The sequence below is a fragment of the Ailuropoda melanoleuca genome, chromosome 6, assembly GCF_002007445.2.
Source record: "Ailuropoda melanoleuca isolate Jingjing chromosome 6, ASM200744v2, whole genome shotgun sequence".
Taxonomy (NCBI): Eukaryota; Metazoa; Chordata; class Mammalia; order Carnivora; family Ursidae; genus Ailuropoda; species Ailuropoda melanoleuca.
In genome coordinates this window covers 99,464,048-99,577,091 of record NC_048223.1, presented here as the reverse complement: position 1 = coordinate 99,577,091, position 113,044 = coordinate 99,464,048, and the positions used below count along the sequence as shown (strand labels likewise).

Sequence of the window (113,044 nt, the reverse complement as noted above, 5' to 3'; positions counted from 1 at the left end):
GCGGGGGCGGCGGACACTCACCACAGCCCATGAGCCAATTTACCAGCAGGGAGAGTCTATCCTCAGAGCATCCAACTGGGGCAGGTCAGAAAGGGTACCTCAGATCTACAAGACAAGGGAGTTCAGATTCATGGCCAGAAAAAAAAGCCACGAGTCTGGGAGCTAGTTCAGGATCTGTCTGAAGGGGGAAATCTGGGTTTAGTGGTAAAGCTGAGCTCTGAGATCCAGAACCGGCTGGAACAAGGCAATAGCAGAAGCAAAAAGAAGCAGAAGCAGCCCTAAAGAAAGATCTGCTTTGCCGGCGAGTTCTTCGTACCACCTGCAGCAGGGGAGTCGAGACCTGCAGAGGGAGGAAAGCACTCGGCTGGTTGAGGACAGGCTGCGGGAGTGTGGCTGAAACCAGGGCTCTCGCGGTGAGTCATGCCTGGGGAGTGGTCATCACAATGGCATTCATGCCAGAGCCTCCCATGTGCCACACACCACGCTAAATGTTTTTTCCAATCCTCACAAAGCCCCGTGATTTCAAACCTATTATCATCACCACTTAACAGATGAGAAACTGAGGCCAAGAAAGGTTAAGTCAGTTTCCCAAAGTCTCACTGCTGGTAAGTGGCAAAGGCAGGTTTCCGAAGCCCAGCCTCAGAATCCCTTCTGTAATCTCAAGTCTACTCGCCCTTCCCCTCCATGAGCTCTTCCCACAGTGGGTGGCCGGGTGCCCGCTGCTGCCCATCCCATGCCCTCTCCCAGCAGTGCCTGTGACAGTGCGTTGCTGCCAAGTTGTTGATTGCTGCCAGGCGGTGACCTGGTGACACCTGGTGTGTGTATCTTGTCTCCCCAGCAGCGCTGTAAGCTCCATGGGGACCATGACAACTAGGAATGGTGTCAGCCGCAAGTGACAGGAGGCCCAACAAAAGCTCCTGTAATAAAGACACTATCTCATACAACAGGAAGCCTGGAGGCAGAGATCTTCCGATTATGTTAATTTAGTGGCTCAACAAAACCAAGGCTTCCGTCAGGTCCACCTCCCTAGCATCCTTCAGGCTTTCCCAGGCGTGGTCATCAAAGGGCTGCGGCAGAGACAGAACCAGAGCGGGCCAAGAACATCCAAGGCGGGGAGGAGCCTGGCATCCCTTGTCCTCAGAGCCAATCGCTCCCCTGAGATGCTGTAATGTATAGTAAGAAATAGATATTCAGTCTTTGTCCTTGTCCCTGGCACAGAGCTCCAAAGCCTCTGGAATTTCCTAAAGGAGGAGAGTCATTGAAGTGCAAGGAACATCTTTTGTTATTCATGATGAGGCCCTTTCAACCGCACCTTACTTTATATTAATGAGGTGATCTTTGGAAATCCCCGGGGAACAGCCCTGTGACTTTAGGATGGGGATTTCAGTCCCACCCCTCAACCTCCTGGTGGGGAGGGAGCCAGAGAATGGGTTCAATCACCAATGGCCAATGGTTTCATCAGTCTCACCTATATGATGAAGCATTCATTTAAAAAAAAAAAAAAAAGCCCTAACTGAAGTGCGTCAGAGAGCTTCGAGGCTCACCAGACAGGGCCCCTCCCCCAAACCTCACCCTAAGCGTCTCTTCCATCTGCCTGTTTCTGAGTCGTATCCTTTTACCATAAACCGGTAATCCAGGAAGTAAACTTGTCCTGCGTTCTGTGACCCATTCTAGCAAAGTACCTGAACCCAAGGAGAGGATTGTGGGAACCTCCAATTTATAGCCGGTAGTTGAGAAGTATGGTAACAACTGAGACTTGGGATTGCCGTCCAACGTGGATGGAGGCGGGGGCAGTCTCCTAGGCCTGAGCCCTAGGCCTGTGGCAGCTGATGCTCACTCCACGTAGACAACATCAGAACTGCACTGAATTGTAGGACAGCTGCCATGTGTCCCCCTCTGGTGACCGGGAGTACCGGAATTGAGAGTAGAGCGTTGAGCGGAGAAGCAGAGAAGTTTCTCCTTTATGTCCCTCTTCACGTAGGTGTCCTGACGTCTCACGGGCCAGCCCTGCATCACACACCTGGACCTAAGCCAGCCACGAGCAAGGGGGCTGGGATTATTGTGGTCGACTTCTACGCAACCCTGAGCGCACATCACAACACCGGGGCCACACCCACCTTGAGAGTATCTGATTCATTACAACACGGGGGTCACACACACACACACACAACCCTTGAGAGTGTCTGATTTCCTTGGTCTGGAGTGTCTCTCCCCATCAAGGTTTTCTTTCTTTTTTTTTTTTTTTTTTGAAGATTTTATTTATTTATTTGACAGAGAGAGAGACAGCCAGCAAGAGAGGGAACACAAGCAGGGGGAGTGGGAGAGGAAGAAGCAGGCTCCCAGCAGAGGAGCCTGATGTGGGGCTCAATCCCAGGACCCTGGGATCATGCCCTGAGCAGAAGGCAGACGCTTAACGACTGAGCCACCCAGGCGCCCCCCCATCAAGGTTTTCAAACGTCCATGGGTGAGGCTAACGTGCAATCTGGGGTCAGAATCACTGCTTTGTGTTCCCTCTCTCACTGTCTCTCTCTGCCAAATAAATAAATAAAACCTTTAAAATAAAAAAAAATTTTTTTAATAAAAAAAAAAGAATCACTGGTTTGGGCTCATGAACACTCGGCCTCTGTGGCCGGGGAAGGGGTCAAGAAGCGCATGGCTGCCCACACCTGAACAAAACCCGAGTCAGGCTGAGGGGACGGCTGTACGATCCAGTACAGGGCCCTGGACTCCCGTGCCGGCCACAAGTGCTCAGTCTAAACTCGGGCACTACCGACAGCACCACACATTCCCAGGCTGGTTTGAAAACGCCTCTGCACCCCCCGAACAGCACTGGGTTACCTCATAGCATTGCTTGTTTACTAGCATTGCTTTACAAGCATTGCTTGTATTCCCTTTGCTATGACACAGGTATATTTATCCACAAATATATGTGTCGATGTACATATACATATTAGATGGGAGTGGTGTCAAGCTCTGAGAATATTAACAATAATTATACTAACCAATGCTTCCTTTGGCTGTTCACCGTGCCTGCCAGCCCCTGCGTCCAGCAGCAGAGCCTCTGCTAAAGGCATGATTATCATGTGGGCAGGCAGAATTTGGCATCATGATGAAGAATGCACACTCCAGGGCCACTTCAAAGCTCTACCACGGAATGTTCTGTGGTTTAGGTAAGTCTGTAACTCCTCTAAGCCTCAGTTTCTCCATCTGTGAAATGGGGATCATAATAAAGCGCTGGCTTTGTTGTTCTAGCTGACTTTGGGTGGAGACCCCAGCTCTGGCACAAACTAGTCTTGTAACCTTAGGAAGATCTCTTCGCCTCTTTGGGCCCATATTTCCCCATTTGTAAAATGGGGATAACACAGGCAACTTTATCAGGATGTTGGGAGGAGTAAATGAAGATACCTAGAAAGTTCAGAGCACAGAGTCATCATTCAAAAGAGCACCCAGGAGAGCAAAGTGTCTAGAGATCACATTAGATAAAGACTGGTCGAGAAATTCCAGGATCTTGCTAGGACAGCGGCTTTCGGGTGTCTGAAGAGCTGGCACACGGAAGAAGCATTAGGCCTAATGTGAGGCTGGAGGGCAGAACCAGAGCCGCAGGGGGAAATCGCAGGGACGGAGATGCAGCTCTAAGCAAGAAAGACTCACCCTACCCACCAGGAACAAGAACCTCGTGGGTGGTGACTCTGAAGACCTAGACACCGTCAGGCAGAAGCCAGAGCCAAGATCCCACTATCTCTGGGTGGTAAACACATGAAATCAAATCAAGAAAACCTAGCCCTAGCTCCCCAAAATGCTAAGGGGCTTCTCTCTTATACAGTATTCCTCAAACTTTTACCTGCATTAGAACCACTGGGGGGGGTGGGCATGTCCTAACACCTGACTCCAGTCCCCACTCCTAGAGATTCAAATTCAGCAAATCTGAGCTGGGGTCTTATTTTCAACAGGACGATGCAGGCTCACATGGCCCAAGCACCAAACTTGAAGACACCAAGCCTAAACTCCCACCTGCTACTATTTCAGAGCCCCCCAAATTTGCGGCTGAGCCCATAGTTAGAAACACTTTACACAGAGAACCACTTTGAGCTGAGAAAGACGGGCCCAGGGAATCATGCCCAGAAGGTGCCCAGAGAGAGAACAATGCAGGTGCTAACGAATTCTAGTCCTAAATCAGTAGGTGTGGCGTGCGGTGCCTAGGAAGAAGTTATTCAGTGCGATTGCTGGGAAGGTCAGGGAGACACAGCACAGCAGGATGCTGGCAACAGGCACCCACACAGCCGGTCCCTTGGGCCAAGAGCTGCGGAAGACATGGAAGGGAAGAGGGACAGGACACAATTAGAGTGCACCCCTCACCTTCGAGTCTTTATAAGTGGCACTGCAAGAGTTGGCTCACTGTTGGGGTCACTGAAAGTGTGGCTACCAAGGCACAGCCCGAACCCTTCTACACAGCAAAGTCCCCCAGAGTCAGGCCCCAGCCCACCCTGCAGGTGGCTTTTTCCCTGAGCGGCCCCTCCTGGAGCTGAATGATTTGCCAGAAACTGGGAATTCTGTGGGCAAACTTAGTCCCAAAGCATCCCCGGCTCCAGCCACGTGGCCCTTGCCAGTCTGACCCCACCCAGCTCTTGCTCATTCTCACAGGCACTCTGCTCCCCAGCCCTGTGTGCCTCCATCAATCCCACTCGGCTGCAGGACCCCAGCAAACATCTCTTCTCCCGGGAAGCCTTTCCCAGCACCCTGGACACACGCATGCACACAGCAATCTGTCCTCCTGCCTCTGGGCACCCCCAGCACCTGCCGCATTCCGGAGCAGAGCTGAACACACTCTCACGCAGCCTCACAAGGGGTGGGGTCTTTGTCTGTTTGCTCCACTGGCATATCCCAAGCACCAAGGATAGTGCCTGGCACATAGGAGATGCTGTGTAAGCATCTGTTGAATGAATTAATAAACTTTCAAGACAGAAGTTGCCAGCCATTTCAAGCAGGTTAACCAGCAAATCACCTTGGGATCAATGTTCTCAGTTTGGGGAAGAGACTCCTGGGAACCCCTCTTCGTGAGGCAAAGGTAAGACAAGGAGACATTCATCCCCCCAGAACCACTTATGGCCCAACAAAGACCACTGCTCTCAATATCCTGCAGCACTCAGAGAGGACTCCTGAGGACCAGGGGGGAGATTCGCAAGGGGTCCACAAAATCTGCTGAAGGAAGTCCTGCCGAGCCCTACACCCTCAAAGAGGGATGTGATGAGAAGTTCTCCAGCGAAAGGGTTTGATGCTGGCTGAGCCGAGCCCTACTGTTGGGCCCTGATGTCTCAAGGAAGGGCAACAGCTTGGGACCAAAGCTGACTCCCTCCTAGGACCCAGCCCCTCGGCCGCTGAGTAAGCATGAACTAACGGAAAGAACGGGAACTTCAGGAGCCCAAGGACAGGCAGCCCTGCAGCCTGCGGGAGACCCAGGCCACCACATCCCTGAGGTAGCAGGTGAGGATGAACAGGGCCCCGGGACTGGGGCCAACAGCTGAGCCCCTGAGAGCTGGGGCCTGTGCTCAGACCAGTCGGCCCCTCCAGCCCCCTTCCTGCTCGGAGCTTGGCAGCACGACCCAGCCCATGGAACTGAGTAAGCGCCATAGATTCTGGGATAATTTAGAAGTGGAGAGGAAGCCTCACTAGGGAGATACCAGCCAACGGATTTTTTGCATGATTAATTGGAAAAATAAGAGCTGTGATTGCATTTTGGCAAGCTGGTAATTTAGCGCCCATTCAAACCATTGTTTTTTAATTATTTACGCAACATGTATTTAGCAAGGATGAGGAGAAACTGGTTTTCTCTTATAAAACTTGAATACCTTTCTTTAGGTTTAAAATAATGGATTTATTGCATGCATTTGTTATAGGCAATTTTCTAAAACAGACAGCTTCCTGGGACGCAGAGACACCATTTAAAATTTAGATGCTAAAATAAATCACTTGTTCCTGGTAAACAGCACTGCGCAGGCATTCATCAGTTTCACGGTCTCAACTGGCGGGTGCTGGTAAAGGCAGTGACCTGCAGACGGGGCTCGGGCCAGGGGGCTGGCTGGCTGCCGCACAAACTCAGGGAAGAAGAGAAACACCACCGGTACAGAAGTAGGTCGGCAGTAGTGAGAAGGGCTTTTGTCCTGTTTTGCCGTTTCCACGTGAGCGCACTTCTACAGACCGAGCCAAACCAATACATGTAGGCCAAGGGTCGGCAAACTTTTTCCGTAAAGGGCCAGATAGTAAATATTTTAGGTTTGGAAAGCCAAGAGGCAAAATTGAACAACAGTTCTAGCTAAAGGGCTACATGGTCTTTTTTTCACATTTACATTTAAAGCTGTGAAAACCATTCTTAGCTCTCGGACTGGAGGAGGCCAGGTGGTGGGCTGGATTTGGGCTGTGGGCCATCGCGTGCCAACTCCTGATTTAAATCAGGCAGTTATCAAAGGAATATGGAACCCGATGGCCCAGGCCCCAGATGTATGACCTACTAAAGTATCGTTTCCTTGCCTTTTTCAGGGCAATTCCATTGTTGATAACTGCTTTAAACAATCCTGAATAAAATCATGATACTACCCGATGTTTACAGAGCACCTTATAGTTTCTTCCCCATCTTAATAAATGCCACCATCGTCTCCAAACCAAACACCAGCCAGTCGTCCCTAATTCTATTCATGCCCTTCCTTTCTACTCCCAGCAAGTTCTGAGGGTCCTCCTCCAAAACAGATCTCAGAACTGACCACTGAACTCAAACAGATACTTGCATACCGAGTTCACAGCCCGTGCCTCACCATAGCCAAAGGTGGAAACAACCCAAATGTCCATCCACGGGTGAATGAATGAACACAGTGTGCTCTGTCCACACAATGGAAGGTCCCCTCAGCCTTAAAAAGGAATGAAGCTCTAATCCATACTGAACCTTCAGGATGTTATGCTAAGTGAAAAAAGCAGTCGCAAAATGCCAAATACTGTATGAGTCCTAGAGTACCTAGAGCAGTCACACCCAGAGGGGCAGCAACAGGATAGAGGCTGCAGGGCCTGGGATGGGAAGGATGAAAGAGGATTAATACTTAAAGGTACAGGTGATTAAAAAAAAAAAAGTTGGGACGATACAAAAGTTCTGGAAATGGATGGGGGTAATGGTTGCACAACATTGTGAACGTCCTTAATGCCTGAATTGTATACTTAAAAATGGTTAAAATGATAAATTTTATGTTATGCATACCTTATCACAATTCTAAAAATTAAAAATAAAAAACCATTTTTTAACCCCCCCAGCAATGCCATCTCCCCTGCCACCACACTAACGCAAGTGACTATGATTTCTGGCCTCTTAACTAGTCTCCCGGTGTCCCCTCTTGTCCCCTACACTGCACTGCCCCCAGAACCACAGAAATTATGTAACCGCTTTCTTGCCTGAAACTCTCCAGTGGTGTCTATCCACGCTCCTCCAAGTGTGGGTGGGCAGCAGACGAGCCACATCGGCATCACTGGAGAGCCTGCTGGAGACACAGAATCCCAGGCCCCAGCCCAGGCCCACATCCTATGCCTGTGAGGGATGACAGACACGGCTGGCTGACCCACACCCAGCCGCCTGCCCTAGCTCTCCTGCCTGCCTCCACTCCTGGGAGTCCTACACTGGACTCCCTTTCTGGCCTCCTTTGCGGCCAAGACTGTTCTGATTCATGAGAAGTAAGCAGAATCTGCTTTATATGTAGATATGAGGCCTAGAGCTGCTGCAGCCACTGACAAGCCACCAGGACAGGCCCAACGGTAGCAGGATGTCAGCCTGAACATCATCAAGCCTTGAACTTGCTGCAGGCTTCTTTCCAAGTAAGAAAAATAAAAATAAACTTCTATTTGTTTAAGCCATTAGGGGTCTAGTTTTCTGCAACACATGCATTCCTAACCAATACAACCGGGTCCCCATTGCCCTGAGAATAAAGTCCAAACTCCCCTGCTGATGTCCACAAGACTCCTAAGGCCTGGCGCCTGCTCGACTCTGTCCCCCTCTCATACTGTCCCTCCCCCTCACCATGTTCTGCCCCCAGCCAGCCCTTCCTCACTGTCCCTCACCCATAACTCACATGGCTGGCTCATTATGTCAGCAGGGTCCCACTCCTGGTGTCACCTGCTCAGATGGCCCCTCTCTACCACCCCATCTGAAGTAGAGTGAGACCCTCCCGCCTTATTGTATTTAGAGAACTGAACACTACCAGGAGTCACCATGCTTGTTCATTCATTGATTTGGTTATTATGTCTCCCTACCCACGCCACACTACCGTTTCGATCCCATGGAGGCAACCAACACAGAGAACTCGTCTGTTCTGTTCACTGTTGCATCTCTGGTCCCTGGAAGAGTGACCAGCACAAAATTGGAGCTCGATAAATCATTGTTGATTGAATAATGGATGAATTTACAAATACTTGTCACATCTCTTATTCAGTTCGTGCTAACCACTACCCTGTGATATAATCAGGATGAAAGTATTTAAAGCCGTTTTGCCAATGACCAAAAGGAAGTCCAGAGGGGTGAGGTGGTACATAGCTGCTAAATGGCATGGAGGCCCCTGCATGGACACCATGGGATCCGGTCCCAGATGACACCCTTTGTCTGCTGCACCACCGTGAACAAGGTACTTTGTCCACACAGTGCAGTTTCCTCTTTGAAAACAGGACTGATGTTTCCTTCCTCATGAGATGAGAGGAGATAGTTCATACAGAACACTTGGCTCGAAGCCTGGCACATAGCAAGCACTGAAAACGAATAGTTCTTCTCATTGTTAATTTATCGTCATTAATCATTGACATCTATAATGAGCGTGCCATCATTATTATATTAGCTTAAATGTTATTCTCAGTGATAATGAATGCCACGACCAGGACTGGTGCTGGGGTCTGCCACCAGCCCCGCTGCCCCCCAGCCACAGTCCCCACTCTCCTCTCCACACCCCAGCAGTGGGTGAGCCAAGGGCAGAGGGAACAGTGCTGTGGTGGAGGCTCAGAGGTGCCCCGAAGAAGGTTCTGTTGGCTTCACTATGTGCTTTCTGGGCCCAGCCCTGCCTGTCTGGCCATGGAGACTCACTCCGTTCACACGGTGTGCAAACTTCCAGCAAAAAGCAAAGTCAGGCCCTGAGCTGCTGGCGAACTCAGGGGATCCTGTTCACGGGCCCCTCAAAACCTCCCTGCCTATGGCCTAGGTGGCTCCAAGAATGTTTCACCTCAGACTGGGTCCACTCCTCCCTCGGGCTCCCAGCGCATGTTCCCGGATGCAGCTGAAGGCAGCACTCTTAGCACTGCATGCGAGCCCACACCTGCCTCTCTGTCTGCACGGGGGCAGGTGGCACAGAGGTGGCTCTCTGAGCTCCAGACCTATGGTGGGCACAGCTGAAGGCAGCTAGGGGCTCAGGTGCCCATTCTGAGTGGAGCCCGGCTTGGCTCTGCTGGCTACATGGCCTCAGCGGGTCCAGTCCCTGCTCCCTCTGGGAAATGCCTCTCTTCACCATGGGGTGGCGGAGAGCACAAGCTCTGGCCCACTGCGGAACCTGGGGCAAGTTGCTTAAGCCCTGGAAGCCACAGAGTACACATCGGGATCTCCTGGCCGGGAACAAAGAGAGAGGGAGGTCTCCACCCAGAAGCACAAGGACTACCACTTACTGAGTGCCAACTATATACCAGGCACGACTCTCCATGCTTTCTTCGAGATAGTACTATTGTTACCTGCATTATGCAGGTGAAGGAACAAACAAGACAAAAAGGGCTTGCTCAATGTCACACAATTAAATGAGTGTGGAAATCAGATTGAACCTGGGCAACAGGATGCTCGAGCCTCACACTTCCTCCCTCTGGCTCCACCAGAACCCACTGGGGTGAGCACACCATGATCTAGCTAACTGCCATTCCCTGGCAGCAACCAGAGGCGGAAAGGGCTGGGCCCAGGTTCTTTGATCAGCCCTGCCAGACATAGCATCTGCTGCCCCAAAGGTCAGATGGGCCCCACTTATGAGGTCCCGCCAATGGACATGGGAGCCACTAATGAGGACATCATGACAGACAGAGGCCAGCGTGCCAGCTTCTCAGGAGGTGGCTCTTACATCAGGGGCACAGTGAAGGGCCTTGGGGAGGGGCAGTGGGCCCCTGTTGGGACCAGGTGTTCTGGGTTCCTGCCTGTCCTACCTCTCATTCCTTGGAAAGTTCTGTCCTGGACCCTTCTTCCATCTGTCCTTTCTCCTTCCCTGACCACCTGGAGGCCAGTGACCTTGAATCTAGCTGCATAATGATTCCCTTCTTCCTCCAAAGCTGGAGAGAACTGAAGAAGCAGATATTTGCATTCCCATCGTCTCCTCTCTGATTGCCCATTTGACAAATGAAGTTACTAAGACCCAAGCATCATAGAATCATAGGCTCTCACAGAATGCCACTCTTAGAAGGACTTCAGGATCTTCCTGTCCAGGGGTTCCCAATAGGGAGTAGTACTGTCCCATAGGGGTCGTTAGAAAAGAGGAGGGTTGTTTTGGTGGTCACAATTCCTAGGGATACTATTGGCATGGCCCAGAGACATTAGACGCCCTACATTGCATTAGAACAGTTCTGCACGGTGAAGATTTGGGGCACCACCCAAAATGCCAGCAGTGCCCCCTGCCCACCACTATCAGTTTCTATAGAAGAGGAAACTGAAATTCAATGAGGAAAAGTGATTCAGTCAAGGTCGTTATGGCAGAAGCTGCCAGTTGCCTACCGGTTTCCCTTTTCCTTGTCTTCCATAGAAAAAGAACCCTACAAATAGCCAAGGGCCAAGTGCCACCCAGCTCAGAGATTCGGTCTCCCAGTTCCCCAGCAGCTCCACGTGAGCCGAACGCAAAGTCAGGGCCCCGAGGTGGAGGTGAAGCAGGTGTACTGGGCGGGACTGCCAAGAAGTCTCCCTGAATGGGAGGGGTGCCCTTTTCCTGACTTCCCCCTCCTCCTGCCTAAACCTCAGAGGGAGCCTGAGGGGCAACTCAGGCCATGAGACAACACACGAAGGATGGAGAAGCAGCAAGATGGAAAGGTCCAAGGCCCCGAAAAGTGTGAAGTCAGCACGCCAGCCCCAGGCTACCTGCCTTCAGATGTTGGTCACATGAGACAGAAATAAACTCTCTATTTTTTTTTAAGATTTTATTTATTCATTCGACAGAGAGACAGCCAGTAAGAGAGGGAACACAAGCAGGGGGAGTAGGAGAGGAAGAAGCAGGCTCTCAGGGGAAGAGCCTGACGTAGGGCTCCATCCTGGAACACCAGGATCACGCCCTGAGCCAAAGCCAGATGCTTAACGACTGAGCCACCCAGGCGCCCCAGAAATAAACTCTTTAAAGCTACTGTTATTTGGGAGATTTTCCTAAATTGATATAATCATGTAACTCATCCAGATTAATATTCCTCAAACGTGGTTTGAGCATTTAATGTGTCAAGCAGCATGTTGGAAATTTTCAGTCATTATCTTCAGAGATAATCTTAGGAGATCTGACTCTTAATCCCATGATACATACAAAAGATTAAGAACCCAAAGGCCTAAAAGAGGTAATAGCTTCCTTATCCACAGCAAAAAGCAAAGCCAGGACTGAAACCAAATCTCCAGACTCCTTGACTCACTAATTCTGCTGGTAGCAAGAGAAAAATTTGGGCCGAGAGAGTAACTACATGCGGATTGCACTGCTCATCCCACATGACTGACACAGATGTGTTCCTGGCCAATCAGTACGTGCTCTTTGTGATGAAACCAAGCCCAGGAAGGTAGCAAAGCCTCCTTCAGTGAATAAGGCCAGGGTTGCTGTTTCTCAAGTAAGGTCCCGGTCACTCATTCTTCATGGGAACTCCCGGTCACAGTGAACAAAGTAATCCAGGCCAGTTCTCCACTGAGGACAATGAATGAAAGGAAGGTGGGCCAAAAACTCGGACAAACATCGTCTTGAAAACACCAAAGATTACAAATACTGAGGAACTGCCAGGCTAAGATCTGGGAGAAGACAAGAAATCAGAGATATGCCCAACGTACAGGTTGCTTTTATCCAGACGACACTGGCCCACCTGAAAGAAACAGGTACAGGAGCAGGAGCTGGGCTTTAAGCATCCTCAGTGCCAGAAGGAAAGACGTGAAAATGAGAGCTGTCATGGGTGGTAACTCTGAAAACCCATGCCCTGCACAGACTGGGGACTACACACCCTAGATGGGGTGCAGAACAGGTGGGGAATGAACTTGACGGAAACTAGCTCTCACACAGACTTGCACCCTGATTTCTTACTTGGCAGCATTAAGCCTTGGAGTTGAATTGTGGTGGTCCCAGACTGGTACCACCCCTAAGCTCTTGGCCAAAGCACATGAAAATACTTTCTGGATTTTGAATCCAAGACTTCAAAATATTATTCCGACCACCATGAGAAGAACCAAAGAAACAGCAGACCATAGACACAGACCAAAAGTACATGAAGTATTGGTATTATCAGACACAAACTAAAAACAACTGTGCGCACTGTGTTCAAAGAAAGAAAAAGAAAAACAAACTTGAAAAATCTGACAGGGAACTAAAAACTATGAAAAGTGACGTAGCAGATTTGAAAAGAACCAAATAGAAATTCCAGCTCTGAAAATAAATGAAATTGCGATCTCAAGGGACGGGGTGGACAGATTAGACACAGTTCGAAAGAGAAATAGCAAATTGGAAGTTAGGTGGAAAGAAACTATCCAAAATGCAGCCCATAGGGATTAAAGATGGAAAATACAATAGTAAGAGTAGGAGACCCAGAATATAGAGCAAGAAGGAGTATCATACTTTTAATAGAAGTCCCAAAAGGAGAGAACAAAAAGCATGTGACCAGGCATTCCTCACATGAATCTATTCTGTGGGAGTTTGTTATGGTAATGAAATGTTTTTGCCCTTAAGTAAGTAGAACACTGGTCACAAGCCCTGGGGGAAAAGAAGCCTAAACTTGTCCTCTGTCAAAGCTCTCTGCTCATTTGCGACCAGCCAAATCCTGAGGAGGGAGTCCCCCTGGCATCTGACTGAAGCCTGAGACGACAGAGGTTTGCAAGACACAGGAAGGGGCCTGGAGTTGGGACTCTGTTCTCTTGAGAGGTGGGGAAAGCAGGGTGGGGACACCAGACGGGAGGGTATCAGAGACACCAGGGGCAGGAGCCTGAGGAAGTCGGGGAAAACCAAGCAAAGACCTAAGAGGGGCCCCCAGGAATGCCTCTGAGGGGTTAAACTGCACTTTGCGTCTCTCCCCTGTGCATCTGGCTGCCAGTGGCCTAGTCATACGGATCCTCAGGTGGGCGCCTGTCACCTGGGGTGGGCCTCTCAAGCCAAATCTAAAGCAGCTCCAGGCCACCTCTCCCTCACGCACAGCCCTCAACTGCCCACAAGGAATACGCACACCTCCTTTGCCTCACCGTCCACAGAAGCGGGGCGGGCTCCCAAAGCAGATCTTTGTTTCCTCACTCCTCACTCTGCCATCTCAAGCTGAAAGCCACAGATTCACCTTTGGACTCCCTAGATTTCTATCAGACGAGGCCTCCTGGGTGCCCCAACCCCCTCTTTGGGTTTGGGACCCCAACTGCCCAAGGGGTTGGGACTCATAACGCAGCTTTCTACAAAGAAATTCTCTCAAAAGTCCCCAGATCTCCAGTTCCCAATCCTCTCTTGCCCTCAGTCTGGGTGAGCCATCTCCCTGGTTCTCAACCACAGTGTGTGCCCTGTAAGTCCTTCTGCATGGGGAGTCTTTGTCTTCATGCCTCGGCCAAAACTGCAACAGGAAGAGTCCTGATTTCATGTCTCATTATGTGTGTCACAAGTAAATAGAAAATTCTGGAAGGAGACACAATACAATGCTAACAACAGTAATCACCAGAATTTGGGGTTGTGGGTGAGTTTTGTTTTATTTCACTTTAAGGCATAGTTCAGATTTTCTAAGACATATTGTTTTGCAGACAAAAAAAAATCTAGTAGAAGATGAAGGGGGAGGAAGAAGAGGAAGAAAATCTGGTTCGTGAAGCAAACATTGCTGGGTACTCACCCAACCACTATTTCCCCATTCTATCCTCATTAAATAACCCTTCAAAAATTGTTTTCATGTGTCAGGCAGCCTAAGCTTCTGAGAAGGCTGGACTCTCTTCTTCTCCAAAACTGACACTTGTCAGTTACTTTGTGGCCATTTCTTCCCCTTGCCAGTGACCGACTGCCTTAGGAAAGCACTCATGACACCAGAGAATGAATTGTACACATCCTGGCAATGGGATATTATTCAATGAGAGAGGGAGAAATAAGCTATCAAGCCATAAAAAAAGACATGGAAAAAGTTTAAATATGTATCGCTAAGTCAAAGAAACCAATCTGATTCCAGTTCTATGACATTCTGGAAAAGCAAACGCATGGAGGCGACAAAAAGACCAGTGGTTTCCAGGGGTGATGGAGGAAGGAGGTGAAGAGTTGTGAAGAGTTGGCACACAGAAGATTTCAGGGCAGCGGAACTATTCTGCATGATGCTACAACGGCGGATTCACGTCATTAAACATCTGTCCAAACCCCCAGAACTACAACAGCAGGAGTGAGCCCTCATGTAAACTACTGCGGGCTGAGTGACGATGATGTGAGGACATGGGTTCGTCACCTGCTCGGAAGGACTGGTGCGGCGGGGGGATGCCCATGGTGAGGGAGACTGCGGGGTGCGGGGAGGGGTGGGGGGCATCTGGGAACTCTCTGTACTTTCCCCTCAGTTTTGCTGTGAGTCTAAAACTGCTTAAAAAAAACAAGTCTAACGAAAATAAAAAGTTTTGAAAAGACACTTGAGGAAAGAAATAGTTCCCTTTCTGCCTGTTAACAGGGATTTTTGAGGTGTGATGCAGTACCCAGTGATTCACGACGGAAAGATGGAGAATACGGAGAACTGAACTCGTAGCTCGTGGGCAGCACAGCACAAGCGCCCCCTCCCCCAGCGCAGGCAGTAGGGGTGCAATGGCAGAGAATTGTAAGACATCCTTAAAACACATCAAAAGTCAGTCTCCACTTTATTATCACCAAGCAGCAATTTTAAGCTATATTAGCGATAAAATAACTCTTCCCTAAAAAAGTCTCTTGTTGGTCTAAGTTCTAAACCAAGCACTACTGTTACAGTCGGGCTTTAATACATGTGCACTCCCACTTGGCACATCTTCAGTACTCAGCCTTTCATAAGCACGCATTCCACCTGACAGCTAACTCAGAAAACTCCTGGTTATTTGGGCGGCCTTTGATACAGGCAGACTTAGCAACAACATGCAGTATTTTTTCTTTAATTAATAGACTTCATTTTTTAGAGCAGTTTTAAATTTACAAGAAAAATCGAGTGCACATGGTCTCCCGTATTATTAACGTCTTGCATTAATGTGGTACATTTGTTGAATGGATGAACCAATACTGATGAGCTATTATTAATTAAAATCCATAGTTTACATCAGGGTTCACTCTCTGCAGTGTAAGTGCTATGCATTTTAACAAATGTACAGTGTATTCACCATTTCAGTACCATATATAATAGTTTCACCGCCCTAAAAATCCCCTTGCTCCACCTACTCAGCCCTTCCTGAACCCCTGGCAACCACTGATCTTTACTGTCTCCCTAGTTTGTCCTTTTCCAGAATGTCACAGACTTGCAGTCACACAGTACACAGCCTTTTCAGACTGGCTTCCTTCCCTTAGCAATATGCATTTAACGTTCCTCCATGTCCTTTCATGGCTCAATAGATCATTTCTTTTTCTCACTGAATAACATTCCACTGTCTGGATATATCATAGTCCATCCATTCATCTGCTGAAGGACATCTTGCTTGCTTCCCACCTGTGTGTTTCTAGGATGAGTTCCTAAATGGTCAGAATCATTCAGATGCAGGTTGTGTCCCCAAACCCTATGATACTAGACATTCCTGCCTTTTAACAGTAAATCCAGAATAAAGAATGACATTCTTTATGACCCACAACTAAGTGTGAAAACAACACAAAACAAAACAGAACTTGAGTTTCTTCAATTCTGTTTTTCTCTAGGACCACTTGGAGGTTTGTGTTGTGTTTAAAACCCAAAACTGTGAAGCAGAATGAGAACTGACAGATAGAATGCTTTTGTTTGGTAAGCACAATACTTGTTTATCCATGAAATATCTTACTGAATTTGAACAGTATCTTTAAAATTGAAATGTCTTCTGTTTGCCTCTTTCGAAACTGTAGAACTATGAAAATAATTATTACTGGGGTGCCTGGGTAGCTCAGTCAGTTAAGTGTCCAACTCTTGGTCTTAGCTCAGGTCATGATCTCAGGGTCATGAGATTGAGCCCTATGTCGGGCTCTACACTCAGCACAATCCGCTTGACATTCTCTTCCTCCCCCTCTGCCCCTCCCCGCTGCTCGTGCTTGCTCTTTCTCTCTCTCTAAAATAAATAAAATCTTTTTTTAAGATTTTTTTTTTTATTTATGAGAGAAAGAGTGTGAGACACAAGCAGGGGGAAGGGCCAGAGGAAGAGGGAGGAGCAGATTCCCCGCTGAGCAGGGAAGCCTGATGTGGGGCTCCATCCCAGGATCCCGGGATCACAGCCCAAGCTGAAGGCAGCCGCCCAACCAACTGAGTCACTCAGGCACCCCCATAAATAAAATATTTTTTAAAAAATAATTACTACTGATTATTACATGATTATCAGTCAAAATAATTTCATTATGTTCATAATTCTCAGATGGCCTCCAAGATTCCTGCCGCCTGGTGTACATGGCCTAAATAATCCCCTCACATTGAGTGTGGGTGGGACCAGTGAATATAATGGACTATTACAATCACTTGACTTTGAGTTCATCAAAAGGGAGATTATCCTGGGTGGGCTTGACCTAATCAGGTGAGCCCTCTTGAAGATGGCAAGTCGTTTTAAAGAAAGGTTTCTCCTGCTGGCCTTGAAGACACAGCCTCCATGAATTCCATAGCTATGAGGAAACTAATTCTGCCACAAGTTACAAATGCTTGAAAGAGGATCCCAAGCCTCAGATGACCCCACTCCCAGCTGACACTTTGATCACAACTTTGTGAGACCCTGAGCCTCCATGAGCGGAGGACCCAGCTAACCCATCCTGGGCCCCCCCTTACCAACAGAAACTCAGATAAAAATATGTGTTGTTTTAAGCTGCTAAGCCTGTGGAAATTTGTTATAGCAGCAACAGAAAACTAATACGGGTGCCTGAGGCCTCCCAGCTGGCCCGAGATTCCCGCTCCACAGGAATCCTCATCACTGCCTGCACACGCCAGAACAGAGGAGTTAGGTGTCCTAGCCAGGATCACACCGTCAGCAGGTGGCCACGCCAGGCTGGAGGCCAGGCCTGTGTGACTCTGGGCCCTGGTGAGTTTGCTCCATGGCTGATCCTGCAGATGGCTGGTGGATGACATGCCCTCCCTGCTGTCACTGGCCGGTTGTTATGGCGACTTGCAGTGATTTCTGGTGATGATAGGAGCCTGCAGCTAAGCAGGGTACTGTGGGGGAGACAGCTCCCCTCATAGACACATCGATGCTCCACCTCGATCCCACCTGCTCACTGGGAGGGCAAGCGCAGACGCAGGCCGCCCGTCGCAGACTGTCTCAGCCCTCCGTTTTTTCCCTCCGCGGCCCATTGACAGTGACTCCTTTTGTACCTCTCGCCTTGGCCTGGCCTCCCCACCAAAATGTCAGCCCTGTGAGAGTCCGCATCTGACATGGGCGGCTCCCAGGGCCGGCCAGGGCTCTGGGCACGCAGTCAGCACTCCATGACATTTGCTGAGTGGATCACAGAGTGAAAAATGATAAATTCTCTTCCTCCTCTGGATTCCGAGGGCCGCAGGGGCTGAGATATGTTGTCTGAGGCCCAGGAAACTCCATCCTTTCTCCTCCTCTCCCACAGCCCCGTCTCCTGGGCTCCAGGGCTCCAGAGACTGCTCCCTTGTGGGGGATATGGGGGAATGAAGCCCCCACCCTTGCTGGCTCTGCTCCAAATCACCCCACTCCACCCCACTGGGGAGCTTCCCGGACAGGACTAGCCCCTGCCCCTGGGCCTGGAGCCTCGCAGTTTCCCAGACACGGCACCTACTCCCTCTGCCGGCAGAAGTGAGCAAGTGCATGGAGATCCTGCCACAGGGGAGATGCCTGGAAACGCAGGGAAGGCAGAAGGAAGCCCTGAGTCTAGAAAGACCCAGGGTAGGAAGGCGTTGGGGGAAGCCAGTAGCCTGGCCTGAGTCAGGCCCGTGAGGAGCCCCCTGCCCTGCGGTACCCACAGGGCTGGCAAAGCAGCATCCTGCCTCGAGTGCTCTTTCCCGAGCGTGGGCTGCAGAGGGGACTCCAGGCCAGGAAGGAGAACATTGCTTCCACTAGGAGAGCACAGCACTCACAGGGGAGGCAGCCCTCGAGCCGCCCAACCCTGAGAGCTACCTGGTTTCATCCTGCGGTCATAATGGCTAGTGCCGCACACACACACACACCGACTACACATGCCCCTCATCTATGCCTGCAGCAGTCACACCGGTGGATGCTATTACTCCTACCACAGAGATGAGGGCACCGAGGCACAAAGTAAGTGGCAGAGTCAGAATTCGAACCCAGGTCAGGATAGCTCTACAAGTCCTTGTTCTTCGCATGACCTGGGCATGCATGCCTCATATACTATTTCTTAGTCCTAATCCAAGAAGCCCTCACTACTCTCGGTGGTCATATGTGGCTTCAGAGCCAAGGCTGGCTGGAGTGCAGCTGCAGCTGGGGGCGGCGCCTGGGGTGGAGAACGGCGGGGTCGCAGGACCAGACAGCACTAGGGGCACCTCCTGGCTGGGTGAGCTTGGGCAAATCACTTAACCTCTCTGAACCACTATATTCTTATCTGCAAAGGAAACATCATTCCTGACTTAGAAAGTGGTTGTGGGGATGAGAAGTCCTGTGTGTGCAGTTCCCAGCACAGCAGCACGGAGCACGCAGGCACGGAACAGCTGTTACTCTTGGGTGCTCCTGCGGTCACTGCAGTGTCTGATGTCCCTCCCTTCCCTGGAACACGGGCCAGCCTCAGTGACTTGCTGCTGATGAATGGGATCAAGTGGAAGTGAGGGTGGGTGCTTCAGAGAGCAGGCAGTGAAAGGTACATCCCCTCCGTGCCTGCTTCTAGACCAGTCACTCCAGGGAAGCCAGCTGCCATGCTCTGGGGACACTCAGGCTGTCCATATGGCCTCCGGCCAGCAGCCACATGCGTGAACTTGGAAGGAGTCCTCCAGCCCCAGCCAACAGCTTGACTGTAACCTCATCCGAGATCCTGAGTCAGAACTATACATCCAAGCCACTCCTGAGTTCCAAACCCACAGATGCTGGAGAGATCGTCAATGGTTGCCATTCTAAGTTTGTTGTTTATTGGTTATAAAGATAGAAGCAATACACTTTAGAATCAGCATCCTCGGACAGCAATTGCTTTGGAGTCAAGCTGCCCCAGACTCCTTCATAGCTGCGGTCACAGGGAAATCTGCATTGAAGACGTTCCTGGCCACGAAAGAAAGGATAACTAACATTTACTGAGCGCTTGCCATCGGCCAGGCATGGGGCCAAGCACTTCCCATTTATCCTCCTCACAAAACCCCCAAGAGGGAGATACTATCACCCTCATGGTACAGACGGGGAAACTGAGGTGCCAAGCTTGAATAACCCACTCAAGATCACACAGGGCAGGATTTACATCAAACTCCAAGTGCTTAACCAGTATGCTGCGTGGTCCCCTAAGGGGCACAGTGGCTCAAAGGCCCATTCCCCGCTCCTGTCCCACCCAGCCCCCACCACTGCCACCACCCACTTGTTCTCTCCTGTGAGCGTGACTAACACAGGCTCCAGGACAAATCCCACCCAGCCTGCATCCCTTAGGCAAAGCAGTGCTTCTGTCCCCTCCCTCCTATCAGGGGGGCCCACCCTTCACTGCGTGCTTGGTCACAGAGCATGTTCATGGTGAAAGAGCCCCCGCCCCCAAGTCATCTAGTCCAGTGCCCCTTCCCATCCGTCCACACATAGAAACAGGCCCAGAGATGTGCAGTGGTTCATCTAAGGACACAGAGACAACCAAGGAAGCCCTAAGCGGGAACCCGGGTCTCCTGGCTTCTCTCAATCCAGCCTGCACACAGGGCCTGTCTTTGCCAGCAGCATCTGCCCCAGTGCCCACTGTAGGCCCCATTGACCCACCCAGATACCCAGGGTGAGAACCATAGGCCAAACTTCCCAGCATCCTCCACTGCCCCAGCCCCTGAGGGAGCCAGGAGGAGAGGGCTTATCTCCACCTGTGAGGTGATGTTGTCTCACCCCACCCCCACCCTCCCTGCCAAGCTGCCTTGATTAATGGGCTGGTGCTATCTTATCTCCCAGCTGCAGCAGTTAGGGATTAATGGGTAGTGGCAGGGCCCCAGGAGGACACATTCTGCCCCCCAGATCAACCTGAGAGGTCCGCAGGAGGGCGGGGAGCAGGAGGAGAGGGCACCACGGGGTCTGTTCTCCAGCTGCCATCTTGCTCTCCTACTTGAACTGAGTCACTGCAGAAGGTGTAAAGTACTCAAGACGGTGCCTAACACTTAACAGGAGTTCAGTAAATGGTAACCACTATTACTTTCGGCTCATGTCAGCTCTGGAAGTCCTTGGGCCTGTGCCTGCCATGGGTCTGAGCTGCTGAACTTTGCTAGCCAAAGTCTCAACCACTGGACAGCCCATGACTAACTAGGAAGTCACCTCCGGTGCCCCATCTATAAAATGGGACTGAATTTGGGCTTTGGAAACAGGGTTGTAGGTCTGATATTATTTTATTGAGTGACCTGAGAGTGGGTTTAGGAATTTATTTATCTAGCTATAAAGCTTTAGAAAACCCCTTCACACTCAGCCTCAATTTCTTTGTGAATGTGGTATTACAATCTCTGATTGGCCTTTACACAGCATTGTTGGGCTAAAACTTCTGGAAAGCTGTTTGGGACCGTTCCATGTCATACTGGAGTGTGGGCTTTGGGTTCCCAGAGAGGGTGAGACACCATACTCTGACCAAGGGGTTCAAGTTGATGCATGTTGCTGCTCACAGAACCAGTCCCCATATCTAGGCTCTGCTCTGGGAGAGGAAGGCCACTTGAGTGACAGACCCTCCCTGGCTACGGCTGAGGAGGGGGGACCAGGTGTTCCGCTGTGACCAGGTTACTAGGTGTGAGTGTTAGCAGCACCCTTTCACTCCCCAAGTGTCCCCCTTGGATGATCAGGTATGTGGCCCCTAGGCTGAAAGAACAAGGTTCTATTATCCCCGAGGGACAGAGAGACTCCATCTAACCTCTAGCCCGTGCCCAGCACATCTGAAGTTAGGCAGTTAACTCCAGGGCCATGCAGGGGCCTGGACCCAAAACCTCATGGCTCAGAGGACTCCCACCAACCTCTTCCCTAGCTTTCTCAAGAAGCACATGGTTGCTATGTAGGGGGGAGGAGGGGTGTGAAGATGAGAGAGGGCTGGGAGGGAGGGCTGAGTGAGGGAGGGGTTGACTTTCAGATGAATAGTTAGAATAAGGGGTTAAATGGATGAATGGAAGGGGAGGAAGAAAGAAGAACAGCTGGATAAAAGGGGAGAGGGGACAAATGGAGGAAAGGAAGGATGGAAGGATGCTGTAAGAGAGGCGTGAAGAGATGATGGATGGATAGATGGACAGAGGGACGGACCAACGGATGGATGAGGGGTGGGATGAAGAGAGATGGATGTCAGAGTCTCACTGGCCCCCAGCCCCCATTGCTTTAACGGGTACAGCAAACAAGGAGCCTAGCAGAGGACTTTATTTCCAGAAGGACATACAGATTAACTCTCTGGGGCCCCAGGAAGCCAGCCCTCCCTCCCCCACTCCAAAGACATTCCTAGGACCACTCCTTTTGCCTGACTCTCTGCCTTTTCCCACTGCCCCTTCCCAAAGGGCAAAGGGCAGCACAGCCAAGGAAAGCTATCTGCTATCAGCCCCATTTATCCCAGTGCTGTTTACCCTGGGTCTGCAATTAACAGAGTCTCTTTCCCAGATCAATTAATAGGGGCCCAAAGAGGGCACTGGGAGCCCCGACAGGCCAGGTTCCTCATGGATGAACAACGGGGAATTGATGGAGCCTACTCTCTCATCCAGTTCTGAGGTGTCCCATCAGCCACCCCTTCCTGACCCTCAAGGAGGCAGTTCTTAGCTCAGAAAGGCTGACAGGGGATGGTGCTAGAAAGCCCTGCCTTGAGCTATGTGGGTGCAGCTGGGGTCCCAAATCTGCCATCATCCAGGCAGCTTCCAGGATCAGGGTAAAAAGACTGGACAGCCTCATGGTGAAGATCTGGGCCTAGAAAGGGACCAGACCTAGGTCATAGACCCAACTCTTCCCACTTAGCAGCCGTGTGACCTTGGGCAAGTGACTTAATCACTCTGAGCCTCTGTCTTCCCCTCTGTGAAATAGGAATGATGGAAAGACAGAGCTATGTCAAGGTCAAGGGTGCTGCAAGGATCCAATGAGTTCACGGAGCATGTTGGTCATTGGCCACAGCTTTGAGCTCCTCTGGGGAACCTGGGGCACATGTCCCTGCCTTTTCATCCTCCTAGCTCCTTCTGCTCTCCCATGGGGTCCCCTTGGGGCCAGCAAACACCTGGAGGTTCTGTCTCCTCACTTGCCCAGAACTTGAGAGGTTCCTGGTTGTCCAGTATAGTAGCCACCAGCCCCATGGGGCTATTTAAATTTAAATTAACTAAAATTAACGATCCAGCCATTAGAAAGGACTGTAGCGCTGACGCACGCTGCAATGCACCTCGAAAATATTCCGTTTAGCGAGAGAAGCCGGGTGCAAAAGGTCACGTGCTGTATGATTGCATTTATATGCAATGTCCAGAATGGGCAAATCCATGGAGACAGAGAGGAGCTGGGTGGCTTCCAGGGGCCGCGGGCAGGGCGAATAGGTGCTTCACGTGTACGTCGTCTCCTTCTGGAGTGACGAAAATATTTTAGAACTAGAAGTGGTGGCTGCCGTACGCCGTGAATGTGCTATCCACCGCTGAACCGCTCACTGCAATGAAGTGGCTGATTCCATCTTATGTGAATTTCGTCTCACTGAAAATGTTCAATTAACTTAAAAATTCAGTTCCTCGGTAGCACAAGCCACATCTCCAGTGCCCAGAAGCCACACGTGACCAGTGGCTACTGGGCTGGAGAACACAGATAGAACACATTTCCACCACTGCAGGTTTTTAAACAAACTTGATCTTAGGGGTGCCTAGGTGGTTCAGTCCGTTAAGTGTCTTGCCTTGGGCTCAGGTCATGCTCTCAGGGTCTTGGGATCGAGCCCCGTGTCGGGCTCCCTGCTCAGCAGGAAGTCTGCTTGCTTGTCTTTCTCCCTCTGTTCCTTCCTGTTCATGCTCTCTCTTGTTCTCTCTCTCTCACTCAAATAAATAAATAAATAAAATCTTAAAAAAAAAAACTTGATCTTCAAGTAATCAAATAATAATAGTGATAAGACCTCTTCACATACATTACCTTCTCTGACCCTGTCACCAGGACGGCGTCATTATTTTCCTTTAAGAGATGGGGAAACCCAGAGAGGGGATGTGCAAGCCCAAGTTTGCACAGGAAGTGACGGGACAAGGACTTGCTCTAGGGTCTTCAGGCATCAGGTCTGGGGGCCTCTCCGCCTCCCTCAGAGCTGGGCCCAGGAAGTGATGACTGAAGTCCCTGGCCATCTGGACTTCCCGCTCACATATCAGACTAGGTTTCCTCTCCAATCTGCTTTCTCCTGAAGGGGCCCTGGCACCAGTCTCAAATGGGAAAGGGTGTGAAAGTGTGCAGTCTGGAAGATGAAGGGTATTTGGTTCCTGTTTGCAAAAACTGTGGGGAAGAGGACTGACTTATTGCCAAGTGATTTGGAATTTTCACAAAAATTCCAGGAAGCCAGAGGCTGGGTAATATGACTGGAGGGAAAGAATGCACCTTTCCCTGACCCGAAGCTGCCTGGCCACAGGACTTGGTCAAGAGGGCAGACCTCTGTCTCTAGTGGACCCTGAGCTGTCTTCAGAGTCCTTGGGGCGGGGAATGCCGGGGAGGGGCACATCTCAGGCTAAAAAGGCCTAGAAGTGTTCCTGACCTTGGCACAATCCAGACCCGCGGGGCAGCAGAAAGCACAGAATGTAGGGGGAGTCAGAGCTCTCTGGCTTCCAGCTCCATCGCTGTAGTGTCTGGGTGACCCAGGCTAAGTCACTCAGCTCTCCAAGCCTCAGTTTCCTCATCAGTAAAATGGGGACTGATTGCACATGCCTCCTTCAGTCGCTGTAAGGATGAAGCAAAATAACAGATGCCACTCCTACACCGGGTAAAGGTGAATTATCCCCGCCCGGACCTCAGCAGCATTCAACTACTGTCCCCATGAGGACCTCCTGGTAAGCGCAAACCTCTGGGAAGTCTTCAGATCCAGTCCCTGCTGATAGTAATACTAATAAAGCACCATGGCAGACTCAGTGAAGGGGGATTATGAAATCCCAGAGGAAGGGACAGACTGGCTGCCACATCTGTGCGCGAATGCGTGTGGTGGCGTCCCATCCATCTGGAAGATTCCCAGCTGTGTGACCTCAGGCAAGTTCCTCCATCACCTCTGATTTCTCATCTGTAAACAGCGGTGATAAGAACATCTGCCTGCTGGCATTGTGGAGAGGTTTAAATGAGATGATAAAGGACTCCCAACAGCGTAGGAGGCACACCCGCAGAGCCCTGAGCTGGGTGCTGGAGAAGGTGAGGCCGACAAGAACCCACCCAAGGGCACCGCCAGGCAGAGGAGGCAGGCTGTGCGGAGCTTCCAGAAGGGAGAGGTTTTTTTTTTTTTTTTCATTTCGGCCTCAAGGAGGCCCATGAGCCTTGGAGAGCGGCTGCAACCAGCAGGGGGAGAGGTGGAAGAAGGGAGCAGGCAAGGTCTCCCTCGGAGGCCAGTATTTCTCATCCTGGTCCCCAGGCCACGGCCTCAGAACCACCTGGGGTGACATGTGTTGAACTAGAATCTGCAGGTGACCCAACAGCAATCTGAATGTGTATTTTAACCAGCTTCAGGCTGCAAATGTGGGAACCTCTCTCCCCACCTGGCTATGGGGTGTGCCCTATGATGGCCCAAATCGGCCAGCCCAGAGCAAGGAGGCCAGCACAATCCACAGCCATACGAAGTTAACCCCAAATCTCACCTGCCCACCTTACCCATAACAGTCAAAGAAAACCAAAACCCCCATGGGGCATATGCAGAGGTGAGGCATGACCACAGGCACAGCGCACGGATGAGAAGAGACGCCCACCCATCAGAACGCCCAGAGCAGCCGAATCAGGCCCAGCCAGCGGCTCAAGGCCTGGAGAGAGTTCAAGCTGGACAAGGCCCCTGCGGGGTATGGGAATGCCCCATGGGTAGGGCCCCGGGCCAGGTCCCAGCCCTAACCACACCTGCCCCCTCTCATCTGTTTTATCTGCTGAGTTCCCAAAAGCCACATCACTTGAAAACAGGATCGCCTTACTTTAAAAACACCAGTGGTGAAAAGCACTGGTTTATGAGCGCTTCTCAACAGGGTCTCTATCGGCCTTTGGGACAGGACAGCTCTCGGTCATTCAGGGCTGGGCTGGGCGCTGCAAGAGCTAGGCATCCCTGGCCCCTGCCACTAAATGCCAGTTGTCGGCCCCAGTCTCCGTGATTACCAAACCCAGGCAGGGTGGGGTGGGCTATCTGTGCAGCTGGGAAGGACTTCAAGCCCAATGCTCCCCAGCTTTATAGGTGAAACAACTGAGACCTGAGAAGTCAAGCAACCAGCCCAAGGCCACAGCACAGCAGGCGAGTGGAGAACAGGAAAGCCCCAAATAGTGGGTTGAGCCTCCGACCAACCTCACCAGGGCCTCAGTTTCCCAGAAGTGGGCAGGAGGCAAGTAGGGGCCCCTTTGCAGAGAGCCTTGTAGGAACACCGATACCCTGACCCGCCAGCTGGAAGAACCAGGACCAGGTAGACCCTACCGTGGCCTGAACCCTCAGCATTGAGCACAGAAAAGCCATTCTGAGTCTAGGCAAAGAGGCTGGGACCACCTCGATGGCCCTCAGGGCAAGCGCCTAGCAGTTCCCAGGCCCAGGCCCCAGCTCTCTCCCAGCAGAGGACAATTGTTCCATTGGCTAGGGTAGAGGATTGGAGATTCACTGGCCCTGCTGGGCTCCTCCCCACCAGCACCCTCTCCTTAATGAGGCCATTGTTTGCCCAGGGTTCCCCCAACAGCTGGCCCCCACCCCTACCACTTCTGCCCTGGGTTTCCCCTCTGCAGTCCTGCCCTCCAGCACCTCCTGGAGACTTCCTGACTTCCTCCCCTAGACCCTGAGCACAAAAGCCCCTGGGGCCTCTCTGACCTACAGTTCCCCTTGCCAGGCCACTCACTTCCCTCACCCAGCCTCTGTTTTTTAAATTAATCAAAGATGCACGGACTGCCAATCGACTCCTGTTCAGCATGAGAGGAGTTCCATCCTGAGAGCATGTAATTCCAACCAAAAGCAAAGAAATGTGTTGTTTTATTTACGGGCAAATGAACCATTCTGTGTTGATTTGGGGAAACATAGAGAAGAGTTTATGAACCTTTATTAGTGCCTTCACAGACCCGGGTGGTCAGGAACCACCGGAATAGCGAATAGCTTTCAATGGAAACAGCTTAAAAATCTGGGGTCCTGAGGGCCCAGACAGCCGTAGCGGGGGCTGGGAGGGTGGGGGCCGTGCGCAGGCTGCCCCAACCCCGTGACTACACAAAACTCTGTAACACTTCCGCCGCACGTCTAAGCATCTGCAAGTATTTCCCATTTCATCTTACCCACAAGTCTACAGCAGAAAGCGCCTGTTTCACAGACGGGGAAACTAAAGCACAAGGAGCTGAGTCTGACCCGAGTTCCCACAGCCCACAGTGCTGGAGGCAGAGCCTAACACTAGGTGCCTTTGACTCTGCATCCAGTGCTCATTCTCCTTTCCACAAAGATGAGGCTTTGGGGCCCCTCTCTACCTCCCAACCAGGAAGTCACTCTAGTTGTGATTATAAACTACTCGTCTATTTGCGTGGCTGTCCCTCTAGATCTTGAGCTCCCTAAGGGCAGTGACCTGGCCAACCAGGGTCAAACCTGCTGGCAGCCCAGTCACTTGAGTCCCATAGGAGTCTCTGGCCCTAGGGCCCTCCTCGTCTGCAAGACAGTTGGGGTCAGGGCTCAATAGGGTGGAACCCCTAGCCACTTCTCATACGCTGGCTGGAATCCACAAGCCATAGAGGGAAGTCCTCGCTTCAAGTTCTGGCTCTGGTTCGTGCCTGTGTGATTATAGGTAAGTTACTGAACCTCTCTGGGTCTCAGGTTTCTCATATTAAATGGGGGGTAATAATACCTGCCTCACAGTGCTATTGGGATCATTAAAGGAAAGCACAGAGCATAATGCCGGGCACCTCGGATGCCCTAAACACATGTTGGAGAGAGGAGAGGGAAAGAGGGAGGGACGCAAGTCAACATGAGCATAGGGGGCTCGTCCATCACCCCCAATCCCTCAGCAAGCATGAAGTACTCCTCAACTGGACTCGACTTGTTCCCCACCTCTCCTCACAGTCACCCTATAACCCTCCTGACCTTCCTTGGGCCTCCCAAGAATTCCAACAGAGACCGAAAAAGGTTAGAGGAAGCTGGCTCCAGCCTGAGCCTGGCTGGCTCCAAAGACCCCTTTCTTCTGATACTTCTTCCCCCCAAGTAGTCATCTGTCCATTCAGTCATTCACTCATACAACATTACATTTATTGAGCACCTACTATGTGCCTGGCAGTGTGCTAGGAGCAAGAGAAACAGAGCTCTTGCCCTTGTGGAGCTCTCTGTCCACAGGGATGCACTATGATGACCAGTATGAGAGGCCGCAAAGGGGAGTTAAGGTTCTACAAGCCAGGCCAGCAAGGAGGCCTGGCCTTCTGAAGTCTTGGGAAGAACTTGAGGCGAAAAGCAATCGGAGCGACTGAGGGCCCTGAGCTGAAGGGAGAGGCTAGCAGATCAGCAGTGTGAAGTGACCAGTTCCCTCCTGCAGAGTGGAAAACAATGAAACCAGAGAGCAGCCCTGAGCAGTGAGGAAGGACAAGTGGGGAGGAGGGAGAGCACAGGCGGATTTTAAGAGAAATTTAGGAGTGAGGAGAATTTGGTGACAGTCTCTAAAGACCTTTGTCACGCCAATGCTCAATAGTATTAACTAGCAACTGTATAGATAGCCCCTCCCATCTGCACTGCTGTAAGCAATTGTTAAATGAACTCTAATCCTCTAAATAATCCTCAAAGGAATTACCGTGATTATCCTCATTTTACAGATGAGAAAGCTGAAGCACAGAGAGGTTCAATAACCTGCCCAAGGTCAAGTAGCATTGCTGCAATTAGAATCCAGTCTCACTTCAGAGTTCTCGGTCTTAGCCCAAACATTTGGCTGCCTCTCTGATGTGCTTCTAGCCAGGGTCGCCGACCAGCCAGACCCTGGGGGTCCCAGGTGTGCTGGGGACCCAGGGCAAAAAGCCTTGTCTTCATCCCCAGCCCTGGCCAGAGAATACCAGCAGTGCCCACCCGCATCCTTCCTGTTGCACTTCAGACAGGCATTCTTAGTGCTAGACATGCCCCGGTCCAAGACAAGCTTGGCCTCCACTTCGGTTCCCGTGGGAGCCAGGACAACCAGTGTGCCTGCCAGTGTCCAGGGTCATAGAAGGGAGGACTGCGACTTGCCTCCCTGGCCACTTGATTCAATGACAGTGAGCCCAGCTCCAGCCCCTCTACGAGCAGGACCCCATGGCTACCAGTGCACCCAGAGATCCTAAGCAGAACCCCCTGAACGGCTTCCCGGAGCACAGGCTGTGCAGCAGGAAGGCTATGCGGAGCTGGGGACCTCTGGGACAGATGCTGACTTTATAATCAACAACAAAGCTAAATGATGGAAAGTGATGTGGTAGTAAGAGGACTGGACTGAGAGTCAGGAAGGCCAAGTTCTAGTTTCCTCTTAAAGACAATGGTTGGGGATGGGAGACGCTGGAGGACAATAGCAATCGGGCCCTGCTAGCTCTAAGAGTTCTCTTAATTACACAGGCCACTCAGGCTGGGCTTTTTGCTAAGCACTCAGGGGCCAGTGAGATGAAGACGGGTATCCCAGCAGGGAACACTGAGATCGTAAAAGGCAGATAATTCCCGAAGACTCTGAAATAAGGACAAGATTCGGTCTCATCACCTTGGGCATCCCAGCCCTCCTGGGAGGCAGCCGTGCCTGTCCTGGCAGACCTTGCTCACAGGCTGGGACAGAAGATGCCCCACCTTGGGCCAGCAACAAAGTCAGCCTCGCCTCCATCATCATCTCAACCTCCTAACTCTTCATTATTTCATTTGATCCTCAAGATGGCCCCATGGAGAATGTGAGGCAGAGGTGGTCCTCCCCATCTCACAGATGAGGAAACTGACACTCAGGGTATGGGGGGGACTTGCTACTAAGTTGAAAACACACAACTGAGATCTTCTGAGTCCAAGCCTGGTACACTCCCCACTGCCATGCACTGCCTCTCCCAGGCATGCCTGAAAGGAGGCATGAATGGGGCAGATCTCCCACTCGTGGCTCCATTATAGCACAGCGCTCCCATATGCAGGCACCCTGCCGGGTGCTCCTCTCTTCCCTGGCCTCAGTAAGTCTTCACTAACATGCAGTAAATAAATGTTCTTCACCTCATTCTACACACGAAGAAATTAAGGTTCGATTTCAAGAGACATAGGTCCACACAACTAGCAAGTGACCAGAATTCACCACCAGTCAATCTGACACAAAGCCCAGACTCTTCCTGCCACACTACAATGCCTTTGTGTGTCCCCGTTCTCCACGTGGACAGGAACCTAGACTCTCATGTGTATGCCTGGCCCAGAACAGGCTCTAGTTAAACGTTCATTCATGGAATGATTATTCCTGAGACCAAAGCATTAAAACGAATGAAGAAGGCTATTTCATACAGGTAGAAATTATAGTCCAACCAGATTATATAATGGTCATGAACCTTTATGCTCATAACAACACAGCTTCAGAGTATATAAAGCAAAATTGATTCCAAAAAAAGAGGAAAAAATAGTAAACCCACAATCAACGTAGATTTTATACACCTCTATCAGAAACGAAGAGAATAGGGGCACCTGGCTGGCTCAGTCAGTAGAGCGTGCAACTCTTGATCTCGGGGTTGTGAGTTCCAGCCCCACACTGGGTATAGGGATTACTATAAAAAGAGAGAGAGAGAGAGAAGAAATGAAATGAACAGCATAAGTAAACCAGCAGTTCTTAAACTTTCTGGTCTCAGGAACCCTTTACACTCTTAAAAATGATTGAGGTTTTTAGATTAAAGACCTTTTGTTCACATGCTTTTACACCTACTAACATTTACCATGTTTAAAATTAAAACTGAGCAAAATTCCATTTATTAACTTATTTAAAGTAACAAAAATAAACCCAGTATGTGTGAACATAAATAACAAATTCTGTGAAAAATAACTATATTTCACAAAACAAAAAAAACAGTGAAAAGAGTAGCATTGTCTTAATTTTTGCAAATCTCTTTCACATCTGGCTTAACAGACTCAGATTTTCATACCTCCTTCTGCACTCAATCTGCCTTTACATGTTGTTTTGGTCGCAGTGTATGAAGAAAATTTGGCCTCACACAGAAATGTAGCTGCAAAAGAGAATATTTTAACAGCCTTTTCAGACACTACAGATATTCCTCTTCGATAGTATTAAAAATTGCCTGCGGCCGTTCCTTAAATGTTGGTTGTAGTGTAGAACCTGGATCCCTACCGTAAACTTCTCTTACTCTGCTACCTTAAGATCCACTGATCTATCTTGTACTTAGAGTGGATCTTTGAGTTGCATACAATTTTGACCTTGTAGACTCCCTGAAAAGGACTCGGGGACCCTCAGGAGAACCCTGACTACACTAGGAGAATCACTAAAGCAGGCAATAAAAAGGCAGAAAAATGTAGGATTTGATAACATAATTAGCAAGGTTGATCTAAGAGGTATCTAGGTAGAACTTTGCTCACAACAAACCACAAAGACACTTTTTTTTTTTAAACAAACGGTCCCTTCCATCAGCTGGGGGCAATGTGCACCTGGACAGACCGCAGAAGCTCCAGGATGGACAGATGCCCACCTTGCCAGGGGTTCCACACAGGAACAGCCTGGGTCTGGGACAGCCTCGTCAGGAAGAGGCAACACATCAGAGTGCAGCCTCCTCCCGCTGGGGCCACAGCGCCAAGGTCACCCACTGACCCCGCCACAGCGGGAGATCTTCCTGAATGACTGCCCCATGGCACAGCCCCCACCTGGGCTGCATTCCTGTGAAGGCCTTCCCACCTTCATCTCACCGTGTCAGGGAGCGTCGGGAGTCCCCAAGGCAGAGCTGTCAGGTAAAGATGGCCCATCCTCCTCTTCCAGGCGGCTTCCAGCCAGGCGCCTCTACCCTTAGGAGACCCTGGAGCTGCCAGGTACGACTCACCTGGCTCTTCCCACATGCAGTTCTTACATAACCAGCAGCAGGAAGAGCACCTCCTGCTGTCTGGGCCAGGCACTGGGCCTTCAAGTCCAGCAGAGGCCGACCAGCTGCCTAGGGAGCCTGCACCTTGCACATCACCTGGGGCGCGCCAACACGCCCTGCTAGTGCCCAAGACCACACCGCCCCGATGAAGGCACAGAAGCCCTGCCAAGCCTGAAGCGGGGATAAGGGTAAGCTGGAGCACAGGGGACAGAATTACTGCTCAGGGTCCCAACCAGAGCCAGGGCCAAGGTATCCAAGGGAGCCTGCAGAACACACATTACATTTCCACCCTAAGGCACACATCCCTTAGAGACCTTCCATTCCTAGGTGCCTACTGTGTGCTGGCACTGTGCTGGAGGCTTTCTCTCCACGCATCATTTTGTTTGCCCCTCACCGTAACTGTTGAGAGTGTTCCACTTTACAAACAAAAAAACGGACGGTCAGAATGGCTAAGTACTTGTCCAAGGTCACTCAGCGAATATGCACTTGGACTTCAACCTGGCTCTTTTTGTCTACAAACTCCAGGCTCTTGCACCAGTACTACATTCCACTGCCTGGGCCAACAGGGAGTGGTCCTTTCCCTTCTGGGGCTCATCCACAGAACCTCTTCATGCTCTTTCGCCTGAACCCACCCTGGGCTCTGTCTTCTGAATGTCCTTCCGTGTCCGCTGCCCTGCCTTTTGTCTTTTTCTCACACTAGATCAGACGAAGCAGAGACTATGCCGTCTGCATTTCTGGATCCCTACCTGTGGTGTGTACAGCACACCTCACACCTTGCACACAGTAGGTGCTTCGTGTGTATCTGCTGAATATGAAGAGGAGTGGTCCCTCACCTCTCTCCACTACCCCTGCAAGGACACATCCAGGGGAAGACAGGAGCCTTGTACACATTCAGTAGGGTAGAGGGTAGGAGGTGTAAGACCAGAAGTGGAGGGGAGGGCAAGGGCAGATCCAGGCCCCAGAGTGCCCCACGCCCTCCTGCAAGACACCTTCCCAGCAGACCTCCCCTCCACAGTCTGGGGAGGTCAGGTCTCAGGCCAGGTTCTCAAGAAGCAGCTCCCCCACCGTCAAGCATTTCTCCAAATCTCCTCCCACAGGAAAGCCAACGGAAGGCAGGGCCCAGACAGAAGGAAAAGACCACAAACATGGGGTTCCTGAATACCTCCTCTCTGATGCCTCCCTGGACACCCTCAATTCCTTCCTCCTCCCACAGCCTTTCCTGGCCTGGGTTGGAATTTATCTTAGGGCAAAGTAGTTAAGTCATGGCCTTTGGAGCCCAAACCTGGATTCAAATCCTGGCTCCCTCACCCATTAGCTATGTGACTGAGGGGCAGTTACTTCACCTGAAGGGCCCCAAAGCCAGCCAGCCTGCAGACTCAGAATCCAGACCTCCTGGGTATACCCGGGTTCTGAACTCTGGAACCAGACCACCAGGGGTCAAGTCCCGGCCCCTATCCTCACTTAACTTCTCTTTGCCTGGGTACATTTATCTGTAAAGTGAAGATAATAACAGTACCCACTCGCCTTATTATAGCATTACTGTGAGAATTAAATGGGGTAACTTATGCAATGTGCTTAGAACAGACAGGGTAAGTATCCAAGAAGTATTAGCTATCAATAGAAATAGTCGGCGATAAGGCTGTGAAGTGCTGTGCAGTGTCTACGGCACTTAGAGCTCACTGAATGGCAGTTATGATTACCTTAGCCCCACTAGGTTACGGTGTCCCTGGAGGTGGGGGGTCCTGGGTCAGATCCATCTCTGATTCCCCAAAAGCAAGCAGCACAGTTCCCGGACCAGGCACCAGCTCAAACACATGCTTGAGAATGGCCGGGTGAAGAAATGCCGTCCTGGAACAGGAGGGTGTGGGCAGCCAGGAGCCTTCTACCAGGAGAAGGGAGAACCGAGGTGTCAGGGAAGAGAAAGCAGAGCGGAGGGGGAAAGGCCGAGACGGGCAGATAAGCAAGTGAAGTGAGTGAGAAAAGGAACAGGAGAGGCTGTGGCGGAGGGAGATAAGAAGGAAGGATGGAGAACGCGATCGGCGAGGAAATGCCCAGAGAGGTGAGGGAGCCCCCGGGAGCCTCGCAAGGCCAGCCCGGCGCGGAGGCAGGGAAGCCAGGGGAGCCGGTGCGCGGGAGAGGGGCGCACAAGCCCGCACGGGGCGGGACGCGCGGGAACGGCGGGAGGGGCCGAGGGGGCTCCACCTCGCCTCCACGCCTGGGCCCGGGGGCCGGGCGGCCGTAGATTGGCTGGAGTGCGCGGCGAGGCCGGGGCCGAAGCCCCGAGGTGGGAGGTGCCAGGATCACTCGGTGCGCCCGAGAGCGGAGCGAAGGCTGCCACCACTCGGGCCACCTCGGCGGTGGCGGCGGCTGCAGGACAGCGGCGGGGCGGAGGACGCACTCCGGGGCAGCTGAGAACGCCGCGCACCATGCCGGCGGCGGCGGGGGGCGCGCGGACGGCCGCGCTGGCGCTGCTGCTGGGGGCGCTGCACGGGGCGCCGGCCCGCGCGCAGGAGTACGACTACTACGGCTGGCAGGCGGAGCCGCTGCACGGGCGCTCGTACTCCAAGCCGCCGCAGTGCCTCGACATCCCCGCCGACCTGCCGCTCTGCCACACCGTGGGCTATAAGCGCATGCGGCTGCCCAACCTGCTGGAGCACGAGAGCCTGGCCGAGGTGAAGCAGCAGGCGAGCAGCTGGCTGCCGCTGCTGGCCAAGCGCTGCCACTCGGACACGCAGGTCTTCCTCTGCTCTCTCTTCGCGCCCGTCTGCCTCGACCGGCCCATCTACCCGTGTCGCTCGTTGTGCGAGGCCGTGCGCGCTGGCTGCGCGCCGCTCATGGAGGCCTACGGGTTCCCCTGGCCCGAGATGCTGCACTGCCACAAGTTTCCCCTGGACAACGACCTCTGCATCACTGTGCAGTTCGGACACCTGCCTGCCACCACGCCTCCAGGTAGCGCCGCCGCCGCCGCCCCCGCGCGCTCTGACGGCCCCGGGCGCCCTCGGGCCCCCCGGAGGTGCCACCCCTTACACACACACACACAGAGACACACACACACACACACACACGCACTCCACCTTCGCTCAACCCTGCATGCTCCGGGAATTGCACGCCTCCCCCCACCCCTAGCCTCCCAGCCTTCTTGGAATCCCATAGTGCCTCCCCGCAGCTCTGGACATGCTCACTGGCTCTCTCCATTCCCACTCCTTTCCTAAGACGCCCCTGGCGTCCCTCGCAGCGCTCACCTTCCGAAGACGCTGGAATCCCTGGGTAGCCCCAATGCTGTCCCCCCCATCCCGGGGCATCCCCATAAATGTCTTACAGCCTCTCTCAGCCCAAGAATGCGCAGGGTCGCTAAGCAATGACCAGGCCCGTTCACCTCCTCCACAGCTCTGGACTCCAGGGCACCAAAATAAGCATCACCACCACCCATGTTGGGACCTCGAGAGGGGAGAAGGGCTGACAGAAGGGATATAGGGAAAAACTGTGGGCTAAGTGCACTCCCGGGATATGGTCCCCACCCCAAACACACACACACCATTTTCTGTACCTGGGAACCCTAAATTCTCCCACTATCTTCCCTAATCCCTCAGGTTGGGAGACCTTGGGGTAAAGCTCAGTGCAGAAGAAAGAGCAGATTGCCAGGCTACCACTGACAAGGAGTCTTCAGGAGTTGCGTAACTTCGAGCCTCAGTTTTTCCATAAGTAATATAGGAAGTGAGCTCAGGTTCCAACAACCTGTGAGATACTAAGGGCCACTTCCCGCCCACCCCAAGTCCCATTACCCCTAATTCCTCCCTGGTCTCAGCCTCCCTTTACTGTGCGCCCCCCATCTTGCCAACAGAGTATGGCTGGGCTGGGCACCAGACAGGAGGATAAGCAGTGGCACTGAGCAGAAGGGCTTTGGGCAGTTAATTCTAGTCTAAGGGGCCCCTGATGCTGGGACTCCCCCAAGGGGCAGCACTGCTTTCCCATTTTCCTATTGACCAGACTCCGAAAAAGCAACTGGACTCCACCACACCCTGCCCCCCTCCAAGGGCTAACTTCATCCACACAGCCCTGGGTCCTACACCCCCATGTCCCTCCTGAGAGTCACAGCTGGGTAGGGGTCCTGTGACGGGAGTGTTGAGAGACAGGAAACACCCCTGTTCTTGGGTTGGAAATGGGACCAGGAAGCAGGGGAGAGCCAGCTCAAGCAGAGACAGTGCAGTCCCTAGCCGGGATCCCGGCTCCTTTTCCAGTTTTCTTGGAAGCCATGTATTAACAGCCTGGAAGGCAGGGAAGTCCTGGGCTCGGGCTGGGAATCCCACCAGGCCCTGCCCTCTCTGAAGCCTGCTATCCCCTACGATGGGGCGCCCCACCTGGAGGCAGAGACATGGGACAGAGAGCGGGTGCAGTGTGGGCCTGACAACCAGAGGCAGCCTGAAGGGTTTGTGTGGCCAATAATAAAACTGAGACTATCTCATATAAAAATTAAGAGTTTGGGCTTCCCTTGGAAAATCAAAAGTTCTGGCAATGCTAAGCTGCGCACCTTAGAGGGTCATGCTCCTCAGTTTACCGCAGTCCCTGCCTGGCCAGTGTGGCTTGTTTCCCCACTTGCCTGAATCGTGTTCCTAGGTAGACCCTGCAGATACCCCCATCCCAGCTCCAGCCTAGGAGTCACAAATCCTGAGTTCTAAGCTCAGTTTGCAATAGTGCTGCTGACTTGGGTAGCTACTCTAGGCCTCAGTTTTCTTTTCTTTAATAGGAGTAATACCTACTTCATAGGCTGAGGATTAAATGAAACAAAGTTTAGAAGAAGACAGTGCACATCAATGGTGGCAGCTGCCAGGGTCATGGAGCAATTGTACCCACTGGGGCGGTTTTGTCCCCGTGCAACCCTGTCTCTTTTGACCCTCACAACTACTCAGCGAGCACCGTTACCATCATCCCATTTCCTGCTAAGAGTGGAGGCTGGGCAGGGGGAGGTGGCTCCTCGGTGCGGTAGGCCTGTACTCTGGAGTGGCTTTTTGGACTCTGATCCCTCATCAGCCTCCCTCGACCCCACCCCTGCTTCTCTCTTCAGTGACCAAGATCTGTGCCCAGTGTGAGATGGAGCACAGTGCCGACGGCCTTATGGAGCAGATGTGTTCCAGCGACTTCGGTGAGTGGGGAGCCCATGTGGCCACTGCCCAACTCCTCTCCTCACACACACACACACACACACACACACACACACACACACACACACACACAAATAGCCATGTCCACAACCATCATAGTGAATACTAACAGTTTTTGCATCATGGGTCCCTTTTAGAATCTGATCATACCCATGAACCATCTGGCCAAAGAAATGCGCCTCATTTTGTAGGTCATCCCAGGGGCTTCAGAAGCCCCTCAAGGTCATGTCCATGAGCCCCAAAACCACGCCTGGCCAAGGCTCCTGCAGCCCTCCGTTGGCATCTGCCCACCGAAGGGCCTCCAGGGTTGGATTCTCTTTGGGAGAAGCAAGCTAAGCCTGGAGATGGATGGGGGCGTCAGGGAAAGAGCCGGGCCCCAGGATGGAAGTGCAGCACCCTCGCCCCTGGGCACCTCTGCATGGTGCCCGATGCACCTCTGGCCAGGGGAGCTGCGGTCACTTGTCCCACGCCTTCATCCTGGAGTCTCTCCATTCCTGGGACAGTGAGCCAAGTCTAGTCAGGACCACACAACCCAGCATGTGGCCTTTGCCAAGTTGGTGGCTGTTTTGTGTCTTAGCCTCCCTGTCTGTAAAAAAGAGATAGCAATGAAATCCTTACTTCAGTCTTTTATGTTGTTTGTCTGGAAAGAGAATACTCCTATTGCAAGGTGTGTGTGTGTGTGTGTGTGTGTGTGTGTGTGTGTGTACGCGCGTGTGTCTCCAAGAGAGAAAAAGAGAGTAGGTAAGGGAAGAAAGAGAGAGACTGAAAGAAAGAGATTTTACAACAATTTCCTTCCCTGAGTGAACAGTCATTCTCTGGCATCTCCCTGGTGGCTCCCAGAGACGGGGGTCCAAAGGCCTGAGAACGGGGAGACTAGCCTAAGTGACCCCCCCAAGCTCCAGACTCCCAACCCCCAAATGTATTAGGCTCTCTACAGCCACCTCATGTGCCCGGATGGTCACCCTGACCATCATCTGGCCTTCAAGCACCTCCCCCATCCCCACACTCCGGACACACCGTAGACATACTCTCATACATAAAACACACAGCACCAAACATCACACTGCCACCTGTACTACGTCTCACACAGACTACAGTGTGTGTTCACAGCAGCTAGAGCTGGTTGTGTACATGCTTCAGTCCAGTGCCCCATGAAGCGGTGGGCCATGGGGGGGGGCATTTACCCCACAGAAACCAGCACGTGCCACAGAGCAGGACCCCTCCCCAGGGCCAGCTGTCAAACATTTACCAGTCCACCCCACCACTGCTACAAACACACACACACAGCCAGAAATACCATTTGGAAGCAACCCCAGGGATCACGAAGTCCACCTCCCCAAGGCCCAGGCTCAGAACTTCAGGCACAGGCAGCAACTGGGGGCCCACCAGCATATTGAGCAAACCTGCCCAGTCTCACACTGTTCCTCTGTCTACCCCCTCCGCGCACACACAGTGGTTAAAATGCGCATCAAGGAGATCAAGATAGAGAATGGAGACCGGAAGCTGATTGGAGCCCAGAAAAAGAAGAAGCTACTCAAGCCAGGCCCCCTGAAGCGTAAGGACACCAAGAGGCTGGTGCTGCACATGAAGAACGGTGCCAGCTGCCCCTGTCCACAGCTAGACAGCCTGGCCGGCAGCTTCCTGGTCATGGGCCGCAAGGTGGACGGACAGCTGCTGCTTATGGCCGTCTACCGCTGGGACAAGAAGAATAAGGAGATGAAGTTTGCAGTCAAATTCATGTTCTCCTACCCCTGCTCCCTCTACTACCCCTTCTTCTATGGGGCCGCCGAACCCCAATGAAGGGCGCTCCTCCCTGCCCCACCCAGCCAGTTGTGCCTTGCCCTCTCCCCACCCCTGGGGCACACTCTCTTCCTGCCCACTTGGCTTCACCCCTATTCCCAGGCTGACCCAGCCCCCGCCTGAGTGGTTTCATGCAGAGTTGTTACCAGCACAGGCCCTAAGGAAGGGGCATGGCACCTGAGCTGTCCATGACTGAGGGGTTCTGGGGTCCCTGGGGACCTCTTCTCTTAGGAGCAGGGCTTTTTCATTTGGGAAGTAGGTGGAGGAGAGAGCAAGGGAAGTGTGGAGGGGCTCTGAGAAGCCTGAGGAGGAAGTTTCCCGAGTGCACCATGGTGTCAGCTCCCTTCTGTCGGTGGTGAGGCCTTGCCTTAAAGAGGAAAGTCTCAGTATTAGGCTGAGCTATTTGGGGACAATTCCCTCCCCCCCCCCCACCCACTCGTGGCATCATAGTCCCCCCAAAGGAGAGGCATTAGGGTCACAGTGCCCTTCAGCGACAGTTCCCCACCTCCCCCATCTCCCCCCTTTCCCTTCCTGCTAGCCTGGAGAGAAGCCCAGCCCAGACCCCCTCCCAGAAGCCGCTCTTTGGGATTCATTCCTCAGCCTCCGCACGCCCCTGTGACCCTGATGATGAGTAAATTATCGCCCCCGCTGCAAGGCCACAGGTACTAGATCTGACACAGGCAAGGTTTGGTTTCTAATTTTTTAAGTTTTTAATTAAATCAAAAAAACAACAGTTGGTTTTGACTAGGTTGTCACCTGGTCCCCAAAGGTGGGGTTCAGAAGGGACTTTTAGAAAGAAGCCCTTGTCATAACCCATGGCCTGTCCACACAGACATACCTGCAATGCCTAAGAGCAATGCCCATGTTCTTGCAGGATCCCCTGAGAACAGAGTCAGGATCACCCTTCTCATCCCCATCACTCAGTGAGGAAGGGAGACAACTGTCCTGCTCCTGAAGAGGGACAGAGACGCCAAGATCCCCAGCCTTCTCCCACGCTCAAAAGGCTCCCACAATCCTGCAGCATGTCCCTGGCAATGTCTGTTCCTCAGATCCCAAGGCTGGACCACAGGGAACTACTCTGAAGAGCCAAGGGCCTAAACATGTCAACTCCTACCCCTTGCGCATTCAGACTGCCCTGGGCACTGGTCCCAGCCTGTAGGGGATAATGGTATAGACCCATGCCACGGGGCCAGAGAAGCAGCATCCCCTGGGAGCCGGTTAGAAACACATAAAAGCTCAGGCCCACCCCAGGCCTACTGTATCAGACTCCACATTTTAACACATAAACCTTCAAGTCATCTAGAGAGCTTCTGGAAAACAGGGGCCCCACTCTACAGCAATTACAGTGGAATCTCTGGAGGGTGCTCAGAAATCGGAATCTCTAGACGCTCCCTGGGGTGGTATGCAGCCCGGGGTGGAAACCTCCATCCAGACAAGCCAGCAGCTGAGGCTGAGGGGCTGCGGTGACCTCAGGCTGGCAGGGTCTTGGTCCTGCATGCAGAGAAGGACACAGCTATCATCACTGAGGGCTTCTTCGGCGAGCTCAGAGCAGACGGTGCTGCGACCTGGAGCTGAATGCGGCAGGGAGGGGAGAAGGCCTGAAATGGAGGCAACAGGCTCCTCCCACTCAAATGTCCACCATTTGGAAAGGGTGGTGCCAGGAAAAGAGATCCTGGAGGTTTGTCAGCAGATGCTGAAGGACAGGCAAGATGTACCCAGAGCAGGGGGCTGGGGACACCCCCAGAACAGCTTTCCTCACCAGCGAGGGTCCAGCTGCCAAGCCCGATCAAGGCTTCCTGCTCCTCCGAGACAATGCAGCCATGTTCTCTTGTGAGGGCTCGGCTTCCAGGGCTCTCAGAGAAGCATGTTGCCACAGAGAAACGAGGAAGGCCAAAGGGCCCAAATTCTGCTGTGGGGCCAATGTGAGCTAACAGGTGGTCTGATAGCCTGACCATAAATCACCTCCCTGGGCAGTCAGGTGGCCTTACCACAGGTCAGGAGCAGTAGGGCCTGCTTGTTTCTCCTCAACTCTGAGGAAGCCACTGCCACCCACCCTCACCCAAAGCCTGCCCAGCCCACCAGCTCCCTGAATCTGCCCCTTGTCTCCCAGCCTCCTACCCCGACCAAATATTTACGGACACTTCCATGGTCAACCAGGACCAGGGGTTATTTTTCCACTGAACACACAGGACTCCAGCTCCTTCTGGCAGGAGCACAATACTGACCTTTGTCAGGTGCTGGCAGCCAGTGAGATGGAGCAGGTGGGGGAGCGGCCCCCCTAGCCCATCCCGGGAAGCCCCAGTAGACAGTCCTCAGCCACCCCCCACGTGGGGGTCAGGCTCTGCTCAGTACGTCGGCTCTGTCCCCAGCATCTGCTGTCAGAGCCCCCAGCAGTCTCTTCCTGGGGCCAAGAAGAATCCTCCCCAAAACCAGGGGAGGCCCCACAAGGCCTGAGCCCGCCTATTTCCTTCAGTCACCACACGCTCCCTCTTGGCCAGTGTGGAGACAGACAGCTGGTGGTGCCCAGCAAGCATCTGGGCTGTGTGTCAGCGAACCACTGCATCTGACAGAAACCCCAAAGAACAGTGGGGCTTCTCCACACCAGAGGTCTGGAGACAGACAGGTGGGAGGTCCATGTCCCAGACTCATTCTATCTTCCGACTCTGCCAGGGGGTGGCTTCTGTTCTCGTGGTTACAAACAGTGCCTCCTCCTCCCCACTTCTAACCACATTCCAGGCAGCAAGGCAGGCAAGGGGAGCAAAAACAGCGTGTCAGCTGCCTCTGGCCTTTTTGATCAGGAAAACAGTAATTTCCCAACAAGTCCCACCTGGTAGATTTCCACTTTTAGCTCACCGGCCAGAACTAAGTCACATGGCCACCTCTCATTGCAAGGGAGCAGAGGGAGTCAGGTGTTTCAGTTGGGTACAAAATCAGAGTTCTGATAAAGAACAGTAAGGATCTGGGGGCGCCTGGGTGGCTCAGTCGTTAGGCGTCTGCCTTCGGCTCAGGGCGTGATCCTGGCGTTCTAGGATTGAGCCCTGCATCAGGCTCCTCCGCTATGAGCCTGCTTCTTCCTCTCCCACTCCCCCTGCCTGTGTCCCCTCTCACGCTGTCTCTCTCTCTCTCTCAAATGAATAAATNAAAAAAAATCTTTAAAAAAAAAAAAAAAAAAAAGAAGGATCTGGGGTGGCGGCTAAATACTCAGGATCAGGTGAAAAGAGGTAATAGGGCCCAGTTTTGGATTCCAATCCTGTGACTCAGTGACCATGTGACATTGGGAACACTGCCCAACTATAAAAAGGAGTAAGAATTTCTATTAAGTGGGGAAACATAAGAAAAGTTCCTGGAACCAGTGCCCAGCATTCAGAAGATATTCATTAAATGGTAATTAATATTTTTACTAACCAAAGGCCTTGACCTGGCTAGCACAGTGCCTGCACCTAACAGTACATTCCGAACTGATTTGCTAACTGACTAAGAAATGCTACTGGCAGGAAGGCAGGGAAGAGACAGGAACATCTCATCTAAAACCCAGAGTCGTTACTTTCAGGACAGAACCTACATTTGGCATTTTACTTCAGAAAATACACTCCCGGAGGGTATGTCAGCCAACACAGGGGAGAAGACATATAACACTAGAGTAAATATCAAGCCCATGCTGGGTGGCAGGCACTACTCCAAGCACTCTGGTATTCTTTTTTTTTTTTTTAAGATCTGTTTATTTATTTTACAGAGGCGGGGTGAGAGAGCGAGCAAGCACACCCATATGAGCAGAGAGGAGCAGAAGGAGAGGGAGAGAGAATCCTCAAGCAGATCTTGTGCTGAGTACAGAGCCCAAGGTGGGGCTCGATCTCATGACCCTGAGACCATGACCTGAGCTGGACGCTCAACCAACTGAGCAACCCAGGCGCCCCTCACTCTGGTATTCTAATTTAAGCCTGCCAACAGCCCTTTTTAACGATGAGGAGACTGAGGTTCAGAGAGGTCAATGAGCTTACTGGAGGACACACAGCTCATACATAGTAGTGGTACTAGGACTTGACCCCCAGGTTCTTAACCACTCTACTACTGCCTGCAGGGGGCAAAATCAAGTGGGGGGCAGGGGACAGACAGCAAAGCCTCTGCCACCCTGCGTCACAGGAAGATTTCTGGGAGCCCTGCTCAGATCTCACTCCAAGGGCCCTGACAGCAGCAGAGGAGCCAGCCTCAGACTGTGGCTTTTCTCCTGACCCAAAGCAGCCCATCCCTGACCCCTCCTCCCCTCTCAGCCCCATCAGCATCCAGGCTCTCGAGCCCCACAAAGGAAGCTCACAACCCACAACTGTTTAGTCGGCTGTAATCCTGGCTAAAGTTCACTCCTTGGGAAATCCAACGTGGGGGGTGGTTGCTGCTGGAATGTATGTGGCTGGGACCCAGTATCCCAGCCCAGACAGCAGGCTCTGCTGGGGCCCTGAAGAAACCGGGCAGCCAGGGGGAATCCGGAATCCCCAACCCCCAGCTGTGCCAGAGAATGGAATGTGCTGCTCCGGGGTGTTGAAACAGACCCAACCAACGGGGGTGGTGCTGGGAGGGGGGGAGCTCCTGCCACAAGGCTGCCTCTGTTCCCCTGGAGCTGAACCTACTTTGCTAGGGCTCAGGATGGGCAGGCCCCTCTGGTAAGCTCAGTGGCTCAGGATCTTGGAGCTACTGGGGGCAAGGCAGAACAGAGGGGAGGGTGACAGCCAGGATTGTATGTTGACCCAAAGTTTCTCTGATAAGGCCTCTACAAGTACCTGTGGCAAAATTCACAACCCGGCTCCATGGATGACTAGCTACATGACCTTGGGCAGGTTACTTAACCTCTCCAGGCCTTCATTTTACTCATCAGTTAAATGGAATTAATAGCAGAACCTAGCTTTTGGGACTGTCATGAGGTTTAAATAAGAATGACACACTCAGCACGCTGCCTGGCACAGTGCTCAATAAACATAGGTATTGGGACGCCTGGGTGGCTGTCGGTTAAGCACCTGCCTTTGGCTCAGGTCATGATCCCAGGGTCCTGGGATCAAGTCCTGCATCGGGCTCCTTGCTCAGCAAGGCGCCTGCTTCTCCCTCTGCCTGCAGCTCTCCCTGCTTGTGCTCTGACAAAATAAAATCTTTTTTAAAAATTAGTAAAATAGGGGCGCCTGGGTAGCGCAGTCGTTAAGTGTCTGCCTTCGGCTCAGGGCGTGATCCCGGCGTTATGGGATCGAGCCCCACATCAGGCTCCTCCATTGGAAGCCTGCTTCTTCCTCTCCCACTACCCCTTGCTTGTGTTCCCTCTCTCGCTGGCTGTCTCTGTCAAGTAAAATAAAATAAAATCTTTAAAACAAATTAATAAAATAAACAATATCCAAGATATAAAATAAAATAAAACAAAACGTAGGTGTGGTTATGATCTCAGAGCTAGCCACCAGCTATAGGATAGATGCTGGAGCCAGGGCCTCTCAAAAGGAGCGCCTCCAAGGTTCCATGGAGACAAGGGCATGAAAATGGAGCTTCATTTGGCTTTAGCTCTGAGGGCCAGGAGATCAACGACTACAAATCCTGAAGATCCCAGAAACCAGGACCAAAGTCTGCCAGGGCTCACGAGAGACTGCTCCCCATCCCTACCAAACCACGAAAAGATCAACAAACCCTCAACTCAAGCCAGGCTGTGGGAGCTGGCTGTCTGTCCCAATGGCCACCAGAACTGGATCAAAACCCAGCTACTATTCCTCCCAATGGGCGCCTGAGAGCAAACTGAGGCCATCTTTTAAATCAGGCATCCAATTTTACCATGAACAGTCTGTCCTCCAGGCCACCTCACATTCGGTCCTCTCCACACTGTGGACCCCAGCCAGCTGCAAGACAATCCGACCTCCATGGCTTCGGTTTCCTGGTGGGACCTGCACTTGCAAGTTGTCCCTCCCCAGCCTGCTCTCACGGAGGCCCTCACACACACTGTAAAGGGACAAGAAGGTGGCCCCCTTGCTTCCCTGCGGGGGGAAGACCCATCCAAGACCCGATGATAAAATCCGTGTTTCCCAAGTCCCGGTATCCCACGTCCCAAAGACGACTCGTAGCACAGACTACTTCCCCAACGTTATGCATTTGTTTTTCCAAAATAAAATAACATATCTCTGCTTTTCCAAACTACACTCTGGCCTCAGATTCTTTCCTGAATAATAATCTAAGATTAGTCTCTGGTTTAAAAAAACAAAAAACAAAAAATAAACACTGTTCTAAGCCATCCAGGACAGAGTTGTCTTTTCCTTAAGATTACCAGGATGGCAGTAACAGTTTGGCGTTTGTGGAGCACTCCCCATGCTCCAGGCCCCGTGCTCCATGCCCGGGGGCAATGCCCCTGTGGCAACTCACTCCAGCACACCTGCCGTGCCTGCCGCTGACAGGAGAGGAGGGCCAAGTGTGGGGCTGGCCACAGCAGTGCCTCCTTCTTACTGCCGCCGGACTGTCCCTGGCTAACACAGGCCGCTCCTGCTCTGAGGAAGGCCCATCCTCTAATGCCGTGGGGAACACGCCTTTTCAAACGGATGTGGTGTCCTTCCCGGAGTGAGGGGCTGGCCTAGATGATCTGTGAGCAGCCTTCCAACTGAGCTACCCATGACACATGCCACCCACGAACTCGTAGGCACAGCCCCAGCTGCCTCTCCCCTGGACCTGCACTATCACTGCTGCCCCCTTTGGCTCCAAGGTCCTACTTTCCAATCTTCCAACATCTTTACTGTTCCTCTGGACCCAGGCTGCTGAGGCCACTTTGATACTTTTTAAAGTGAACACAGTTTTCTACAAAAACTGCCAGGAAAAGGTCCTGACTGCTTCCCTGCCTCTCAAGGTCCCTCGGAGCTGCTGGGGCTCCCCCATACTAGCGAAATTTCCTGAGCTAGGCAGAACCCCATCTGGACCAGGCCACGGCCTCTGTGAGCTGCACATGCATGGGGCCACGAGAACATGGCTGCAACCCAACCTCAACTCAGACGCAGGGTCTCTCCTGCCCTATTTACCACTCTGGGCCTCCGTCTGGAACACACAGCTCATAGCCAGCTCTGGTCTGCAAAGTGCCATGCCAAACATTTCACTGCCGCTACTCAACTCCCCTTGGCCTCAATGCCCTTACCTATAAAATGGGGAGAACAGTGACTACCTCATAGGACAATAAGGATTAAAAAAAGACGTGTGTAAAGCACTCACCACTGTGCCTAGCACCCAAACACCCCACAAACCCTGCTTTCAGAGAACCGCTTACCTGTCCCATCTCACAGCCCATCCTCTTCCGGCTGGCTCTCAGCCTCCTTGAGAGCTGATCCTTTTTTTGCTTTCTAAGAAGGATTAGCTAAAATCTTTCCATTCTAAAGCCTGCATTGCTTAATGTTTGACAAGTCCTGGTCCTAACCTCAACTGCTCACAATCTGGTCACAAGATGGAGTCTCTAGTCGATCCAACAAACATGTGCTGAGCCCCACCTGCACGAGGCACAGCTTTCCTCCTCCCCGCCCCAGCAGACCCCGGGATGGCAGCCTCCACGCCCCCTCCAGCCCAGTCCTGCAGGCACAGCGCAAGCCTGCAAACTCAGCCAGTGCCGGGCGAGTCTGGCTCTCCAGCCTCAGAGACAGAGTTAGCGCAAGGACCAGCACGAAAACGTCAGAAGCTTGAGGGCCTTTTTATTGACAATTCTCCATATACACAAGAGATCCTTTTTGTTCCTCTCCAGTGTAAATAAAGCACAGGGTGCTTAACTCTCATCTCTTAACAAAAGAGCCCGAGGAAGGGGGTACACCAAGGTCTGCCTGGTTCCCCAGGGACTTGCACCTCCCTGGCCTGGAGCAGGCCCCTGGCTGCCCAGCCCTAACTAGCCGCCAAAAGCTGGCCTGGGATGGTCTTTTCTCCCCACCTGCCTCCTCAGATCCCTGCTCAGCCTCCTATGGGTCCTGGGTCCCTGGCAGCCCATGACTCCAGGGAAGCATCCTAGAGCAGGAGAAGCCCCCCATCCTCTCCATCCCACTGCTTGTGCCACATGTTCCCAGGAACCGTGCAATAAATAAATAAATATTTCAAAAAGGCAGGGTAGCTCCAAGGGAGAGAAAGGGTGCCTGAGCCCGCTCAAGGCTTAGGAAGAGACACTGGTGCCCTACGAGTCCAGAAGTGAACATAAAATTATCGAAGAGAGGATGGAGACCTCGGCCTTAACCCCTAAGTGAGACTGTCCTGCTGAGGAACAGCGCCAGAATCTAGGACCCAGCCCAGAGAGATCCTACACTTCCCAGGCCCCCAAGGGTCAAGGGCTTCAGGACCTCTGCTCTGCTTGCCTGTCTCACACTCCATGGGACAAGGGGCCAGGGAGGGGAAATGTAGCTCCGGGCCAGAGGAGGGGTGCCTGAGGCTCTGAGCAGGAGTAAGAGTGATCTGAATGCCTGGCATCTACCCAGTGGAGCTGTCACCAAGATAATATGGGGGCTGAGATTCTGCAAGTCAAGGTTTCTGCAAGGTTAGCCTAATGTCCTTTGAGCTGCTGGGGCTCCCTATGTTTTGCTCCACTTAATACTAAAGGACTCTGACAGGCCCTCCTAGACACGTCCTCCTCTGAGAGAACATGGAAACATCAACCCTGTTTCTAGGACTTTTGGTCTTGTTAGCTCTGGCCACACCCTCTGGTGGCGAAACAATGAGATGCTGATGTCCGAAGGGACACTCAAACAGCAGAGTTGGGTCATGCCAAGCCCAAGCCCTTCTGCAGGCTCTCAGAAGCCAAGGGGCTGGCCCACTAACCAGCAGAGGAAGAATCTCTTCTCCCAATCTCTGATCTGTGGTCTCCTAGAATTGTGAGGTGTGGAGAGATGCCCTGATGCTCAGAGAGCCCTACAGAGACCAGGCCTAGCTCACTCTTGCCCTCTAGTTTATATTCTCTGCTCAGCTCTGAGTTCACGAATTCAGCCCAGGGCAGAGGAGGCCAAACTTGCCAAGCCCTCCAGGGGCTCCTCTTCCCTCTGGGTTTTGAGAACTGCCATTTACTAGCCATCCGCAGGAGTGGGGAGCAGCTCCAGAACCCAGCTGGAGACAGTGAGGATAGGAAGGGGAAGCCTACCTAGCATTCAGGCCACATTTGCCCAGCACACACGACATGGGGCTAGGGACAGGACAGTGAGGTCTGTTGCTGGCCCCAGGGACCGACGCCCACTTTGGACCCCAGCCCCTCTTCTCACTTGCTCAAGGTCTGGTTACACGAGGCACACACAAACACAGTCTCTCTCTGGGCTTCGGGGGCTGAAAAGGAGGAAGAACTTGGTGAGACACTTCCTCATGCCCTTTGGTTCATGGCTCCCAATGCTACAACCACCTCCCCGACCCCCAAAGCCCCACCCAAGCCACCCACCACCCAGCCCACATCCTCGCTAACCCAGCTCCCTAGCCTGCCCTCAGACTCCTCTTTCCATGGGGACTAGGGACTTTAGGAGTGACCATACCAAAAGCAGGCCTCTCCCAGGTGCTCTGCATTAGAAAATACTTTGGCACCAACAAAACACCATTAAAAAATTTTTTAAATGAGGGGCGCCTGGGTGGCACAGCGGTTAAGCGTCTGCCTTCGGCTCAGGGCGTGATCCCGGCATTATGGGATCGAGCCCCACATCAGGCTCCTCCGCTATGAGCCTGCTTCTTCCTCTCCCACTCCCTGCTTGTGTTCCCTCTCTCGCTGGCTGTCTCTATCTCTGTCGAATAAATAAATAAAATCTTTTTAAAAAAATTATTAAAAAAAAATTTTTTTAAATGAAACACCAGAAGAAAATTTTCCAACATGTTTTTAACAGTGGTTATCTCTAGGTAGTAAGATTACAGAATTACTTTTTTCTTCCTTCTTTTTCCATACAAAATCTCCAAATCTTCTAGAATAAGCATATGCTACTTGCATGACCAGAATGAAAACCGAAAAAACCCTCAATTTCTGATTGCAGCATGTTACAGGCAGTGTGCACGCAGAACGTGCTCCCACTAGTTGCAGAACATGCACGTGCGTATGCATCTACCCTCGCGCACACAGTGCCCTTCCCTTATCTGTATCTTTTGTTTACAATGAGTATTTACAGCTTTTATAGAAGGGAAGAATTTTTTTTTCATTTTGTTAAAAGTGTTACCAAGTTAATGAGAAAAAGAATAAAATTCAGCACAGTGGTTTCTTCTGGGGAAGGCAGGGCGGTGCTGGGGAGCCTTGGGGGTGTTGCTAATGCTCCGTTTTTTAACTTCAGTGAAGTAGCCACAGATATTCAGTATTATGCCTCATAATTCAGATACATTAAATATACTCTTCTGCATGCATAAATATTTCAGTGTTTTGTTTGCTAAAGGACAGTGGAGATGTTTCTCCAGGCCAGACAGGATCCCGAGTCCCCCTGCCTTCTCACTGACCCCTTGCTCCCTTCCCACACTGCAGCACCCCTTGGAGGAGGCAGGAACCAGCCAAGCCCTCCCAACGGCCTGACCTCTGGCTGCCTGCACCACTCACCTGTGGCCCCCATGGAGGACTTGGGCACCTTGAAGGAGCAGCACCGAGAGCAGAAGCTATTTCCACAGTTACTGCAGCTCCGCTGCAAAGAGCCACGGTATCAGATGTGTCGCCCACACCCAGAGCCCTCCTCCTTTCCAACAGCTGATCTTACCCAAGGAACCTGGGACTACCATGGAAATAGGGAGGTGCCCAAGTGGGGCAGGACAGAGCAAACACAACCACCAATGGGAAGGCTGAAGGTATGGCCAGAGGGACAGCAGATCCCTGCTCATCTGAGCAAACCTCAGACCCCAGGCCCAATGTGGCCCAGTGACTCCCCGCTACTCCCCTGCATCTCACCCCAAGTTCCCGCAAACACACCCTCAAGGAAACTTACCCTCTTCTTCAGCACTGAGAAGGTGGCCGAGCAGCCGGTACAGTTCCCTGACAAACAGAGGCAGCAGCTCAGCCTTGAACCAGCCCAGGGCTCTCAACTCTCACCTGCTCCTGGCTCTTCTAAATGGGACCAATCGGGACACCAGCCCAGACACCATGGCTGGGAGCAGTGAGCAAGGGAGTAAAGTCCAGGGTGCCTCGGTGGCTCAGTTGGTTAAGCATCTGCCTTTGGCTTAGGTCATGATCCCTGGGGTTCTGGGATCAAGTCCAGCATCAGGCTCCTTGCTCAGCAGGGAGTCTGCTTCTCCCTCTAGCCCCTCCCCCCTGCTCGTGATCTCTCTCTCATGCTCTCTCACTCTCAAATAAACAAAATTTTTGAAACAAAAAAAAAAAGGGGGAGAGCAAGTTCAGATCCGGAGACAGAAGGGACTCAAACTAGGAAGGAAAATTTCCAGGGTGCCTGGGTGGCTCAGTCGGTTAAGTGTCTGCCTTCAGCTCAGGTCATGATCCCAGGGTCCTGGGATCGAGCCCTGCATCAGGCTCTCTGCTCAGCAGCGAGTCTGCTTCTCCCTTTCCCTCTGTGATCTCTCTCGCTTTCACTCTCTCTCAAATAAATAAATAAAATCTTTAAAACAAACAAACAGAAGGAAAATTCCCATGGTCCCTGAGAATCCATGTCTCCAGACTACACACGGTGCTGGTCCTGTGCCCTCCCAGGACTTAGAGGCCCCAGCGGCAGGTCCGGCCAAAACCGAAGAGCATCCAGTAGAATCTGGTCACCGGAAGTCACGCCATGCTTAGGGGTCTGATAATAGGCAGCCTTCAGAGAGGCCACGCCAATGAGCTCAGATGAAACCTGCCTGACATGACCCCTTCCTAAGTGTCTCTGTATAAAGAGTGTGCCCACAGGTAATTCAGAACCCCAGACTCCTGCTTCCTGTCATCTGAAGATTCCACGAGAGGAGCTCAGAACCAGGCACCTTCCGAGAAGACATGCAAGGGAGGGGCACAGACACCGCAAGTGGTGGACAGCACGGAGCAGGGCAGGGCCGTGAAAGACTCCACCTAAACCACCACACTCAAGATGATCAAGTTTCCAGACCACAGCGGAGGATTCGACAGCAGCTTAGCAAATGCATGGGAGGAGGCAAGGGGGTGCAAGAGATGAAGGACAGGGAGGAAGGGAACCAACAGTTCTTTCAGAGGCCGCTGTGCTCACCACCCACACGTGCTCCCAGGAAAATCAGACAGAAAAGGTGGACTGCAGCAAAGACACAGTCTGCTAAAGGGGGCACGTACACGAGAATGAAGGGAACCAAAAGGCGGAGGCAAACTGAGGCTTGGGGAGGAGAGAAAGGCCACACTGCACCTGATGGCTCCACCAAGCTCCAGGAACAAGAGCAAACCCTGAAGAAAACAAAGAAGGTTCCAAGGGCTATCCCCAAGAACACAGACTACAGTCTGAGGCGAAAAATCTCCATGCAAGCAGGGGAGAAAGCCCAGGGGTCCATGGTGGGCCTGAAGGTGCTCCCGAAAGGGGCTACAGAGCCCAGCCCAGGACTGTGGGCCCAGAAGGAAGCTATATTGGGTCCTGAAAACACTTGGGAGTGGTAATAAGGCTACTGAAGTAAGTGTCTATAACTTGGGACCCAAAGGCCTCCTGGGATCTAGCTAGAACAATTAGCAGCTTCGGGAAGCACTGTTGGGCCTCCTGAACCACCCATGTGGCCAGGTATGGAGCCCTGGGCCTCACCTTCAAGCAAAGGCCCAGAGCTATATTGACAGCTACATGTGGTCCTTTCCTCTGTTCCACCAGAACCCCCTACAGCCCCTGCTACAGGACACCCCCCATGTTCAAGGAAAGAAGGGCCCTACCCAAGCTAGAGCAAGGAGAAGCCTGAGGCCAAGGTGCATAAGGTGAATGCGACTGCTGCCAGTTAGCTCCTGGCCTGGCAGAGGAGAGGGAAAAGCATAGCAGGCGCTGCTGCCCTGATGCCCAATCAGCAATCGGGCTACTCCAAGACTTTGTCCCCCACACAAAGAATGTGGGCAAAGCAACCCACCTTGGGACACCCAGGTGGCTCAGGCAGTTAAGCGTCCGACTCCTGGTTTAGGCTCAGGTCATGATCTCATGGGTCGTGAGACTGAGCTGCTCCCTCTCTCAAATAAATTTAAAAATCTTTTTTTTTTTTTTAAGATTTTACTTATTTATTTGAGAGAGAGAGAGAGAGAACATGAGCAGGGATGGCGTAGACAGAGAGGGAGACGCAGATTCCCCACCAAGCAGGGAGCCCAATGCGAGGCTCGATCCCAGGACCCTGAGATCATGACCTGAGCTGAAGGCAGACGCTTAACCGACTGAGCCACCCAGGCACCCCAATAAATAAATCTTAAAAAAAAAAAAAAAAAGCAACCCACCTCTGCTTCCCCTTAGCACGGGGAACAGGGACATGAGGCAAGGGACTGGAGCCACTCAAAGACTGACACTCAGGCCCAAGTCCAGGATGCAAAGTCAGGGCCAAGTATCCCAGGGCAGCCATGTGGTCTAGGGAAATCAACATGTACTCAATGCACAAGCCTGGGCCAGGGAGGGCTTAGAGTACTGACACCAACCCGAAACAGTAATGGAGGAGAGCAGCCCAGTTCCGTTCCAACATCTACCGATTCTCCCTGGCCCCATTCTCAGCAAAGGGCCTGACTCACCATGTGATGATACCACAGGAACAGGAAGGAGCCTAGGACAGCAAGGGCCCTGCCAGGGTAATAGTCAAAAAGCCTCTGGGACAGAGCGGGGCCACACAGAAGGCCTTGAGCTCATTTGTCCTGTCCTCATTTGTCCCAATCCCCACCCTCCACAGGCATCCTGAATGGAGTGGCTCACCTCACCCTGGCCTGCAGGAGTCAGACTCAGGAGCAGAGCTGCTACACCCACCCTCACAGCAAGGAGCTTGCAAACGTCGCACAGAGAGGACAGCGAATAGTCTTAAAGAATGGGAATTAAGAGAGGCTTAGAAAAGGGGCGCCTGGATGGCTCAGTAGTGGTTAAGCGTCTGCCTTTGGCTCAGGGCATGATCCCGGCGTTCTGGGATCCAGCCCCACATCAGGCTCCTCCACTGGGAGCCTGCTTCTTCCTCTTCCACTCCCCCTGCTTGTGTTCCCTCTCTCGCTGGCTGTCTCTCTGTTTGTCAAATAAATAAATAAAATCGTTAAAAAAAAAAAAAAAGAGAGAGAGAGAGGCTTAGAAAAAAGCAGCATTTTCTGCCCTTGCCAGCCTCATGTGAACCTGAAAGGCCTTCACCCATCCCAGCCGGGATTCCCTGAACCAAAAAGCAAATACTGAAAAAAGACAGACCTAAAACCAGAGGACTTCAGACACTAAGGCGAAGGGAGCATGACGAGTGAGTAAAAAAAACACAAAAACACAGGAGCCAAATAAGATGGCTTGGATTTGAGTCTCAGTTTGACCATTTACTGGCTGAAGACATGGGGCGAATCACTTTTCTCACCTGAGGCTACTCACCTGCAAATGAGAACATCTAAAGGCCTTTACTTGAAATTCATACATCCGAATGAATGACATGCTAGAGCAAGAGTACTCATTCTTGTGTAGTGTCACTTGGGACTTCTGGAACCCAGCTGCTTCTAAGCCCCTAAGAACTGCCTGTCCCTATCGCGTCAACCATCTGGACTAGATGAGACTGTGTAGTGCACTGAACACAGTGCCCCAGAGAAGTCAGTGATCGCCACAAATAAAAGGGAATTTGAAATGACTGGGGCGTACACACAGAGCAGAAAGAAACAGCACGTCCAGGACCCCTAACCCTGAAAAACAACTGCCCTGGGTGCTACAGGGGCAGGAAGGCAGGCCCCTGGATGCCCTGGGTCAAATTCCTCAAACGAACCGCAGGGCTTCTCCCAAAGTGCAGACCCTAGAACTCACTCGCACCAGAACACACAGTATAGCCACCCCATCCTCCTGGCAGCTGACACCAAGCACAAACAAGGCTCTTCCTCGAGACCAGCATGACCCCCAAGTCACCTGCTCTCTTCAGCCAGAGCTCTATCTGGCTCAGCAACCGCTCTCCTGGTCTGATCCAGGTTTCCCACCATGCTAAAAGTCAAGTCTACCCTTCTCCGAAGCTGCCTTCCTTAACCCACCCCCAACCCCCAGTAAAATAAGGACTGGTTGGTCCATGAACTTGGCTGAGGAGAAGGGACCTCGGGGTTCTATCGTGTGCAGAGGAAGATACTTTTTGCTTCAATTTGTTTCAACCTGGGTAGGAAAGATCCAGACTAGCTCCTAGGCACCTGCAGGATGGACCAGGACCCCTCATGTTAACAGCCCCCCTTATTAAGCACTTACTGGGACCCAGCCAGCACTGTGCATCACTTCATTAGAGACCTCTAAGAACCCTATGACGTAAGAACTGTTATTACGACCCTTTTTTAGAAGAGGAAACTGAGGCACAGAGGTTACATCATTTGCTCAAGGACATCCAGCAGAACTGGGACTGACACCAGGCAGTCAGACACTATGGTCTGTTTTCAGCCATCATGTCACACTGCCTTCTGAGCCTCTGCCTCAGGATTACACCTCTCTGCAATCCTGGAGTGGTGCTTCTGGAACACAGTGCCTCAACTTCCCAAAAGTTAATGTTCAACAAAGACGGAGGAACAAGAAGCAGCCCACACTCACTCCCTTGGCAGTCCTACTGTGTGTCTGCTACCTTCTCCAGGGCCCGTGGACATAGCTTTACTCCTCACTCTTATCGCAAACCAGTACCTACAATTCCAAAGCTCTGGCCCCGTGGCACCCGCACCACCCCCGTGGCACCCACACCGCCCCCATTCCTCAGCCCTGGCCGTACCGAAGTTGTTGGTAGGGTAGCGTTTGCGGAGCCGCTCCGTGAGCCGTGACACCTTGCTGCGCAGCACCTCATTCTTGCTCAGGAACCCGTTGTCTTGCAGAACCAGCTCATCTTCTGCTGGGCATGGGGCACCTTCGTCATCCTCCTGTGGGAACAGCTCCTTCCAGTCCTGCCCACCTCGCGGCAGGGCTCCAGGAGCCACGTGCAGAGACCCTCAGCATGGCCGACCCCACGAGGCACGGGGACAGCCAGCTCAGTCGCCCTCCCCCTGCCCAGCCCCTGCCCGCCTCACCAAGGCTCCTACTTACCAGCACCACCAAGTGCGTCTCCTGCCTCCCAAGGTGCGGGGGAGAAGGAGAGAAAACAGAGAGAGATAGCAAGAAGAACACCGCCAGGAGGGGGACCCCCAAGCAAAAGGAAACATGGAGGTGCCACCCTGAGTTCAGTCTGAGCACGCCACGGAGGGTGACTTCACAGAGGCCCCCAGAGAAGGAACCCAGCATCAGATCAGCTTGAGAGAAGCTGGGTACTACAGTTTTTCAAACTGGATGAAATAATTCATTAAAAGTAGCTCATTAGCTCAATAGAAAAGAACAGAAAATATCCCTTAGAACGTATTTTCAGAAAACTTTTGCTTCATTTAAGTTTTATACATTTTACAAACATAACTATGAACGAGGCCAAGATGTAAAATGTGTTCACTACTGTGGATTAGGAACAAAAGAGCCCGAAAGCCCTGGCTGAATAAACTCCCTACACCACCAGCACCAAGATACACAGTCTACAGTCATATATTCCAGTCTGGGAGAAATCTTTAAGCAGCTGAACAGGTAAATGCTATGGATGAGGCTGAGTGAGAGTGAAGTGGGCTGGGGTAATCACAGGCCCAGGGGCAACGCACAAGACCCCTTTGCTTACACCTCAACTGCCCACTTTACAAAGAGACGGAGAAATGACTTCCTGCTACATGGAAATGCAACAGCACAGCTGCGACAACTGCGACCGCACTAGGACTCAGTGACGAGGATGGGGGCAGTGGTGGGGACTAGGTGACTTTTCTAAGGGGGAAAATCACTCCTCAGCTACACTGACCACTGCAGGCTCAGGGCTACCAGAGGTTCTGATTTTTCAGAGAAACTAAAAATCCAGACCTTTCATTAAAATCTCTCCATTTGTAAATATTTTTAAGTCTTGGATGCCAAATAAAATGCTTCTGTGGAGACACCTGGGTGGCTCAATCAGTTAAGTGTCTGCCTTTGGCTCAGGTCATGGATGGGGGTTCTGGGACTGAGCCCCGCATCGGGCTCTCCGCTCAAAAGTGAGTCTGCTTCTCCCTCTCCCTCTGCCTGCCACTCCCTGTTCATGTGTGCATGCACGCTACCTCTCTGTCAAATAAAATAAAATCTTTAAAAATAAATAAGTAAAATAAAATGCTTCTACAAATAACCAGTTTGAATCACTGTCTTCAAATCAGGAAGACTCTTTGACCTAGTCCTTGGCCTGCAACCACTTTCTCCTGCTTCCCCTCCCTGTCCCCCAAAGAGACATCTTTCAAACCTCATTCTATGTAAGAGCAGCTAGAGACCCGGGGCAGTGCCCTTCCCCAAATCTGCCTTTCCCACATCCAAGGCACCAAGCCCAGAGGCTCCAGCCTTGGTGGTAAATGATCCACCTCGCACCACAGGGCGCTTCCCCGACGCTTCCAGAGCCATCCCTGCCCTGAGCATGCACGAGAGAGGAGGAGGTCAGTCACAGAACGGGCAGAAGTTCAGAGGCACCCTTTCATCCAGTGAGCTCTAGCTCACAAGTTCTGACTTCTCATTTGGATAAAGAGAACTGAAAAACCTACACCTGGGGTGTGAGAAGCCACCCGGCTCCCGGACTACCTGGCTTCTGTCCTGATCGGTAGAGGGAGGTGGGAAGGGCCACCCACCTCAATCGCATCTTTAAACTCCTCATCGGGCTCAGCCTCCTCGGCCTCCTCCACACTGCCAGGCGTGAGGTCCTGGGAAGAGAGACTATTACAGAAAGAGAGGGAGGGCAGCCCTGCCTCCTAAGACAGAGGCCACCAGCTCCCTCAAGCCAGCATCCAGGTTCCCTAAAACATCCATTCCTGCCCCAGAGGAGATGGCATACATCCAAGAAAGAAGTCACGGGAAGGAGAGCACTCTCTGACCTAGCAGGGACAGGAACAGAGGCTCAAGACTACAGATGGCCCTACGGTGGCTACACAGCACAGGTGCTAGAACCACAGTGGCTGGTCTGAGTCCTGGCCCCACCACACTGGCGCAAGCATTCTGTGCCTCAGCCTTCCCCTCTGCAGAAGAGAACCCTCCCATTCTCGGAAGCAACCTACACCTCACAGGGTTAATATCTATAAATTACTTAGAAGAGCACAGTAAGCATTCAATAAAGCACACAGTAGCCGTTATCATTATAATTATTATTAAACATTTCAGAGAAGATGAGGCCAAGGAAGCAGCAGGAACTGTAAAGAGGCCAGGAACTATGTGGCATGAACAAGCTAGAAACGAGAAAGCCCCACAACCTGCCTGCAGGAGGCTCTGCCCTGATGGTGGGGGGCACTCACCTCTGTGGGCGTGGGTGCAGGTGTGCAGTCCGGCAGAGCACACTTTCCCCCCGCCTCTGGCAGTGGTGGGCTCTCAAAGACGCTGTCTTTCTGCTTGGGGTTTAGCCGCCGCTGCAGACATGCCCTGTACTCAGACACCACTACCCAGGGCGAGAACGGAGTGGGAGGCAGAAACAGGATGGAATGAGTGGTGCTCTGGGGGTACCCCTTCTACAGGCGGCTGGCCTCTTCAACCAGCAGCCTGCAAGAAACTCTGCTGCAAGAAAGTCACCCTCCTAACTCTGAACAGATCACCTAACCTAAGCCTCATAAGCAAAACGGAGATCCTACCACCCACCCCCTGTGATTGTTATAGAAGGATTAAATGTAGTAAGTGCTTGGTGAATTAACGGCTTCTGTAACTAATTACCTAATTACAGAGAGGAAAACAAATATAGCAATCACCCAAACATGTAGAAGCCCAGGTTTCTGTGGCTCACGACCTCTCCAGACTGCCTCGCTGCTTTAGAAGCTAGACGGCAGATGAGAACTCCGGGATGACACAGAGAAGTAGCAGCTACTCCAGGTGGCTGCGTCCCAGGAGGCGGGTGACAGCACTGGGAAAACATCCTTCCCTCATCTCCCAGAAGCCACCACATCACGTAAGCAGGGCTTCACCTGCCTTGGGAAGGGAGAGGGGCCCCCACAGTAGCAGCCTCCCCTGTATCCCCCCTGGCATGTCAGATGCAGAGCCCAGGAGCCCTCCCAGAAACTACTACTCTGGTGTGGTGCTGCCCCCTTGTGGAAGGTACAGCAAACGGACGATTAGCTGTAGAGACAGACAAACGGGGGCGCCTAACCCAGCCCTCAGAGCCTGAGCCCCATCTCTGCCGAGATGTCCATGGCTTACCTCGGAAGAACTCCACATTCCCCAAAAAGAGCGTGCTGTTTAAAAGGGCAAGGACCCAGCACAGGGGCAGCAGATACAGCATGCAAACTGTGCCCAGGAGAGCCCCATAGAACCTGCATTGACAGAGAGGAACCACAGCATCAGAAATTCCTAAGATCAGAAGGAAACCACTTTGTAGCTCAGCCACATGGCAACGGGCACACTTAATAAACAAGACATCTGTTAATCAAGTAACTGGGTGAGAGGTTACACGGTAAGTTATGTTTCTACTACTAAAATATTTTTACCACATCTGAAAGGTGTTTAAACAAAAGCAGTATATCCCAGCCCACAAGTTCACGTGCAGGTCTGCACACAAGAGCCTCAGAGGCTCTCTGCCCCTGAGCGAGGGGAGCAGGGGCTCCTGTGGCAAATCCCTGCAGGGCAGCAGTGGGGGGACCGGGGACCACTCACTGTGAGGACGCGGCAGGGTTCTCCCAGTGCAGCACACGGTAAGCAGCTTCGCAGGTGTGGCACAGGCGGCTCAGGAAGGCCTCCAGCTGGATCAGGCTGTGGGCACAGGGCGCCTCCGTGAGCCGCACGCCCACAGGCCTGCCAGAGCTCGGGGCCACAGAACCTAGGACTTCACAGGCACTGCTAACCAGGGACAGCTGGTCTCTTCGAACCCATGGGAGGGGCCAGAAAGCTCTAGACCAACTGTGTACCTTTCCGTCCCCCTTTCGGGAGCCCTACAGAGGGGCAAATAGGACAAATGTTCCCTCTGGGGTCTCTTCCTAGCTGTTGATGTCGGGCCAGCTGCTTAACTTTCCCAGGGCTTGTTTTGAAGCTTTGCAGATGCTATGGTTCATTTACTCAACAGTTTTAACATGGCTCTTCGGCAGTACCAGCTCTGCCACGCTTCGGAGGCTTCTCGATAGTGTAGTGATGGTGACTAACATTTACCGAACACTTCCTGGGTACCAGACACTCATTCAGTCTTCACAACCACCTATGAGGGAAGTCCACTATTATGCCACTTAACAGGTGAGGAACCTAAGGCACAGAGAGGCGGAGCAACCCACCCAGTGCCACACAGCAACTAAATGGAGGACTGGGATTTGCACCCTGGCCGTGGCTCATGCGTGCAGTGCTCAGCCAAGACCCTAAACTGTCTCTCTAGTGGAAAGAACCCAAGTTGTTGTGAAATCAGCTAGATCTGGATTCTCATCCCAGCTTGGTCACCTTTTCACTGTGTAAGCCTTTTTCTTCATCCATAAATGGAGGATAAGAACAAGAGCTGCCTCCCAGAGCTGTTTCAAAAGATGATGAAAGGAAAGAACATCTGTGGTTTCATAATACAACGCTTGACACAAAGCAAGCACTCAGTGTGGTAGCCACTGTTACTGTGACCACCTCCCACCTCCCTGGCCCCTTCCATACTCACAAGCTCTTCACCTCAGCCACAGCCTCGGGGCGAGACAGGTGAACTTTCTGGAGGTCCTCCTGCCTCACGCTGTGATACTTCCTCCGCATCAACTCAGACTCGGGCAGCCGTGCCCGGCAAACCTCCTGAAGGTAGCCCAGAAGGGCAGGCACTGAAATCATCAGGGCACCCACCGAGTACCATGCACCTATGGGATCGATAACACTGCAGGTAAATGAGGAGCAAGGACCAGGAGCCTCTGCCCACCAGATGCCCACATGCTCGCTCCCTCACCTCCTCCAGGGCTCTGTCCAAAAGGCCTTAACTGATCACCTCAGGTGAAAGAGTATCTCCCCTGCTCACCCTCCAACCCTTTAACTCAGCTTTATTTTTCCTCATAGAATTTATCACCACATGACTGATTACGGGCATAGTTGTTGTTTCCTCCACAAACATAGGCTCTTGAAGGCTGGGACTTCATCCGTTTGGTCACTACTATAGCCCCAGACCCATTTTTTTTTTTTTAACAGTAACAAAACTAAGCCAGCACACAGTAGGTGGCTCGTGCCTGGAATGTGGCCACTAGGAGATCCCCATGACTGACATTCTGTCCTTTGGACCACTGGGGCAGATTAGAATACCACAGACCAGACCACTATGGACTGAGAAATGGGGAGGCTGAGAGAAAATCCAAAGAAGGACCTTCTTCCATATATTATGGTACCCCCAAAGCAAGCTAACAGAGCACTGGGCACAGAGTAAATGCTAGATAAATATCTGTCATAGGATTTACTTTGTAAACATATTCAGAAAAATCTTAACAGACTGAGAAGGATATCTGAGTTTGGATGAGGAAAAGAGTCCTACTAAGAAACAGAAAATGAGGTCTTATGTGAAAACTGGGTTTATTTTCAACCCACTGAATCCGTATCTCCATAGGAAACAAAGGAGACACTTGAGAAATGCAAGTTTGATAGAAGAATGAATAAAGGACCCAGTTCCTCAGAACATTCTGTCTCAGGCCTTTCACACATCTCCCCACCAGGGGTTTAGCTTTTCCTGCAGTCATCTGTCAGTTTCAAACAGGAAAAGGGCTGGGTCCTGGTATAACTTGTCACAAAAGATCCCCAGGAGACATCACTACCCAAGATCTCTAGAGCCACCCACCTGTCCACACATCTACCTCAAAGGCTTCATGCCAGACCCCTCAGAGCTGGTGACTGCCCAGAAGCCCCCTCCAGGCTCCCCTGCTGAGCCAGAGGAAATCAACAGATGTGGCAAAAATCTCAACCATTCACCTTCCTGGCACCCTCACCCCATGTCATGCCCCCACTGACCCCAGCATCAGCTTAGAAATCAAAATGGAAAGGGCTCACAGCACCAGCATCCAGTCAAGAAGGGAACAACAATAATAATAGCTACAATACACTGGCTGCTTACTCCATGGCAGGCACCGTGCTAAATATTATATACAGCTACCTCGTTCCTCACAGCTACTCTCTGAGGAGAGCACTATTATTATCCTCCCTTTAGAGATGAGGAAAACTAGGCCTTAACAAACAGGTTAAAGAAGCTGCCACCCCAACAACCCAGCCAAGATTCTAGCCCAGAGTGTATCTCTCCAGGGCCAGTTTTTCGACATCAAGCAGACATGGAGGGAGGCCAACTCCATGCCAAGACAAGTGGCCACCTCTTGGAATTCCTTCCCACGTTCATTCAAAAAAAACCCCTGGCCCCTGGAATCAGTTCTTACCCTCATTCAAAGTGAGGAACAAGACGTTGAGGCCCAGGCAGGTCAGCAAGGAACACAAAGGTGTCTGCCACCTACAACACAAGAAAGTCCCGGTCACTAAAGATGGACACTCCTCCAGTTGGGGAGGGGTGGGGGAAACAGCCATCACAGATGGGTCATCAAAACCAGGAGCAAGAGGAGGGGGCCTGGAGCTCAGAGTGTCAAGGAGAAATGAAAAGTGGGCTTCTCACATGGACAGGCAACTGGGAGATGAGTTAAAGTCACACATCAGGCCCTGGGATAAGAAAAGGTATCCTTCTCAGAACTAGAAGAACTGTGGAACTTTCTCCCAGAAGGAGAAGAATTTATAAAGTATCTGTTAAACCCAGTTAACACTGTTTAACTGTGTTTTGTAAGGTTCTGGTCTCTTTAACAGGTGACAATGAACTTTCTTCTTTAAAATTTTCCCTTCTAGGGGCGCCTGGGTAGCGCAGTCGTTAAGCGTCTGCCTTCGGCTCAGGGTGTGATCCCGGCGTTCCGGGATCCAGTCCCACATTGGGCTCCTCCGCTGGGAGCCTGCTTCTTCCTCTCCCACTCCCCTGCTGTGTTCCCTCTCTCGCTGGCTGTCTGTCACATAAATAAATAAAATCTTTAAAAAAAAAAAAAATTTTCCCTTCTTCTTTTTTACAATTTCATAGGAACATATACTCACTGTGCAAGATTCATCTAATACAGAAATGAAGAGAACAAAATGTGAAGGATTTCTGTGACCACATTTGTGACTTTCTCTTATTTCTAAAATATTGAGATTTTTAACATACGCTAATCCAAAAGGAGAAAAAATAGTAATGATTTTGGTTTAATAGATCAAAAAAGAAACTGAAACCGGGGTATAGCATTCTTTCAGCAGACATGCCCTAAGTGAACCGAACAGCTGGAAAGCACATGCAGACCCAGCCCCCGCTAACACCACCAAATAGCAGTGCAGAAGCCCCCAAAGAGCAAAGAGAGAAGACCAGAGACTTGAGTTGCTGAGGACAAGCAAATTCTGCTGGCTTCATCCCTGATAAAGGACATTTATTAGGGGAAAAGGAGCAGAGATGTAACAATGAAGGCGTGGACGCCTATATTCTAAACAGAAGTGTAGTATTTATAAGGTCAGCCAACAGAAGGAGAGTCAAAAAGAAAAATAAACAGGTAAGTTGCTGGCAAGCAACGTATTCAGAACTTCAATGTATTTTCTTTTGCTGTGATTGAGGTATGTCAGTTGCTAAATGAGGTTCACTAATTTATGTGTTGTTTTTTTTTTTTAACTTTGTGGGGGTGGCAGGGCAGAGGGAGAGGGAAAGGGAGAATCTCAAGCAGACTCCTGCACGGAGCTATGCAGGGCTTGATCTCACAGTTGACTGAGATCATGACCTGAGCCAAAATCAAGAGTCAGACACTTAACCGACTGAGCCACCCAGGCGCCCCTGCTTTTATTTTTTTCATAAAAGTTATGAGTAAGGAAATGAAATGACCTCTGTCTGCCTTTCTCTGAAAACCCAGCATCCCTCACTCTGCCACCCTAATTAGGCCTCAGAATCAGCGAGTGGCAGCTACAACCCTAAGAGCAAATTCAAAGTCCGGTCTAAGGCCAATCCCATTTCAGAAATAAAAACATCATACAGCCACTGAAGTCACTTTCACTGTAAAGCCTCTCCCATTCTTCCTCATGTCTTTACTGACGCTTCGGTCATAGAGATCTACCTGCTAGAGGAGCTGATTCCAGAAGAGAGGAATCTTTTAAAAATCTAATGCAACTCTAGGCTTCAGCCCTAACAGACAAAGCTCAAGATTAGGTCCCTCTTGAAAGTCAGATCCTCTTTACTAAGAAAAGAACAAGCAAAAGCACAAACTAATCTGACAGCCATTTTCACAGACCAGTGCTCTGTCTCCCAGTGGCACAAAACCACAAGCTCCTGGGGGCTTTTTGGGCCAAACACTGCTCCCCCTCCAACCAGCTTTAATCAATCCCACCACATCCTCAGATTTCTAATTTCATAAAATGGAAAAACCCTAACATATGAGTGCCAAGAAGCACTAAGAGACCAGTGGTGGAAAAGGTGAAGGGCAGGCTATATTTAACTTTCGTGCTTTGCCACAAAAGGGTAAAACACACATACACACACACACACACGCACGCAAACGTACACCTGCATGTGTGCACAGTAGAAAGCCCCAGGGCCCATCCCCTCCACTAAGAAAGACTAAAATTCATTTCAGCTGGGTGGTCATGGTGGGATTATAAAATACGCCCCTCATACCATCTCTCCTATCCCTTGCACCAAGGGGACAGTGATCTAATGATAAAGAACATTGCTCTGGAATACAAACTAGCTCACCTCTAAGGCTAATGCCATAAATTAAAGGGGCTCTGGGGTTAACACAAAAAATTTAAGGCCTTATTCAGAAAGTTAAAAATAAACCTCCCACTATTTCCAGATTGAGGTTAAGAATGAATATTCAATAGTACTCTAAGAGGTTAACCCAACTCCACTCACCCTACCTCCTACCTCTTCTCAGGGGACTGGAGAGCTTTAAGAGAATCTGATGAAAACTAAAAACTTCTCCCTTAGAAATACACATGTGTGCACAAAGTTTTACATGTAGTTTCAGGAGGCTGAGTGAGCCCTAAAGCCCCACTCACAGGCTCCAGGTTATGAATGTCTGCTCTGAAGACAACCAGGTTTTATGTGGCTCCCAATATTAGAAACACAAGACCTTTGTGGGGGAGGGAGTTTCACTGGAATATGATCCAACCTTTAACTCTAACTTCCAATTTGCACCATGAGGAAGCAACCAGACAAATCTAAGTAAGAAATTCTCCAGGACAGTAAGCTCAGTCTCCAGCAAGTCAGTATCATGAAAAAGAAACCATTTTAGATTGAAAACGGCTTAAGGGACATAATAGCCACATAGAATGCACAGTCCTGGACTGGAATCTGATTCGGCCAAAATATGACATTCTTGGGACAACTGACAAAATCTGAATATGAACTGAGTATAAGATGATATCAAGAAATTATTGTTAACTCTGTTACATGTGATGTTGCTTTTTCTCATTAAAAAAAATGTCATTATTAGATAAACTGAAGTATTTAGGGAGTGGAACAGCATATATCTGTAATTAAAATTCTTTAAGGCAAGAAATAAAGTGAGCTGAAGAGGGAAAAAAGAAATTATAGAGGATGAAAATCAAAGCAAAATAAGAACAAAAAATTTTGAGCTCCATAATCCTAAAAGATTAGTAAAAAGGGTACCCTCTTATTCATAGGTATTTGTATTTAACTTATTTTCAAAATTACATCCTAATTTAAAATATTAATTATGCTAATACTAAGAGAAAAGAAAAAACAAAAACAAAAACAAAAAAACCTCCTTTAAGATTTAGAAGACCCGATGTTCAAGGCTAGTTAGCAGTCCTGAGGTATGAGCTTACTGAATGACAAAGAAGAAACTCTGGTGAAAGACCATATGGTTCCCAGGGCCTGCCTCTCCTGGGATGGATCTGGAGTAAGCCCAGGGAACCAACGGACCTCCCAGAACCACTCCTCACTAGGGTAGAAAGGACAGCCCAGCAACTGCCTAAATGGCCAGCACAAGTATGGAGCAGGAAACAAGGTCCAGACGGTCAGAGCAACCCTACAAAGTCTGTTACCTGAGCAAGTACCGGACACCGTCACCTGCATCCTTCAGGGGTTCCAGGTAGATCTCCAACCTCTTGTAGGACAGAACCAAGTTGAAAAGATCAAATGCCGGGGACTTGGTAGGGGCAGGTGGAGACTCCAGGGGAGCCTCAGGCATCACGCTGGGGCTCACCTCCGGCCCATTCCCCTCACGCTCTGATGTCTGCATCCTGCAACCATAATTCCTGACATTTGCATTGCACTTCCAATCCCCAACACACCTCTACTCCCATTATTTCATGTGGTGCCCATAACAAACCTGTGAGGTAGGAAGGGTTACAGGTGGAATACCACTTCACAGAGAGGAAACACGTTCAGCAGGGTGAAGTGAATCGCCCACATATAAAATCCTGCTCTTCTGACTCTCCATCTAATGTTCTTTTCCCCGCAGACCCATCAAGAGTGTACACCATAAAGACCAAGCACACATGGCTGCTAGGAAGAGGCAGCCTGATGTCTAAAAAGAAATGATGATCTGGAGTATTTTCCACCCACTCTTGACCTGGTTAATTCCTACTCATCCTTCAGGTAAAGGCTGAAACATTGCTCCCTTGATCTGAGAGGTCTTTGCCAACGTCCCCAGTCTGGAATGGGAGACAGTCCCCCATTATCCCAATGGATCATGTACTTGCCCTAAAAGCATTTATCACACCAAAGTAAAGCTCCCTGCTTCCTTGCCGGTCTGTGCTTCTTAACTTGGAGCTCCACCAGGTCAAAAACTCTGTCTTCCATTTACCACAGCTTCTGTACACAGTGGAAGGTTAATTAATGCTCACTGAATGAGTGAACGAACTGTCCATCCTCTAGGACTCCCTAGCTTTCTCCTGCCCCGCCCCATTTTCTAACGCTTCTTTCTTTCTGTTCCCAGCAACTTCCTGGACCATTCCTACTCATTACCCTTCCTTTTCCCTTGAACCCCAAGGGGCAGCCACCTCGTTCCATAAGGCCCCGTTCCCATCTCCCCTCTCCGAAAGAGAGACCCTCACCCTCTTCCCTAATTTCAAAGTCCTACCCCAAACCCTAAAAAAAAAAAAAAAAAAAAGAGGCGACGGAACGGGCGGAACCTTGACGCACAGCAACATAAGCCAGTTCCTCGCAATGGACCGCGACCTGACGGGGATTGGGGGTGGGGATGTGATCAAGGGGCCACTGGGAGCCCCAAATACCCACAGGCGGAGCTCGGACTAAAGGACTCAGGGAGGATGCAAGGCAAAAAGCCCTGGAGGGGGTGAAGCTGGTCAGCGCTGGCAGAGGCCTGGACCACCTCTGCAGCCCACGCAGTCCCTTCGGGCCCTGCTGCCCAGACCAGGGAAGGCCACGCCCAAAGTCGCTGGCCAGCAGGTGGCGGCCCCGCGACGTCCAGGCACCCAACTCCGAACAGTCGGCAGAGACCCGAAGATGGGGCTGGGGGGGGGGTTGGGACGTCACCTACCCGGTCGCTGGGCTGGTGGGGGAGGGGCGGGGACGGCCAGAGAGCACTGGAAGGGCCACCAGGCCCCGGAGCGTTTCCTCAGGCCCGCCCCACCCCGAGGATGCCCCTCTTTCAAGGGCCTCTCTGAAGTCGCAAACCGGAGAGCCTCCGCCACCTCCCCCGCCGTCGCCGCCGCCGCCGCCGCCGCTGCTTCCGGGACGCGAATTGCTCTGCGGCGGCGTGTCCATGACATCATCACGCCCGCCCCGCCTCCCGCTCCAGCGTTTAGCTCCGCCCGATCTAGCACAGGTGAGCGCCCTCGTCAGCATTGCGCCTGCGCGTCTTTCCTCGGTTAGCCCCACCCAGATCCAACTGGGTCACTCAGTGACCGCGATTTGCGAAATACTGCGGAGGCCCGGGAGCGCGAGGTTTACGACGGCGCGTCTCGCCGCTTTGGTCCAAATCCAACCCATTGGTTTAAGCAGGGGCCGAATATCTGTACCCCTTCTCTGATTGTCCCAGCTGGAAGTTATCACTTACCCCTCCAAACAGTTGGAATGTAGACAGATCCGAACCCCCACCCTGACCACTAAGCTATATTCAGAAATCCTCCTACTTCTCAGAGGAATGGACCTGGCTTTGTGGCTGGGCCAGGCTTGTCTGCTGGACTCTGCCTCTCCGCCTTTAGGATGAGTCTAGAAGTATAGAAAAATTTTTTTTCTTTAATATCTTAACAACCTGAAGAGTTAAGTAAGTAAATCAGTAATTTCTTCCAAACGTAAATATTGGTTACTTTGCAATTCCTCGTTGGGTGGGCCTGGACCATTGGCCTCATACTCGCTGTGGCCAGTAGTATTATTGGTTCTCTCTTCTGGCAGCTCCGCAATTGAGAGATATTATTCAAGAACTAGACATTATTCCGGGGGGAGCACTGGAGGATATAAAAAGGCTCTAAAGACCAGAAAAGGACAACAGTCATGGCCAATAGCAATGAACAAAGTCTTCCCCTGGTAACCAGACACTGGTCAACTGGACTCTGCTTTTGGGAGTCTAACTCTGAATTTTGTATAATGAAGTTCTCCCAGTTCCTTCTTTCCCTTCTCCAGTATTCTGAGTCTTCATTCTTTGCCTCAAATCCTAGTGCCCCTGAATCAGTGAACGAGACTGAAGGAGAAAATAAACTCGTAAAAGAGGATAACTAATAACTTGACATTTTCCAGAGGGTAGTCTTTGCATCTCTAAGCGAGGGTGTGTATGGCCCACATGACTGACTCCTAAACCTCACTGTGGCCCTTGGAGAAATACTAGTGGGAAATACTGGGTAGAAGCTGGAAAATAGGAGTGGTAAGAGAAAAGAATGTCCAAGCACACCTACGTCCACCAGATGGCTCCCTCACCCACTCTTACACAAACCTTGGGAGAGCCACCTTTCACTTGGGAGTTTCTGTCTGTGGTCTCTCTTGCCACCATTTTCATCACATACCAGATTTTGTCATGCTTCGAGCTGTATTCATTATTTCTTTCTGTGTAACAAATTATTTCAAAACTTAATGGATTAAAACAATAATAAATTTATATTTTCTCACGTTGCTTTTTGGCTTTGGGGTGGTTTTGGTCAGGAAATGGAGAGCAGCTTCATGGGCGGCTTTGGCTCCAACTTTCGTGAGATTGCAGTCAGCTGTTGGCCACGGCTGCCATCATCTGAAGGCTTAATGGGGCTAGAGGATTGGCTTGCACAGTGACTTCCTCACACAGCAGACAAACTGATGCTGGCATTCTTCTGATAGCCTGGGAGGAGGTTTCAGTTCCTCTTCACCTGGCATTCTCCAGAAGGCATCTCGAGTGTCCTCTTGACATGGTGGCCGACTTCCTCCAGAGCAAGAAATCCAAGAGTGAACAAGATCTCCTGTGATATATCCTCAGAAGTCACACACTATCATTTTCACAATATCCTATTGGTTTTACAGGTCAGAACTATTCAATGTCCCAATGTATAGTGGGAGGTTTTTACAAGAGCATGACTACCAGGGGATAGTCAATGGGGCCAACCTGGAGTCCATCTTGGAGGCTAACTGCTAGGTGCAGCTCTGTGGGCTTAGAAAACCCTTCCTCCTCCACCTGAACTCCTCCCACACACCTTTCAACATCCAGCTTGAATGTCAAGTCCTTTGTGAAGTTTTCCCCAAATAATTCCTCATTTCCTCCTCTGTGTTTACACAAAGCTCTGATTCTATTAAGCGCCTATTACCTCGCATTTCAACCTATCTCTAGAATCTCCCTTTGTTCCTGAGAGCAGGGAGACTGCAATTTAACAATCTTGGCAGCCCCAGTTTCTGCCAAGTATAGAGTTTGGCATAGTAAATATTCAATGAATGCTTATTTTAAAATAAATGAATAAAACAGAAAATAGCAAGAGTTGGTGAGGATATGGAGGAACTGGACCCCTTGTGCACCATTGTGGGAATGTAAATAATGCATCCTGTAAGGGAAACAGTATGTGGTATCTTCAAAAAAATTATATACAGAACTATTGTATGATCCAGCAATGCTACTTCTGGGTATATACCCAAAAGAACTGAAAGCATGGTCTCAAAGAGATATTTATCCATCCATGTTTATAGCAGCATTACTCACAATAGCCAAAAATGTGGAAGCAACCCAAGTTTCCATTAATGAATGAATAGATAAATAAAATGTGGTATATACATACAATAAACTATCCAGCCTTACAAAGTAGGAAACTTCTGACACATGCCACAACATGAATGAACCTTGAGGACATGAATGCAGAGTGAACTAAGCCAGTCACAAAACAACCATTATTGTACCATTCCACTTCAATGAGGTACCTAGAGTAGTCAAATTCATAGAGACAGAAAGTGGAATAGTTGATGCCAAGGGTGGAGGCAGGGGCGAGTGGGGGGTTATTGTTTAATGGAAACAGATTGTCAATTCTGCAAGATGAGAAGTGTCCCGGAGATGGTTGCACAACAATGGGAACATACTTTAACACCACACAACTGTACACTTCAAAAATGGTTAAGATGGTAAATTTTATGTTATGTGTCTTTTGCCACAATTAGAAATGTTTTAATGACGGGGCGCCTGGGTGGCACAGCGGTTGAGCGTCTGCCTTCGGCTCAGGGCGTGATCCCGGCGTTGTGGGATCGAGCCCCCACATCAGGCTCCTCTGCTATGAGCCTGCTTCTTCCTCTCCCACTCCCCCTGCTTGTGTTCCCTCTCTCGCTGGCTGTCTCTGTCTCTATCAAATAAATAAATAAAATCTTTAAAAAAAAAAAAAAAGAAATGTTTTAATGAAAGAATGATGGATAAGCAAAGTGTAATATATCCGTTCAATGAAATATTCATCAGCGATAAAAAGAAATGAAGTACTCACACATGCTACAACATGGATGAACTTTGAAAACAGTATGCCACATAAAAGAAACTAACATAAAAGGCCGCATGTTGTATTAATCTGTTTATTCCAAATGTCCAGAACAGACAAACCTGTACAGACAGAAAGTAGATCAGTGGTTGCCAGGCACTGGGGGCCGGGAGGAAGGGCAGGAACAGGGAGTGACTTCTAACAGGTACAGGGTTTCTTTTTGGAATGATGGAAATATTCTGGAATTGGATAGTGGTGATGGTTGTACAACTTTGTGAATATACTATAACCACTGAATTACACATTTTAAAACTGAGACTTTTTATGTTACATTGTATGAAATTTTGTGTTACATGAATTATGTTTCCATTAAAAAGTGAATGAATAAATAAATATTTGACCTGTATGTATTTTTAGACTGTCTTTAATATTTGCATTTTCTCTAGTATTTACCCTTAATATTTGAGTATAGTTTATTATTAACAGCTCACTGCCATTGCTCTGAAAAGAGTTCAATAAATACATCTTTATGTTCTTGTACCTGGGGAAGAAGTACTCTTGAGTAATGAGTTTCCCGGCTGTGAGGCAGTGAGCTGTCAGACAAACACAGCAAGGAAATGGATGTCTGCAGTTACGTTCTGACTCAATAGCTCTTGGCAGCCGTGAAAACAACCATTCATCAAACACAGGCACAAAAAAAGCCTCACAGAGCAAAACAGTGAAAATTCAGCAATAAAACCTTGTGGCCTCCTGTGAAAGAGACAATTAACTGTCCACCAAAAAGTCTCGTCGCCCCTTCATGGTATAGAGTCCAGCTGGGCAGCAGACGCCCAGCCAGGAGCTATGTTCCCAGCCCCTTGCATATAGATCGTCTCATGTGACTCACCAAAGGAAGTAAGTGGAAGCAATGAGTGTCACTTCTAGACCGAGGCATTTAAAAATCAGAAACTTCCTCCTTCCTCTCTTCTCCCAAATGCCAGCCCAATGCAGAGGGAATGGCCAGGCCACAAGTTGGAAGGAGCCTGAGTCCCTGAATCATCACAGTGGAAAGGAGCCCACTGACCTGGGATATCCACAGTGGACAGTTATATGAGGAAGAAACAGATTTGTATGTGAATAACAAAGAGATTTTTATTAAATTAATGTACCAACTTGTTGGAGAGTGTTTGTTATAGCAGCTAAACATTAATATTCATTCGTTCCACTGAACGACGATTTATTATGTGCCTTTCAGGGGAATACAGCAATGAATAGCCCAAAATTCTTTCTTCAAAAGGTTCTAATTCAGGGTGGTGGAGGGATGGGGCACCTGGGTGATGGACATTAAGGAGGGCATGTGGTGTAATGAGCACTGGGTATTATATAAGACTGATGAATCACAGACCTGTACCTCTGAAACTAATAATACACTATATGTTAATTAATTGAATTTAAATTTTTTAAATGTTTTTTAAAAAAAGGTTCTAATTCTAGGAGCACCTGGCTGGCTCAGTCAGGAGAGCATGGGACTCTTGATCTCAGCGTTATGAGTCTGAGCTCCACATTGGGCTTAGACATTACTTTAAAAAGAAAAAAAAAAAAGGCCCTAATTCTAAATTGGAGAATTAGATGGGAGGCTGCTGGAATAAATATGCCACCAGTGGACTGCTGTAGGTGACCCACCAAAAACCTGAAAAGACCAACTATCATTTAGGAAACTGAAAGGATTAACAAATTTCCTGAATGGCATCAGGCCCAGGTTCTTTTGTAGTCAATTTTTATCAAACCCATCAATAAAATAATCTGTTAAACTATTCCAAACAGAACAAGATGGCAAACTTCCCAATTTATTCTGTGAGTCCAGAATTACCATCACTGATACAAGTGCCAAGTAATAGCACACACACACACACACCCCAAATATCATCTGGAATATAGCCAACTTAAAAATAATACGGATAGGGGCGCCTCGGTGGCACAGCGGTTAGGCGTCTGCCTTCGGCTCAGGGCGTGATCCTGGTGTTGTGGGATCGAGCCCCACATCAGGCTCTTCCACTACGAGCCTGCTTCTTCCTCTCCCACTCCCCCTGCTTGTGTTCCCTCTCTCGCTGGCTGTCTCTATCTCTGTCAAATAAATAAATAAAATCTTTAAAAAAAAATACGAATATACCTACCACACAACTGAACCCTTCTACTGCTGGCTATTTATGCAAGAGAAATGAAAGCACATGTCCACACACAGATTTGTACCTGAATGTTCACAGCAGCTTTATTTGCAATAACCAAAAACCTGAAGCAATACAAACACCCATCAACAGGTGAATGGATAAACAGATTATAATGGGATAATACCCAGTGATAGTAATGAACAAACTATTATTACCATAGTAGCACGATTGAATCTCAAAACAATTTTAAAAAGAAGCCACATACCTCCCCTCACCCCAGAAAAAAAAAAAACATATGCCATACATATGTATTAGAATTATAAACTAATCTCTAGTCACAGAAAGCAGATCAATGGTTGCTTGGGGGTGGGGGAGATAAGAAGGAATTACCAAGTGGAACGAGGGAGCTTTTGGTCATTATGGATACATTTACTGTCTTAATCATGGTGATCGTTTCATGAATGTATACATATGTCAAAACTTATCAAAGTGTACATTTAAACTATATGCAGTTTAATGTACATTAAGTATATCCTAATAAATCTGTTTAAAGAAAGAAATATCTAGGGGCGACTGGGTGGCTCCGTCAGTTAAGCGTCCGACTCTTGATTTCAGCTCAGTTCATGATCTCAGGGTCACGAGATCGAGCCCCGTGTTGGGCTCCGGGCTGGGCAAGCAGCCTGCTTAAGATTCTCTCTCTGCCCCCTCCCCCACCTCGTTAGCACTCGCACTCTCTCACTCTCTCTAAAAACAAACAAACACCTAGGCAAACACTTCACTCTTCTGAGCATCATCTACAAAATGCTGTTATTATCTGAACTGTTCACCTGTTCATATAAGGATGAAATGAAATAGATGTGAAAATATTGTGCAAACTATGAATACAAGAATACAGGGACAATGTGTAATCTTTCTTACTATTAATGCCATTAACAATATTATTATCATCACTATCACGGTCACTGCAAAAAGATTCCATTCACCTTGGTCTTCTGGGATCTATGTTAAGAACACTGAGGTTAAAAAAAAAATCACTGAGGTAATTCTTTTTTTTTTTAAGATTTTTAAGTAACCTCTACACCCAACATGGAGCTTGAACTCACAACCCCAAGTTCAAGAGTCACATGCTCTACCGACTGAGCCAGCCAGGCGCCCTGGTAGTTCATCATTTTAACTTAAAAAACAAACCCTGCGAGTTCAGTAGTTTGTAGGGGTGGCTGGGAGGAGAAGGTGACAAGCTGATAAATACAACAGAGTTTACAGTTTAGCAGGGAAGTGAGGAAAGACATGTTGTGAAATGCCCAGATACAAAACAGCGAGGGAAGCCAGCCACTCAGAAACCCCGCGCACCCCGCCCACCCCTGTGCCTGGACAACTTCTGATTTGAGAGCATTCATGGAGGAGCCTGCAAACACATAATGAGGGGAGTCTGTGAACATCTCACTACTGACACCTGAGAATCCTCAGTCAGTTCATCTCTCTCGAGATGGGCTAGAACCTCAAGAAACAAGAGGAGAACAGGGCGTCCCCCTTCCAGGCTGAAAGGAGGCAGGCGGGGGTACTGCTGGGAGCACAGAGCAGGCTCCAGGGAATAAAAAGGAAGGCAAAGAAGGACCTTGGACTCTGGGGAAAAGAGGATCCAACCTTCCCGTAGGTAACAGTAATTTTTAACATTTCTGTTCTATCGTTCAAGAAAGCTCAAATCGGACCACAAGAAAGAAAGTAGAGGGATCAACCCATCAGGGCCGGTGAGAGTGACAGTCCTCAGGCGGAAGAGAGCCAGCTGGAGTCGGGGAGAAGGGAAGTAACGTTTATGAGCACGTGCTGAGGCTCAGGTCCGCACTCCACAAACATTACCTGAGGTCCTCCCAACAGCACTACCCGGCTGGGAGCTGGCCAGTAGGGACTGGTTGCCCGGAACTCTGCGGGGGGCAGCAACGCAGCAAGCCCTTCCCAGGGACCAGGGACCAGGGAGGCGGCCACTAGCATTAACCCCGTTCAGGGAGCGATGAAACAGATGAAGAACTTTAGTAAGTTGCCAAAGAACAGATAACTAAGAAGAGTTTGGTCTCGCTTGTGACATCACAGGCTGAGCTTACCTCAAAATTAGAGCCAGTCATATTAACCGTTGAGGGGACACAGAAAGAGCCAGCACAGAGAACAGAACAAGATTTCAAAAGGCAGAGGGCTCCGTATCCAAGTTTGGGATCAGGTCAGGTGGCCATACCTATGGCATGAGGTCTCAGGAGGAGGGAGGGCTGAGGGGAGGGACACTCTGAGTCCTTCGGGAGAGTGGCTTCAGCGCAGTGAGCTGGTGAAACCGAACTTCACTGTAAACCGAGAAGTGAGTAGCTGACATAATTCAGATTTGTAATGATACCACTTTCTTCGCAGTCTTTCCTTCCTGCTTTAGCTCAAAACATAGCTATTAGAAAACCCAGCGTTGCTCTCAGTGGGGTCTTTGGACAGCTGGGAGAAACAGCTTGTCTGCTGAAACAGCATGGCATGGGAGCACACACTTGAGTTTGAATCTTGTTTCTGTCACTTAGGTGACCTGGGGAAATCAGTTTACCCTTCTGAGCCTGTCTCCAGGTCTAGCAAATGGGGATATTTAACACTTCATGGGCTTGTGAGGATGACAAGCACTGTTATTATGTAAGGCATCCTCGGACTTGTTCTTCTTTTTTTTTTTTTTAAAGATTTTATTTCTTTACTCGACAAAGATAGAGACAGCCAACGAGAGAGGGAACACAAGCAGGGGGAGTGGGAGAGGAAGAAGCAGGCTCATAGCGGAGGAGCCTGATGTGGGGCTCGATCCCATAACGCTGGGATCACGCCCTGAGCCGAAGGCAGACTCTTAACCGCTGTGCCACCCAGGCGCCCCCTTCAGACTTGTTCTTGACTCACTGCAGACACTTCAGAAAGTTGGTTCCCTTTCTCCCCTCTTGCCAGCCTTGACTCAGAAGGGCCTTATGCCTGGGGCTTTAGAGCACCCCCTTCAGGGCTCCTGGAGATGGCAGCAAGGAGAACCTGCATCCATCATCTGTGGGAGACACAGAGCGGAACCTGGAGGACCTGCCTCTGGGAGTTTGCCCTCACCTCAGTGCTGATGAAGGAATGTCACAGCCCCGGTGCCAGCCAGATCCCAAACAGCCATCCAGTTCAGCAGCAATGGGGTCATGGAACAGGGAGGGCAAAAGGGCTTTCCGATTAGGAGCCTGGCTGGAATTTCCACAGGCGGAGGTTGCTGGGGAGTGGTCCACACCCTCCCTCTGGCTATGCCCTGTGCTCTCCTTCGGGTTCTGGCCACCTCAGCATACCTCTCCCTTGCCATACAGGGTCCAGAGAGCCTCAGGCCCTCCTCACTTCTTTTCAGCTGCCCCCACTGGTCCCTGGCGTTTCTCTCCCCCAAGACTGGCTATGAAGTGAAATACAGCCACCCACTGCTCCCTCCGATCCCTGCTACTCTTGGCGGGGTGGAGGCACAGAGAGTCACTTCCCTTCCCCTCCTAAGCCTCTATTTACTCATCTGTAAAAAAAAAAAAAATGACCCATCCCCTTTGAAGGGTTTTACTAAGATTTCTACAGGAAGCAGCCAAGGGAGTGACAAAGTTAACCAATGTGGGAAAGTTATAAACGTTCCAGAAAGTACACAAAATTCTTGCAGCCCCCAACTATTTACGTGGACCTTTAGAAAGGGTTAGAACTATATTATCACTAATTTTAAAGAGCGTGTTGTAAAAGAGTGTAATGTGTATATGTGTGTGTGCGCACATGTCCATGTATGTTTGATTAGTTACAAAAATTACAGAAGGAGAGTTAAGGGGCACCTGGGTGGCTCCAATGGTTAAGCCTCTGCCTTCAGCTCAGGTCATGATCTCCAGGTCCTGGGATCAAGCCCCACATCAGGCTCCCTGCTCAGCGGGGAGTCTGCTTCTTCCTCTGCCTCTCGCCCTGCTCAAGCTCCCTCTCTCTCAAATGAATGAATAAAATCCTTAAAAAAAAAAAAAAGGAGAGTTAATAGTTAGCGATGGTTTACCTCTAGCGTTTGAGATTAAGATTATTGAATGGTTTCTCTTTTTACTTTGTACCCTTCTGTACAGTTTAATTTTTTAAATGGGTATATATTGTTATTATATTTTAATGGATATATATATTGGTATTTTATTTAACAAATAATTACTGTAACAAACAAAATAATACAAACATGAATAAATAGTGCTAACCAGGCCTTTCTCTCTCACATCCCTCTTTCCTTTCATCCCTGCAAATGTAGGTTTATTAGCTTTCCTTTCTCACCACTGACCACTGCACCCCCGTCCTTAGAAAAGCAGGAAAAATAATAGACATAAAACAGCAAATCCTTCAGATTCCCCAGACCCAACTATGTCCCTGAAGAGCCGTGTCTTACTTCAAAGTGCCTCCAGCATTAAACAGGAAATGTCAGATTGACCAGTCCTGAGCACCTGATCTGCAGGAATGAGAACCAAGCTCCGCCTGAACCTCAGAGCCTGCCAGGGGACCACGAGGACCACAAGGACTTACCAGGTGCCAAGGGTGGTGAGAGAACATCTGCCTTCCAGTCCCGGTCCTGCCGCTAGCCAGCTGTGTGACCAGGTACAAGGCCCTTCTTTCTCCTCCCTGAGGCTCTATTTCCCTTACTAAATGGGGGTGACAATGCCAACCATTAAGACTGTTAACTGGATCAAAGAAGGTCATGAGTAGAAGCATATTTTCAACTGTAAAATTCTCCACAGAGCTACGACAGCCAGGGGCTTACCAGCCTTTGCACAAAGGGAGGCCACTTTTTATTCTGTGCAAAATTCATGAATAGACACAGAGGGAAGAGGGGCATTCAAGGGAGGGTCCTTGGCATGTTCCTCCATCCTGGAAATCCAAACCATGAAGAGGAGTGTGTGTGTGTGTGTGTGTGTGTGTGTGTGTGTGTGTGTGTGTTATTGTGCTGAGGAGAGCGCTTTGGAAGAGGGTGGGTATGGAATACACCCAGCATCCGATCCCCGCCTGGAGCTGTTCTAAGTGAGTCCTGAGATCTGCCCCTGGAATCCTATGTTCTGGCTGCAGACTTCAGGTTCAGGTCACAGGAGGGAGGAGCTGGCAAGGGAGCCGGCTAACTCTGCTTTCCCGCCCTTGCCAAAGCCCCTTATTCATCACGGTGGGGCTGGAAATGGGGGGGGGGACCAGGTGGGGTGTGTCCAGGAGGTGGCACCAGAGCAGGCGGCATAGTCTGCCTTGGAGCCTGAGCCCCAGGAGACCCCATTCAGCCCCCACTCAGCTCTGTGACACCAGGCAAGTCGCCACTCCTCCCTGGGGTTCATTTCCCTTTCTGCAAAATAAGGGAGTCGGACTATAACAGGACCCTTTGGCTCCATAATCATAGTCATTCCGTGCCTGCCCATCAGGAAGTGGAGCCTCCAAAAACAGAAGGGTCATTGAGACCTGGGCTAGAAGCCTCTGGAATTCCCACCAGCTTTTGACAGGGGCAGACACAGGCAGTTTTCTTCCCCCCCCNCCCCCCCCCCCCCCGCTTCCTGTGTCCTGCCCTAATCACTGAAAACCTGTGAACTCATTTTTCTTCCCCTCCCAGGAAGCCAGAAGAGGATGGAGGGAGGCTGGGAGGACCCGGTACGTAGGCTTACTGCAGGGGGCCGGGAGAGAAGACATATACACCAACATCAGACAAACCAAACTTTATTCCAAAAAGCAAACTGGTAATCACCACTAAACTATTAAATGAGGCACATTGGTCCCCTCTTGCTACTGGCCCACACCCCTCCCACTCCCACCATCTCTTCTGGCCTTTGTAGAACACTAGAAAAATCCTCTCTTGGATCTGCAAGTGGTCCTAGGCTTTTGGACTGGTTGGAGTCCACAATGGTCTCAAGCTGGACTGAGTCCTGTAGTCTAATGAGGGAGGCCAATGAGGCTGCCTCCAGTATTAAAAAATTCTGGGGTAGGTCAGGTGGCCATTCCTATGGTACAAGGTCTCAGGGGGACGAGGGGATGGGTGTGGGGGCTGCTTTACACGTCCTTCTCACATCTGGAGAAGCAGCTGGAGGCCAAGCAGGAAGGCACATCTAGAAGAACCAGTGAGCTCTGGAATGTTTCAGGCACATCTGGATGGATAAGGTACCACGAAGGTCAAGGAGATGTCTACTCCTGAGTAAGGTCCCTGACCACAGACAGAGCACCACGAGCTGGGGGGCTAAGAAGAGATCCTCAGGGAACTGGTTCTGAGCTGAGGATGCAACTTCCATGGTGATTTGAAAAAAGAGAAAAGGAACAAAACCTGGAGCCAAAACCCACTGTTTAGGGCACGGAGGTGCACAGGTCGGTTCCAGGGGTCTGGAATCTTGGGCCCGAATCACAGCACAAGGAGAATCGGAATTTCTCATGTTAAGGTAAAATGAATCTTCATGCATCTTGGATCTTCCACTGGACAAAGTTGAAGGGAAGCTGCAGGGTCTGGAATCTTAGGCCCAAGTCACAGCACAAAGATAATCAGAATTTCTCTTATGTTAAGGTAAAATGAACCTTCATGCATCTTGGATCTTCCACTGGACAATGTTGAAGGGAAGCTGCTAGGCAGAGGTCATCCACTCTCCCCACTCTCCAGCCCTCTGCTGGCCCAGCACAGAATGGTGTCCCCTGCCAAGGGAAGGGAGCCCTGGGAGAGGTCAGCATGACCGCTACGGGAATCTTGCAACATGGAAACCTGCAACAGAAGAACCAAAGTCACGGGCCATCCGAGGCACTTCCAAGGATCCCAGCAAAGGCCAGCCCCAGGCTCTGGCCAGCGTGAGTGGTGGGGGCTGAAAGAACAGGTGGAGGAAGGCAGCAGGACTCCAAGCTAAACGAGACAGTGAAGGGCTCAGTGTTCTAGGATTTCCTGAAGGAGAGAAAATAACAGTAATGACGACAACAAAAATAACCACAATTTTAACAGGCACGGAGTTTCAGTCTTGCAAGGTGAAAAACGTTCTGGGACTGGATGATGGTGACAGTTGCACACCAGTGTGAACCTACTTAAGGCCACCACACCGTATGCTTTAAAATGGGTGACCGGTCAATTTTATGCTATGTGTATTGTACCATGACATTTTTTAAAGTGGCCACGTGAAGAGTCTCTAACATGTACCCTAGGGGTACACCCCTTCCGGAGGAGGCCCAACCGCCAGAGTCCAGATCCTAGCTCCACCGTCACACCGTCTGGCGGACTCTAGACAAGGCACTAAACCTCTCTGCGACTCATCTGCCTCCTAGGGAAGAGGAGAATAAGAACACAACTCACCTCAATAAGGCCAAAGAATAAAGGAAATATGTCTAAGTGCTTCAAGCAGTACCAGGCACACAGCAGCCCCGCAGACAGGCTCTCGTGCTCTGCACCGTGCAGCTCCCACATCTTCACAGCTACAACAGAAAAGCCTCAACCTCTCTCCCTAAGCTTTAAAAACACGCTCCCAAAAACACATTCTGGCCTCCCATATTCCAGTTTCTAAATCCAGACAGGGCTGAGCTTTTTCCAAGAGCAGACCTTTGCAGGATGTAGCAAAAGGCTGAATTGGTACAAGTCTTTGGGCATTGTGGTGGTCACCCCTCCAACTTGCTCTCTTAACTTTTAGCAAAGGGGGCTCTGTATTTTTTATTCAAAGGCCTATGACCCCTCCAGAAAGTCAAGAAGCACCTTACCTTACAGAGGCTGGGCCAGCTGTTCACCCCAACTTTGGAGTTTTCCTCTCTCTTTGGTGAGTGAGACCCACTCTCGCCAGTTGCTCATGGTCAGTGCCAGCATCTCTTATAGGCAATGTTCCTTTTGACTGGGAAACCATCTGGATAACCTTGACTTCGTTTTTTAAACAATGTAGAGGAACGTTCAGGTCCACCAATTCCCAGGTCTCTCCCGGGCCTGGCAGAGACAGCTATCTTCTACCCCACTGAGGCAAGCCCTCCCTCTGCTAGGGAAATTCCCCGGGAAAGAGAAGGAGCACCCCAGATCTTCGATCATACCATGGCCAGTGGGCTGGATTCCTTAGGAATCAATGACAGCCAAGCAAGCACAGGGATGCTTGGAAGTCCTAGGTGGCAAAATCTAATTGGTCCAGGTCCAGAGGCAGTTAACGCTGTAAACTAAACTACTTGGGCTTCTTTTATAGCGGGACTTCTCAGAGCCTTTGATATGCTAATGAGAATCGTGAATCTCCAAGAAGGCGAGATAGCACCTCGACAAACCCATTTGGCATTGAAACCCTCTTTTAGAGGGTAGAGGGTTCCTGGGAACACCCACTGCTTTAATGTAAACAGTGCTGGACTGGGAGTCTGTAAACGGGTGCTAATCTTATTTTGGCTTTCCCAAGAGCAAGGGGTGGGGCTCTCCTTGACATTCTTTCAGGGTCCTATGGGATCCCTAAGGCAAAAAGATACTGGTAGGTGGGGCTGGTAGAGCAGAAGCCCGTGAGAGGAAGGCTGGGAAGGTGAAGCCAGGGAAACTAGTGTGCGTTTGGGCCTGGCCTCCTAGAACCCGGAGGACAAAGGCGGAGCAGGCAGAGGAGCGAGAAGACTCCAACCGTGCAAAGGTGCAGCCCGCGGGCCTTTCCAATCCATCCACACCTTTGCAGACGGGCCCCACCCCAACATCAGAGCACGGACCGCGCAGGATGCCCGCACAGTCCCGAGCTGAAACAAACTCTTTCCTCATCCTGAGACCGGTGGAGGCCTGTCCTCAGCTCTGCCCGTGGCTACGAGCCTGCCCTTCACAGCACTCAAAGCTGGAAGAGGGGCCAGGGAACCGGGGGCGCTCTTCCGACAGCGGGGCAGGAAGGAGGGGGCAGTGGCGCAGCCAGAAGGCTTGTTCCAATTGGGAGCCTCCCCCGGATCTACGCGGCGCCTGTCCACGTCTCGCTCTCTGCACGGAAGGGGGCGAGGGAGCGCGAGGTTTCGCCTCAGACGTCCAGGGTGTGTGGGGGCCCGCTCCTCGATGCGGCCCTGCCCGGGTCCCGGGAGACGGCGCGGACGGCGCGGCGGGCGGGACTCCAGGCGGCGGCTCTGCCGTCGGACGGGAACTGCGGGCCAGGGGCGCCCGGGCGCGAGCGAGAGCGCAGGGCAACGGGTGGGTGCCGGGGCGCACGGGCGCGGGGCGGCGGCAGCAGGAAGGACGCGGGCGCCGGTCTCGGGAGGGCCCCCGCCCCGCGGCGTGGCGGCTCACGCGACCTCCTGCTCCCCCTGGTAGCGGCGGCAGCAGCCGTAGAGGGCCGAGAGCAGGTAGAGGCCGAGGCAAAGGCCGCCGCAGACGGCGGCCGCCAGGAAGGCGTGGTAGGCGCAGGCCATCTGGTAATCCTTGAGGTTGCAGTAGCTGTGGCTCTGCGTCTGGGCGATCATTATGCCCGTCGCGGCGCCGTAGAGCGCGGCCGCGAGCAGGTCGTGCGCCACGTTGACCACGAGCCAGCGCGAACCCAGCACGGGCACCAGCTCGTGCTTGCCCAGCAGCGTGAGGAAGTAGAGGCCCAGGGTGAGCAGCCAGAAGAGCACGGACACGAAGAGCGCGAAGTGCACGGGGCCCTGGTACCGGCTCGTGGCGATGGTGATCCAGAAGGCGGCGCCGGCCAGCAGCTGCAGCAGCCGCAGCACGCCCAGCGGGCCGCGCAGGAAGGCCCTCTGCAGGCGCACCGCCCCGCGGACCGCGCGCGCCTGGGGCGGCGGCTGGCGCNGCTTCCCCTCCCCGTCTCCACCCCCACTCGCTCCTCCCGGCTTCCTGCCATCTCTTTTTGGGCCTCGCTCACCACCCCGGCCCCCCTTTCCTGCCGGCGCCAGACTCCCAGCTCGGATTCCTTTCTCCCCAGGGCGCGGCGGAGGGCGCTCGCACCCCCCTCCCCGGCCGACCGCGGGCCTTCCGCTCTGTCCGCCCGGGCCAAGTTTGGCACATCTGGGGCCACCGTGCCCGCCCTGTCTCCCCCGCTCCGGTCCAGCCTCGGAGGGGAGAGCTGTCTTCTGGAGCCTTCTCTCAGCCTCTCGCTGGGCCTCTTTCTTACTACTTTCTCCTGTCCTCGGGCCCACCCGGACCTCTTGGCCTTTCCCTGGCTCTGGAGGAGAGCAGCGCTGGTCTTACGCTGACATCCATTCTCACCTGGACATCTGGAATATGTCCACCTCACACTTTTCCGGTCCAGAGCTGGGCTCTCAGACATGAGAGAAAGGGACCGTCCCTTTGCCAGAGACCAGAGACCCCATTGCCCCTCCCACACACCACAAAGTCAAGTCCTATCAGTCCAACCTCATTTTTCCAACGTCCTTGCCATCCAGTGTTGCCTGGATTAAAAATGTGCTACCCGACGTGGCCAGGTCACCAAGCCCAGGGTAAGAGACAGCAAAGCCCATGTGCAGAACTGCTAAGCAAAACAGCCTCTGATGGAACTTAATGATGCTTTACACTGTCCTTTACGTATATGCCCACTTAAGCCTCAAAACGGCCTCAGAGATACAATTATTTTCCTCCTTTTACTGAGGAGGAGAAATGAGGTCTAGAGAGGTTAAGCCCCATGAAGCTGGTAACTGCAGCTTGTGTCTCTTTGCTCCCCATCCCATTCAACCTTCGTTCACTGTGACATCTTTCTAAAACACAGACCCGGTGTTGCACCGCTTCCTTCCCTGGCCACAGGATAGAGTTCTATCTCTTCTATGGGCATATTTCACAAACTGGCTCCAACTGACTTTCATTGTTTTCCATTTCCTTTCCTTACCCATGCTCCCACCCCATGCCAACCCCACCAAACCTCTTAAATTCCCCCAAATAAGCTCAGAATGCCCTTCATTCCCAGACCCCACCTGGCTGGCAAACTCCTACTTACCCTTCAATGCCCAGTTTAAATGCTCCTCCCTTTGGTCCAGACTCCCAAGCTGTTGCTTGCTGGCTCTTAGGCTCTCTCTTGCAGTAGTTCTGCAGTACTTCTGAGTCTGGCACATTGCAGATGCTGGCTATCACCTCTATCTTTGCATGGCACATAGGAGACTATAAATGTCAGCAGAGTGGATGACCTAGTGGCTGTGGGAACAGCAATGAAACAGAGGGCCCTCTTACCTGGGAAACATGCATGCTTCAGTCCCCCATCTGACCCTATCTGCAGAACTAGTCCTTCATCTCCTGGTCATGGGATGTGTCCATTGGCCCCCGGGCCTGGCTGAGCAGCAGCCTGGCACCCCTTGTGGGGGAAAGTATATGTGGTTTCTCAGGGGGCTAACGCCTCTCACTCCACGGCCCTGCCTGCAGGGACCTGAGAAAGCTGTGAACACTTATTTTAAATGAATAAAAGGGTGATGTATAACATCCATATCTATGTAAGATAGCATGGTATTGAGGCGCAGGGTGCGAACCGTGGAGGCAGACTGCCTGGCTATGCATCACCGCTTTACCACTCCCTTGTGCTGGGACCTGGTGGGGGGGGTGTGTGTGCGCATGCTCACTTAACCACTTTGTGCCCCAGTGTCCTCATCTGAAATCCTTTCATTCAACAAATGGATATTAAGCACCTGTTAGGCACTGGGTACCATTTTAGGGTCTAGGGATACATAATACATATGTGATCATTATTAATTGAATGCTGACTATGCTGTAGGCACTGTTGTTGTCGTTGTTGTTTTAAGTAAGCTCTATGCCCAAAGTGTGGGGCTTGAACTCACTCCAAGATCAAGAGTCACATGCTCTACCAACTGAGCCGGCCAGGCGCCCCTATATTCTAGGGCAATGTTAACTCTGACTTGCTGGTGGGGAAGCCAGGGCTCAGAGGGTTAAGGAATGTGCCTGTGTTCACAGAGCTGACGGGTTGACAGTTTAAACAGGAAGCCCAGGTGTGGCTGGCCTCAGGTCCACATTCAAAGTGCTTATATATACTTTCCCATATTTTATTCTCAGCTACTGTTACAGGGACCCAGAAAGGTTACATAACTTGCTCAGAGAAACAGAACTAACAAGTTTCAGTGTGGAGACTCAAACCTAGGTCTTCTGATCCCAATTCTGGGGCCTTTTTAAACTATCCCTTAGCCATCAATCCCTGATGGGACATCCTCAGTGTCCTCAGGGTGCCAGTCTTGAGAAGGGCTGGAGCTAAGACAAGCACCTGGGGGCTGAATCTGGGTGCTGGGCTGATGACGGGGTTATGCTACACAAACTACCTCTGTGAACAGGGGACCTAACTAAACATTTACAGGGAGAGAAGCAAGTCCTTCAGTTGTCTGAAAAAGGCAGCTGGAGACTTACGGGTGGAACGCCACCTGGTGGGCACAAACCTTCAGCCTCACAGCTAAGTCCAGCTCCTTATGAGGAAGCCAATGGGGTGGCTTTGGGGAGATATTTTTAGCCTCTGGAATCCTGAAGACATTCCAAGGGTCAGTCCCAGAAGACTCTGCAAAAGCATAAGCACGAAAGAAGATCTTGATTCCTCCAGCTCAACAAATAAGGTTTAAGCACCTGCGGGATGTGAACAATTAAGTTGTGGAATGCAGGAATAAGGAGCACCGGCCCCTGCCCTCACAGTGTTCGCACTTGTCTGGTAGTGGAGGGGCAGCTCGGGACACAAAAGAGAGAGGTGGATGTAAAGAAATCCAAAAGGGACAGTACGTGTGGCAGGAGGGCTGGGAAAGCTTTCAGAATGAAGTGTCTCTGGAGAGTGGATAGAATTGTGACAAGCAGAGATCAGAGCCAGGCGTTTTTGGGCAAGGCAGTCCACCATGGGGCCCGAGCAGCCCTGGCTCTTATCACTGAGTGTGCTAAGTGTGCAAAGCCACGGTCGCCCATGCGCTTTCCAACCATTTCTCACCGTTGTGTTCTCCCACCAGCAACTTTGTGGGATGAAGGAACATCTCCCAGGCAGAGAACAGGCTTGCTTGTTTCTTACTATTAAAGTGGTGGTGGTAGGAGGGGACAGGGGTGGGTTCCCCAAGCTCAGTGCTCTGTAGCTATAACATAAAGCTCCTCTGTGGGTAACATCCACCTGGGCCCCTCTGTGCTGCCCCATGAAACTAGGGACACAAGGGAAAGAGACATAACGATGTTGCTCACGCTGCTTGCTGTGCCAAGAGTGGTCAATCCTTTGAGTCTGACTCAGGAAGTCATGTCTTCTGCCCATATTTATGAAACAACAGCCGGCTAGCTTATTAGCTTGTAAGTGGAATTAATCCCAGCCCCTAACAGGTGCTGTAGGCAGTGGGAACAGTGGGAGCAAAAGCAGGGCCTATGGTGCTCAGGGAAGAAGGAGTAGTGGTGCTTGCTGGATACTCTAAGCCCCAAAGCAATGACTTTCACTATGCCCAGAAGGGAAGGCAGCTTATAACAAGGAGGAATGCGTGCCGCCCTGAGATCCCATGACCCGCTCCTGATGTTCTGTCAGTTCTGTCTTCAGTCTCTGGGCTACTGTCAATTACTGCATATACAGACTCAACTCACATTGGTTTAATACCTATTATGTGCCAGGCCCTAAGCTGGCGCTTAACATAAATTAGCTAACAGCAGAGGCAAAACTCACAGTGGGGAAGTAGATGGGTGTGAGGACCTGCAGAATCTTGCCTTGAATCTTAGAGTTAAATTACCGAATAAACATTTCCTGAACACCTACTATGTACGTGCCTGGCATCATGTTACAGTCCTATACCTGAGTTGGAACAGGCCTTAAAGATCATTTGCTCTAGGCTTCTTCTTTTATGGAGGGGTAACTAAGGCCTGGGGAAGGTAAGTGACTTGCCAGAGGTCATACAGCTGGTTGATGATGTGAGTGCCAAGTTCAGAACTTAGGGCTCCTGACTCACAATCCAGTGTTCACTCGGGGCAGGGGGCTCTGCACATGAACTCTCATTTGTTGGTTAAGTGGCTCATACCTCTTGGCCTGTTCCCGAGGCTGTGGGAGCAGGGACCTCGGGAAGGGTAGATAGGGTCCCCTCTGGGCTGGAGTTGGATAGGAACCTGGGCGGCTCATGAGTTTGATATTCCGGCCCCCAAGGACTACCTGGCCTTTGCTGGAGCTATGAAGTGGTGTGGATTCTGGGCCCTTTGGGCAGACAGAGGCAACGGGCCACAGCTGGGCATGAAGTGGTAAAGGCGTTTGACTCTGACAGAGCTCAGCGCCCGCTCCCCAGGAGAAGCTGGCCAGGACCAGACACGGAGCCACAGGTACCCTCTGAGGCTTATCTTTGTGTGAAGCCACCCAGAACACTGGCTGGCAGGGCCGGGTCCCTAAGGCTAAGTAACCATGGGTGACCAAGGATGTTCGTGAAACTTCACCACTGATGGGCTGCCCGTGATGTGCTGAAGATGGCCTCCTACTGGGACTACGATGGGATGTGCAGACCCCAGCCGACCACATTCCTGGGGAAAGGAGGGGCCTCACCTGTGACGAGGGACCCGCCGAGCCAGGGAGGACTGAATCAATCACCACCGCTCTGCTAGTCAGCCTCGGAGGAAAGTGGCAGAGGCTCAATGGTAATAACCAACCTTTGCAAAGTATTTCCCAGGTGCCAGGCACCACGCCAGGTGCTTTCCACTCTTGTCTCACTTCCCACAACAGCTCCGTGAGGTAGGGCCATTAAAGCCACCTCCACTTTAAAATGAGGAAACGGAGGCACAGGAAGCTTAAGTGACTTATCTAATGTCACATATCTAATGGAGAATGGAATTCAAATATTTGATCTCCAAATCCAGGCTCTTAATCACTGCATGTATCTCGGACTTCAGCCTTGGTCTTGGAGGTCACAAGACATCAGAGGACTGTCCCTGAGCAGTGACAAAGAGAATGAATGATTCCCCATGTTGCAGAGATGGTCCGCAGTAGGGGGCCAGGCAGGGGGCCGTGAGAGTGGGTGTGGCTGTCACAAGCCCCAAGATCTGCACTTGGGGAGTCTGTGTATGCTGTTTCTATTCTTTACCCTGCTATGTGAAGGGCCTCCAGGAAAGGGGGATTTGCCCCCTGAATTGGGGTGCCCCCAAGCCCACCCACAGCTGGAGCTTTAAAGCGAGAGGAGTGAGGCCCTCGGGCCGGGCTAGAGCCAAGGGTCGCCATCAGAGGATGCTCAGTGCTGAGCGTGCACTGTATCTCCTCCTTGCCCCTTGCAACAACCTTGGGAGATAGGTAGTTCATTATCTCCACTTGACAGTTGAGGAAAATGAGATTCATCAGATTATGCTAGGAACTAAATTTAGATTTCGGGACCACTGGAAACACTATGGCTGACTGAGATTCCCCAAGTCTACTTTAACCATGAACTTGCGCCTTAGGTCTAGTCTCCCCTGACTCTTTATAAGACATTATTCACTGAAACCACACAGCAAAAGCAAATGTGCTCTCCCCTCCACTACTACTCGGTCTCCAACTCTCATTACCATTGGGCCTCTCACCGATGTGGCGAATCCTAGAGATTTTCTCCAACTCTGGTTTTCTCTCTGCTGCCAAAACATCCACACACACACACACCCCAACCTAGACATGCAAAGTGGAACATGACTGCCATGACTGAAAGAGATCAAAGGTCACAGAAACCCCCGGAGACCAAGCAGGATCCTGTCCTGACCCATCACGAAGATGACAAAACAGCTAACATCGTGGCATTCAAGGATCAAGAGAAGCAGCAAGAATCTTCAGTGGCAGCAAAATCCTTTGGAGGCCTGCCTACCTCTCGCACGGCAGCCTTCTCCCCGTGCCCACAGCCCCTGCTGGAGTGGAGGCTCTAGAAACAGATGCTGTGTTTATGCTATGAAGCTCTGCCCCTACTCCCCCATCTCCTCCTCTGACCCAAACTGGGCTTATCACTTTCCTTCTTTTGGAATTTGGCCACGTGGTCGTTCCTAAGTGGAGCTAGCGTTGGGGTCACCAAAGCCAGGATATGAGGCCGACTGCGGGGGTGGGGGGGTAGTAATCCCAAGCTGGTGGAGGAAGCCGACCTGCAGTGAGAAGCGTGGTGTGTTAGGGCTGTCTAGAGAAACAGGGTGGATAGATAGATATACACATATAGATTTCTTATAAGAAAATGGTTTGTGCAATTATGGAGGCTGGTAAGTCCCAAGATGTGCAGTTGGCAAGGTGGAGACCTAGGAGAGCCATGGTGTCGTTTAGTCTAAAGGCTGCAGGCTCAAGACCCAGGAAGAGCCAGTGTTTCAGTCAAAGTCTGTAGAAGGGGGGCGGGGTAATGTCTCAGGACGCCTGGGTGGCTCAGTTGGTTAAGCTTCTGACTCTTGATTTCGGCTCAGGTCATGATCTCAGGGTTGTGAGATTGAGCCCCATGTCAGACTCTGTGCTGAGCATGGAGCCTGATTAAGATTCTCTCCCCCCCAACCCCCATCCCCACTTGTGTGCACGCCCATGTGCTCTCAGAAACACACACACACACACACACACACACACACCAATGTCTCCACTCAAATAGTCAGGCAAAAGGAGGTCCTTCTTACTCATGGGAGGGTCAGCCCTTTTGTTCTATCCAGGCCTTCAGCTGATTGGACTGATTGGACAAGGCCCACCCATATTAGGGAGGGCGATCTGCTTTACTGGGTCTACCAATACAGATGTTAATCTAATCCAAAAACACCTTCACAGACACACCCAGAATAATAGTTGAACAAATCTCTGGGCACTCGGTGGCCCAAAATGATACATAAAATTGTCACAGGCAGCTATGCTGGGACAAAAGATAGAGAGGACAGCTGCCTGTGACTTGCTTTGGGTTGTTCTCTAGACTTCATTTCTGCGAATTCACTGTTGCTTTCCAGTAACGACACCCTCCCCCCTGAACTTCCTCACTTGAGCTAACTTAAACAGATTTCTGTTTCTTGTAAGGACGCCAGAATGAAGCAAGGAGGGTTTGGATCCTAACTGCTAGGGTCTCACTCCTAGTTCCACTCTGTGGCGGTTTAAAAACAAATTGGCTGCAAATTCTTTGATTCTTCTCCCATCAAGAGGTTGTGCGTCTAGTTCCCTTCCCCTGAATCTGGGTAAGCTTGTGACTCAGTTGTAACTAACAGGATGGCAGGAACCACGCTGGATGACTTCTAAGTTCTAGCCAAAAGACAAAGCCACTCCTGTCTTGTTCACTAGAACTCACACTTACAGCCCTGAGCCGCCATGGGAGAAGTCTCTCTGGTCCCAGTCACACTGAGAAACCACCAAAGCAGTCCTGGCCTTCAAGTTCTCCCAGCCTAGTCACCAAACATACAAAATGAGCTTTCAAATGATTCCAGCCCCCAGCTGTCATGGGAACCTCAGCATTCAAGGCTTCCAGCTGGAGTCCTGACACTCCCGCTGTGCACTATCTCAATTCCTGTGTATCATCTCAGGCTTTCTATTTTCTGCTGTTTTGTGATGTTTTGACATTTTGGGACATTGCAGATCCAGGGAGGGACTGCCCCTCCCAGATTTAGCTAATTCCTAAAGATAGTAAATAATGTGACTGTGAGTGTGCCTTTGACATGCAAAGCAACCAATCCTGAGCCCATACTCCAAACCACCTCCTCTATTTGGGCTCTTACACTCCAGGAGTCAATGTTCCTCTGCCCCAATCATCCCAGGGAAAAGTATCAGACAGTCCCTATGCCCCAGAGACTGCTGGAATTACTCAAACTAGCCAATCCTAAACCTGCCTATGGACTTACTTTGTTTCACTCATTTCTTCCCACAAAAGCTACAATAAAAGCTCATGTCCATGCTTTTCTCTTGCTCCTTCTGCCTCTGGACTGACCCCGGTGTTTCCCCATGTGGCCCTTTGTCATGTGGCATGTCCCTTCCTCTGGGGAACTGTGAGTAACACGTTATCTTTTCAATGGCAGCCATCTCCTGATCTATCGGTCTCCCTATTCCTAAATAAAACCAAAATCCTGAGTGCATTTTGAAACATCCTGACCTGGGGCACCTGGGCGGCTCAGTCAGTTAAGCCTCTGACTCTCGATTTCAGCTCAATCCATGATCTCAGGGTCCTGAGACCCGAGGTCCCGCATCCAGCTCTGTGCTCAATGCAGGGTCTACTTTAGAGTTCCTCTCCCTCTGTTCCTCCCCCCTCCCTCTTTCTCTCTCAAATAAATAGATAAAATCTCTTAAGAAATAAACAAACATAAATAAAACACTCTGACCCACAGAATCCACGAGCATAATAAAATGGTATTTTATGCCACTAAGTTTTGGGGCGATTTGTTACGCAGCCACTGTAGCTGAAAGATTTGTTGATATCCTGCACGTCCCCAACCTCAGCTTCTTCATTGGCATAATGAGATTAAGAGCAACGGCTCAATATCACTGGGGTGTTGTGAGGATTCAATGCCATGCAAAGTGCGTAGGGCTCATGTGTGTTAGCTTTATCATCAATACTGTTTTCTGAAAGAGCTTCGACACCCAGCTCACTGGTTTCAGTGTATCCCTGGACTGCAAGACAAAAGCTTGCTCTCCCGTGAGTTTTGTCCGGTTGAGGCTCTTCGTCCTCACCACGCTACCAGTCTCGCTGCCCTCCACTGGATCCGCCAGAGTCCAATCTCGAGCCAGAAACCACACAGTAATTCATTTAGGGAGACCTCGATATAAGGAATTATAATCTATAATGGAGTGCTGAGGCATCGGCTAACAAGAAGTTAAAGAGAACTCTGAAGAACACAGGAAAAGAAGATATAAGCAGCAGTCATACTCCTAGGGCTGAGACAGGCCCTTTAGAAGAGCTCTCTTCCCCTCCCTCCTACCAGGACCAAGATTCAGATCTCCTTAGAGAGGACGTAGCTGTAGCTCAGTAGATGGCAAAGAAGTCACTGAGGTGCTGCACTTGTAGAACTTGCCAGAAATCACCCATCTGGGGTGCTACTGCATGGATGTCAAAAGTTATTGCAAAATGGGGCACCTGGGTGGCTCAGTCGGTTACGTGTCCGACTCTTGGTTTCAGCTCAGGTCATGATCTCATGGGTCATGGGATCTAGCCCCGCGTGGGGCTCCAAGCTCAGCAGGGAGTCTGCCCCTCCCCCCACTCATGCTCACTCTCTCTCAAATAATCTTTTAAAACCTTAAAAAAAAATAAAAACAAAACAAAACAAAAAACTTGTTTACTATAAAGCCACCCAAGGGGCCGAGGGAAGGTACCAGCCCCTGCATGTTGCTGGCTGCCATGTGCTGTAGGGACCCAGGCGCTGAACAAGTCGCCCACACCGCGGGAGGCCACACTGCAGGACCTGGCACCTGAGAAGTCACCTGAGCTCCAGGAGCAGGCACTGGAGAAGCCTGGCAAGCTGCAGGAGCTTGGTGAAGAGGACACACCAGAACCCGAGAGAGAAACCCTTCCTCCTACGGCGTCTTGGTGGGTGGCGCCCTCTACTGACAAAGCTGAGCATTGCGCTCGCTGGGAAAGGAGAAATATTTACAGGACTCGGCTCCGTTATTACAGAGGTAACTGGTAGTTACCTCTTTAGAGTCTCAACTCCATATGAAACCTTCTATACACATTTGGACTTCCATATGACAATGAAACAACTCCACATTTCCACCTAATGAGAGACAGCTATGTTTCTTGGAGGTGACATTCTCACCCCCCTCTCCAAAATAAGGAGATACACAGTCCTAACGGTCTGCATTAAATACTGCTCAGAAAGAAAAACAAAAAAAGAAAAAACTTCTCAGATTTTGTCAGAGTCCCTTGGAATATACTGTTAACTAAAGACTAAACTGGTAACATTAACTTCCAATAACTTACATATAAACTTATATATTAAATGAAAACATGGAGAGAAAAAGAAAATGGTTAGTATGTACAAACACAACCTGTACATACAACAGAGAAAAAAATATGCAAAACTACTACAAGCCTTGTTTTTATAATTGGCCACAGGGCTGTTTTAGTAGTCATTAACGGGTTTCTAGTTGCTTCATTCCTTCTACACTTAATAGTTGGTATACTACTATAAGGAAGGCCTTTTGCTTCTTCTCTATTTACCTATTTATTCACTTATTTATATTGCTGTGGACTTAGACATTATTTCACCCACTGGGTTATAATCTGTTACTGTCATACCTTATTTTGATGCTCTGCATTTGCTAATGGGAGCCCTTATAAATAGACTCCTAGTCCTTTTGATGTGTTTCCATCATTCTTTGAGTACTTCCTTACTTTCCAGGACAAGATTTTCTAGAATCATCCTGAACTTTCTCAACCCCAATGGTTGAATCCATCATTTCTCCAAGGAGCCGTGGTTCCTTCTGTGGAGAATGGTGTTGAGAACTCACCATGTGGGCTGTAAATGTGCTTATTCCTATCGGGGTATCATCGCTCCTAGGCCCTCTCAGCAGAGCTGGAGAACGTGTGTGTTTGCGTGTGTTCGTGTGGATACATACACATGTATATACGTAAGCATATGCATACATTTACAACTTATTTATTTCTATATCTACTTATCTGTATGTTAAAAACCATGTGTTCATACTTGCTATGGACTGAATTGTGTCCCCCCAAATTCACATGTTGGAGTTCTACCCTCCAACATAACTGTATTTGGAGTAAGGAAGTCATTAATGTTAAATGAGAGGTCCATAAGAGTGAAGGCCCGATCTGACAGGATTACTGCCCTGGTAAGAACAGACACCAGAAAGCTCCCTCTCTTTCTTGACCATATGGGGACACGGTGAGCAGGTGGCCATCTGCAACCAGGGAAGAGAGCTCTCCCAGAAACCGAGTGGGCTGGCACCTTGATCTTGGACTTCCCACTTGCACAACTGTGAGAGCACAAATTTCTATTGTTAAGCCACCCAGCCTGTGGTGTTTTGTTATGGCAACCCAAGCAGACTGATACAAAACTGACCTTTAATTCCAATGTTCATGACTTAGATTAGGTTTGGGGTTTTTGTTTTGCTTTGTTTTGTTTTGTAGTGTTTCTGTAATGTACTGTTTGCCTGTAGGGCTTTGCTATTCTCAGTTGCTAAGTTCAGAGAAGAGGGCTGTAGTAAGTTGCCTTGTGTAATGTCCTAAGCAGAAGGGTGTTTTTAAAAAAGTTTAGAATTACCAAGATCATTTATCAAGAAAAACAGAATCACACTATGGCTTGTCAGCTGAGTGTGAAAGTTCTCTCTGCTCTCCCCAGGACAGGACAGAGAGCAACAACAAACCTATTGGAACAAACCTCAACTCTACTGGGGAACCATTTGCTGGAGCTGCTTCAACAATTCCTGTAGGACAGAGAGGGAAGGAGTCAAATGCTGGCTTAGTGTCTGTAGCAAGGTTTATATAGCACCTCACTTCATTCTCACAGCAACACGGAGAGGTGGGTATGATTATTTCCACTTTATAGATGAGAAACTAGGAAAGCAGAGAGGTTAGGTTATTTGCCTAAGGTTGAACAGCTGGAACCCCAGCTGTAGAGACTCTGCTCCCCCAGAAACAAGTACTCTGCTGAGCCATACTGGCACCCAAGGCAGAGGGAAACGTGCACGCCTGTACATACCTATCAAAATATTCTCCCATATTGTGAATTAAATGGAAAAAGTTGATGAAAACCCTGCAATCAAAAAAACATAACCAAACTTAAAGCCTTGTGTTGCCCAATTGGTTCACACACTATTTTCTTTCTTTCTTTCTTTCTTTCTTTCTTTCTTTCTTTCTTTCTTTCTTTCTTTCTTTCTTTTTCTTTCTTTTCTTTGACAGAGATAGAGACAGCCAGCGAGAGAGAGAACACAAGCAGGGGGAGTGGGAGAGGAAGAAGCAGGCTCATAGCAGAGGAGCCTGATGTGGGGCTCGATCCCACAATGCCGGGATCACGTCCTGAGCCGAAGGCAGACGCGTAACCGCTATGCCACCCAGGCGCCCCACACACTATTTTCAATCCTCAAAAAGCTAATTGGCCAGGAGCATAATGGCTACTTAGGCAGAAACCATGGGCTGATTGGAAATGACTATTCCTGTTGCAAAATGACACCAGGTCATATAACAAACAACAGTCTGTCCTTAAGCGTTGATATTTTGATCACTATGGATGTTTTATATTAATTTTTATTTTTAAAAATATTACATTAATATTTATCTTGATTACTGGGGTTTTTTTTTTCGTGTCCCCTTAAGTAATGCACCCAAGGAGTATTTCTCACTCACCTCACCTTAATCAGATCCCTAGTAAAACCAAGTCTTGGCCTGAATTACACCAGGGCTCAATTCCTCAGAGCTGACCTTCTCTTCCAAACAGGACCCTCCCTATTGGGGGGTGGATCCCAGATCCTCCACTCCTAAATGATGGAAGTGCCCTGTCTTCTCTTCTCTTCTCTTCAGACATACGGAATCATAAAGCTGTACCAAGAGAAACGTTTCCATTGTGTGGTAAGTGCATGGTCATACGCCTGCAAAAATGCGGGGAGACACCAGATGTTCTCCACCCAGCCTTAGTCACATCTGACCCAGAAGCCACAAGTTCCCAATTCCTACCCTGGTATGCTCATCTGAGCTCCTGGCATCAGAAGTCCTAGGCTCACCAGCACTGATGTGCCAAGAGTTTGGTCTTCCTGTTTCTGAGACTGAGGAACAAGGTGTCCCTGGTTCAGAAGCCCAGCCTCCCTGTTTAGGACTCCATACACTCCTATCTTTAGCCAAGCAGTTGGCTGAAAGGATTTGCAGCAATGAGTGCCTTTTGTTGGAGACAAACATGGCTGACTTCTTTATTCTTTCTGCTATTTGCCTAGGTCTCAGGAAAAGCAAAGAGAGACCACTGTGAAAACCCTTCTAACTACAGCAAAACACTTGCTGATGTTGTTTTTGTGCAGGACAGAAAGAGGAACTGGAGAGCATGGGATGAGGAAGAACAGCTCCCAAACATCCTTTCCACCTTGCAGGAAGGGACCCACAAATCCTTATATGCTGGCTTTTACTCCTTCCCCCTCCGAACTTCTACAGAGGAGAGATCACACTTAAATGACGATGAAGGTTAGCTCTGAAGTGAGAAGGAGTCAGGCAGACCGAGCTGCCTATTCCCTGGCGCCTTCCTGACCATTTTTGAACGACTGTGCAAACAACTCCTCATCTTCCAAAGAACTAAACAAGCATTTATCAAGAACCTATTGGGGACGCCTGGGTGGCTCAGTTGGTTAAGCATTGACTATTGATTTTGGCTCAGGTCCTGATCTCAGGGTCCTGGGATGGAGCCCAACATTGGGCTCTGCGCTCAGCAGGGAGTCTGCTTGAGATTCTCTCTCTCCCTCTCCTTCTGCCCGCTCCCCACAACCACCAAATAAATAAATAACTCTAAAAAAAAAAAAAAAAAAAAAAAAGAAGCAGCAGCAGCAGCAGCAGCCGCAGAAGAACCCATTGGACACTGCATCCACTCCCAAACCCTCTAATCCAAGTTCCAAGCTGGGGCCAAAGTGACCTTCTAAAAACACAAATTTTTCATGAGTATGAAATGAGCTACTATTTGTGAAGTGCTGACTGGCACTACTGGCACATAGTAAGTGCTATAAAATATCTGTTAAACCATATACATAATGCTATTCCCCTCGGAGAGTCAAACGGAAACTTTTTCACTGTCCGCCTCTGCCCTCTGCTTTCTCACCACTCTACCCTTTGCTAGCCTTGCTGCAGGTCTGGTATCAAGTACTCCTGAGTCAAGCTGCCTCCTAGACTTCGCACATGCCATTCTCTCTTGCTTAAACGCTCTTTCCAGACCCACTCCTCTTCATTTGTCCAACTTCAATTTCCCCTTCATATCTCAGCTTAAATGTTACTTCTACCTCCCAGGACCCCCTACAGGGAGTTGAGTTTGCTCTGTCTGACCCGTTTACAGTTATAATGTTTATCACAATTGTAATCACTACTAAATGTTTTAAGCTTTTTAATGTCTGCCTTCCTTAGTAGGTTTTAAGTTCCCCCAGGGCACGGGCGTATAGACGTCTCCTAGTCACTGCCCCTTAGAGAACTCGGACAGGGTGGTCCCTAATGGACCATTGTCCAATGAACGTATAAAACCTTCCTAATACCGCTTATTTAGGTAACTGATCCAAGGCTGCACAGCTGATTTAACATCTGACCCCACGGCATTCTAGCTTTGAAGCCCAAAGTCTCACCATCCCTTCCTTTCCCTCAAAGCTGGAGCCAGAAGACAAGTGGTCCGTCTGGGAGGTGAATTTACGAAAATGCGGATCTATTTGCAGAGGGCCACACGGTGCAAGGAGCGCGGCCCGGTGCGCGCTGGCCTAGGGCCCAGGCGAGGGGGGCATGCGTCACGTGTACCCTGCAGGGCCTGCCGCCGCCGCGCCCCGAGGCTGGAATGCGGCCCCGCCCCGCTCCCGCGCCAGCAAAACCACTCTCTCCCAGGGGACTGACGTCAATGAAGGGGGCGCCTCCGGACGCCGCGCTAGGGCGGGAGAGGGCGGAGGGAAGGGGCCCCGGCGGACACGCCCCTCGCCGCTGCTTCGCTACTGATTGGACCCGGGCAATCTTCGCACTCGGGTTTCGAGGCCGGCGGAGGGAAGGGGGCGGGGCCTGGACACGCCCTTCGCCCCTCTGTTGCTGATGATTGGCCCACAGAGTCTCCGCGTTCGATTTTGGAAGGGTCGCCCCGGAGCTCTCACCAAGGCTCGGCCGTGGATTGGCTCTTTCCCGGTTGGGGAGCGCTTTCTCCCGGGAGTCGCGGCTGTGACCTAGGTGGCCCGCCTTGGGCAGCCAGGTACGTAGATCGGAGGCCCGGCTCGCGCTGCGGTGGGAGCGGGCGGGCGAGCCATCAGAGCCCGGGTGCCACTGGGAGCCGAACCCGCAGGTCCACTTAGGGCCCGCGTTGTGCGAAGCGGCCACGTCTGAGCCCCGGGAGCTGACCTGTGCTGGGGATGTCGCCCTGAGATCTGGGCCAGGATATCCCCTCCCAAGCTCTCGTCCTGTGGATAAACGCCGCCTGGTCCTTGTGAGCCCCTTCGCAGCAGGAAGCGCAGAGCTGCGCCCGCCCTTTCGAAAGACCGTGAAGGGGTTGGGGTGGGCACATCTTAGCCTGCCCCATCCCGATTTGAGGTCTGTCGGCGCTGCCCTTCTGCGTGGTGAGTAATCGCTGTAACTCCCCGCGGGGCCGTGGAGTGCTGAGGGCGCCCAGGCTGGCTTGGGAGACCTGACTTTCGATCCCTGCGCCTTCCGAAACCCTTGGAAGCAGATAGCAGGCTCCGGGAGGTTTCAGAGCCTCTTGGGTCGTTCCTTCCCCTGAAGACCTCGTCAGCCATCTGGCAGAACAAAAATAACGGTGGTTGTTGAGAGGCTGGGCGCTGGGGTCATACTGCCTGGGTACATCTAGCCTCACCACCTACCTCCTGTTTGACTTTGGGAGAGTTACTTAACCTTTCTGAGCTCAGCTTTCTCATCTGTAAAATGGATATATCCTATAACCACAGTGCCTCCTCATGGGGTGAGGATTAAAAAGATCACCCATGTGAAAGTGCTGTTCTGTGCCTGACATGGAGCAAGCTGCCTCAGTGGCAGCTGTGATTTAAAAGTCCACAAATGAATCCATCTCCCTTGGCCCTCTTTTTCTAAGAGTGAAGGCCTCTTTTGAGGGAGTTTCATGCAAATGACAATGATTCTATACTGCCTGGTTGTTAAACAGCCTTTCCCTTACATCACTCATTCATGATACAGTGTACTGGGATGGATGCTTTCATATACTTTTATCTCCCTTATTCCCTTCGGGTTATTTATTCTCACTATTCTATTTTGATGATGCGCAAAATGAGGCAGGGGAAACAGGCTTGTCAACATCATCCAGTTTTCAGAGGCACAGCCAGAATTCAGGGTTCTTGAACTCTTGAAAAGAGTTCTTCCTACATCTAGAGTTTATTTTCCAGTTGTATCCGAGAATTGGTCTAGGGGTAGAGCCCAGTTCCTTCCTCCGCTTCCACATCTGATTTGGAGACTAAGGTGGCCGCAGTTCTCTCAGGCATTCCTGGCTGAGGCCAGGCCCTAAAGGCCTGGGGGGCTCACACGGCCCTGTGGACTAGGCCTCCCAGTGGAGGAGCCACAGATTTGGGCTGCTATCCAGTGGCAGGGAAGCAAGCCAGGGCCACAAGTGTTGATTTGGGCCTTGGGCCAGAGCCTCCAGTTCTTTATCCAAGAGGCCCTTTGCCTCCAATTACATATTATTACCATCAGCAGGGTTATCTGAAGGAGGGGAGCTCAGTGTGGAAGCGGTTGCTGCCCAGCTCACGCAAGTGTGTTCCGCCCCTTGTGGTTGGCCAGGCCTGAGACCACGGTGGGAGTCGCTGTCTACACTGAGCTTCATATACCACAAGGGATGCCCAGTTGTGCACTGTATTGAAGTTTTACAAATTCATTGCACGGTGAGTCACTTTTTAAATATATTTCTTTGTTAGAGCTCTCTAGTTCATTTGTTGCCTATTTCAAAACAAGTTGAACTTTGTCATTTTCCCCATTTGGTATTTACGTTGGGGGTTCATTTTTAAGCTAGTTTGTGTCAAACTGAAGTATTTTGCAATGAGTTTTTACTCATTTGATCACAGACCCATGTTTATAGTGTTTCATGTCAGCTCTGGAATGAAAGATCCATTTGTAATCCTTTAATATCCTTGTGGTGTCATTTTCCAGTTTAAAGAAGTACTGTTGTTCAAGTATACACTGACTTTCCTGGATTCAGGTCTTGTACAAGAAATTAGGGGGGAAATAACACATTGAATAAGATGAGACGTTTCTTCTGGGGCGCCTGGCTGGCTCAGTCCGTCGTGCCACTCTTGATCTCAGGTTGTAAGTTCAAGCTCCATATTGGGTGTAGAGATTACTTAAAAATAAAATCTTTAAAAAAAAGTTTCTTCTGATAATAAAAGTGTTCTGATTTATTTTCCCAAAGTTTACATCTATCCTATGTGCAATCCCCGGATTTTTATCCCCAGTCTTACTGCTGGCTGAATCCCGGGGTGACAGGCAGAGCCAACAGTGAGGATCCTTGGAATCTGGAGGTGCCGAGCACTCCCCCTCCAACCACCCCCCCGCCCCAAGGTGCATGGACCGTATGTTTGAAGCTGGAGGTTTAGACTCCCCCAGATGGTTTGTTGGTGTGTTTGTAACTCGGATACTAGAGGGTGCAGGTGGGACCTTGTAGGGCCTTGTAGCGGCACAGAGGTGGCTGGGAATATCCGGGAAGTCAGGCTCCGAGCCTCCCTGAGGCAGCTGCTGCTACTTAATCCTGTTGCCGTTCTCTCAGAGGGAGGGTGAGATTGCTTGAATCTGAGAGAAATGATACCACCTCTTCTCCCACCACCCAGACCAGCCTAGGAGCCTGCCCCAGGCTTGGCCACAGGCAGCCTAGGTCACTGGAGTGCTTTAGGGCAGTGAGTTCTCTGTCTTCTCCCAGACCTTAACCCGACATCCCACCAGCAAAACAGTGTCTTGTCTCCAGGGAAGGTTGAGGAGGGCAGAAAAGAGGAACCACTGGTTGGGGAATTTCCTGGCACCTAATTAGCCAGACCTGTCCACACATGTTGCATCCAGGCCTTGGCAGCCAAGCAAACTCAATCACTGCTTCCGGACAGACCCAGCCTCATTCTAGAATCAGGGACTCTGCACACGCCCTCAGAGACCAGAAGAGTCAACCTGTTCTTCTTGCACATGGAAGGGGGAAACAGAGGCCCCTCAGCCAGGGAGCGGCATGCCCAGGGCTCTGACTCATAAGCCAGCACTGTGCGCACCGGGCTGGGTTGTGGCTTCAGATTTGTTTTGTGGAAGCTGGGGATCTTCCTCTTCAGGGCGCCGCAGGTTCAAGGCTAGAACAGCTGGCCACACAGTAAACAGCTCTGACGCTAATGAAGAGACTAAAATAAATTCTACAGCCCCGCCCCTGCCTTGTGTGGGCTAGTCAAGGTTCTTCCTCTTCCACGGGCAGGTTTCCCTCTTGGTGACTTAGGTGAGAACAGCGAAATCTCCCCCACAGGAGTGACGGGCAGCAGTGCGCTCTGAGCTGCTCGGCTGTGAAGGCAGCTGGGGTTTTCAACCACGGCTGCGGCCCCGCACTCCAGGTCCTGGCCTTGGCGGAGCCCCTGGCATTGAATCTGTGTCTCAGCTTCCTTTGCTGGGAAGAGGGGAAGGGTGCCTGATTCCTAGAACTGTGTTGTGGATGAAATATCATGCATATTGTCATATCACCCGAAGCAGAGTAAATGACCCAGAGTCTGTTTTATCAGCCTGAAAGTGTTCCCTGGTGACTGTTGTTTTCTGGTCACAGTATGTTTTTATCATCCAGCTCAGGGGAGTTTATGACCACACATACTAGGTTTTTAACTGGATTCCGTAGTAGTGCCTTAGGAGAGGTAGATTTTAAAATTCCCATTTCCAGATAAAAAGCACAATTTTTATGGAGTTAATTTATCCGAAAATCTTATGCAGGTTTATTTTAGTTATTAAACTTTTTGAAGAGAGTGGGATTCTTAGGAGACCTAGACACTGGGACAGGGTGAGTGTGGAAATTACTGGAATAGGGAGGGTGGCTATTGAGATGAGGAGGGAGGGCCAGGTACATTTGAGGAGTCTAAACGGGATGGAGAGAGGTCTCAAACTCTCAGGAGAACAAAGGCAGGTAATGTTTTATGTGATTTCCATTCTGTTTGAATTTGTTACGATGAGCCTGGACATTTTGTATTGGAATGTATTTTATTCCCTTTTTAAGCTAGTTTCTGGGTAACGGATATCTCCGTAGCTCATTGGAATGACGTGAGGTCTGGGGTTGGAGCTGGGCCTCTGCTGTCAGGCCTGGGGCTGAGGGGTGGAGGGAGCCCGGGCAAGTCCTCAGCTGGCTCAGGCCAGAACAGAGAAGGGATCCTATCACACCCCTGATCCAAGGACAAAAGTTAGGAGGCCAAAAGGGGCACGGGTGGAGGGGGGGTGCGAATTTGCATTTATTTGGCTCTTACTTGGTACCTGGTATCACACTAGACTCACTCCTTACAGCACCCTGAGAAGTGCTTACGAGCCCCACTTTACAGCAAAGCAAAGAGGCTCAGAGAGGTTGAGTAACTTGCCTAGGGTCACCGCTAGGAAGGTGGCAGGCCTGGGATTCGAACCCAGGTCTGTGTAATGCTAAGGTCTTTGGTCTTCCTGTCTGTAGTCTGCTTTCCAATCGCAGCGTTTGCAGGCTGTACCGGAGACAAGGATCAGGTGAGTGAGCCTCCTAAGCCTTTATTATTCAAACTGAACTCTCTAGAACTGAGATCTTTTAATTTGCATTTTCTATGGGGGAAGGCACCTACATGAGCCTTCCTTTTATTGAACTTACAGAATTCAGCCTCTGCCCAAGGTTCTGTATTCTAACCCTGGAGCCACCCCTCCGCGCTTTGGTTCCTGTCCGTGGCCTTTCGGACTGCAGTTGGCTCTGATTGTCTGTTTCATACTGTGTTTGCTAAGCTATACGGACTTGGTCTGTCTCTAGGGTCTTGCAAATAGGTGGGATGACTGTTCTGTGTTACAGATGGGAAAGCAGAATAATAGAACATTGAGCACTGTTCTTAAAACGGTCTTCGCTCAGTTCTCACTGCGACTCTGTGAAAGAGGAATTGGTACAGGAAGCAGCCGAGCCAGGCAGTGGTGCAGATGGCTAGAAGTGGGGTTCCCACCCAGGTAGCCCGACCCCATAACCCTCCTCTCACTTCTGTGCTACAGAGCCTGGGCGTTGGCACCAGAGAGATCTGGATTCTGTTCTTCAGTTTCTTCATTAGTGAAATGAGGATACAGTATGTACCCACAGGGCTGCCGTGCTCACACTTCAGTGCGCTTATGCGACTACGACTGTCACAGCCATGCCTGGCACATTGAAATGCTTGGCACAGTGCAGTGGCTGCTGCCAGCACTGTCCTTAGGACCTAGGTATCCTGGGGTCTGCCTGGGCTTGCCAGCCAGAGCTGGGTTCTACTGGTTCTACTCCGGGCTCTGCCATTACGCAAGGCTTTGTGACGGCAAAGGATCATTTCAGCTGAGTTGCATTTCATCCGTGCGCTGGGGATAAGCCGTTCTTACGTCCCAGCTTGCTGTGACTCAGTGAGATGCTACAGGTGTTGCACACGTAAGCACTTTATAATAAAGTCTGTCATTATTCATCGTATTTCCCCCAGGTGCCCTGGAAATTAGAGTGACTCTAAGTCAAGACTTACTGTACGTTGGCTCCTGGAGAATAGAAACACCAGAAGCCTTGCATTTGTCAGGTTTGGGAAGGGCCTAAGCTGATGTCTCTTCATGCTTTCCTTCCCCAGAGCACCCAGGATGGGTACCCCAGCCTCTGTGGTGAGTGAGCTGCCCCCTTGGCAGGCCCCAGCGGAGGCCCGGGGCCGCAAGCAGGCCTCGGCCAACATCTTCCAGGACGCCGAGCTGCTGCAGATCCAGGGCCTGTTCCAGCGCAGTGGGGACCAGCTGGCCGAGGAGCGGGCACAGATTGTCTGGGAGTGTGCAGGAGACCACCGTGTGGCAGAGGCCTTGCGGAGGCTGCGCAGGAAGAGGCCGCCCCGGCCGAAAGCCCTGGGCCACTCACTGCACCACTGCAGCCGGCTCAGGTGGGTTCCTGGAACCGGAGGGCGGAGGGGAGGGGAGCGTTAAGGATGCCCTTGCCACCGTTTCCTGGAGGGGTGACCTGGAACTCCTGACTTGGCCTCACTCTAAAGTACCTATCACGGGGGTTCTAAGGTCTATACGGTGCCTATGATTGCTGTTACTATTGGAGTCATACCGGACCCTGTGAACTTCCATGGGAAAGAAGGCCTGGATCCTAATTTTGCAGTGATTCTCAGCCAGGTGGGAAGGATTATTGTTTGGGCGGAAGAAAATTTGTTTCCCTGTCGTAGAACAGGTAACAATCAAAAGAAAGCCTGGTTAAAATCTTGCCTGTGGGATTATAGAGACTATAGCGTAGGAAGGCTCAGTAGAGATACTGAGGTCTGAAAATTGTTGAGGAACTTTAAACTTTCCCTAGTCATTCCCCTTTGCCTAGGTCACTGACAGCCTGGGAGCATCGAGCCCCACGAGGTCAAGCTGAACCACATGGCCTAGTCAATCACTGTGGGTTATGCTCTGGGTTCTGTTCTTTCCGCTGCCTTCTCAGGGGTTCTCAGTCAGAGCATGAGACCTGAAAAGGTCTTCTAGGTCATCAGGTCCAGGGAAAGCAAATCAGGCCCTTGCTCAGATGAACTCCAGTTGACTTGCAATCCCTGTTTAAAACACCATGCTAAGGAGGGTAGTTGGTTCTTCCAGTCTTGTATCACGGCTGACTAATGATGGCTGCCATGAGTACAGCACGAGGAAGCCAGAGAAGTGCCGGGTATCACACACCCTGATCTAGTCCAGCTTTCTTCACAGAGAAGAAATCTGAGAGCTTTGCCTAGTCTTTAACTCTCAGTGGGCAGACGAGACCAGAGCCCTGGTCTCATTTGACCCCGAATGGTGTTTTAAGAGTTCATCATGACCACAGTCTCTTCAGTCCCCAACATTCTGCTCTTCCCATTGATGTGGGCCTCTCACACACTTGTTCTCTGCAGAATCCCTGAGCCCTGCGCTCCACCAGCCGACCCACAGAGTGGTGCCGCAGAGACGGCTTCTGGCGATCAGCATCTGAACTCCAGAACGAGTGCCAGGATCCGCCGGAACTGGCAGAAGCCAGGCCCCACACGCTACCTCCATCAGGTCAGACACTGATCCGGGGAAGGGGCTGGGAACGGCAGTATCTTCCCCCCGGAACCATAAGGACTTTTGCCAAAGGGCCCAGGAGGTGAAGAAGGAAGAGAGGCTTGAGGGAGACAGCCCCACAAGGGTAAATGGAAGACCACTGCCACCAGCCTGCTCCATTCAGAACAGGACTGGAAATGTCCCCTGAGCTCTCGGTTATGTGGGACCCATTCCTCACCAGAATGAGGAGAACCAGCGCTGCGCCTCAGCTCTTCCCATCTGACAGTATACCTGGGCTGCACGATATTCCCCTGAGAGTCAAGTGATGGGCACTCAGACTGAGCACCTGACCACTCCTGCTACGACCCCTCCTGCTACTCCTGTAATCCATGGTCCAGCAGCCTGCCTGCCCACACCCCTGCCCGTCAGGCTAGCACAAGGAAACCGTGGTTTAAGTGGCAAAATAAAAACGTTTGCATCAACAACAGTGTGTCTGTCACAGGAAGGGAGGATCCCCAAATGGACACTCTGGAGCCAGGGGATAAAGGGTTTGCGCTTACTGCAGGGAAGGGGTGTTCCCAGGAAGGAGAAAATAGGACAGGCCTCCTTTTTCCCTGTGAGCTCCCCCATCCCCTGTGGCAAAGCCTCCTTTTCCAGAGGTTGTCCGATTGGGAGATGGAAACATCTCTGTAAGGCAGTCCTGATCCACAGGAGAGAGAGGGCTCCTGGACTCTGGCCAGTTCTAGAAGGGGAAAGGCTATTCCAGTCGGCCTTGCATAGTGAGCAGTGAGCTTGCAGTACTGGTGCCAGCCCTTCAGCTGCTTTCTTTATCCCCGTGGGCCAACCATCCTTGAGCCTCCGGCATTATCCAAGGTTTCCTAGTGTAAAAAATTTTAAGGTGAGGATTTTTTATTACTCCACTAGCTTCGCCTCAATAGCATATTATGTGCTCATTAGCATTCAGCTCCGATCCCCAGGAATCCTATCTGCCTGATTACCCACCACTTAAAGGACCCAGGGTTCAAAGTGCTTCAAGCATCTACGATGTGCACACAGAACAGGGCTGCCCTCTTGTGGCCAAGAAGAGAAGCTGAGTTCACATTCCTCATTCCAAACAGGGCTAGATGACTTTGTTATTCAGAATTTTTTCAGCTTTTAGGAAGTAGTCAGTGCAAATACTGCATAATCCCTAGGAGGGAAATATCTCATAACAAAACATTAATATTTCTGCAACAAATATACACACTAAGAGGAAAACACGATGGTTACAAATAGCTTCAGTTCACACCAGTGTAGGTTCAGGTCACGTTTTGGTGTCAAATGAGTTAATGAAAATATTAAGCACTGGGACTTTGGAAGTTAGGACCTGTATAACTCAGGAGCCATCCGTCAGCAACTCCATGGAAACACATGGTTCTTTGTCTTTAAAACTGCATTCCAACTTGTCTTCCTTTCACTCAAGAACATTAGACAAAAAAGGTCAGAATTGGACTTGTTATTCATACATTTGCATTGATTTAAATACATTACATACAAGTTCTACAGTGCCTTGGAAGAACACAGGCAGCAGCACTCTCCCAGCCTGGCCTCACCTCCATGACACGGGCACAGGGCCTGGGGCTGGCAGAGGGGTTGGGCTGTCCTGTGAGTGCCACCCAGAAGCCTACCCTGGCACTTTGGGCCCTGGCTCTCCCCATGTCCACATTCAAGGCAACCTGAGTACAGACTTCAAGGAGAATGGAGACATGCCAAGAAAGGATGCCCCACACTCTTGCCTACCAGGACCGGGACCGGCCCCCCTTGTACGTTGGACCCAATTTCCTTCTCATCACAGAGCTGGTCTGCATGAGGGCGATGTGCAGACCTACTTGGTTGGGGGAAGCAACCAGCTTCCTCTAAGACTGCTTGGGCTCTCTCAACACCCAGCTGGGAAGCTTTACCAACATGTCTGTATAGAGAGGTCCCTGGAGAGCTAAACACACCCGGGTCCCCTCTGACCTCTGGGAGCCCTGCTGCACCCACAGTCTGAGCGCAGGCACTATCTCAAACATGGTCCCCAAGGCCAGATTCCAGGTCGGCCGAATGAGATTGTCAGGGCTAAGAGCTGTGTCTTTGTCCACAGTGCATGCATATCCAGCTGCCAGAGACTCTTCCTGTCAGCTGGAGGGAACCCCAGCACAAACTAGCTCCTGGGGGCTGGGACGCAGGGACCGACTTGGCCCAGCTGACAAGAGGACTGCACATCTCTGCTGTCTCCTGGGCAGCGGGAGCTGGGCAAGCAGAGGGCACACAGCCATAGTCCTTGCTCCCTTTCTTTGGTTGTTTTTCAAACCTTCAAGATAGTTTCTTTCCAAGGCTGATTGATCAGTCGCAGGATGCCAGAATCTTGAAGTGTCCAGTAGCACAGAACTGCCCCTTAGCCACAGATGGCACCCTCTTCGCTCCCTCCTGAGGCCATTCTTTGCTTTGGTGTAGAAAGGGCTCAGACACCTGGCAAGGGGGACAGCTGAGGGAAAGAGACGTGGAAGCTGGAAGATGCACACTGAGCTGGGCAGGCACTGGGGGACAGTTTGAAGGCCTTTCTCCTCTGGGCCCTGCCCTTCTCAAGAAGCCAGAGAAAAACTGGCCTGGAACAAGAAGTCAGGGAGCAAAGGGAACCTACCGACCAGGAAGAGAATATGGGTCCCGTTACCTCCACCAAGCAGCAGTGGTAGCATACAAAGTCCAGGGACCTAATATCCTGTCCTCTCATGAGCTGAGATGTTCTTCACTGAGACCCACTCCAGAACCCAGAATTGAACCCCTAATCAAAAGTGTGGAGAAAAAAAAAAATCTAACAACAGAAAGGACCAGCAAATTTGAGGACCAGGGGGAGTTTATCACCAGGGCTCAGGAAGCAAGGCTGGGATAAGTTTACCCAGAGACCAATTACAGCTCCCAGCATGCACTTAGGCCAAATGGATCACTTCTGCATGCTAGGGAGGCCGCTTCCTCCCTCTTGCCTTTGCCTAAATAGTGGGTAAACTATAAGCCTGGACTAGGGAGCCTGCATTCTTAGCAGGGCAGACAGCAGAGCCAATCTCTGATCATATGCAGAACCACTGAGAGTTCTGGAGCATAAGTGTCCTGGCCATGAGAACTGGGTTGGGAGGCATTAAGTCAGCCTATTGCACTGGTGGGAGAAGGGGAAGAAAACTTGGCAAAAACCCAAAGGAAAAGCGTGGCTTCTGTCTGTCCCAGCTGGTGAGTCACCCAGTGGCTCTCTGAATCACCCCGCCGCCTTGGTCCACGGGAGTTAAGGAACTGCGAGGCACCTGAGTGTCTGGGTCCATGCAAATTTAGGTCTGGATCAGAGGCTTCTGACCTGAGAGGATCTGGGATTCTGCCTGGGTTTTGCTACTAATATTTAAATTCGTATTTGTGTGTTCGTTTTCTGATGCAGAATATAATGAGGAATTGCCACAGAGCAGGGTGTCAGGGAGGGAAGGGGATTTCCCAGCCTGCCCCCAGGGGATGCTGGGAGATGCTCCTTCTGGGCCCTCTGGACTCCTCACTCGCATGGAGGCTCCAGCCCTCCCTAGCACTCAGAAGGGCCCAATAGCGCACAGTCCCTCCAATTGTGCTTCTCCCTGTGCTTGGGAAAGCCCTGAGGGGGTGGCGAGCAGAGAAGAAGGGCTCTTAAGGGCACTGCTCCCCATCGACTTCTCTGTCTTTTCCGGCAACCTGTTCCCCAGGCTTCCTCCCAGCCCAAGTCTCGAACAACATGTCTTTGTCTGCCTCTTGGGCTACCACCACGAAAAGAAGGGCTTCCGACTCTGAAAGCTCTGTGTGTAGGACTCGCTAGAAGACCGCTGGTGAGAACGGGCTGTCTCGACAATCACGGGTGGCATCTGGACAAGGTGCAGGGGACTCTTGTTGTCTTTCAGGGCCTGGGTCAGATTTAGGATCTGCAGCAGGAAAAATAAAATCAGTGAGGGAAAGACCACGGCACCCTGGTCTGCCTCTGAAGGGAGACCTGACGATCGAGTACTCCCATAAATCAATACAAAAATAAACAACACATTAATGGAAAATTATACAAAAAGGGTATTTCCAAAAGTAGGAATATAAGGGGGCAAAATACAGAAAATGGAAATCTCTCTGGTCATTTAAAAAATGCAAATTAAAACCAAAACCTCCCATTTTTTTGCCCTTCCCGTTAGTAAGAATACAGAAAAAGAAGATGCCTCAGATTTGAGAAGAGTTCAGAGCCAGGCTATGGGACTGGACCCAGGGCCAGTTTTTCAGAAATGCGAGTGGACGATACAGTCTTAAAAGTGAACGGGCCCTCTGAGCAATTCCATTTGTAGAAACTAAAGAAACAATCATGGGTATGCACAAAACACTTAGTTTCAACTAATACAGTGCAATATTGTTTATAACAGTGAAAATGGTATAAATGCCCAAGAGTATGGGATCAGTTAATAATCTAAGGGATAAGAAACAGCAATTAAAAGATCTATTTTATTGGCATGGAAAGCTGATCCCGATGTCAACAGACAGAACAGGACAGAGACAGGAGCCAGTACTATAATGTGACTCCACCTTTATTTTCTGAAATTCTGTTTTCCTATCTACCTATCTGCAGAGAAAAAAATTCTGGAAGTTGGCAGTGATTATCTCTGGGTCAAGAAATTACAGGGTGATTTTTATTTGTTTATTGTTGTTTATCCTTCTTTTCTGATTGTCCTACAAAGACCATGCATTTTGAAAAAAGCCAACATTTCACTTGCCTTCTCTCTCAAATGCTGTCTCTTTATCACTGTTTTTTAGATTTCTGGAAAATTTACAAAGATAGTGCAGAGAGTTCCCGTACACCACTTACCCAGTTTCTCCTAATTTTAAATTTTCACATAATTACAGTACAGTTACCAAAACTAAGAAATTAACACTGGAACATTACTTTTAACCAAACTCCAGACTTAATTCAGATTTCGTTAGATTTTCCAGTACTGTTCTTTTTCTATTTCAGGATCCCATTCGGGATACCACATTGCATTTAGCTCTTTACCAACTTTTGTCCATATTTTACAGATATTCCAGAAATGTGTTCACGGGAAGGGCACCTGGGTGGTTCAGACAGTTAAGCGTCTGCCTTTGGCTCAGGTCATGATCCCAGGGTCCTTGGGATGGAGTCCCGTATCGGGCTCCTTGGTCAGTGGGCAGTCTGCTTCTCCCTTCCCCCACTTGCGCTCTCTCATTCTCTCTCTCTCTCTCAAATAAATAAATAAAATCTTAAAAAAAAAAAGAAAGAAAAGAAATGTGTTCATGGAACATGTTTGTCAAAATTAGAATCATGGGGCGCCTGAGTGGCACAGCGGTTAAGCGTCTGCCTTCGGCTCAGGGCGTGATCCCGGCGTTGTGGGATCGAGTCCCACATCAGGCTCCTCCACTGTGAGCCTGCTTCTTCCTCTCCCACTCCGCCTGCTTGTGTACCCTCTCTCGCTGGCTGTCTCTATCTCTGTTGAATAAATAAATAAAATCTTTAAAAAAAAAAAAATTAGAATCACCACTNAAATAAATAAATAAAATCTTAAAAAAAAAAAGAAAAGAAATGTGTTCATGGAACATGTTTGTCAAAATTAGAATCACCACTATTTATCTTCTCTGATAGGACAGTACGAAAACGGAAGTTGTCCTATAATAGCCTCCTTGCTTGTTTGCTTTTAAAAAGTTGTGTTTTTTTTTTTTTTAAGATTTTATTTTTAAGTAATCTCTACACCCAACGTTAGGCTCAAATTCACAACCCTAAGATCAAGAGTCACATGCTCTACCGACTGAGCCAGCCAGGTGTCCCTACGACAGCCTTCTTTAAACTGCCCAATACTGAAGATTTTCACGGCCAGGCCACAGACACAGAGGAGGGTAAGCAGAGCTGCACCCTCAAATCACACAGACACACAGCCCGCAAGCCGCCAATATCCTTGGTCTGCAAATGCTGCCCACAGGAGGCAGAGATAACCTGAAACAGAGCGGGGAAGTCAGAAGTGGATCCTATCAGTAATTATTATAATTATTTTTTACTTAATTTTTAAAATTTTTTTTGATTTTTTTTTTTTTTTTTTTTACTTAATTGTTTTGCAATCTGTCAGCATCCTCCACTGCTTCAAAGACCATAGAACACAAAACTCAGGGTAGAGAATGAAAAGGAGGTTCCAATTGGAGTGAATTGTGCAGGATTTAAGAGACACCTGCCCTGGCTGGTTCGTCCTGTGTTTCCTTCGATTCTTTGGATTAGAAGCTGCCTCTCATGCACACTGAAGTATCTGGGGTAAAATGTCAAATTATCCACAACTTACTTTCAAAAGATTTGGCCAAAAAGGAAACATATCAATCTACTGACCTAAGGAGAGACAAATTACACAGGCGTATTAAAGAGAGAAACTGCGTGGATATGTAGAGATGGGTATTACTCCGACGGATCATCTACGGAGATACGAGCAAACAGATACCGAGATTAAGCAAGTGTGGCTAACCAAGTGTAATAACTGGTGAATCTAGGAAAAGATCCTACTCTTTACTGAGGTTTGAAAGTTTTCAAATTAAAGAGTTGACAAAAATTTGATAGCAGGTACGTGATGCTAAAGAATAAACATGGTCTTTGAATACGCCAGTTAGAGAGGCTCCACCTCAGACCCTGCACTCTAACACCTGGTGTGGCTCAGTCTTTCCAGCGAGCAACAACTTCTGTCGCCTAACTCCATCTCTCTGGGAGTTGTGACTCTTCCCCCTGGCTCAGGGCCCTCATACAGGCTCTGTGATTAGGCTCAGGTAGGTAAAGGGTTGTGATCGCCTTTCCCTGTGCTAGATCAGACTTCTGGAAGGCAAAGGCTCATTTTGCTTCAGTGGGTGACTGGTAAGCTAATAAGGATGTGACTGATCATGTTGGCCAGCTACCTGCTGAAAGGAGCTGGACACTCACGAAACCTGGCAGTGTTTCAGAGGTAGGCACTCTAGGTTGTAAGGGGCCAAAAGGCCCTCAAAGGACATTACGGGCACAAAATGGAGAGAAAGATAAAATTACACTCTCCCATCTCCCCACCTTTTGCCACTCTAGATAACATCCCTAACTGGATATAAGAGAGGAGGGTTGCTGTGGTTTTGCCAAGGGACTGAATTGGAAAGGGATTAGGGAAGACAGTACAATAGGAACAGAGGCACAGCCTACATAAACTTGAGAAGTTAGTTCCTTTATGCTGAGTTCCATAATACCACAGTACATCATGTGGTTTTTAAGGTTTCCAAAAATTCTGCCAGCTTAACTGGGCCCTTACATGACCTGAGTAATGTAGAAAGACCGCGTTATTGGTGTGCAAGCAGCTATAACAACCACAGCTCTTAAAAGCTCTGTATGTCCCATTTCCATGGAAACATGGACTCAGTAAGCCCAAGAGTTGCTCTCACCAGAAGCCTTTACCAAAACGGTAGGAAGAGGTAAATGCCTAATTACAACTAGAAAGACCTTCCTGTCCTTTAAATATGTGAAAAGCTGCCTTTTCTATACACAAAATCATAAAACAACTAATGCATACTGAGAACTTCAATCCATCAAGCACTACTCCAAATCACTTACTTCATAATCATTATTTCATAATAACCCTATGATGTAGGTGCTGTTATAAATCCCATGTTACACATGGAGAAACTAAAGGAAGGACAGATTAAGCAACTTCTCCAAGACCTCAGAGCCAATAAATGAGAGAGCCAGGATTCAAACACAGGCACCATGACCACTGTGCCCCTTAACCACTAGGCCATCCTGGATCTCTTTAAAGCGATAAGAATGTTAGTGCCCTACGGAGTTTTAAAATAATTTTTCAGGCATAGTCTTTACTATATTTTGGAAGATCAACAATGCCCTAGGGGTTTCCTTAGCTCTCCTTGAAGGTGAAGTGGAGAGAGAAGAAATAATACGACTCGTAGCCATAATAACAAAAATTATAACCATAGCCAATATATGAGTACTAACCACACGCCAGGTAACTGTCTTTACTAAACACTTGATATGCATTATCTTACGTAATCCTCTGGCCAACTCTGCAAGGTGTTGTTATTGTCACATTTTATAAACAAGGAAGCAGAGGCTCTTTCCTGCCCAAGGCCGCAGAGCTTGTAAGTAGTGAAGAAGTCTGACTCCAGAGGCTAGCTCTTAACCACAAGGGCATAGGGCCTGCCTTGAACAACCTGACAGGCCACTGGGTAAATTTACCAATGAACTACCCAACAACTGGCACAGAGCTGAGCACATAGTGTCTCACCAAGCACTGGATACCATGGAAGAGGTGGGAGATTTGAAAGGGCTCCGTGTCCTCTCCCACGTGCTAAGACAGAGTCATAAATAAGCACGGCATAGACTCAAAGGGTGTAAGACACAAGCTTTACGCATTTACTCAACATGAGCATATGACCTCCCAGAGAGATACCAGGGATGACACCAGAAGAAGTCCCAGGCTTACCTGTCCCCGCATGACAGCAATCTGCTTATGGAACTGGCCCCTGTCGAAACCAGGATCTTTCTGCAAAAGGGCAGGAGATGGAACCTGCATGAATCCCTCAGAAGAACCCATTTTCTTCCCCCAAACAGAAACTTTCTAATAAAGAAAGCTTACATGAGGCTTATGAGGCTTAGTGAAATTAACTACCACCCCAAGAACTCTCTGTTGCACAGATGGCGAAAGAGAGAACAAGTAAATATCTTGTCCTGAGTCTCATTATTAACTCTAAAGAACTCCAGGCTCTAGCGCTCCATCTGCAAAGGAGAGCTCTGCAGACACACTGCAGCCCCACGACATGCAGGATAACCCACGGTGATTCACCACGGCTGGCAGTTTTTTGTTTTTGTTTTTTTTTTTCAAACCGACCCAAACTAGGTGTTGCTGTCCACATGTGGGAATCTTGCTTGCTCTTCATTGGCTGACATAAGTCAGAAAAGTGTTAGCCATTCTCCCTTGGCTTGTATCAGGAGCCATTAGAAAAGCCATTAGAAATTCCTTCTTCCATATAGTTATAAGGTTGAGGCTCCCAGGGCTAACCTTGAAGAGTTCATATAGGTCCTCCTCCAAGTCCTTGACGAAGTTAGGGTCCGATATCTTTGGAAGAATCAGATCTTTGATCTCCTGAGAGAACGGGACTTTTGCCTGGGGCAACCAGGCCCAGTAAAAGGGATCTGAAAAGAAGAAAAGCACAAAGCAAAGCTGCCCATCTACGTCCTCTACCTATGAGAGCACTGCAAAAGGCAGAATGCCTCTCTCATGTGATGTACAACAGGAAAGAAAATCACAAGGGATGTTAATCCTAAAGGCTACAGAGTAAGTGGAGGAATTAGGATTCAAACCCAGGAATGCACAATCCCAGAGCTGGTGCTCTTTCCCAGACATTATGTGACTTTCCAGTGACTTGCCACTGAGACATTCAGATGCTCCTTCTGAAAAGACAGACTGGTACTACAAAGGGGCTAGTGACCCCCTACTTGTATCTCTCTCTCTTTCTAATTGTTTCTCAGTTATAACAGGACAGGGGCTGACTTCCAGGATGTCAACAAGGAAGACAGAACACTGACAAAAGCTTATATTTAGAAACACAAATAGTGGCGCGCCTGGGTGGCTCTGTTGTTAGGCGTCTGCCTTCAGCTCAGGGCCTGATCCTGGGGTCCTGGAATCGAGTCCCGCATTGGGCTCCTGGAGCCTGCTTCTTCCTCTCCCACTCCCCCTGCTTGTGTTCCTCTCTCTCTCTGTCAAATAAATAAATAAAATCTTAAAAAAAAAA

The 113,044-nt window shown here is 50.4% G+C and overlaps 5 protein-coding genes across 16 annotated transcripts in view; 2 read left to right on the top strand and 3 right to left on the bottom strand.

Moving 5' to 3' along the window:
- Nucleotides 1–30,221: 30,221 nt before the first annotated feature.
- On the bottom strand, nucleotides 30,222–66,323 carry ZFYVE27 (zinc finger FYVE-type containing 27). Of its 8 annotated transcripts, XM_019797221.2 has the most exons (13): nucleotides 66,113–66,321; nucleotides 64,653–64,850; nucleotides 60,974–61,044; nucleotides 59,242–59,428; nucleotides 58,272–58,367; nucleotides 57,819–57,931; nucleotides 56,930–57,069; nucleotides 56,273–56,344; nucleotides 54,648–54,668; nucleotides 54,340–54,484; nucleotides 49,473–49,519; nucleotides 49,094–49,175; nucleotides 46,240–47,859 (listed from the first exon to the last, which is right to left on the bottom strand). In XM_019797221.2, the coding sequence occupies exons 2-13, from the start codon at nucleotides 64,847–64,849 to the stop codon at nucleotides 47,795–47,797; spliced, it is 1,236 nt and encodes a 411-aa protein (XP_019652780.2). In that variant the 5' UTR covers nucleotide 64,850; nucleotides 66,113–66,321; the 3' UTR covers nucleotides 46,240–47,794. The 8 variants fall into 8 exon arrangements, with proteins under 8 accessions (XP_034518989.1, XP_034518990.1, XP_034518986.1 ...); XM_034663098.1 differs by lacking the exons at nucleotides 46,240–47,859; nucleotides 49,094–49,175; nucleotides 49,473–49,519 and adding exons at nucleotides 30,222–30,307; nucleotides 30,680–30,760 and having other exon boundaries at nucleotides 66,113–66,323; XM_002916971.4 differs by lacking the exon at nucleotides 54,648–54,668.
- On the top strand, nucleotides 33,957–39,255 carry SFRP5 (secreted frizzled related protein 5). Its single transcript, XM_002916996.4, has 3 exons — nucleotides 33,957–34,570; nucleotides 36,684–36,761; nucleotides 38,234–39,255. The coding sequence occupies exons 1-3, from the start codon at nucleotides 34,048–34,050 to the stop codon at nucleotides 38,578–38,580; spliced, it is 948 nt and encodes a 315-aa protein (XP_002917042.3). The 5' UTR covers nucleotides 33,957–34,047; the 3' UTR covers nucleotides 38,581–39,255.
- An 11,504-nt stretch (nucleotides 66,324–77,827) lies between the features above and the next one.
- MARVELD1 (MARVEL domain containing 1) lies at nucleotides 77,828–82,381 on the bottom strand. Its single transcript, XM_034663615.1, has 3 exons — nucleotides 82,378–82,381; nucleotides 79,334–81,468; nucleotides 77,828–78,359 (listed from the first exon to the last, which is right to left on the bottom strand). The coding sequence occupies exons 1-2, from the start codon at nucleotides 82,379–82,381 to the stop codon at nucleotides 80,843–80,845; spliced, it is 630 nt and encodes a 209-aa protein (XP_034519506.1). The 3' UTR covers nucleotides 77,828–78,359; nucleotides 79,334–80,842.
- A 13,739-nt stretch (nucleotides 82,382–96,120) lies between these two features.
- The window catches only part of AVPI1 (arginine vasopressin induced 1), a 43,194-nt gene continuing 26,270 nt past the window's right edge, over nucleotides 96,121–113,044 (top strand). Inside the window, exons 1-4 of one of the 5 annotated variants that reach the window (XM_034663092.1) lie at nucleotides 96,122–96,278; nucleotides 97,742–97,926; nucleotides 101,839–102,135; nucleotides 103,114–103,725. In XM_034663092.1, coding sequence (XP_034518983.1) covers nucleotides 101,849–102,135; nucleotides 103,114–103,270 — 444 coding nt within the window. In that variant the 5' untranslated portion in view covers nucleotides 96,122–96,278; nucleotides 97,742–97,926; nucleotides 101,839–101,848 and the 3' untranslated portion in view covers nucleotides 103,271–103,725. Of the gene's footprint in view, nucleotides 96,640–97,738; nucleotides 97,927–101,838; nucleotides 102,136–103,113; nucleotides 103,726–113,044 lie in introns of those variants that run through there. The other 4 variants (XM_034663091.1, XM_034663093.1, XM_011221985.3 and 1 more) reach the window with 4 other exon arrangements.
- Nucleotides 104,342–113,044, bottom strand: part of PI4K2A (phosphatidylinositol 4-kinase type 2 alpha) — a 42,460-nt gene continuing 33,757 nt past the window's right edge. Inside the window, exon 9 of the mRNA XM_002916975.4 lies at nucleotides 104,342–107,187. Within this exon, the coding sequence (XP_002917021.3) occupies nucleotides 107,026–107,187 (162 nt within the window). The 3' untranslated portion in view covers nucleotides 104,342–107,025. The remainder of the gene's footprint in view (nucleotides 107,188–113,044) is intronic.

Bases quoted from the DNA above. Each gene is read 5' to 3' on its own strand.
- SFRP5 (XM_002916996.4), top strand. From the start codon at position 34,048: ATGCCGGCGGCGGCGGGGGGCGCGCGGACGGCCGCGCTGGCGCTGCTG. The intron at 34,571-36,683 runs GTAGCGCCGCCG...TTCTCTCTTCAG, and splicing joins GCCTGCCACCACGCCTCCAG to TGACCAAGATCTGTGCCCAG. The intron at 36,762-38,233 runs GTGAGTGGGGAG...GCGCACACACAG, and splicing joins GATGTGTTCCAGCGACTTCG to TGGTTAAAATGCGCATCAAG.
- ZFYVE27 (XM_034663095.1), bottom strand. From the start codon at position 64,849: ATGCAGACATCAGAGCGTGAGGGGAATGGGCCGGAGGTGAGCCCCAGC. The intron at 58,368-59,241 runs GTGAGTATGGAA...CTGTGCCCACAG, and splicing joins GTGGCTGAGGTGAAGAGCTT to CCTGATCCAGCTGGAGGCCT. The intron at 54,485-54,647 runs GTAAGTAGGAGC...CTGTTCCCACAG, and splicing joins AGACGCACTTGGTGGTGCTG to GAGGATGACGAAGGTGCCCC.